Genomic DNA, 130,772 nt, shown 5'->3' with positions numbered 1-130,772 from the left:
GTATAGAGTGGGGAGCCAGTCATGGCTTCCACAGGGAATTACCCTGGCTCCATAAGTGGATCAGTGGGGCAGAGAGGAACTCCTCTTTGGAAAGGAGGTGCCCTTGGTGCTGTGCAGGTGGCAGGGAGAATGGGTAATCAGTGCTCAAGCATTGAATGGGGTCGGTCACCTCCCTGGCACCTTGGGGGCATAACAGAAGGGGGCAAGGCTGCCAGTCACAATAGGGTGGGCATCTGTCCAAAAAGAAGGCTGCAGCTGGCAATGGGGCACAACTGTCAGATTTTGGGCTTAGTGGTGATGAGGGGCAGGAAGGGTGGAACCCTGAGCAGCAGGAGGGCAAATGAGAGGACACGATGGCCATACTCTCAACCAGGATCTGCTGCTGAATACAGAACTACCTGGAGATGACTGAGATTCTCTAGGCCGATGGTCACAAAGATATGTGCCCTCATCACAGAAGACCTTGTATCTCACAGCGCTGGTTGCCATACCCTTTCAGTAGCCATCAAAGTCACTGTGACCTTGAACTTCGCTTCTGGCTCCTTCCAAGGATCAGCTGCGGACCTTAGTGGTATCTTGCAAACGGCAGCACTTATCTCGCTGGTCACTGATGCCCTCATTGCCAGAGCTGGACAGCACATTCATTTCACGACAGATGAGGCCTTGGAGGGACAGAAAACATTGGGTTTTGCTGACATCACTGGATTCCGCCAGGTGCAGGGCATCATCGATTGCTCCCTTGTGGCCATCAAGCCATCCTGCAACCGTCCAATAGATTCATCAAGAGGCTTTCAATCCTTCAACGTCCAACTGGTCTGTGACCATAACAAGAGCGTCTTCAATTTGTGTGCTTTCTTTCCTGGCAGCTGCCATGACTCCATCATCCTCCGTCAGTTAACGCTGCATCAGATCTTCACTCCAACCCCCAAAGTACGTGATGGATCCAAGGTGAAGAGGGATATCCCTTGAAGACATGGCTACATGGCTACTCGCCCCTCAAGGGGATCCCCAGACAGAGTCACAGAGTTGATACAACCAATGCCACCAGGTCAATAAGACAGCCATTGAGCAGGCCATTGGGCTTCTCAAAATACACTTTGGGTGCCTGGACCAGTCAGGTGGTGCCCTCCAATACTCTGCTGCAAGGGTCTCGGTCATTGTGATGGTCTACTCTACTGCGTTCTCCATAACATGGCCCTCTGCAGTGGTGTGGACCTTGAGGACAGTGAGTCCCTGGAAGGAGGCAGTTCATCAGGGGAAAAGCAGGAGTGGGAGTGAGAGAGGAGGAAGTGGAAGTGGAAGTGGAAGGAGATGACACTGAACAGAGAGGTGCCCCAGCTGCGCAACATTGTGGCCTCCTCCTGCCACCCTCTGGGAAGATGATCTCCCTCCTCTCCCTCATGGCCTCCAGCATTAGATCCAGGTCAGCATTGATGAAGCGAGAGGGATCCCTGCCCTGGGTGCCAGGCCTCTGGCTCCCATATGACATCTTGCTTCTCTCTGGTGCTGTGGAAAGCTTTGGCACAGTCAGCAGCTTTCTCCCTCAGGACAACCAGGAGACTCAATGATGGCTAAATAAGTCCCGCACTTTAATGACCCACCTCCGTTCACAGCCCCGCTGGCACTAAGTGGGCAAGGAATCTGCCTGCATTAAATTAAGGGCCTAGACCGGAGCAGTGGTTGTTGGCAGCAGACCTGGGAGGAGGCGGATCCAGAGCGGGACCTGTGAAATAAAGAGCGGGACTTGAGGCCCTTACCTACCTTAGATCGGAGCAGCAGCAGTCGGTAGGCTCTGTTTGTGTTGGCGTGCGCTGGGTTTCAAAAGAGGAAAAAAAAGGCTACCAGTGACATTACGGGAAATCTGTAAGCTGATTGGTTTGGTAAGTAACAGCTGTTATTGCCTGTAAATAGCTTAAAAAATTAGAGAGAAAAAAAGTTCTTTTTTTAAAAAAACCCTCAAATAGCTATCTTGTATGTGAGAAGGTTAGTACTACTAAGGTTTTTTAATTAGTGTAATTTATTAATAATTACTAATTAGAATAGTGTTGTTTGGACAGTGTGAGGCTGTGAGTTGTGTATGAGGGATTTTATTGACCAGGGGAAAGAAGTGCTCTTTGCAGTCTTTCTTTTCTTTTCTGCCTTTTCAGCCTCCATGGTACAGGGGAAGAAGCTGATTGGCAAATAACTAGTAAGTTATTCCACTTATCATATTAGTGATAATTAGTTTGTAAAGCTAAGTAATGGCACGGCAGTTTGGCCAAGTGCCTCCTGTGGTATGTGGGAAGTCGTGGATGCACCATGTGTCCTTGACAAACACATCTGCAGGAAGTGTCACCGGCTGCAGAAGCTTGAGCTCCGGGTTTCGGAACTCGAGCAGCGGCTGGAGTCACTGTGGTGCATCCACGAGGCAGAGAACTACGTGGATAGCACGTTTCAGGAGGTAGTCACCCCGCAGCTTAAGAGAGCACAGGCAGAAAGGGACTGGGTGGCTGCCTGACAGACAAGAAAGACAAGGCAGGTAGTACAGGAATCCCTGGAGGGCATCCCACTTTCTATCCGGTATTCAGTTCTGAGTACCGATGGGAGAAAGGGTTTCTCTGGAGAGTGCAGCAAGAATCATGACCAAAGTACCAGCTGTGCAGGGAGGGAGGAGAAAAGACAAAAGAGCAATAGTGATGTGGGATTCTATAGATAGGCGTTTCTGTGGTCGCAGCCACACTACTAGGAGTGTACTATAGACCCCCAAATAGTGAGAGGGAAATAGAAGAACAAATATGTAGGCAAATTTCTGAGTGCAAAAACTATAGGGCAATAATAGTTGGTGATTTCAACTACCCCAATATCAACTGGGATACAAACAGTGTGAAGGGAACAGAGGGGACAACATTTTTGAACTGCGTTCAGGAGAATTTTTTTAGCCAGCACATAACAAGCCCAACGAGAGGGCGCAATTCTAGATTTAGTCTTCAGTAATGAAGCTGGAAAGTGGATGAAGGAACAATGGGTGACCATTTTGGAGATAGTGACGATAATACAGTTAGTTTAGCATAATCATGGAAAAGGACAAAGATAAAGCAGGAGTAAAGGTTCGAAATTGGGGGAAGGCAAATTTTACAAAACTGAGAGGTGACCTGGTGAAAGTGGACTGGATACAGCTACTTGAAGGAAAATTAATGGCAAACCAGTGGGAGGCATTCAGAAGCAAGATACTACAGGCACATTGTAGGCATGTCCCCACAAAGATAAAGAGTAGTACTGCCAAATCTAGAGCCCCCTGGTTATCTAGAAGCTTACAGAGTAAGTTAAAACAGAAAAAGAACGCTTATGACGATCACAAAAATCTTAATACTTTAGAAAGCCGAGAGGAGTATAGAAAGTGCAGGGGTGAAGTAAAAAAGGAAATTAGAAAAGCAAAGAGAGGATATGAAAAATAATTGGCAGGTAAAATCAAGGAAAACCTGAAGATGTTTTATCAGTACATTAAGAGCAAGAGGATAACTAAGGAAAAGTAGGGCCTATCAGAGATGTACAGGGGAACTTATGCGTGGATGCAAAAGATGTGGGCAGGGTTCTTAATGAGTTTTTTGTCTCTGTCTTCACAAAGGAGAGGGTTGATGCAGACATTGTAGTTAAGGAGGAGGAGTGTGAAATATTAGATACGATAAGCATAATGAGAGAAGAAGTACTAGAAGGTCTGGTATCCTTGAAAGTGGATAAATCACCAGGGCTGGATGGATTGCATCTCAGGATATTAAAGGAAGCCAGGGAGGAAATAGCGGATGCACTGAGGATCATCTTCAAATCCTCACTAGATACAGGTGAAGGTACCAGACAATTGGAGGTCTGCGAACGTTGTACCCTTGTTTAAAAAGTGTGTGAGGGATAGGCCAAATAATTATAGGCCAGTCAGTCTGACCTCGGTGGTGGGAAAATTATTAGAATCAATTGTGAGGGCACGATAAACTGCCACTTAGAAAGGCACGGATTAATCAGGGATAGTCAGCATGGATTTGTTAGGGGAAGGTCATGTCTTACTAATTTAGTTGAGTTTTTTGAGGAAGTAACAAGGAGGATTGATGAGGGTAATGCAGTGGATGTGGTTTACATGGATTTTAGTAAGGCAGTTGACAAGGTCCCGCATGACAGACTGGTCAGTAAAATGAAAGCCCATGGGTTAGGGGGAATATGACAGGTTGGATCCAAAATTGACTTAGGGACAGGAAGCAAAGGGAAACAAGTCGACGGATGTTTTTGCGAAGGGAAAGCTGCTCTAGTGGCGTTCCACAGGGCTCAGTGTTGGATCCCTTGCCATTTATGGTATATATTAATGATTTGGACTTAATTGTGGGTGGCAGGATTGGGAAATTTGCAGATGACACAAAAATTGGCCGTGTAGTAGACAGTGAGGAGGAAAGCTGTAGACTCCAGAATGATATCAATGGTTTGGTTGAGTGGGCGGAAAAATGACAGATGGAGTTCAATCTGGAGAAGTGTGAAGTAATGCATTTGGGGAGGGCAAATAAAGCAAGGGAATACACAATAAACAGGAGGATATTGAGAAGGGTAGAAGAAGTGAGAGACCTTGGAGTGCATGTCCACAGGACCCTGAAAGTGGCAGTACAGGTAGATAGAGTGGTGAAGAAGGCTTATGGAATGCTTTCTTTTTTGGCTGAAGTATAGAATACAAAAGCAGGGATGTAATGCTGGAACTGTATAAAACTCTGGATAGGCCATAGCTGGAGTATTGCGTACAGTTCTGGTCACCACATTACAGAAAGAACATAATTGCTTTGGAGAGAGTACAGAAGAGATTTACAAGAATGTTGCCAGGGCTTGAAAGTTGCAGCTATGATAAAAGATTGGATAAGCTAGGGTTGTTTTCCTTGGAACAGAGGAGACTGAGGGGTGACTTATTTGAGGTGTACAAAATTATGAGGGGCCTAGATAGACTAGGCAGGAAAGACCTGTTTCCCCTAGCGGAGAGGTCAATTACGACGGGGCACAGATTTTAGGTGATTGGTAGAAGGATTAGAGGTGACATGAGAAAAATCTTTTTCACCCTGAGGGTGGTGGGTGTCTGGAATTCACTGCTAGGAATGGTGGTGGAGGCAGAACCCCTCAATTCTTTTAAAAGGTACCTGGATATGCACCTAAGGTGCTGTAACCTGCAAGGCTATGGTCCATGTGCTGGAAGGTGGGATTAGATTGGGCAGCTAGGTTTTTTTCCAGCTGGCACCAACACAACGGGCTGAATGGCCTCCTTCTGCGCCGCAATTTTTCTATTGTTCTATGGTTCTTCCCCATGCGAAAACCTGAACTTTAATCAGTTTCCCCAGAGACGGGTTTCTGACCCAAAAACAGACCCGACTCTTGTTTCCAATCTCCATGGCAGAAATTCAGCCCACGGAGTACATCTCCTTTCACCTGACCCAACAACATGTCACAATTCTAACCTTCTGATCAGCCAGAGTGATTTTTGCATTTTCTGTACCACGCCTTTTGAAGTAATATTTCCAATTTATTTTTAGTTTTGATGGCCTTTCTTTTACTACAAGGCTTAACAATTTTTCAACAAAGACTTGTCCGATAGATTAGCAACTTGAAAGAGTTTTGTTCCACTTTTTGAGATAGGATACTTAGATAGAATCAGTGGTGACATTAAATATTCTAGGATTCATATGATGATGAGGACTCACTGAATAACTGAAATTATAATATAGGAGGCCATGTGAAAGTTTTATGTCCATTTACTGTTGTAGTATGTTTTTAAGGGGATATGTCCATAATCAGTATATATTATCAGACAGGATATGATGTAATATGATACATGACACAGTAGTTGGAATGTGTTTGTTGACCAAGCAAGATGTTCTAGTAAGAGCTCTCCAGCAATTTGTATATATAACTGTAATATTTGAATGAAGAACTCACAGTATAGTTTATCAGTCCTACTTGAATGATTGGTGAGTTTGTGCTTGAAGTATACACAATATTGTGTCAGCTAATGGAATTTCAAAAATTTTGAACATTTAAGGCAGATCAGGAAAGCATTGGATTCAACTTGGGACTACACCAGCATTCTGCTAGAAAGCAGAAGCTGCCAACAGAGCTCTGAGAGGTGAAGCGCTATACAGTTACAGTGAGTAACTGTACTAAGGGGCCATTGACTGGCTCAGTAGCAAAGGGGTACGATCAGTCAATTTGGGTCGGGCCAGTGCAGGTTGATTCAATGGCAGACTTAAAAAAAACTGAAAAAAACCATCGCACCCATTACAGCTTTTTGGGGCATTGAGGTGCCATTTGTGCCAAAACACCGCTTCCTGAGTAGGAACTGAAAAAGCAGGTGAAGGGGAGCAACAGCACCACAGACCAGAAGTGCCATAGAGTTCAGAAACAGGGTGTGGTAAGTTAAGGTATGGCAGGCAGCCAGATCTGCAACACATTGAAACCTTTCTGTGGAGCAAAGCAGGAAAGCTTCTTCCTACTTAGCAAATCAAGGAAAATCCTGGGGAATGTCAGCAAGATGTTAGTAAAATTCCCGTCTATGAATTGGAAAGCAGCAGATATTCTTTCCGAATTCATACTTTTCAAACAAAGAATAGAGCTGTGTTTCCTTGATTTGGCTGTATCAGAACCAGATAAACAAGCAGTCAAAATTAAGATATCCATAAGAAATGAATGGCTCACAGGCTGAATAGCTCAGACTTATCAGAAGATGATCAGAAAGACCCTAAGAAAATATGGTCCCCCCCTAGAAGACATGTGAAAGTCAATTTCAGGATACATCAGATGGAATTTATGAGATATAGGCAGCAAGCAAAAGAATCAATAGACCAATTTGTTGGTCACTGCAAGGACAAAGGCAGGGACTGCAAAGCTGAGTTATCTGAAAGAATTGCAGAGCTGTTAATAGCATTGACACCCGTTGAAGATTTTCAAAAGGACCTCCTAGAAAAGTTAAAAGGTCTTGACGTTAAAGCTTTATTAAAAGATAGGCGTAAATACGAAGCTATCCTCGCAGGCCGACAGAGTTTGCAAGTACTAGGTGTGGCTTCAATTATTGGCAGAGCAGCCAAACTGGCGAAGCTGAACAAGCCATGTGAAAGATGTGGACTTCTTCATTCACCAAGAAGCTGTCCAGCAGGCCAGGATCACTGTAAGGCATGTGGTATTAAAGGGCATTGGGTACACCAATGTAAGAAACCCAGTTCAAAAGCAGTGGCAAGAAGTTATCACAAGCCACAATAAAATAGAAAACATATACAGTACACTGGCAGCAACACAGAACGTGCCAGGCATAGAAGCGAGTGCATACACTAACTCCACCAACATACAAGGCAGTACAGAAAACGATGATGGCCAAGTTCTTACAAAGGAGAGCGAGCAAGCGTTCCACATTATAAACATTACCGGGTCCATAGATGGAATCCCACCACTGGAAGCATTTTGATATCGTGTGTCCTAGAAGATCGGAAAGCACACAGAGAGCAAAAATTGACACTTGGACGAGCACCCAGATCCTTCCCCTAAGGATACTGAAGGATATGTACCTCCAACCAACTACAGCTAAGTTAACTGCATATAATGTATCGGCGATACATTGCATTGGTAGGATAACACTGAAGTGCAGCTACAATCAATCAGCACGGTTGTCACAGGTCTTTTATCTTGTTGGTACACAAGGTCCAGCTATTGCAGGCCTACCAGCATGTAGAGACCTTAAGCTCATTACTATTCATGGGATCAACAAGGTACCAGTGGGGTTACCATATATCAAGAACACCCCCATTGAATCAGTCCTCAACTTAAAATCTAAATACACAGACCGGTTCGATACAATCAGCAGTTTTGAAGGCCGTCTTACACATGTGAGAGGATACAATTCCGTCAATAGACCATCCTAGAAAATGCAGCATTCATATCTGAGGCAAATTGAAAGTTGAACTGAACAAAATGGAGCAAGACAGTATTATCTGTAAAGGACAACAGCACACGGACTGGTGCAGTTTGATTACATACATAGGGCTGCATTTTACCTTAGGCGGACGGGAATTCCCCACCAACGTAAAAGTCAGTGGTGAACCTGCTTCCGCCTAGCCCGGGGATCCATCCTGTATTTTACGCGTCCCCGGGCTTTAATTGTCCCGAGGCGGGCTTCCACCCGCTTAAGGAAGTCCCACCTCATTGAGCTTCTGGCCAATCAGCCGGCCGGCAGCTCTTAGTCCCAGCAATGCCACAGGGAGCGGTGGCCACTGCTGGGACTGCAGCCCAGCTGACCAGATGGAGCCAGGAGACGAGGTCAGTTGAGCATGCCTCACCAGGCAGATTGGTCCTTCACTGGTGAGGCTGGAGTGGTCGTTTGGGGGAACAGGTGTGTGTCTTGGGTCCCGGGGGTGGGTTGGGAGGTGGGGGAGCCTTCAATCGGGCACCCTGTGCCTGACTGCCATTGCAGTGCGGCCTTTCACGTCCTCAGCACACCCGCTTGCCAGGGTAAAATACCCATGGAGGGCAAGGGCCCTTAAGTGGCCATTAAGAAGCCCATAGTGTCAGGAAAGCCCTTCCACCTGCCAAGAATGAGGAAAATTAATTTTGCTACATGAACATTGATTTTAAACTGTTGTTGGTGAAGAAAGAACTTGATTTAAAAAACAATTGGAGACTTTGGCTGGAGAGAGACAACATATCAAGAGACAATACTTCAAAGGACAAATGGGGCTATTCCCTGCTCCAATTTAATCCACAATGGACTTTTGATTACCAGACATTGAAGCATTCCAGGTTAACTACCAAGATGGCCAAATACACAAACAGACATGGTCAGACCAGTTTAGTCACATGACTGGCTGACTGTTGGAGTTTTTTGAATTTGAACTGGCCATAGGACTAAAACTGTTAAAGCTGTTAGCTCCTGGACTGAGAACACCTCTCTCCTGTCTGCTTTCATCTCACTCTCACCAGCTTCAGAATCTATTGAAGACACATGAACCCCAAGAGAGAAAAGTCTCCTACAGTGAACAAGGCTTAAAAAGAATATTGGGCCCCAACGAAAAGCAAGACTACTTACAAAAGGACTACAGTGAGCTTGAAGCACAGCAAACAAGAAACACTTCTGATATTGCCTTAAACTTCTCCATTTTATTTTTCTTCTGCTATTTGCTGTCCCTATTTGCATGTGTATATTGCATATGCATGCTAGTGTGGGGCGTGGCGTGTATCCGTAGACGTTAAGCGAATTAGTGTTTAAGTTTTAATAAATTTCACTTTTCTTCTATAACCTAAGAAAGCCTGTTTGTGCTCATTTCTTTGCCTTATAATTGGAAAGTGGTGAACAAGGATTCACCAAGGGGGAGCTCAAAACACAGTGTGTTTAAAATTAAACCCTGTTACAATAAACACAGTGTGTTTAAAATTAAACCCTGTTACAATAAGACCAGGTGAAGACAGTAATGGACCCCTGGACACCTTTCTCACCTGGTCGTAACAATAGTAAAGAAGGATGGAACAATTAGGGTATGTCTAGAGCCAAGACATCTCAACTGAGCATTGAAAAGATGCCCACACAAGATTCCAATGTTGGAGGAGTTGAATCCAAAGTTTGCCAGAATGAAATTCTTCTCCAAGTTGGATGCTGAAAATGGTTACTGGTCTGCCCATTTGGCGGAAGGCTCACAGGAGTTGACAATATTTCAAACACCATTCAGCAGGTACTGTTTTCAAAGATTGCCTTTTGGTTTATCAATCAACCAGGATTTGTTCCAACAGTTCATGGAACAAATCACTGCAGCGGGGCCAGGACACATTTGCATCACTGGTGATATTGCCGTGGTTATCAAGACAAAGGAAGAACACAATCTTAGTTTACACCTTTTAATGAAGGCAGCACGTTCTGAAGGCCTTGTCTTCATTAGTCGTAAATGCGAGGTGAATGTGTGTCACACTGCCTTTACTGGTTCTATAGTTTCGAGTGACAGTATTCGTCCAGATCCAAGCAAATCAGAGGACATACACTCCATGCCTACTCCACAGGACATGGAAGATCTGCAGCATTGTCTGGGATTGTTTAACTTCCTCGCATCATACATTCCCAACTTTGCTCAGAAGGCATCATCGCTCAGACAGCTATTGAAGAAAATACCATTCGTATGGCAAAAGGACAATCAGAACATGTTTAAAGCATTAAAAAAGTCACTGTCAGAGGAAACGTCCTCACTCCAGTTTTATGACCCAAAGAAAGAAACTACCTTCGAGGCAGACACATCACAGAAGGGGTTCGGAGCTTGCATTCTGCAGGATGGAAAACTTATTGCGTTTGGATCAAAGAGCTTATCTCCAGCACAAACAAACTATTTAAATATACAGTGGGAGATGCTAGATGTAGTATTTGGGATAACACAATTTCATACATGTCTGTTTGGAAAGAGATTAATTGAGGAAACTGACCACAGAACCCTTGAAATGTTATGGCAAAAGCCATTGGCAAGTGCACTGCCTAGGTTGCAACAATTATTGATCAAAGTTCAAGGATATGATTGCGATATACATTAAAAATCAGGCAATTTGATGGTTACTCAGACACCTTGAGCCAAATCCACTGAAGAATGCAGATATTTCATTGGATCTGCAAGCTGATCCACTAAATATAGAAGTTGAAGATGTGATACAAGTTGATTTGATGAATTTTGGGCAACACAAATGTCAACAATTGCAAGAAGAGACATCCAAATACCCAGTATTCCAGGCACTATGGAAAACCATAATCAAAAATTGGCCTGATGCATTACAAGAAGTCCAGGAAACCTTAAGACCATTTTGGACCTTCCAAGATGAATTAGTAATATCCAGAGGTATTATATTCAAGAATAGGCAGATTCTAATACCTGAGTCACTCCGACCATACATTCTAATGCAATTACACCAGGCTCACATGGATATTGGGCGCACTAGACTTCTGGTGAGAGAAACCATTTACTGGCCAGGAATCAGCAGTGATATAGAGAAAACTGTGAGAATATGCGAGGCATGTCAGGCGCACCAGCCAAGCCAGCACAAGGAGCCATTGATACCTCACAAGATTCCATCACCCCCATGGACCATAATTACTACAGAACTGCTTAGTGTTCATAGTGACGGACTATTTTCCCAAGTTTCCGATAATTCGACAACTACACAATACGTCGAGTGCAGCTGTTGCCAGTACAGTGAGTGCCACTTTCAGTTTGGAACAGCGCAATAAATTATCTGAAACAACAGTCCTCAGTATACAGGCAAGCCATTTCAGGACATGTGCGCGAAGTGAAGCATTGATCATATTACATCATCACCACAATATCCTCGATCAACTGGCCTAGCAGAGTGAATGGTTGGTACTTTTAAGTCCTTGATTATTAAATGCCAGGAACCAAAGCAGGATCTCCAGGTTGCAATGCTACATCTAAGGACAACACCATTGAGGGCAAGTTTACCATCACCATCTGGGCTCATGTTTGGGAGCCAAGTCCGAATGACTCTTCCAAGCCGCCACCTATCCAAGTTTACGAGACAAGTTACTGGAAAAACAGGGGAGGATGAAGGATATGTATGACCAGCATGCAGGTAAAGAATTATCAAGTTTGACCATAGGACAAAAAGTTCAGATTCTATATTCGACAGAGGGAACCTGGTTTCCAGCTGAAAAAGCTAAGGTTTGTTGAGAGCCGAGATTGTATGAAGTGGTGACACCAAATGGAGTGACATTACACAGAAATAGATGTCAACTCAGGGAGATATCCAATTATGCAACACCCAGCAGTCCTATTGCAAAGAGAGCACATTCAAAGGTGAGACCTGAACATAGCACTGTGGAAGATCATGGTGAAGACAACCAAAGCGATGTTGTTGTGCAAGGAAGTGAAACACCTACTAATCGAGACCATTGTGATAACAATCAGGAATCTCAAAGAAGTTTCAAAGTGACCAGATTGGCTCATATTAGCAAACCACCTTTACGCTTCAGAGACTCATAAACTCGTAAAGTCGTGAACTTGCGATGCACGAAAGTTATACTGTAATGTATATAGTGTAATGACATTACACCATGACACTATTACACTATGATGTAATGACATCCCTATTATTATCTGTTTATTTATCAATATCCTGGAGGTTACCGTTGACCAGAAACTGAACTGGACCAGCCACCAGCTACAAGAGCAGGTCAAAAGCTAAGATTTCTGCGGCGAGTAACTCACCTCCTGACACCCCCAAGCCTGCCCACTATCTACAAGGCCCAAGTCAGGAGTGTGATGGAATACTCTCCACTTGCCTGAATGAGTGCTGTTCCAACAACATTCAGGAAGCTCGACACCATCCAGGACAAAGTAGCCTGCTTGATCAGCACCCCATCCACCACCTTAAACATTCACTCCCTCAACCACTGATGCACAGTGGCAGCAGTGTGTACCATCTAGAAGATGCACTGGAGCAATTTACCACACCTCCTTCGACAGCACCTCCCAAAGCCGCAAACTCTTCCACCTAGAAGGACAAGGTCAGCAGACACATGGGAACACCACCACCTGCAAGGTCCCCTCCTAGTAACACACCATCCTGATTTGGAAATATATTGCCGTTCCTTCACTGTCACTGGATCAAAATCCTGGAACACCCTCTTGAACAGCACTGTGGGCGTTCCTACACCAGATGGACTGAAGCGGTTCACCATCACTTTCTCAAAGATAATTAAGGATGGGCAACAAATGCTGGCCTTGCCAGTGACACCCACATCCCATGAAAGAATAAAATAAATTATTATAAGTGTGTAATCTCAAATTTAGAGAAAAGGGGGATGTTGTAGTATGTCTTTAAGGGGATATATCCATAATCTGTATACATTGTCAAGAAAACACGCCGTACCAAATGAGGATTTTTAATTCATCAGTTGGAAAACTACATTAAACTTTTAAAAAAGAGCTAGGATCCTACAGTTAACTTTTAAAAAATGCTGGCAGCCAAGATGGCCACCACAATTTGCATTGAAATACCTCACATTCCAGGACATCAAATCAGATATGCATTCTAATGAGGTTAACTCCAGGACAATGCCTCATGAATTTGGAAACAGCTAACAGCTTCACTTCCAATGGCAAAACATTCAAAGCCATCTTGGAACATTACCAGTGGAGTCATTACCTCTAAGGAATGAACATTGAAACAATGAGACTCAAGAGAGATTGAAAAATACCTAGATTTGAATCTAATTAAACTGCAAATGAGGACACTGGACCACCTCCCCATCTGTGGAAAACTAGCAGTCTTTTGCAAAAGGACAAGCTCCTGAGACATTGAAATAGACCTGCTTTGAGTCCTAACCAGACAAGACCCCAGTGGGGCTGTGTGTGTGTGTCTATCCCTCTCTCCCTTTCCAGATAACATGGCATGTTTGAAACCTGTCTGTAACTGTGGACCACCCAAGTCTACCATTGCTACAGACAGAGATTCCGGCGAGGAAAGCCACCTACAACTCTGTCTCCAAGAAAAACCCTGAACCAGAAGGGCCAGCCACAAAGTGCACCCTACCAGCCAAAGACTTCAAGATCACAACTTCAGCCAGAAGACAACGGAATTACGCAATCCCACAGACTATTTTTTACTTGTCCTGGGCTCTAATCCAAACCAGACTATTTCTTGTCACTCTGTACGCTATTTGTGTCTGTGATTCTCGTGTGCTTGTGAGTGAAAGTGTAGCGTTGTTTTGTTATTTTATTTAGATCAGGTTTAGTTTTTTTAAGTACAATAAACTCACATCTTTCTTGTTTAAACTCAAGAAAACCTGTCTGATTGGTTCTTTTACAATCACAACAAAGGTAAAAGATAAAACACTCACTGAAGTGGTAAGCACATCCACTGTTTTTAAAAGGAATAAATCCAGTTGCGGTCAAACAAGGAGAAGGACAAAAGGGGAGCCTTGTGACCCCTCTTCACCTGATTGTAACAACATCATCAGACAGGATATGGTGCCGTCTGTCTCATGACACAGTAGTTGGAATGTGTTAGTTGACCAAGCAAGACCTACTAATATGAGTTGTCCAGCAATGTGTGTATATTACTGTAATCTTTGAATAAAGAACTCACAGTATAGTTTACCAGTCTTATTTGAGTGATTGGTGAGTTTGTGTTTGAAGGATAGAAAGAAACACTTTTACTTTCTTATTTCTTGATCTCACCATATTCTCTGACATTCACCTGACTAAGTATTCATTAGTATGGTCTGATAAACATATTTTTGTCCCTGGTGCTAGAAACCTGCAATCCAGAATGCTAGTATAAATAATAGCTACAGGTTAGATTTGCTAGTGACTGATACAGAGCATAATTTTAAGAAAATGTGTCACATTCTCAAAATTTCAAAGCTTTCTATCACACTCATGATCAGTATCTGGGTGAAAGAATTTTATAATTAGCTGTCAAGCTGTAGAAACTCAACCTCCATGTCTCCTATGGGACTCCTGCAAGTTAATGATCAAAAGTGCAGTTCAATAGTTGAAGTAGTCAAATAAAAAACGTGAAATATCTTTGCAGCCCAATCCTTCCAACCTGACACAAGTTTAGATTTGAATAATACATAAAGTAACTAATGCCAGTATTAATTCTGATTTGTTTTATTGCTGGATGATCATTTTCTCCAATATTTGGCTGTTGGCCCTAAAATTAATTTCAGCTTGAAAATACAAGAGCAAACTAACTATTCTGATTGCACTCCAGTGCTTATGTTACCTCTTTCTGTTCTTAGGGGAGGCTATTCCTAAATAGCACAATAAGCATTTAAGTAAGCTACAAGCCTACAGCTCCGATAGCATGAGTGGTAATAGTGCAGACGAGCTGTCCGGTGATGTAATGCCAGGTAGTTAATCTGATTGTAAATAATGTTCTTAAAATCTTCACGGAGCTTGCTGTACCTTACATACTTACTGGTTGCCTCATTACTGCACAAGATACAAAGCAAGCCTACTTCGCTTTTCTGTGTCAGTTTTCATTTCAGATGACTGCAATTGAACAAGCAGTTTATCACCTACTTCGAGTCTTCTATAAGTATTCTGTCAGATAGGTAGACTCACACTGAACCCTAATTAAAACAGGCTGCCTTCTTCGGTTCAAATATGCAACGGCAAACTTTCCAAAGGCTTCTAGCAGTTCCCCATATTTATCAAGAAAAAACAAATAACACAAATACACTTTGCTAAAAGGTTATTCAGTTTCTTGATGATTAATGACACTAGGTACACAGTGGCTTTCAATGTTATTCTTTATTTTTGTTCTTTACTTTTGCCTTATGATGTAATTAAAATTATCAAAAACGCACAACTGAAAAACTGCTAATCAAGATTGGCACTAATGCTTGCTGGTTGCTAAGAAGCTTGCATAAACAAAGTAACACCACTATCAACAACTTACAGTTTATATGTCCTTATGTAAAAGAATGGTTCAGAGTGACTTAGGGTGGAGAAGTGAACACTGATCAGGAAGGAAAGGAAATTAGGGGGTTGCAGGTTGCAATTCGGGCTTCTCCCAACATATATGTCTCATTTTCCAGTTTTCAAAAGCAGGTTGAGTCTGCCAGGATCTAAAATCTGCATTGTTGTGGGCTGCATTTTAAAAGACTGCCGCCGAAATAGACAGTGGGTGGAAAAATTTGTGGCCTGCCCGCACAGGGATCACGTCGCAGAGCTGCACCGCCACCCCGATGACACGAACGAGGCGGACGAGCCATCCCCGGCAACGGCGTCAATGCGCAGGCGCTGGCGCCATTTTTAAAGGGCTTGCTGCCCTCAATGAGCATTTAAATTTTAAAGGTATAGAGACTTTTAAGTTTTTTAAAATGAATAAAATAAGCTTTTCATGCCCTCTCCCACCCCCCAATGGCATTTATACATCATTGCTACCCTTTTCCCCCCCCCCGGAATACCTACAGTGGAAAAATTGACCATCCCCCCCACAAAGTTCAGAACCTTTGTCCTTTACCCCTTCCCATTGTGGGAAACGTAGCCCACTTAATAATAATTTACACCAAGTCAAACTCTGAAGAAGTAAGTTTATTTAACGTTCTTGCAAGATCGGGTGTCCTACAAGCAGGCACACCGATCAACATATTCAGTTCATGTTTATACAATACAAATCCATTTGTCCATGCCTTTATTTTACATTATTGGTTATAACGTATTATGACACTAACCTATCCTATGGTTGCTACAGTCTCCTCCTCTGTTTACTTCTCCCCCTACTCTAACTTTCTAGCCCCTGACTCTTGTTTTTGTTTTACCTTATTTGGCTCTCCATTGTGTGTTTTAACTTGCAGCTGTCAGCCTTTATCTTAGTGGGGCAGTTTCTTATTCACTACATCCTTTGTTCTAACTCTTGCTGTTTTTCTTTTCTCTGCCTAAGCACAAATTTTAACTGCCGTACTGTCTCAAGGTCTTTACTCACATCCCCTTATCAGTTCCCTTGTTCAGTGATTTCATTATGTTGTGTAGAAATGACTTCTTGGTAATTTTCCACAAGCTGTAGAAACAACATTTCAGTATTTTTTATTCTCACACCATCACTCCATCCGCCTCCCCCCGACCAATCCGAAGCATTTTAACCCTGCTCCCCACCTCCTGCACCGAGTAAATCATCTCTTCCCCCCCTCCCCAGAGGTGTCGCACCTCATTTCCCTGAATGGGGATTCAAAGGGGCGGCATTGCCAGCCACCCGAATGAAGATTGGTGCGGTGAATAAGGAGGCGGCGGAACCTTCATTAATTCAGGTAGGTAAATTAATTTAAATATGGAAATCGTGGTCCCATCGCTGAGCGGCGGGGCGGCCGCCATGTGGGCCTTGCCACCGCTGCCGAGATCGGTACGGGGCATGCCGGCGTCAGGGTCGGTGGCGAGCCTCCTCTGTTGTTATCTTCATTCCCCCCACCACCACCATTCCCAGCATGAGAGAGCCTTTAAAATCCAGTCCACTGTGTCTGAGATAGCAACTACAGGATTATAAAATTGCCATTTTATTATACATTTGGCCATTGGATGCCAACCATATCAAAAAGTGAAAATACTATGCAGAAAACAACTATGCAGAATGTCATGAAGAGCCCCCACCTGCCAAGAATGAGGCATATTAATTTCATCATATAAACATTAATTTTAAACTGTAGCTGGAGTGAAGAAATCACTTGTGTAAAGAGAACACCAGAGATTTGACTGGAGGACATTTGCATACTAAGAGCCAGTGCTTGGAGAGACAAAAGAGCTGCTCACTGATTCAATTAACAGAGATTGGTCTGGGCAATGGTGATCCACATCTTGTTGGTGTAAGAGACAGCACTACACCTCCCCTTCTGCCACCCCCAAAATGAGAACTTTGAAATCTACAAACCGTAGGAGTGGTTGTTCTTAAATAAGGAGTTAGTCACATGACTAACCTGCTGGCCAACTTGGAGCTTTGCATTTTGCTCACAGGACAGTTTGATCAGACAACACATTGTAACTGACCCTGGAATAAGACAGCCTCTCTCCTGGTTGGCTCTCTCTCGCTTTCTTACAAACCTCCAGACCCACTGAAGTCGCTTACACCTCAAGAAAGAAAAGACTGCTGCATTGAAACAAGTTGAAGCGTGTACTGGGCCCCAGTGAACAGCAAGACTTACCGGCAACCAAAGACTCCACATTGAGCTCAAAGGACTGTAATTACAACCCAGCTATTGTCTCAAACTTTTCCCTTTTATTCTTTCTATTTTTCTGTCTCTATCTGCATGCTAGCATGGTCACGTCACATATTCGTAGTCGTTAACCGGATTGGAGTTTAAGATTAATAAACTTGCACCTTTCTTGTTTAAATCTAAGAAAATCTGTCTGATTTGATTTCTTTGCCTTGCAATTGGATTGCAGTGAACAAGGATTCACCGAGAGGGAGCTAAAAACACAGTGTTTTTAAAAATTAAACCTTTTTACGGTTAAACCAAGCAAAGGCTGAGAGGGAACCCTAGGCTCCTGTCTCACCTGGTCATAACAAGAAGCATAAGTTAATAATCAAATTCATTTAAATGTAGACTATTACATAGTAGTAGTATTAAAAGTGAGTTACAGCGGCCGGTGTTCTCTGTAATACACTCATTAATTTGCCACTTTTCTAACCATAAAAATGAACAGGGTATAAAAGCACAAGCTGGCAAAGCCACAAATGGAAAACCTTGGCTGCCAGCAAGTTACTGAAAAGACAATGGGCTGAATTTTACCTGCCTCACAATGCCGGGGGTTGCGGCGCGGGGGCCGGTAAAATTCTGCAGGGAGAGGCCCGCCTCGCCCCCGACGTTGGGAAGGGCCAGTCACATATTATCGGCAGCAGGGGGACCTCAGTGCCGCCACCCACCCCTCCCCCCCACCCCCGCCGCTAGGCGGCGGCATCCCAATTACCATATTCAAAACAATACTTATCTCTGCGGATTATGTAGCCCGCCGCCTCTCGATGCAAATTTCCAGATTTTATGTTGAACGGGCGGCCTACACGTGCTGTCCTGTTCCCGAACAGAAAAGCTGGCGGGTCATCAGAGACAGAGGTTTTCGTTACTGAAGGTAAGTTCAGAGATTCAGGGGTCTCACTCTGCATTCTTAAACAGAGGAGGGAGGGGGTCTGGGAGTACCGGAGGGAAAAATCTGCAGGCATGAAGGGAGGTACTGTGTACCGTTCCTCCACAAACAGTGTACGCTCTGCATTATTTGTGTTTGTGAAGGAGCAATGGCACTCTAATCACTCTAATCTGTGTGTGGGGAGGGTGCCTGAAAGGGTAGAAGCATTAAGGTTATATGGATGGTGGGGGCAATAGATGCAGCTTGTAGGATCTTGATGTGGTCATGCTGTGCCACTCTGAGTGTTGGCCAAGATGGGCAATGCCATGGCACACCACAGAGTTGATCCATGAAAGCACCTGATATACACATCAACACCAATCCATGCCCTGTTAGGAACCTTCAAATACATGCAGAGTTCAACTTTATTTATCACATGCAAATAGGTATGCCTCATCCTACATTGTGTGATCCTCTGCTCCTGAGGATCCGTTTGCGCCAGAGGCAAAATCAACAGGCAGGTGCGATCCACGTAGAGGCCCCTGGTCGTGAGCAGCAGCCCCCAAGGGGAGCTCGCCATTATGGTCGCTGTGCATTTACAGGCCCCACATGACATACCATCGGATGTCAGAGCACCAGTGTCAGAGGCGATTACGCAGGTAGAGAGGTTGATGACACGTCGCTGTTCCCTGTTCAATGATGACCTACAGCCATGGGCTTCGGTGGACATCCTATGCCTGCAGTCCTCAGTCCTCATAGTAGCAGCGGTTCTCAGGCTTGATGCCGTGCAGCTTTTCAGGGGTCCACTGGAGACCTTTGTGGGATCACACCATCAGCAGTGGACCGCTACATCGGGGAGGTCACCGATGCCCTGCACCGGAGGGCCAGTGAGTATGTCCGCTTCAGGACGGATTCTCACAGCCAGGCCCAGAGGGCCATTGGTTTTGGTAACATTGATGGATAACCAAAGGTTTTAAGGTTCATGCACCCATGTGGCCATCAGGCCTCCCACCATGCTACCACCTGCAGATGTCACCATTAAAGGAATCCTCTCAATCTAGGTGAAGCTGGTATGTGATCACCGCAGATGTTTCTTGCAAATCTGTGACCACTTCTCAGGCAGCTGCCATGACAACTGGGTCTTGCGCCAGTCCCAGCTGCCACTGCTGTTCTCTGAACTGCCTCAGATGGAGGGGTGGCTTCTTGGAGACAGAAGCTATCCCTTGCAGACATGGCTCCTGACACCAGTGAGAGACCCCACGACTGCTGCAAAAACAGGAAGCAATGCCAGCCACTGAGCTACGAGCCATCATTGAGCAGTTGATTGGCATGCTGAAAGAGCAGTTCCAATTCCTGGATGGATAGGGTGATGTCCTGTACTATGGGCCAAAAAGGTCAGCTCCTTTCTTAGCTGATCGTTGTGCTGTGCACAACTGCGCACCTAATAGAGGCCAGGCCTGGCATGATGAGGAGAGATGCCAACAGGATTCCTCCTCGGACTTGGAGGACATTAAGGACCTACAACATGAAAAGGCGCATGGGAGGGCAGATGGCACCCAGGTTCTGCATGCAGGGCTAGCAGTCAGCTAGGGATGTACGGCAGTGGCTTATCAGACAAAGGCTGTCTGCTCCAGAGGAGCTCTGAAAGCCACACATCACCCTCGCTCACCTGCTGTGCACCAGTCCACATCTGCAGCATCCCTGTGTAAACCATTAGAGGCTGCAGCTGACTGAGCCAATGTCCATGTCACTGCATCCGTGGAGATGCTCATGAGTAATGGTGGCATGGCAATTATGTTATTGCATACATTGGTTCTCCGGAACGACCAACGGTGCAAAGGGATGTGACATTGGCGCTACATGCTGGCACACATCATTCACACAGGGAAAAGGATGCACATGTTGGTGAGGGACATTTAGTGAAAGACGTATTTACATTGCTGTGACACCAGTGCATTTCCATTTGTGTCAGTGTGTTCTCTGTAAACGGAGAGGTTGCCTGTTCTCAGTGTAACCTCTGCACTATCAGCCTGACTGGAGGAAAGCTGCTGATCTGATTGCCCTTTGGCTGTGGATGACTTTGGCGCTCGTACCCTGTGTGCATGAGGCCTAGTGGGCCCAGGCTGGCTGGAGGAGCGTTCGTTCATCCTCTTCCGGCATTGGACCCTTTGACACCGGATGGCCCCACGACTATTCACCTCCTCTACCATCTCCAGCCAGACTGCCTTGTTCAGGCAGGAGGGCCTCTTCTTACCATCACTGGTGAAAAGGACCTCCTGCCTTGTCCACAGAGCCTGGAGAAGAGTGAGCAGGGAGGCTTCACTGCACTGTGGGGCCACCCTAGAGCACCCCTCTGCCATCCTCGGCTTTTGGTGTGGTCCTTTAAATGCAAAGGTGACTCCACCGTGTAAGTGCTCTACCTTCCAGCTGCAAGGTTTTTCTTGCACATGTTTGAAAACCAATGCAGGCCCTGAAAATTAACTCTGCTTCTCTCTCCACAGATGCTGCCTGACCTGCTCAGTTTCTCCAACACTTTCTGCTTTGCTGCCAGATTGACAGCAGCCCCATTCTTCAACAGTGAGGTAAGTATTTCTTTGGCAGCTGTCAGGAAGCAGGTGCTGGGGTGTTTAAAATAGGGTCCCAGCACTTGCTGCACAGCTGGCAAATGGTCCCTCACTGAGCCGGATGTCCCGCCTCTCCCCACATAATATGGGGTGGGGGGGGTGGAGGGAGAGGGTGGTTGCACTGATGCTAATGAGCCCCCGCGCATAATATTGCGGGTGCTCGGCGGTGGCTGCTGAATGCAGCACGCTGCCGAGTTCAATGGGCACCGCCACGGAGCGCGGCGACCAAATAAAATTCAGCCCAATATTAAACCAATCAAGATAGAATCAGTCCGTCCAAGGTAAAATATAGTTTGAGAGTATATTTCTTACAAAGCTTGATACATGATTTTTGGATGGAAGTGCCTTTTGTCTATCTTCACAATGCATGTTTGATATAATTTCTAATTTACATAAGTCACATCGCCAAACAGAATTAAAGCTGAATAAACAGTGACAGTCACACAGAACATCATTAGTGACTTTAACCATAACAGTCTTAATGCTATGAGCCTGTTGGATTGGAGGGACTCAAAGAGAGCATGGAGAGGGCTAGTTGGAGTAGCAGTGTTTATGAGAAAACAGTGCTGGACGTGAGTTTTTTTAAGGAGCAAGTGTGATAACAATGATTTTAAAAGGGATGGGAACATAACCTTGAACAAAGTGCCAGTAAGCGTGTGGCTCAGAAAGGAAGACGGGTGGATTGGATGGGTCATCTATTTCACAATTCACCCGATTATCCTTTGAGTTGAAATCAATAGAGAGGAAAATTGGGTGAGACAACCCATCTCTCACCCAGCAGCAACAGTTAAAATTAACCTCCATAGTTTTTTTTTACTTTGACAGCTGCAGTTTTTACCATAGTCATGTAGAAAAGCCAAATTCCAGGTTGGTATGTCACAGAAGGTTATGTCAGCCAACAGTCTTTGCTGAGGTGAAAACAATGCACTGCTGCACTGTCAATGTCAAATAGTCATTTCTTTGGCTGTAAATTCTCTGCAATGGGCAACTTTACATTTCCTTCTCCTTCCTATGCTCCAGTAAAACTGTCACTGTTATAAAACAAATATCTCAATCATCTGAAATATTGCAACTACTCTACAACAAAGCCAAATAAGTTATTGTGTGTTAGCACTATTCACACCTACTTCAATTGCAACTTACAATACTGAATACAATAAGTCAATCAGAAAATGGTTGCTTGCTGTAGTTTGTCCAGATCTATCCCTAATAACTGCTTCCATTGATATTTTAATCATTCTGTGCTAATGTGGTGTATCTATTTAATTCATTAGGGAAATAGTAATTATAGCCAAATTAAGATTACCACCAAAATAATGGAGTTGATTATAATTGTTTCCACCTGGCAGGAAATGGGTGGCAGAAGTCAATGGAAAAGAAAATTGTTTCATGCCTGGAGGGAACAGTTGAAATTGACCATATTGTCAGAGGTAGGGCAATATTGTCAAGTCATTTTCTAATTCTTTAATAAGGTATTTATTTAAATGATTCAAATTCACATAATGCAAAAAATAATTTAAACATATGTTAAGGTCAGGGATGACTAAAGGCCGTTCAACCCTCCAGAAATTTTAACTTATGGCTTCTAACAGTATATTGTCTAACCCAAAAGCAAAATACTATGAATTTTGGAAATCTGAAATAAAAACAGAAAATGCTGGAAATAGTCAACAGGTCAAGCAGCATCTGTAAAGAGAGAACAGAGTTAACATTGAGCTTCATTGTAGGAGGCTGAGGACAGAGAGGTCACAGTGGGAGGAGGCAGAGAATTAAAATGACAGGCTCGAGGAATAACACCTCATCTTTCAATTGGACACTTTACAGCATTCTGGGCTTAACGTTGAGTTCAGCAATTTCAAATCATAACCTCTGCCCCCATTTTTTTTTACAGTAACACTTGGTGATTTTTATAACTCAGATAGCAAGGCAGTGGAGGATAGAACTGGAGCCTGGTCTTTATACACTCATAAACTTTTACTTACAGAAACACACATTCATATTGTGCACCTCCAGTTTCTGCCTACTCCTATATGCATGAGCACAGGTGAATGCCCAGTTAATGTCCACAACCTGAATACAATTAAACACATAATTAATATACAATTAACAGTGATGACTCTACTATTCCCATTTACACCTCCTCTCAATCCAGCTTTTGTTTCTTTACATGCCCTCTTACCATCTCCTTTTGCCTTGAACCATCAGCCCTTTTGTCATTTAATCTCTCCTGCCTTCCATCCTATCACAGACCTTCCCTTTTGTTCTTCCCGCTCCCCCCTTTCCCTGCCTCTGTATTTGCATAAAACCTGTTACATCTATACCGTTTTTCAGTTGTGATGAAAGGTCATTGATCTGAAGGATCAACTCTTTTTTTCTCCACAGATGCGGCCTGAACTGTTGAGTATTTCCAGCATTTTCTGTTTTTTATTGTTGAATAACCCAATTGTTTTGCCTTTATTACATTGTTTGCCAGATTATTTCAAACATTTAGCACTCTGAGTACAGAAGATTTTTCTGATATCTTTTCTAAATTTACCTTCCACTATGCCCTTTCAACAATGGGTGTCATTTTCTAAATTCATACTACCGGTATGAAGCCTTTCCCACAGATTGCAAAATCTCAGGCACTCCAACACAATCTTCTATGGACAATAAACCAGGGTGGTGTGTCCACTGGTTCCTAGTTTGCAGCCAGTGGGCAAGGCTCCCTATAAGTCACACAAACTAGGGAAATTGATTCTAATGTGTTTAAAGTACTTGAATTTCTTAATATATCATAACGACAACAGTTTGGATTTATAACGCATCTTTAATGTAATAGAACGCTTACAACACTTCACAGGAGCATCATAAAACAAAGTTTGACACCAGGACACATCAGGAGATTTTAGGGCACATGACAAACTTGGTCAAAGTGGTAAGTTTTAAGTAGTGTCTTAAAGGATGAAAGAGAAGTAGAAAGGTGGAGAGGTTTAGGGAGGGAATTCCAACGATTAGGGCCTTGGTGGCTAAAGGCAATGGCCAGAAAATATACTAAATCAACGTTTTGGGGTAGATTTTGATTCCATTCAACAGCATAAAACAGGTGAGTCGTCAACCCACAAATAAAATTGGGAGCGATATGGGCCGGAATTTTACAGTGGATGTAAATGTTGGTGCCAAACCCGCTTCCGCCCAGCCAGGGCATCCGTCCCATATTTTATGGGTCCCCGGGCTTAAATTGGCCCGAGGCGGGACTTCCACCCACTTGAGGGAGGAGGTCCCGCCTCAGTTAGCTGCCGGCCAATCAGCGGGCCGGCAGCTCTTAGTCTCAGCAGCACCAACGGGAGTGGTGGCCACTGCTGGGACTGCAGCCCAGCCGACCGAGGAGGATACCAAGGAACCGGTACTGAAAGTAAGTTTGGGTTGCCTCACCAGGGGAATCAGTTGTGCCCTGGTGAGGCTAGGATGGTCATTTGGGGGGAGGGGGGGCGTCTTGGATCCCGGGGTTGGGTTGGGAGGTTGGAGCGGCACTCAATCGGGCACCCTGTGCCCGATTACCAGGCTCCCCCCCCCACCCCCCCCCAGGGTGTGGAAAGGCTGGCACCTATAGCTGGGCAGCCTTTCACGACCCTGGCACACCTGCTTGCCACGGGTAAAATACCCGTGAAGGCGGGCGAGGGCCCATAAGTGGCCGTAAAGTGGACACTTAAGGGTCTTGATTGACCATGGGCGGGCAGGCGGCTTCTCTCCCCGCGCCCACCGCTGGATCTCCGTAAACTTGGTCGGAGGCAGAATCGGGGGTGGTGGGGGGGGGGGGTTAGGTCTCCCGGAGCCTGCCGCTCAATTTTACGCCGCCCCCACGCCACCATCCGACCCGCTGGGGTGGTGTAAAATTCAGGCCATAAAGTGCGCTGCTGTAAGACATAACTTTCTACCCTTGACAGGTTACTCTATGGTTTGGATACAAGAATTATGAGAAATAATGAGAAAACACTCAAATGCCCAAGTTAAACACTAATGTTTTTAATAGGTTTGGTAGGAATACCAGTTAGCAATACAATATGCCCATTAGTCACAAATACATTACAAGAAGTTATACATACGATCACCCAGTGACCAGTCACCTCTCGTTGATCGTACTCTTCGGCAACTGGCCAAATTGTCCAACTGCAGCATCAAATCATAATTTACAATGGTCTTTATATTCTTCTTTCCAATGTGGGCAGGATGTTCTGGATCCTACTGTCCAATCAAAATCCACCTTAACCTACAATTGTCCAATGTGGTGTCTAATTCTTTGTTCAAACCATAGCCTTGATGTTGTTTGTACACCTTTCTTAAACTGTTTTTCCTGGTCACACATTCCAGGACTACCAAGATAGTTGAACAATCAGAGTCCCTCAAATTACTGATTCCTGGCAAGTTGTTGCTCCATGAAATAAAAACGGTGTCAATTTGATTTAAAAAATTTAAATAGCTTCTTGTGGAGTTAGTTTCTCTGCATTTCAAAAGAAGACAAACTTTGGCATTATCAATCAATGTTAGCTTGTGTCAGTTTCTCGCAACTTTCAAATTAACTACATACCACTTAATTCAGCTGAATCTCTGTGGATGGGTTTTATAACCCTTTGAAACTGACATTTTGTATCTATCCAGTTTCATTTCTTATCAGACTTATTGAAATATAAAGTTTCATTAAGGTTCTAACTTTGCAACAAAGCAAAACATAGCTTTGGGGTATGATTGTTTGTTGGTTTCAGCCCTATTTTATGACCCTTAGACCTTTGGCTAAACTTCCCATGGCTTTGAAAGTGTGATCTTCTTCATAGACCAGTGGCTTTTATTTATTTGTGGAAAAGAATTCTGCAGCTTTTGGTAGGTTTTATTTTACAAAAGTCTCTTTTGACCTTACAAAGCATGCTGATATGATTACTGTACAACTGGCTAAAGCAAAAAGCACTTCGCCTTTTATCTGAAACGTTAATGTCCCCCCGATTGAATAGCTTTCACAAATTTCAATTACAAATTTCACTTAAAATACCATGAAGTTAGTCATGAATATTACAGTTTCTTACACTGCTGACTGGCTTTCACTGGTTTTATACTATAGCACAAAGTCAAGATCTACCCTTTATTTGCTCATACTCCTAAAACAAATAGCTCTTCATTTCAGAAATGCTAAGCTTGAAGTAAAAACCACGACAGATTGTGTCTGTACTGAAGAATTTACTGTGAAGGAAGAATAAGCTTCTATCCCTCAACAAGAAGACATTAGAACAACTGTTACAGATTGAAATGATGTGAATCTGTGCCTACATCAATTGTCTCTATTTCTAGCAACTAAAACTGAACCACAGGAGACTTCCAACTTCAATCAATAAAGGATGAGATCTTATTTAAAGGTCAAGGATTTTATATGTACATTTTTGGCATTTAACAAGTGTTAAAAAATAACTTTGCAATTAAATTTAGCTACCAGCATGTTTTTTGTTTGGAAAAACTGAAACGCTATTAATATTCGGCTGCATGTGTACTGTTAAATTTGAAAGTTGAATATCTGTTATACATGAGATAGTTTCTGTGGTACATATAATATTTTCTCAAATATCCCTATCTCAAATATAAGACAACATGGTCTAGAAATTCATTGGTGCCATGCCCATTTTACAGGCGTCGGGGCCCAATTTGATGGGAACACGTGTGCGTCCATCCTGCACCGGAAGAACACTGACTCCTATCGGGAATGAGGCACAGCTGCAGTGCTAGCCTACAATGAGAGTCAGAAATGTCTGAGCAGACATGCTCAAGAGTCTCAAAAACAAGCTAAGAACAGATTTCTTGAAGGTACAGCAGACTGATGGAAACAGAGACGTTGACTTCAAGGAATTTATGAAATGTGTGGCAAAATTAACACATGATGTTGATTCTGCTATTGTAAATGCTGTTCCTCAACATTACAACTAAAAGCAGTTGTTGTTCAAAGTGATCTTAAATAGCATTCAAAACAATTGTCGTAAAAAGATGTTAACGTACTGTTCAATATTGTTGTAGTATCTACTTTATATTTTTAAGAAAGTTATATTTCAATATAGTTTAAGATATCTGAGCTATTTCAATTGTTGCTAAGAAATTAGCATACTTAACATAGAAATAACTGATGAAAGGTCACTGACCGGAAATGTTAACTCTGCTTCTCTCTCCACAGGTGCTGCCAGACCTGCTGAGTATTTCCAGCACTTTCTGTTTTTATTATAGAAATAGCTGTGAAGCTTTCTGAAGCACAGGGTTGAAAAACACAATAATATTTTGGTATAGTTAAATGAAACACCTCCATTATAAGAAAATACACTACCCTATAAAACCTGCTAGCTTACGCCTCAGGGTTTATATCATGCCATTTTTTGGTAGATATTTACACATTTTATCTAGAATTGTTTTTATTATATCTGCACCTTAATCTTCTTGATTTGTTGAGGTTTATGATAAATCTGGATGGCCCTATTTCCCTGCTATCTTTCTGTGGTGCCAAAAGTGATGACTTCCTGAAAAATGTATTCCCATACTGTATATTTCAGAGACACGCCAGGGCTGTAAATCTTCTGGTGGTCTCATATTATCAGAAACAAGTGGAGATTGGTTGGGCAGATTGGCAGTATGTGCATCTGTAGATTTCTGCAAAAGTGGTTCCCAGCTTCAGTAATCACTATTGAAACTGCAGACTCTTCAGACTCACAAACTCCTTACTTCCACCCATCTCACCTAACGATTCTCAGCCTAACTTACAATGGGTGCTTTGCGAGTGTAAAAGCAGGAGTCTCAAAGTTACAGTACCACTGATCCTCATTATAACTTATGCAAATGAGGTCACCTAAGACATGGCGAGTGGATCACAGGAAGTGCCATAAAGCACAAAGGAATGGAGGGGGTGGGGGGGGGGGGGGGGGGCGGGTTGATTTGGGTGAAAAACCAGCAGGAACAGCTTCTGCCCCATTTTGCTGACAAAAAAGGCACTTACTCCGTTTCTGCTGGAATTGTACTGAAACACTGGCCGGAATTTTATGCCACCCCAACAAGCTGGATAGTGGCGAGGGGTGGCATAAAATGGAGCAGGAGGCTCCAGGAGGCCTTCCCGACCTGCTCCCACCTCTGCCTGCCCCACTTTACATATGGCGGGGGGAGGGGGTGAGAAACTGGCCGACCGCTCCAGGCCAATCAAGGCCCTTAAGTTGCCACTTAACGGCCACTTAAGGGCCCTCGCCCGCCTCCATGCGAATTTTACATGGGGCAAGCGGGCGACCTGGAGCCGGGAAAGGCTGCCAGGTAAAAGCTGATGGCCTCTCAGTGCCCCGGGGGTGGGCCCTGAAAATCGGGCATAGGGTGCCCGATTGAGGGCTGCCCCCACTTCCCCAACTGCCCCTAGGTCCCAACACGCCCCCCCCCCCCCTTCCCCCCAAACGACCACCCTTGCCTCGCCGGGGCCCGACCGATTACCCCTGGTGAGGCAACCAAAACTTACCTGAAATCCCGGCTCCATGTCTTCATCTGCTGTCGGCTGGGCTGCAGTCCCAGCAGTGCCACCGGGAGCGGTGGCCACTGCTGGGACAAAGGTCTGCCGGCCCGATGATTGGCCGGTAGCTCAATGTGGCGGGACTTCCTCCCTCAAGCGGGTGGAAGTCCCACCTCAGAACAATTAAAGCCTAGGGACCCATAAAATGTGGGACGGATCCCCAGGCTAGGTGGAAGCGGGTTTGCCACCAACTTTTACATCGGTGGCCAGCTCCCATCCGCCCAACGTAAAATCCAGCCCAATATGTAGATTCTCCCATGTTATTTACAGATCTATATCATATTTAATACCAGTCTCACAATGGTGGCTGAAGTATGGGTTCCAGTTAAATAGTACCTTGCCTATGTTGTAAAATAAAAAGAAAAAAATGCAAATACTGGAAATCTGAAAAAAAACAGAAAATGCTGGATATACACAGGTCTGTCAAAAAGGCCCTGTTTCAGGACCATGTTTATAATGTTTTAAATCATGCCTCCATATTTTTCAGCTTTTGGACCAGTATGCTGCCACACACACACTAGTGCTTTTTACAGCACGTAATGTTGTACTTCTGAATTCAACTCCGGGGCTCCCAATTCAGACCCTGAAAACATGTGAGACACTTTGCAGTCTCTACCCTGTGACCTTTATATGATCCCTCTGATTGTCGCTCCCCACTGAGAGAGCTAGGTTGCAGAATTAGCCCTATGTAATGTTTTAATTTTTTTCCTTCCTCCCAGAATTCTCCAGAACAGAACATCACCTGGGAGTAAAGCATTCTAATAGAATTGATTTTGGGAGATTTGAAATAATTAACTCCAAAAGCACCAATATAAGCAACACATTGAAACCAAATCTCTACCATGATCATTTGCAAAATAGAAAACTCCTCCGGTTAATATTTAATCTAATAAAAGCACAGGCTTTAATAACGGGTTAAAAATTTAGTTAAATCAAGGTAATGACAAGGAAATTTTTAAAAATTATTTATTCATTAAACTTTAATTATTTTCATTGCTACATAAAAACATTTTAAATATTAAGTTTGTGATTAATTGAAAAGAGGTCTTTTACATTCCTGCAAAATTCTAATGTACTCAGAGTATTATAACAAAATATTTTTGTGGGCAGAAGATCAGAGTTTTCAGCATTCTATGTATTCATTGCTCGTAAATTGCAGATAAATTAGTGATGTTAATCACATTTTAAAATCCATTTCTGTTTTTAATTAAAAATATATCACAGAACAAAATGCTATATATATTTAATTCCATCAACAGAATTGTGTAGATTTTACAAGTGAGCAAATATTGATTAACTGGGAGGCTACGCTTCTATTTAAAATCTTCCTTACTTATTCCTTGAAATAATTCCTCTTTATTTTGGTGCCTGGAGCTTCTCAGGCTCTGTTTTTTCTGACACAGTGTTCTTGTCTATCTCATTTGACTCATTTGCTTCCTTCCACTTCCTTGCTCCTGTTGCACTGTTGTATTTGTACCACCTCCCTGTAACTAAATTAAACACATTTATTATTTTCATTGGGGACATCATTACTCAGATATTAAAGCAGGTATAGAAAAAAATCTTTCTTTATACTCAGTAGTTGTGTGAACTGTGCATTCGGAATGAACAAAAATCTAAATTCGAGCCCGTTGAAGAGACATGAGGGCCAATTCAGAAATCCCAGCAGAAATGGAACCAGGATTGCTGCACTCTTATAATTGGTATCTCTGGGTTCCATGGCATCAGATTATAACAGTAATTTAAATCTGATTCTGACATTTTTCACATACGTGCAATGAATGTAAGGGGGCAGATATCCTGAGAGTGGCTGTTCTTCAAGGGTTGCTGCATTTTAACATAGCTGCTTTCTTTAGCAACATTGGGGAGCAGCTGCAAAAGGATGGCAAGAGAACATTAGAAATACTGCCCCATTTCTGGTGATAGTTTGAATATTTTGCTGGAAGAGGTGCAATAGAGAGAGGATGGTAATCATTTTTGAAGCTGAACGTGCAGGCAGCAGGCAGGAAGTGATTGATCGAGTAAAATATCATAAATGATGGGAAGCAGATGTGTATGAAATCGTCACATCTTATGAAGATTACCAAGGTGAAGCTCCCTAAATTTGACACCCCATATTAAGCCGATGTCCATAGTGTGTATGCCACAGCACCTTGCCCCGAACAAGATCCAGCATCAGCCATGGAACATGGGAAGAAATGACACAACCTCGAGCATCTTTCCTACATGCACCTCCAGGCTCATAATACTTCCAGTTGAAATTTGGGGCTGGCATTGAAAAATGCTTCTGATGTCAGACATAGCTGTTGCATGTTGTGGTACCAAGTTAAAAAAAAGAAAATTTGCATTTAGATAGCAGCTTTTACATCCTTAGGACATCACAACTGAGGAATTACTTTTAAAGTGTAGGCCCCAATTCTGCTTTTTTTAAATTTATTCATTCATGGGATGTTATTTTGAAAAGGCAGCATTTATTGCCCATCCCTAATTGCCCTTGAGAAGCTGGTGGTGAGTCTCCTTGAATACAGCTTGGCCATTTCAGAGGGCAGTTCAAAGTCAATCACATTGCCATGGGTCTGGAGTCACATAAAGGCCAGATCAGGTAAGGACGGCAGATTTCCTTCTCTAAAGGACATTAATGGACCAGGTGTTTTGTTTTACAAAAATCCAGTAGTTTCATTGTCACCATTATTGATATTAGCTTTTATTTTTCCAGACTTTTTTTATTTAATTAAATTTTTAAATTCTCTAACTGCCATGGTGGGTTTGAACTTTTGCCTCTGGATCGTTAATCTGGATCACTTCTCCAATAACATAGCCCTATGCTACATACCGCATATGTTAAGTGGGCAGTGGATGCAGTAATCACAGTACTCACCCAATAGCATTTGAAGGCTTGGCCTGTGTAGATGGTCAGGCCTCATTTACAGTTGCAAGCCAGCATAGGTCTGGCTGCTCATAGGCAGTGTGCAATTTGGGAGGGCGGGAAGTTCAATTGCTCTGACACGTCCTAAAGCCAATCTCAGCTCTTAAAGAGGCAGTCTGATAGAAAATAGGTGTAGTGGTTAAGATCTAAAATGTGTATTCTGGTTAGATCTTAATAATATATTAGGCTGTTATTTCAGCTGCTGTATGTTAATGAAACATATTTTTTGCAAATATGGCACCATTCGTTTTGAATAGCTGACAAATGTTTTCTAGAAGTTGAAATAGGAGTCCTGGGGAGTATGTCAACATTTGCAGGCATATTTGAGAATTTGAGAATGTATCAATATTCCCTAGAGGTCCCCTATACAGAACAGATGAGGAATCATGTTCATAGGATGCCACTTTAGGGGACCTGTTACTGTTACTTATCCTCACTGTAAAAAGTCAATTATTGTCCTTCTCTGCCCCATATCTATTCACTCCTCATCAACGCAGAGCGAAAGACAATCCGCAGATATATCCATGAACACTGTTACTGCCACTGCTTCTCTGACCAGCCACAAAGCACACTTGAGTAACATGGATAGGGACCATATCCCAAAGCGGTTTGCCTGTCTTTCCCCAGATGTTCCAACATAGAAATTACTCTAGGAGATGCTGGAAAGTTAAAATTTGAGAGTTGTGAATTTAACTGTGAGGCTGCAGCTACCAGACCACTGCTTTGCAGAGCTTTTAACCTAAGATTATCTGTGTGAATCAAGAAAAAGACTTGTCTCTCTCCATTGGAAAAAAGTATCATCATACATTACCTGGATCAACTGCTTGCCCATCGAAAACAGTATCATACTTAGTTACCTCCTGTGGGGAAAGGACAATTATATGTAATTCAAATTGATTGCATTTAGTCAGATTAAAATGTTGGTAACATTTACTTGTTTCTATAAGCTTTTATTATGCAGTCCCTTTCAATCATTGCAATAATAAAATAAATCAAGAGTTTCACATATGCTGCTTAAATATATGCAGAGTTGTGATCATCAGCTTCCAGCTGCTGGAGAAATTTCTAATGTTAGAACAGAGTTGACAAGATAACGATCTCTTTTCTACATTAAGAACATAAAGGCAGTAGTTTAAAAAGTCGTTTCCGCATTTTAGCGCTATGAGGCCAACTCTGCCAGGTAGTCTTCCTGTCAACACCCATTGTTAATTGCTGAGAAATTATTTGGTATTTGTGCTGCATCAGTGACATGCATGAAGTCTAACTGGAATAAACTCCACTTCAACTCCACCATGATGGCTGCTGGGAACGTTTTGATCGCTAGAAAAGATCACCCTTCACCAAACATTAAACCTGCTGCAGCACAAATTTATGAACTGAAAACTTTGCATTATTGCTTTTAACACTAATGGCAGATGTTATCAATTATATTATATTGGGAAATTACCCATTTCAAGCGAGGATTTTTGTCATTTTATTTTGATTCTAGACTTGCAGGGCTATGGAGATCAAGCTGGGGTGTGGGACTGACTGCATAGCTCCATGGAGAACCGGCATGGACTCGATGGGCCTATTGGCCTCCTTCTGTGCTGTAAATGACTCAGTGATTCTATGGGCACGATTTTATAAGCTCGCTGCCCATTAGCTCCAAAAATGGCGGCTTGCCCATGCGGGCAGTACACCAAAGAGCTGCTGCAATCTCAAGCCAGAGCGGGCTGCACCCCCAGGCACGTGGAGGGGGTGGGTTGTCCATCCCCGGCAATGGCGTCAGCTGCCTGTGCGCAGGCGATGACGCCATTTTTTAAGAGCTGTCAGCCCTACCAGCTTATTTAAATATTTAAAAGACAGATTGAATAAAATTATATAAATACATTTCTTTTGCCCCTCTCCTACCTCCTAACAACAATCAAACTAACTATTTACCTTTTCTCCCCCCAAAACACTTACCTGTAACATCTGACCTTTTCCCCTCAAACTGCATAAAGTTTAACCCATCCCACCATCCCCTACACCCATTCCCCACCACCCACGCACCCACCCCCCCCCCCCCCCCCGCACTGATAAACCTACCTCCTCCCCCTTCCCCACCAGTCTGGCGCCTCGTTTCCCCGGACGGGGATCCAAAAGCACGGGGATTCTGGAAGCCACGCTGGAGATTGCAGCGGGCCATCAAGATTAAGGGTAAGTACATGCAAATCTATTCATTTTATTCATTTGCATATGATGATTGTGGTCCCGTTGCTGAGCAGCGGGGGGCTGCCACAGCCCCGCTGCCGCCGAGAGGATCAGGCTCTGCCAGCGTCGAGGTCCGTGGCAGGTGTCATCCGGGGCCATCTTCAAGCCCCCCTCACGCCACGGATCCCAACGTCGAGGGGTCCTTAAAATCCAGCCCTATGACTCTAATCAAGTTGAGAGAGGTTTGTGTTTGTAAGTTAAACACTTTGGGCACCCAGTGTCAGTTTCAAGACCTCCCAGGTCAACATTGCTAGATGCAAAATTCCCTCTGTCACATTTCAGGCTGAAGAATCACACTTGAACTCACAGATTTATCTTTAACAAAGATTTAACAAGCTTTATTAAACACTTCTGTTCACCACAGCAGCAAATGCTTATCTGACCTTACAACAACCCCCAGGTCGAGTTTTCTCCCCCAAACATTGAGTTACTTTCAGTTTCACTTCCAAGTACCATATAGTCTCTAATACTCAAGCCCACACATACAATCATGACACCCCATAATCTGGCCTCATAATATGCCTTAATACTAACCTCAGTATGTCATCTACTGCACTACTCTAACATTTTTATAACTCCTCCCTCCCTCCTCATCCTACCCCTGCAACCTTTCTGAGTGAGATTGCTGATTGAGTGCTGATTACTAGTTTTGAGGAGACATTTCACAAGTAGAGGAGATTTGCTGGACTCAAATCCAGTTTCATGAGATGAAAGGACATAGAAGGAATAATTCTCTCTGCCCCCATTTCCGGCTTTGAATTGCATAATCTCCTTTATGTGAACTGGATCTGGTATCTTGCAGGATATTTCACTGCAATAGTTACTACCCATTAGGACCAAGTTTATGAAATGACACTCCCAGCGGGGACCCTTGCCTGCCTTGAACACATATCAGGCATCAATTTGTTTAATAGAGGGAAAATTGTGAGAAGCATTGCCTGCCATTACTGAATATGGATTCCTCACAGACCAGACATCCTGCCAGTTGCACGATTTTGTAAAATCAAACCTTTTATAAAAAATGGACAAAATTTTGCTCAGCTGGAAGATTTAGCACTTACCGTTACAACTTCTATTTTTTCTTTCTTAGGTTCTGTTTTTAAAAAAAAAATACGTTTATCAAAAAAATTGCATTATAAATAGATTTGTTTGTATTGTGACTTTGAGGTTTTATTTTAATTAAACAAAAAAACCTACCTGGTAGGTAAATCTTCACTCTACAAAAGTAGCAAGACAAAAAAAAGTTAATTGAAAGGGAAATATCACAAAACATTGAAGTTCTTTTCTCTAGTTTTATAGATTTCCAGCATTAACTATAGAAAATTTAAGTCAAAAATTGATCACTGATGGAGGCAAAAAACAGAGTGGGTGAGAAATTGAACTCATTAGCACCTGTGTTTTGGGTGATACGAGTTCCCTTAGAGTTTCAAAATAGCGCCTGTGGCACGTCCACACACTAGTGGGTCAAATTGCATGGGACGTCATATTGGTGAAGTTATTGGTGCACCTGGAATGAATGTCCACTGGAGGTATGTAGAGCAGGCAGATTGTGACATCAACCAGTGTGCAACACGAATGCCAGCAGTGCCATTTTGGAGCTCAACACTCCAGCCAATATCCTCTTGTAACCTTCACAGTAAACATAAGTACAGCAGCAGGGAGGAGCCTGCTATTAAAGGGATTATCAACTACTTACAGGTTAGTTGCAGATTAGTTTCTTCTGGCTGTTGCTAAGATTCTACATGTGTTTGGAGCTTTCTATAGTTGTTTCAAATTGCAAAGTTTACAGGGAATGGTGTGGCAGGTGCTGAAGGACTTTTTGCTGACTTCAAGACTTTAGCACAAACCAGTTGCTTCCAGACATGGGGGTATTAGTGGCCATTCCCCTTGAATACAGCTTGACTTGGAGAATGAACAGAGGGCTTGCAGAGCAGGACAAGCAGGAAGAGGGAGAAGGAGGAGGAGGGGGAGAGGGACTCTCAGCAGGAGGTCATATCTGACCAGAGTGCTCAGAGAGCAATTCTCCTACCTGAACCTCAGTGAGGAACAATGTACAAGACTTCTGTGCTTCACCAAGGACGTCTTCACTGATATCTGCCACCTGCTGGGTAGTGTTTGCTTGATCTGGGTTTGATTGTATTAGTCTGTCCATCGATCTGTATTCACTGTGTTTGATTGTTTAAGCCTAATTGAAACCTAGAGTGTGTTCTGAGAAAGCATTATACTGAAATCGTGTAAGTGCTGAGACATTTTAAAGCACTGTAAATAAACCAGTTGGTGATTTAATACAAATGGGACATCTGCATTGCTCTGGCATATCCAGCAACCCAGCGGAAGCATAACATGCTGTAGCTGCAACTACAACCTCAGAGCAGTGCAAGGATTGCATTACCAGTGGCTGTGAAGGTGACAGTGGCGATAAACTTTTATGCATCTGGCTCTTCCAGGATAGGGTTGGAGATTGGAGGCCTACTTCTGCTCCTAATTCATATGTTCGTATGTCTTTGCAACATCTCACAGTTTGCCGTCTACTGTTGAATAAGGAAGGTCACTGAGGCTCTCTATTCAAAGAGAGATAACTTAATTTATTCTCTCTTGCCAGAGACAAGCAGCCAGAGCGAGCACGTGGCTTCGCTAGGATTGCAGGCTTCCCATAGAATCATAGGATTGAATCTTCGTGCCCACCGTCGATGTCGGCGGTGGGTGAAGAAAATGGTGGCCCACCCATGTGGGCTGCATGTCGCTGAGCCGCCGCAATCTTCTGTGAGGTGGCTCATTTAAATAGCCGGTGCGGGCCACCCCCGCCCACCCCAATCACAGCAATTGAGTCAGCTGCCTGTGCGCAGGTGCTGGCACCATTTTTAAAGAGCTTTGAGCCCTACCGGGAAATTTAAATATTTAAAGCACAAGTAAATAAAAATAAATAAAGACATTTCTTCTGCCCCTCTCCCACCCCACCCAATAGCAATTTAATTACTTGCCCTCTCCCCCCACAAAACACTTACCATGTCCACCTGACCTTCCCCCACCCCCCCCAAGTGCATAAACTTTAACCTCAAACCCTTCCCACCATCCCCTACACCAATGATATTACTTTGACCCCATTTCCCCTCCTCCCACACTGAGAAACTTACCTCCTCCCGCCTCCCCACCAGCATGGCATCTTGTTTCCCCGGACGGGGATCCGAAGGCATGGGAGTGTCGGCCAGCGGGCCGAAGGTTGGGAACTCAGGCGGCGACATAAGTATCATTAATGCATTCATTTTCATTTATTTAAATATGCAAATGGGGGTCCCGTCACCGAGTGGCGGAGGGGGTCACCACAAGGCCTCACCGCCGCTGGTACTATCGGGCTGGGCCCTCCCTGCGCGGGGTGCGTGGTGGCCCTCTCCTGGAGGCATCGTCAGGCTCCCACGCCACAGACCCCAATGCCTAGGGGAGAACTAAATCCAGCCCATAGAATGGTTGCAGCACAGAAGAAGGCAATTCTGCAAGAGCAATTCAATTAGTCCCACTTCCCCACCCCTTCCCCATAGCCCTGCAATTTTTTTCTCTGCAGGTGCTTATCCAATTCCCCTTCGAAAGCCACAATTGTATTTTTTTTAATTCATTTCATGGGTTGTGGCCATCACTGCCTCAGCCAGCATTTATTGCCCATTCCTAATTGCCCTTGAGAAGGTGGTGGTGAGCTGCCTTCTTGAACAGCTGCAGTCCATGTGGTGCAAGTACACCCACAGTGCTTTTAGGAAGGGAATTCCAGGATTTTGATCAGCGACAGTGAAGGAACGGTGATATAATTCCAAGTTAGGATGGTGTGTGGCTTGAAGGGGAACTTGCAGGTGGTGGTCGTTTCCATACATCTGCTAGCCTTGTCCTTCTAGGTGGAAGAGGTTGTGGGTTTGGAAGATGCTGTTAAAGGAGGCTAGGTGAGTTGCTGCAGTGCATTTTGTAGATGGTACACACTGCTACCACTATGTGTCGGTGGTGGAGGGAGTGAATGTTGAATGTGATGAATGGGGTGCCAATCAAGTAGGCTGCTTTATCCTGGATGGTGTTGAGCTTTCTGAGGGTTGTTGGAGTGCACCCATCCAGGCAAGTGGAAAGTATTCCATCGCACTCCTGACTTGTGCCTTGTAGATGTTGGACAGGCTTTGGGGAGTCAGGAGATGAGTTACTCGCCACAAAATTCCCAGCCTATGTATGACCTGTTCTTGTAGCCACAGTATTTATGTGGCTGGTCTAGTTCAGTCTCTGTCAATGGTAAGCCCCAGGCAAGCTCCACTACACTCTCAGGCAGTGCATGCCAGATCCTAACCATCCGCTGCGTAAAACCATTTTTCCTGATGTTGCAGTTGGTTCTTTAGCCAATCACCTTAAATCGGTATCCTCTGGTTCTCAACCCTTCCGCCAACGGGAACAGTTTCTCTCTGTCTACTCTCCACATGACTCTGAACACCTCCATCAAATCTCCTTTCAACCTTCGCTGTTTTAAGAAGAACAGCCCCAACTTCTCCAATCTATCCATGTATGTGAAGTCCCTCATCCCTGCAACTATTCTTGTAAATCTTTTCTGCACTCTCTCTAAAGCCTTCACATCCTTCTTAAAGTGCAGTACCCAAAATTGGACACAATACTCCAGTTGAGGCCGAACAAGAGTTTTATAAGAGGTCATCATAATTTCCTTGTTTTTGTACTCTATGCCTCTATTTCTAAAGCCCAGGATCCTGTATGCCTTTTGAAACACTTTCTCAACCTGCCCTACCATCTTCAACAATTTGTGCACATATACCCCAGGTCTCTCTGTTCCTGCACCCTTTTTGCAATTGTACCCTTTATTTTATATTGCCTCGCCTCATTCTTCCTACCAAAATGTATCACTTCACACTTCTCTGCGTCAATTTTCATCTGCCACTTGTCCACCCTTCCACCGGCCTGTATGCGTCCTCTTCACTATTCTCCTCACAGTTCACAATACTTCCAGGTTTTGGTACAGGGTGTCATTGATTGCATACACATCGCTTTGCATGTACTGCACGTCAACTCTGCTATGTATCAGAACTGCAAAGGATTCCACTCCTTTAACGACCAGCTGGTGTGTGACCATAGGCGACGACTCATGCAAGTCAATGCCCAGTATTTGGACAGCAGTCCTGATGCCTTCATTCTGTGGCAGTCCACTGTGCCAGCTGCATTTGAGCCACCAGGGCAACAGTTCTAATGGCAGGTCATCAACTGGAAATATTAGGCTGGATCTTAAGAGCTCGCTGCCAATCTCCTGCGCGGTGACTCATTTAAATGGCTGGGACAGCCCGCTCCCCCCACCTCTCCAAATCAGGTGGAGGGGGCGGGTTGTCCGTCCCCGGCAATAGCATCAGCTGTTTGTGCGCAGGCATTGACGCCATTTTTAAAAGACAGCCAGCCCTGCTGGCACATATAAATTTTTAAAGAAGTAACCCCACCCAAAACTAAATAAATAAATGTATCACACCCCTTTCCGATCCCCCCCCAATAATAATTACAGTAACTATTTGCCCTTTCCCCCACTAAACACTTACCTTTTACACCTGACCTTCCCCCCACCAAATTGCACAAAGTTTAAAGGTCAACCCTTCCCACCATCCCCTGCACCCATTACGTTTATTTGACCCCGTTCCCCCACTACCCGCTCCTCCCCACCCCCACACCGCACTGAAAATCTCACCTCCATCCCCCTCTCCACCAGTGTGGCGCCACGTTTCCCTGGACGGGGATTTGAAGGTCCAGGTGTGCCATCTGCCGTGAGCCCTCAAGATCAGAGGTAAGTCTATTTAAACGTATTCATTCTATTGATTTTAATATTTTAAATGAGGTCCCGTCGCCCAGCGGCAGGGGGCCGTCACCAAGCCTCGTCGCTGCCAGGAGGATCGGGCCAGGCCCTCACGGCATCAAGGTCTGTGGCGGGCCTCATCTGGAGCCATCTTCAGGCACCCCCCAAAAAACGCCTGGGGGGGGGAACAAAATCCAGCCCATTAACTCTGTTTCTCTCTCCACAAGTGCTGCCAGGCCTGCTGAGTATTTCCAGCATTTTCTGTTTTTATTTCTGATTTCCAGCATCCAAAGTATTTTCCTTCTGCTGCTCGGAGTGCTCTGCAGGAGCCCTGCAGTACTCAGCAGAGTACATGTCAAGATTTGTGGTGGTCTGCTGCAGGCTGCATAACCTCAGCATCACTGGCATCATGGCCTTTGTCACCAGCTATTCAGCAAGTAGCTAAAGAGCAGGATCATGAGGAGAAGGAGAAGGGGGAGGATGCAAACTCGAGAGCTCCTTTCCATCCAGGTTGTCCGTGAAGACCTTATCCAAGTGTGATTCCGCAGTCACCAACAGCCCCACACCTTACCTTTCCTCTGTTATTGACCATCACAGTGTCCACTTGGCTACAATGCAAAAATAAAAGCCACCACAAAATAAACATTCCAAACCAAATTTATAAATCAAATCATGCAATATTGCATATGAAGCTCAACTAATAACCCCTGTGTAATCCCTTAATGCCTCTCTTGCATGTACCTTTACCTGTCCTAGTGCTCCTGCACAGTGTTACCTTTATGGCTGCTGCATGGCTGATGTCGGTTGTAGATTTTCAGTGGGGGAGACTGCAGATGGCCTGCAGGTCACTCTGTAACAGTTCTGGGTCTAGAAGGCCTGGCAGTGGACTGCACCACATTGGCATGGGCGTCAGCAGTCCAGGTTGACTGGCTGACAGGCAACAATAAATGCACTGGCATAGTGTCAGGGGTGAGAGGACAAATGCTGGCTTTTTGAGAGACAACAGCAGGTTAGTGCTCCATGGAGCCACTACCACTCCCTGGAATGTGCCTCAGCAATCCTAGTAGTCTGTTGGAAGACAAATTGTTGGACTGCTCTGAAAGCCTGTATATCACTATGAACACTGAGATCCGCAGCCATAATGGCAGCTGTCTGAGCTTGCATGGCAGCTAAGATTCCACTGCAACACCCAGATGTTGGGTGGCTGCTGTTTATGCTGCAATAGAACCTGCAACAGCAGCTATCAGACGCTGCACCAAGGTTGGGTCCACAAGTATGCAAATGGAGCTGACCACCAATTAAACACTGGAAAGGATGGGCTCTAAGTTCTGTGCAAAACCCTTTGCTAAGTTGAACTGGACTTCTCCATGCTTCTTGACGTTGATCATAGGCTTTCTGGTAGGCTTCCTAATGGACCAATCATTTTGCTGTCCGTAGCTATCAGCGTCCTTCTGTATGCCGTCCCATCAAAGCCCTCACCTGAGTCCTCTGCAGCAGAAACCAGGTGCAACCCCACCCTCCGGTGAGTTGGCATCTGCGTTATCCTTGACCCTGCCCTGGCTGCAGCCCACTTGTGCCCAGTGTCTCACCACATGCAGATTCCACCTCTGTGCTATCCTCTAAGATACATCTAGTGCTAGTATCTGAGCTGGTGGCTGTGAGTGTGAAATCATGTGACAGTACTGTGTCTTCATCATCACTCTCTTTCTGATGTTCCTCTACTGCCTGGCCATGTTGTTCCTTTTGGGTATCTGAAAGGTAGAAGACACAGGGGTAATGTTGTGGTGCAGAGGGGGGGAAAGACGCATGTTTACACCATCTGCAGCTTGTAAATCAGAAGAGAGTGTGGGATGAGGGGGAACTAGCATGTGAAAAGCAGGATTAGGTATGAGAATATCCACATCTTCAATGGTTGCAGCCCCACCATCAGCAACGGGCATCCCAGAAATGACCAGCACCATCTCCTAGATGGGGATCAGGGTATATAGACGCACCTATCCCTCTGGTTAGCTCCTGCTGCCTCCAGTCGTGCACCAACTTGTGTTACAAGAAAGAAAGAAATGTGCAGTGAGCGTCATGCATAATAAAAGCAAAATACTGCAGATGCTGGAAATCTGAAATAAAAACAAGAAATGCTGGAAATACTCAGCAGGTCTGGCAGCATCTGTGGAGAGAGAAGCAGAGTTAACGTTTCAGGTCAGTGGCCCTTCTTCAGAACTAGCACATATTAGAAATGTGAAAGGATTTAAGCAAGTAAAGCGGGGGTGGGGCAAGAGATAACAAAGGAGACGGTGTACATAGGACAAGGTCACAGAGAATAACCGACCAGAAGGTCATGGAGCAAAGGCAAACAATACGTTAATGGTGTGTTGAAAGTCAAAGCATTAATATAGATAGGGTGTTAATGGACTGAAAACTGAACAGCCACAAGCACAAACATAAAAAAGTGCGTAGGCAAACTGAACAAACTAAGACAAAATAAACACACAAAAAAAATTTTAAAAAGAAAAAAGAAAAAAATAACTAAAAATAAAAGTAAAATGGGGGGCCCGTCATGCTCTGAAATGATTGAACTCAGTGTTCAGTCCGACAGGCTGTAGTGTGCCTAATCAGTAAATGAGATGCTGTCCCTCGAGCTTGCATTGATGTTTTCAGTCCGGCAGGTCATGCAATTTGCTTGGCTGTTGTGGCATTCATGGCTGAATAGCTGGCAGTGTGTGCGGGTGAGGTGAAATATATGAATGTTAGGTCTGCGTCTGGATAGATAGAAATTGTTGGTAGGTAAGTGATGGGGGTGTGGTGATTTGAGCCATTGCCGAGTCTAGTGGCACAGCTGGTACGATATGGCATTAGAAGCTACATTCACTGAGCTTGACAACTTATGTGAGGTCATTGAACTTCTTGTGGTATTCCATCCAGGTCCTTGAGGCTTGATTCCTTGCACTGACCGCCACGACTATCTGCTTCCACTGCCGTTTGCTAGTATGTCTGAAGAGCCTCCTGGCCCCCTGCGGATACAGGACATCTCTTCTCCTTTCCACCTCTTCTAACAAAATCAGTGCAGCATCCGAAAATCTTGGTGTCCTCTCTCTCTCCCCTCTTGTGCTATTCCTCACTCTTTCCCAGATCAGATTCTCTTCAACCACAAGTCCCAGCACTTGCTCCAATCACACCCTTTAGGTGGCGCAAGCTAGCTTTAAGCAGTGCAGGCTCGCTTTAAGTGGTTCTAGCCACACATGGCCCCCCTGCTGATACGTCCAGCCAACAAACAGCATGGTTAGTGTTGGCTAGACACAGAGATCATTCAAATGAGCAGGCAGTATGAAATTGGCAATCATGGGCATGGATTAATCACGCTTCACGATCCTGGCACCCATTTATGGGGGCTATCGAATTTAGTCCCTGATAGCTTTAATATTTGTACAAAGCTAACTCCAAATGAAACAAATTTCTAAAATTAGTATGAATACAAATCTCCCAATTTACAATATCTTAAACCTAAAACAGCTTCATCATATTTAATTATAAAGGACTTACTTTTTTGGTGGTTGTGGTTTCGGCTTTCTAGTACATGCCTTCTGGCAGCTTTCTACACATTTAGTGTATTTCAAGATTATGTACAGACCCAGGGCAAAGATAAAAGCCAATAGGATTGCCAGCAGTGTAACGATAAAGGGGACATACCAGTCAGCACGGTTGTAAGTATTCACAGCAGTGTTAATAATGGCCAGTCCTTTTCTCTTCTGTACAAACAAGACAGGAAATTCATTACCTTGAGATTGTTATGAGAAAAGGCGAATTCATGAATGTGCAATCTAATTGCAAGGTTCTGCCTTTTTATTACAACAGTGACTACACTTCAAAAAAAAAGTACTTCATTGGCTGTGACATCCAGTGGTTGTGAAAAGCACTATACAAATGCCAGTTTTTCTTTTTTTTTCTTTTTAGGTGAAGAACCAAAGCAGTAATGTAGGCCACTACTTAGGTTAACTTGGGTGGGGAGAAATTCCTTTCTGCATATAGAATTGGCACAGAGTTGGTGCAGTGACTGCTCCATGCCATCCTGAGGCTCGAGCCAAATGGGCAACCTACTGCAGTTCCCTGGTCAGGGAGGCTGGAAAATCGCCTGGCTCCCATGTGTAGCCAGCTGGCAGGTCTGGTCTGGGCTGGGTGGAAGCCGGTGGGGGGATGTGCAATTGCATTGGTACCTTTTTAAAGAAAATATTGAAAACCTTTTTTAAACTGGCAGCACAAGGGACTCTGCCCATTCTATGTTGTAGGTGAGCTCTGAGGCTTCCAAGCTCCACCCAATCTGGCTCCTGCCTCCACAATGGACAGCCCACTAAAATTGGTCAAATAACCTGGATCCCAGAAACTCTTTCAGGGTTAAGGGGACATCCTTGCAGCAGACAGGGCTTCCGTAACAGAACTTTACCAATATCACTAGAAAATGGAGGATTGAGGCACGAGAGTGGGATCTCTATCCGATCTTTCCCCTTCCTTGATGAGAGGTGAGGTCAGTAGTAGTCGTACCCCAACTGCTGCTCTCAGCTAGCGAACTCAACACAAAGCCCGACATTTGAACCTGGGATATTCCTCCTCTCTATGACTCCATAGTACAGCGAGCAGTACACTTTGCTGTTGAGGAGATTATACACACAATATTTTAACTCACATCTGAATGAGCATTTCCCAAGTGCAGCAAAAGTTCGATAAAAGTCTGACTGTTCCCTAATTAATAGCTTTCTGCCTTGTATTAAATGTCTGCTATTGCTGGAATAGTTTGTAATACTAATTTGAAGATTAACTAATAATATGCTGTATCATTAAATGAAGCACTCACATAAAAGGATGTTGTCGTTGGAGCAGTTGTTCTTGTCTGAACCACAGTAATGTCAATCACTACAGTTCCTGTCCTTGGCTTAACCTTCTTAATATTGTCATCAATGATGTTGACAATGAGATGATACTGCTGCTGAACATCTGCTTTTCTCTCAAAGTCAAATGGAGCATTGATTATCAGCTTAGGAGCATGAGATCCACGGATGGGGTCAAAACCAAAATGATTGTTCACATTTCCTGTAAATAAAATGAATTGAAATAAGGTAACATGGTGCAAAGTCAATTCACAGATAAATATAATTTTCATCATAATGGAAATTTGTAATTATAATGATAGTAAAAGAAACAAAGGGCAGGATTTTTCAACAGGCTTCAGGACCCCATCGTCAGGTTCAAATGGGGATCAGGAGCCTGCATTGTGTGGGACACAGTTACTCATCTGTGCTTTTCCCTGAATTGGCCAACTAATAACCAGAAGCTGGGTTCACTGTCCAATTAAGGACAGTGGGCTCACTCTTGAAGCTGGAGGGCCAATAGGAGGCTCTCCAACTTGAAAGCACCAGCAGAATGCCATTCACGTGAGGGATAGGGCACCTCTACTCCTCTCTCCACCTTTTTCAAATTTAGAGTAACAAAGGCCTTTCCAGCTGGACACCACTGTAATTGGGGGAGCCCCTCCACACGCAGCCTGCGGCTGCTGCTGAACCCAGGCGGACAGAGGGGGCCTCTAATTCTGTCTGGAACACTGGTCTGCTGCCAAGTGGTATCCTCCAGGCAGCTTCACTGTCTCCTGCCACCTGTGAGGACCTGGAGGTTGTCTGGAAAATCGCAGTCAACCACAGCAAGCAGGTTTTAATAGGCCCTTAAGCAGCTCAGTTGATTACCCATCACTTTTGGTCGCCCCCACCCCCCACCACCCACCCTCCCTCCCCGCCGCCCCCCAACTCACCTCAGGGAAAATGGCCGGGGGGTGGCTTGGAGCTGGGGAACCAGCAAACAGGCCTGTGGTGAAAAATTCCACACCCACCTGCCTCTGTTTCCAGCCCCAGTGAGGACTAAAAATATAGTCCAAAGTTACAAACAAGATATAGATGTGGGGGATTCATTTCAAGAAAGGAGAGCTCATTGCAATAAACTAACTGGAAACTGTTAGCTTGATAAAATTACATAATTTTGACATGATATGACTTTTCCATTTAAAATTGACTGCTAATCTGTTGTATAGAAGAAAATCAATGGAAAACAATGGTCGCATTTGTAATAATTTAGTTTTCTGACACTCATCTTAAAAGCCCTCAAAGTTACTGTGATCTAAGTTCATACAAAGTAATTTGCAAAGTTGCTATAAAATTTGTCACATTACATTTAGAAATTAATTAGTTAAATGTTATGGTAATTGATAACGATGTAACGAGTGGTGTGCCACAGGGATCTGTGCTAGGGCCTCAACTTTTTACAATTTATATAAATGACTTAGATGAAAGGACCGAAGGTATGGTTGCCAAATTTGCTGACGACACTAAGATAGGTAGGAAAGTAACTTGTGAAGAGGACATAAGGAGGCTACAAAGGGATCTAGATAGGTTAAGTGAGTGGGCAAAGACCTGGAAAATGGAGTATAATGTGGGAAAGTGTGAACTTGTCCACTTTGGCAGGAAGAATAAAAAAGAAGCATATTATCTAAATGGTGAGAGATTGCAGAGCTCTGAGATGCAGAGGGATCTGGGTGTCCTAGTGCATGAATTGCTAAAGGTTAGTATGCAGGTACAGAACATAATTAGGAAAGCTAATAGAATGTTATCGTTTATTGCAAGGGGAATTGAATACAAAAGTAGGGAGGTTATGCTTCAGCTATACAGGGCATTGGTGAGACCACATCTGGAATACTGTGTACAGTACTGGTCTCCTTATTTAAGGAAGGATGTAAATGCATTGGAGGCAGTACAGAGAAGGTTTACTAGGCTAATACCTGGAATGGGTGGGCTGTCTTACAAGGAGAGATTGGACAGGCTAGGCTTGTATCCACTGGAACTTAGAAGAGTAAGAGGCGACTTGATTGAAACATATAAAATCCTGAGGGGTCTTGACAGGGTGGATGTGGTAAGGATGTTTCCCCTTGTGGGAGAATCTCGAACTAGGGGTCACTGTTTAAAAATAAGGGGTTGCCCATTTAAGAAAAAGTTGAGGAGAAATTTTTTCTCTCAGAGGGTCGTGAGTCTTTGGAATTCTCTTCCTTAAAAGGCAGTGGAAGCAGAGTCTTTGAATATTTTTAAGGCAGAGGCAGATAGATTCTTGATAAACAAGGGGTGGATGGTTATCGGGGGTAGGTGGAAATGTGGAGTAATCAGTTCAGCCATGAACTTATTGAATGGTGGAGCAGGCTCGAGGGGTCGAGTGGCCTACTCCTGTTCCTAATTCGTATGTTCGTATGATAAACTGCACATATTACAACCACATATTGCTTGGTCAGGTTAGGAGCATTTGGCAATGATCCTTGGGATTTGGCCAGGTCAAGAGTCGTCAAGGTCTTTCAGATAGTGAAAGGGGTGAGTCTTATAAGTTTGGGCATTGCACTTAGCAGAGCACTAGGACTAAGTTGTTAGTTTGCATTGGTGGAGAGGTGATGTAGTGGTAATGTCACTGGATTATTAATGTAGAGCGCTAGGCTAATGCTGGTGGTGGAATTTAAAAATTCAATTAATTAATAAGTTCAGTTAATAAAGTATCTGAAATTGAAAGCTCATCTCAGTCATGGTGCCATGAAACTATCATTGATTGTTGTGAAAACCCATCTGGTTCACTAATGCCCTTTAGGAAAGGAAATCTGCTGGTCTGGTCTACATGTGACTTCTGATCCACAGTGGTTGACCCTTAACTACCCTCTGAAATGGCCTAGCATGCCACTCAGTTGTCAAGGCAATTAGGGATGGACAAAAAATGCTGGCCTTGCTAGCAATGCCCACATCCCATGAAAAAAGAAAAAGAAAACTCTGAGCTTTCTTCTGGGCAGGAGGGCAATGACAGTTGCACTGGCCTATATATTGCTGGGCAGATTAATTCCCTGGTGGATAAGCTTATCAGGCACCAGCTTGGATCTGCAGAGACTGTGAGGCCTAGCAAACTCTCTGTGGCCTTTCAGACTGTTACCCAGATTGGCTCAATAAGGGGAGAGGCAAACCCCTCCAGCCTCTGCCACCTCACAAGGGCTGACTTGGGAATTCCCTGTTGCTATATTCAGACAAATCAAGGTTTATTTTAACTTTTTATGTATTTGTTTGTGGGATGTGTGTGCCACTGGCTAGGCCAGCATTTATTGCCCATTTCTAATTGCCCTTGAACTGAGTGGCTTACTCGGCCATTTAAGAGACAACCACATTGTTTTGAGCCTGGAGTCATATGTAGGCCAGACCAGGTAAGGGCAGCAGATCTCCTTCTCTAAAGGACATTAGTGAGCCAGATGGGTTTTTACAACAATTGACAATGGTTTCATGGTCACCATTAGACTAATTTCAGATTTATTAATTGAATTCAAATTTCACCATCTACCTTGGTGGGATTCAAACCTGTGTCCCCAGAGCATTGACCTGGGCTCTGGATTACTAGTCCAGTGGCATTACCACTATGCCACTGCCTCCCCTAACTACAAGAGATGTAGCTGTCCAGTGTCATCTGTCTGGGGCCTGCACCATTTTCATGGTTGGGCCTCATTTAAATTTCATTTGGGAGGCTTCCCACATCTTTTCAGTAATGATGGCCAACCCACTCATTCGGAGGGCGGGATTTCTGTTAAGCTTGTTACCCATTAAAAGAGTAATTGTATCTGTTAAAGCAAGATGTCATTCTACTCAGTTTAATTCACTGCTGCCTCCGGGAGGATTCATCGACATGTCTTATGCAAGAGTATCTCACTTCTCTAAAACAGCGGTGGAGGTGTTAAGGGAGCAGAAGAGCATGCAGGCAGGTCCTATTTCTCCCAGATGGCAGGAAAATGCCCATAAAAGCATTGCAGTAGGCTTAGAGGGAGGTGGAAGACAATGTCAACTCCCACACTACCACCTGCAGGATGTGAGTTCAGTGATGGAAGCACTTCAGTGACCTTGCCCAGATGGCAAGGGTGAGCTTCTGGTCTTCCTATCTCGATTGCTCTGCATTAAACTGGCCACTGGACATTTACCCCTCCAGCACCACACCCCTATTGCCCTTCACACCACATGTTTCACAAGGGGACATTGCACCAACTCTCCTTATCATTCCAGTCATCTACTCATCTATTGTCATTGTTCTTATAATAGGCACAAACTGCATTCTGGTAGCAACTGTGAAGTACTTCACTCTGTTGAAGCACCAACATTCACTCCATCCCTTCCAAACTTTCCTATTTCACAGTGGAGCCATTTTCTTACATGTGAACACTTCCCCATCCTGCTTGCAACATGCTATTTCTCCCTCTCAGCATGTGCATGGTACATAGCTGACCCATACATCTGCACAACACTTTTCAACAGCAACTCAATAACTTTTTCCCTCTCTTTCTGGCTCACAATGACAGAGAGGACCATAATGAGTGAAGGGCCAACCTCCATCTAGGCCTGCTGTTGCTGCTGTTCCTGTTGCTTCCATTGTTTGTCTTCCTCCAACCACACTAGAGTACCCAGCAATAATTCTTATCTTGATCTCTGTGCTTCTTCATAGTGAAGAAGAATAATAGTGAAATACATCAAATTCCAATGCAAAGAATCCTGAAGAAATCCAGCTAGGTCAACTGCACACAGATATCAATGAACTAAGTGCTTCTAATGTAGGGTCCAATTGCCATTTCATGCCCATACCATTAAGTAGTGTTGGGCAGGTCCGATGCTGTATGCTACTATCACTTTGATGAATTAAATGGCATTAGGCCCTGCTTCAGATGGGTGCTTGGGCTGCTCTTGTGAAGGCCTCAATGAAAATGGTGGCAAATGGGATCAGAGGAAAAATGAGGAACTAAGTGCAGCACTCTGATTTTAGGGTCACTACCTCCTCGTTCCTGCCAGCGCAGTGAACTAAAATCATCCCTCATGGTCTTTGGTGTGTTTTGCTTTTGTTGAAACGGAGCTAGGTATAGCTGCAGCATAACCTCCTCCTCCTAATATTCAAGCCTTCTGGTTATAAAGGCGAATGGATTTTTGATTATTTTTTGTAGCTGAATGCTACATTTTAGTAATCTTCATATGTAAGATGTTTACAAAATTCTCACAAGTATTTGTATTTGGCAAGAACTGGGCAATTACTCCAATTCTGTGAAGCATTCATCTATCTTTTTTTGAAAGATTTGCAAAGAAATCCAATCAAAAGAACTCAAACGAAGAGTTTACACAGCAGGTGGATCAATATCTGTAAAGGTAAAAGACAGTTTTACAGGTATAGCTATCATCAGAACTTCTGATAAAGGGTTATACACCTGAAAGTTTAAGTTAGCTTTCTCTCCACAGGTGTTGACTGACCTACTGTGTATTTCCAGCATTCTCTGTTTTTATTTCGGATTCTGTGTTCACCGATACTGAGCAGGCCAATCCTGGAATATTGGGCTGGTTTAACCCTAAAATCCTTGGCTGAGTGTAGAAAGTTGGACTTCTTAAACCTACGATATATAGGTCCCCAGTAAAGATCAGAGCAGGCCCAGAAACATCCAATAGTAAGGACAAAATGATTTGGCTAGAACTATGCTCTCAACTGTTATGAATCAGGCTTTTACTCAAGTCCAATGCAAAATGTATCCAATGTACAGAAAGTAACTGGGGTACAGAGCCCCAGGTGAACAAGAGACTCATTTATTTTCTCTGGATTACATAACACTTTTGTAAGCCACCAAACAGCTACTAATTCACAGATGCAAGCAGTAATGGTGAGTTTTCACAGTCAGACAAAATAGCATGGACAAACTCAGCAGTTGAAATAAAAGAGAAAAATCTGCCAATATTGGACATCCAAAATAAAAACAGAGAATGCTGGAAATACACAGTAGGTCAGTCAACACCTGTGGAGAGAAAGCTAACTTAAACTTTCAGGTGTATAACCCTTTATCAGAAGTTCTGATGATAGCTATACCTGTAATACTGTCTTTTACCTTTACAGATATTGATCCACCTGCTGTGTAAACTCTTCGTTTGAGTTCTTTTGATTGGATTTCTTTGCAAATCTTTCAAAAAAAGATAGATGAATGCTTCACAGAATTGGAGTAATTGCCCAGTTCTTGCCAAATACAAATACTTGTGAGAATTTTGTAAACATCTTACATATGAAGATCACTAAAATGTAGCATTCAGCTACAAAAAATAATCAAAAATCCATTCGCCTTTATAACCAGAAGGCTTGAATATTAGGAGGAGGAGGTTATGCTGCAGCTATACCTAGCTCTGTTTTGACAGAAACAAAATACTGCAGATGTTGAAAATCTGAAATAAAAACAGAAAATGCTGGAAATGCTCAGCAGGTCAGGCAGCATTTGTGGAGAGAAACACAGAGTTAACGTTGCAGCTCTGCGACTTTTTATCAGAGTTGTCAAAAGTTCGAAATATAATAGGTTTTGAGCAATGAAAGGGGGAGGGGGTAGGAGAACAAAAGGAAAGGGTGGACAGCAGGAGAGATTAAATGTGAAAACGAGTTTTGACAGTTACCTGATCAAATACAAGAAGGGAAATCAAAAGCAATGAAGGTGAACAAGGCAAATGGAAATCCCATTAGAAAGAAGAGCAGAACATCTTCAAGGTGGGCATTCATAGAATAGAAGTGGCAGTGAATCAAACAGTAATACACTGTCATTACTTTGTATCTCCTTTCTTATATTTGATCAGGTAACAGCCAAAATTCAATTTCACATTTAATCTCTCCTGCCCTCCACCCCAACACAGTCCTTCCCTTTTGTTTTTCTTCCTCCACCCCTTTCACTTGCTCAAAACCTATTACATTTCTAACTTTTGCCAGTTCTGATGAAAGGTCATCAACCTGAAACATTAACTCTGTTGTTCTCTCCATAGATACTGCCGTCCATGTCTCCGCTTTAAAGACATCTGCAAACATGACATGAAGTCCTGTGATGTTGATTGCAAGTCGTGGGAGTCAGTTGCCAGTGATCGCCAAAACTGACAGATAGCCATAAAGGTGGGTCTAAAGAGTGGCGAGTCGAAGAGAAGAGACTTAGCTGTTGGCAGGAAAAAAGACAGAAGCACAAGGAGAGAGCCAACTGTGTAACAGCCCCAACAACCAATTTTATCTGCAGCGCCTGTGGAAGAGTCTGTCACTCTAGAATTGGCTTTTCTAGCCACTCCAGGCGCTGCTTCACAAACCACTGAACACCTCTAGGCGCTTACCCATTGTCTCTCAAGACAAGGAGGACAAAGAAGAAGAAGAAGATACTGCCTGACCTGCTGAGTATTTCCAGCATTTTCTGTGTAAATTCCGTTTAGACCACATCTGGAGTAGTGTGCACAGTTCTGAACACTGCACCTTAGAAAGGATATACTGGTCTTGGAAGTAGTGTAGCATAGATTCACCAGAATGCTATCAGGGCCCCAAGGGTTAGATTATGAGGAGGGATGACAGAAAGACTAGGCTTGTATTCCCTGGAATTTAGATGTTTAAGGGGTGATATGATTGAGGTTTTTAGGATCTTGAAAGGAGTTGATAAGGTAGATAGAGAGAAATGTTTTCTGCTGGTGAGAGAGTCTAGGGATGAGGAGACATAACCTTAAAATCAGAGCCAGGCCATTCAGGGAAGAAGTTAGGAAACGTGCAAAAGGTGGTAGAAGTGTGGAACTCTCTCCTACAAAAATCAGGAGATACTGGTTAAATTTATAATTTTAAATCTCAGATCAATAATTTTTGCTAGACAAGGGTCTGAAAGAATATGGAACCAAAGCGGGTGGATGGAGTTAAGTCACAGATCAGTCATGATCTCTTTGAATGAGGGAACAGCCTCAAGGAGCTGAATGGCTCATTCATGTTCCTATGAAGCTGCAGCTTTCCTCTGCATCTGTCACACTTAGGCTAAAATAGCAACTAACAGGTACATCAAAAGTGTTGTATTCTAACATGGGTGAATCTCTTTAAAATACAGTCTTGCATCTGAGAATTCAGTCTGCAAAACCAAGGCACTTTATTTGAACAATGGATGGCAAACTCCACAACACGCATATGAAAGTATGCCATGCAATTGGCCATCTTTTGTGCTTGACAACTGCTATTTATGTTAGATTTAGATTTATGATTTAGATATACAGCACTGAAACAGGCCCTTCGGCCCACCGAGTCTGTGCCGACCATCAACCACCCATTTATACTAATCCTACACTAATCCCATATTCCTACCACATCCCCACCTGTCCCTATATTTCCCTACCACCTACCTATACTAGTGGTAATTTATAATGGCCAATTCACCTATCAACCTGCAAGTCTTTTGGCTGTGGGAGGAAACCGGAGCACCTGGAGGAAACCCACGCAGACACAGGGAGAACTTGCAAACTCCACACAGGCAGGACCCAGAATTGAACCCAGGTCGCTGGAGCTATGAGGCTGCGGTGCTAACCACTGCGCCACTGTGCCGCCCTAGGGTTATCCTGATTTGATTGTGTCATAGCTCATTACCCAAGTGATAAACATTAATTGTTTCTAGCACTTGTATATGCCAAGTTTTTGTTTATGCAAAAACATGCATCAGTGGAAATCAGTTTTATTGTCTTGACTGGCTTTTCTTAGAACAGAAAAAAAAGCCATTATTCAAGCCCTTTTGGTAGATCAAAAACAAATCTGCAATTTTTTTTATTGTATTGTTCCTGCTATTTTATGCATTGTTCTACAGATTTGCATAGCAGTTTCTGAAAAAGTAAGGTTTAACTGTTATACGGAATAAGTATTTATCTTACAAAATCGAAACTACAAATGGTGACAAGGAAAAGCTCAAAAGGCTTCCACTGACAAAATTATAATGCTACCATTTTTGTCACACCTTGATAAGCATGACATTTTTATTTTATTTAGAGATACAGCACTGAAACAGGCCCTTCAGCCCACTGAGTCTGTGCCGACCAACAACCACCCATTTATACTAACCCCACAGTAATCCCATATTCCTAGGGGCAATTTACAATGGCCAATTTACCTATCAACCTGCAAGTCTTTGGCTGTGGGAGGAAACCAGAGCACCCGGCGAAAACCCACACGGTCACAGGGAGAACTTGCAAACTCCACACAGGCAGTACCCAGAATCGAACCCGGGTCCCTGGAGCTGTGAGGCTGCAGTGCTAACCACTGCGCCACTGTGCGTTGCTTCATCTTGCTGTTCCATGTATCTTAGCGCCAAGTGCAACAGTTCCATCAATGCAAGACATCTTTTCTTCTCTTGTCCCTGCCTATTCTACTCATTTATGGCTTAGACCCTAAGCTCTGGAATTTCCTCCCTAAACCTCTCCACCTTGCAACCTCACTCTCCTCATTTAACAAACTCCTTAAAACCTACCTTTTCAACCAAGCTTTTTGGTCCCCTGTCTTAAAATCTCGTTATGTGGCTCAGTGTCAGATTTGGTTTGATAACATTATTCTGAAGCACCTTAAGGCATTTTACTAGGTTAAATTATAAATGCAAGTTGTTGTTGTAGTGAACGCCAGTTTCAGAATGACAAAACATAAGTCCATCGAAACCTTCATTTCTATAAAATGCAATACAGCTGACAAAAAAGGCAAAAGGAATACTGTAAAATTTTCTCCAAAACTATCAACAAGAAAAATGCTAGTTTCAGCCCTATTTAGATGTGAAACTAGATACACAACAACAAGCGTTGTTGTAAATTTCCTTTCTCATGTTTAGAGTCAGAGTCATTTACAGTACAGAATGAGGCCATTCAGCCCATTTTCTATGAATATTTGATATGAAAAATTCTGCATGTCACCCTGCTATGAATATTTATGTTTTATAGTATATGAGATTTAATAAACATACCTGATACAATCTCAAACCGCATCTCATTGTTCAGGGAATCTCTGTCTTGGCAACTCAATCTGAAACTATTAATATTAGTTCCAACAGCAATATTATCAAGAATAGTTGCTTTGTATGTAAGTGGAACACAAACAGGTTTTTCATCATTTTCCTCTATTATATTGATGATGACCTAACAGAGGATATATTTTAAATGGAAAAGAAATACAACGATTAATAAACAATTAGAATGAAGCAGATCAATAATATTTGCATCAGTTTTAGTGAATATGTACATAAATCCTTCTCCAGGAAATGGTTTAAAACAAGTATGTACAAAGATTATAAAACACTTTATCATATTCATCCCCAGCCCAAGGGTAAATATTTTAATGCTGTATTTGGAAACCTGCAGTTAATCCACCTTCAGGTATGTTTCAGGATAACAGGAAAACAATCCAGTATTAATCCTACAGACTGCAAAACATCAACTGGATATCAGAAGCCACTGTTTTTGTTTGATTGGGAGATTGTTACAATGTCTGTTGCTTTTACTTTGTAATGTCAACTACTAAAGGCTATCCAGTAAGTCCAGAGATCAGAGTGAAATCTGTTTTATGTCACATGATGCATTTTAGCCAACATTTGAGACTCGCTCCAAGGGGTACAGTAAAGCTTTATAGTGTACAAGATAATGAGTTTTAGTGTAAAAAAAAACTGGTAATACTGCAAGTTTAATGTCACAAATTTAGAACTCCTATGGGCCTTAAATCATAAAATCAATAACCTTTTTAGTCCTCTGTTACATGGTAGTATTCTCATCTTAAAATGACAACACAAATATATGGTAAAAGCAATCTTGAAAGAAAATTCATGATCTTTATAGACAATAAATAGCAATTATCAATGAATTTAAAATTGCAGTTCAATCTTGTGCTACAGATGAGAGTTTTACTCTCACCAAATATTTATGAACTCTCAAGCGACATTGTAGCAACAACTACAATAGCACTGTTTTACTTTATTTTAATATGCTGCGGGATAGCTGTTATCCCGGTTAGGCCACGTGTAGAGTAGGTAACCAGCCCAATATGGCTTTGGACATTTTTCAAACGCTGTTCTGATGTGGGAAGTCACCCCCGCACATTGAGCCTCCCCGTCCCTGTTTTCCTCCTGGAAAACAGACACAACCAAGTCCAATTTCACCTCCAAAGTCTGTGAGATTTTTGTATTTTCTCTTTCTTTTTCTGCAACTCAAAAATCAGGTTTGGCATGAAAATACCAAAGAGCTACCCTCTCTGGGCAGTCTTCTCTAGTGCTGCACATTTTCTTCGGACTTTGGGTACTGTTGGTTCCTCATTGCACCGTTGGAGATCAGTCATTTAATGGCTCCACTGCCCCTCTGCACATTTCTTTCAAAACCTTTGAACTCATGTCCACCCAGTCAAAGACCCCCTCAAGGATTGAAAAATTGTATAGAGTAAAAATATCCCGCTGCTTGAGACAGGATGCTGGAGTGTCAGAGTATTCTAGAGTTTCTCAAGAACTAAAAAAACCCTGACTTCAGTATTTTTTTATATTTTTAGACTTCTAAGCACGTTGATTAAATCTGGGACCTATATAGCTCAGTTATTTAGTAAATAATCTCAGTGAGCCATTGCAATTTGTTACATATATCTCTATTAACAACAACCTGTTCTATAACAAAGTCATAACACACCATGCATAATTTTCTGATTTGTACTCCCAGTAGGATTTCTCACCCCCCGGGAATACAAGTCAAAAGGTCAGGCACAATTTTCCACCAGCAAGCATGCAGAGGCAGGCAATTGTGTTTGCTTTCCTGCTCTTGTTTAAACTGTTCATTATAAAATTTACAGTGGACTCCATGGAGTTGTGTTTGGTTTATTCCTCCAATTTAGAGAGGTGTTAATGCGACTTATTACTCTATCTGCACTGAGCAGAGTTTTTTTTTAATATAGCTATCACAAATTTCAGTCCACAATATCATATTCAATTATGCAAATAACAGGTCTTCTTTTTTTTTCTGGTGCACTTTCACAGCAAGATCACCATTTGCAGCTTCAGGATAGAGAGCCAAGAATATTCAAAGTGCCCAAAGGAAGGACAACATTCAAGAGAAACAAATGTTATTTGTTTATGGAATGTTGCACTTTTGAGTTGAGAGATAAATTTATCACATATAAAAATAAATAAATCAATAAATAAATATTAATAACATAGTTGAGTAGCTATAAAATATAAAATTATCTGTGCAATGTTCTCTTCCTACCAATTTTGGCTGATTCCTTTTCCAAACATTAGACAAATTCAACAATGAAATCTAGATCATAATTTTGAAGCTGTTCGAAAACATTATTATTCTGAAATCACAACAGAGTCTATAAGGACTGACAACTGATATATCCTTGAAATAGCCTGGTGAAGTTTCTGCCTTGTAAGATTATGTTATAAGCAATTCTTAACATCATGTGATCAATGGTCAGAAATTTGTCCTTGCATTGCATTTATCCCATAGGCAAAGTCAGAGTCACTGTGATATTTTACATGGAATAAATGTAACGTGTAAGGAATTTTGAGACACAAATGTAGCAAATAATTTTGGTGCATTCCCCATGGCAATACCTCAACCAATCAGAATGGACTTGCCAACCAATCAGCACCCTTTTCTCATGCAGTATAAATTATTGCTCCCTTTGAAATTGGGCATTCTTGCATCTGTCCTGATGAGTGAAAGACGAAAAGCCTTGACAGCATGTCTCCTTTTTCAGCAATATTCAAGTTTTGTACTACCAAGTGACTATTTAGATCATCTTTATTCATTCTTGGGACGTGTGCATTGCTGGAACGGTCAGCATTTATTGCCCTCCCTAATTGCCCTTGAGAAGGTGATGGTCAGCCATCTTCTTGAACCGCTGCAGTCCATGTGGTGTAGGTACACCCATAGTGCTATTAGGGAGCGATTTCCAGGATCTTGACCCAGTGACAGTAAAAGAATGGGGATATGGTTAGAAGTCAGGATGGTGAGTGACTTGGAGGGGAACTTGTAGATAGTGGTGTTCCCATGCACCTGCTGCCATTGTCCTTCTAGGTGGTAGAGGTCACGGATTTGTAAGGTGCTGACAAAGGAGCCTTGGCGGGTTGCTGTGGTGCATCTTGTAGATGGTACACACTGCTGACATTGTAGGGTGGTGGTGGAGGGAATGAATGTTTAAGGTGGTGGATGCGGTGCCAATCAAGCAGGGTACTTTGTCCTGGATGGTGCCAAGCTTCTGGAGTGTTATTGGAGCTGCTCTCATCCAGCCAAGTGGAGAGTATTCCATCACACTCCTCACTTGTGCCTTGTAGATGTAGACAGGCTTTGGGGAGTCAGGAGGTGAGTTACTCACTGAAGAATTCCCAGCCTCTGACTTGCTCTTGCAGCCAATGTATTTATTTAGCTGGTCCAGTTAAGTTTCTGGTCAATGGTGACCCCCAGGACGTTGATGGTGGGGGATTCAGCAATGGTAATGCTGTTGAATGTCAAGGGGAGATGGTTATATTCTTTCTTGTTGGAGATGGTCATTGCCTGGCACTTGTGTGGCATGAATGTCACTTGCCACTTATTACCCCAAGCCTGAATATTGTCCAGGTCTTGCTACATATGGACACGGACTATTTCAGTATCTGAGGAGTCGTGAATGGTGCTGAACATTGTGCAATCATCAGCGAACATTCCCACTTCTGACCTTATGATTGAGGGAAGGTCATTGATGAAGCAGCTGAAGATGGTTGGGCCTAGGACACTACCCTGAGGAACTCCTGCAGTGATGTCCTGGGACTGAGATGATTGACCTCCAACAACCATCTTCCTTAGTGCTAGGGGGTATCCGGTGCCTAGGTCAATGTCAGGTGGACCGTCCAGTTTTCTTCTTCTTTGACTTTTCTGTAGTGGCTTGATACAACTGAGTGGCTTGCTAAGCCATTTCAGAGACCAGTTAAGGGTCAACCACATTGCTGTGGTTCTGGAATCACGTCAAGGCCAGACCGGGTAAGGATAGCAGATTTCCTCCACCGAAGAGCATCAGCGAACAGTAATTAAATACTGTTTCTAATTTTTAGCCAACATGTCTTTTCAACTTTTCTATTCGTTGTATATCATAAATATATATTCTCACCTTGGTCACTGCAGTTTTAGGCTGATTAGGATCGCTGTCAATGGCTTCCACGCTGAGGTTATACTGTTGGACTGATTCATAGTCTAGCTGCGTTATGAGCTCTAGGGTTCCTTCTTTTGGATCAATCCAGAACCGTTTTATAACTTGTGCGTCTCCAGAAATTATTCTGTAAGTCACCGCATTCAGTGGAAAATCATCATCTGTTGCAATAACTCTCCCAATCTTGTGTTTTGCTGTTTAGACAAGGCAATTAAAAAAAAATCTAATTGTTGAGAGATACATTGGAATATATAATGTGCAACAAATTAGAAGAACTGTAAATAATGGAATCACTTCACAAATACATACTCCCGGCATGAAGCTGCAGAGGATGAAGGTATGGTAGACATATTTGCCTGGACTTAGCAGTTGTTTTAACAGCAAAACTGTCAGCCTTCACTGCCATTACAATTGTGAAACTGACAGCAACTTCTGGCACCCACACAGCTGCAGTTAAACATGGAAATCCAGAAGTTGCATCAATGATGAAAGGTCACAGACCTGAAATGTGAACTCTATTTCTCTCTCCACAGATGCTGCCAGACCTACTGAGTATTTCCAGCATTTCTGTTTTTATTTCAGCGTCTGCAGTATTAGTTGTCCTACCAGTGCAAACAGTTTCTCGTCATTTACTCTATCAAAACTCCTCATAATTTTGAGCACCTCTATAAAATTTCCTCTTAACCATTGCTGATCTAAGGGGGAACAATCCTTGCTTCTCCAGTTACTCCATTTAAATTACGTCTGTCGGGCTGGGCACAGGCACCTGCAATGCCACATCAGTGGCACGGCCCCTGATCTGACCTTGTAAGGTGGAGCCTCCACAGTCATTCTGTCATTCGAGGCCAATTATACAGAAGCTGCTGCTGACTGTCTGTGCAGGAATTGGCTACAAGGAGACACACAGCAAATGGAGAAAGAGACAAGAAAGATGGCTTCCAGATTTTCTGGTGGGGCACTGGAGGCATTAGTACAGGAGATGGAAAGGAGGAGGGAAGCAATGTTTCTGCAGGGGGCCAAGAGGCCCTTGAGGCACAACCCTGAGAAGGTAATGGGAGCAGGTGGCTAATTCCTGGAGTCTGGCCCCAAGGATGTGGCAGCAGTGCCAGAAAAAGTTCAATTACCTGATGTGTGTGCTGGTTCCACATACTTCCAGCTGTGCAACCATGGCAGGCACATTATCCAAACACAATCACTGACATTCGTCCTCCTCTCTTGCAGGGCAGAGGGAAGCAGAGCAGAACTGGCAGTGGGGGGAGGTTGGAGAGGGGAACAGTGGGTGTCTGCATTATCTAGGCTCTCTGGAGGAGATGGTGTTCCACGTTATGGGGATGGTTGTGCCAAAGCCCATTGTATTCAGCATCACTGAGAACATTCAGGATGACAATATGTTCCTACCTTATGGCCCTTCTCAAATCCACATCACCCTCATCCTCCTAGCTGCTATGAAGCACAAGCTGCAGATGGTATGACAGACTCATGAGGAACAGCGAGAGCTACACCAGACCTCTGATGAAGAAGCACCGTCACTTGATCTGGCACACATAGCCACTGTCTCAGATACTGGCACTGTGCTTACCTTAGAGAATAGTATAGAGTTGGGATCTGCATAAAGCGAGTCATGGGGGCTGCAGCCAAGCCAGAGTGAAAGGAAGACGAGTTCTGCTGCAGGGGACACAGATGAGAACTTCGAAGAGGAGGCTTACAGAAAGCTGATGTGCATGCCCACAAAACTGTTTCCTGTACTGGCAGGCCTGCCAAACAGCCTGTTGTCAAGAAGTATGGAGAAGTCCAGCTCCACCTTGGCACAGGGCTTTGTGCAGAGCTTGGAGCTCATCCTTTCCAGCATGGATGTGGTGACAAGCACCATGACAACACTTGCGGGTACACCCGTAATGCAACATCTGGTGCCCAATATCTCAGTTTCCATTGCAACACAGGCGGAAGCCACCCAACATCTCAGTGCTGGAGTGGATGATCAGACTGAGATCATGAGATCCATGCTAGTTATCATGCAGGCTCTGGATCTCAGTGCTCAAAGGGTCTTGCTGGGTCTCACAGCAGTCCAGCAATCTGTGCCCCAACAGATTACTAGGATTAGTGAGGTGCTGCCCTGTGGCAGAATTAATGGCTCTGTGGTGCACGAGCCTGCTGTCTTCTCTCAGGATCGCAGTATTTGTGCTGCCACCACTGGCACTCTACATGTGCCCCCGCCATTGCTTTTCAGCCAGCGAGCCCAGATTGCTGCCACCCACACCGAGGTGGTGCTGTCTGAGGCTGGGCCCTTGTGGCCCAGAGCTGCTCAAGGTTATCCTGCAAGGCCATCTTCAGTCTCCCCAGTGATGGTCAGCAGCCGTCCACCAGCCATGTAGCAGCACCTGGGGTAACCATTGCCTAGGAGCACTGGGACAAGCAAAGTCACCTGTAACTGAGGCACTAAGGAGATGCACAAGGGTGAATTAGTTTTGTAAGTATTATTGAATGTGTTGTTAGATAAAGTTATTATTGAATAATTTTTTGTTGGTGGCTTTTATTTCAGGATTTTGGCCAAGAGGACACTGTGATGGTCCGCAGCAGATGGATTGAAAGATGGGGAATTGTGGAGCAATAGTGATGATGGGATGACGCCAGGAACCCAGACTATCAGCGGCCATTTATGGACAGCCTGTTGAGAGTGAAGGGGCCCTGAATGCCTCTTCCTTACTTCTTCTTCCTCCTCCTTTTCCTCCCCTTTCTGCTCCTCAGACGTAGCCTCCGAATGCCTGGTGGCAAGGGTTGCACCCTCAGAATAGCAAGGTTATTGAGGACGCAGCAGATCACCACACACTTGGACATTTGCTCTGGTGAGTACTGAATGGCTCCTGCCAAGCAAATCAGGCAGCAGATCCATTGCTTCAGGATGGCAATGGTTTGCTCCACAATATCCCTGTGGCTGCATGACTCTCGTGATTGGTGCAGTGTCCTCACATGTTTGGGTGATGGAGTGGAGTCAGGAGCCAGGTATACAGTGGCTATCCTTTGTCACCAAGCAGCCACCCTCTAGTTTGTTGTGATGATTCAAAGATGGCAGGTACAGAATACTGCCTCAGGATGAAGACATCATGGTAGCTGCCAGGTTTGCAGGCATTCACCAACATGATCTTACACCAACTGTACATTGATAAAGTGGTAGCACTTGTGTTTCCAGTACATCTCCCCGTTTACATGTTTGGCCCACAGAGCCATGTGTGTATAGTCAATGGATCCCTGCACCCTTGGGAATCCCACTACCCTGGCAAAGCCATGTGCCCACTCATCCTGCTTCTCTCTGGTAATAGAAAAGACAATAAGTTTCCCTCTCCTGGGGTACAAGGCCTCCGTCACCTCCGTGATGCAACAGTGTTAGCGAACTGTGAAATGCTGGCTATGTCGCTTAGTCCCGCCTGGAAGGATCCCCTGGCATGGAAATTGAGAGCCATGGTGATCTTGATGGCCACTGACAGCAACTTCCTCCCCCTGCTGTGTGGCTGTAGGTCCTATTGAAGGGGATGAAACAGATCAATGAACACCTCCTTGCTGAATCGTAGGCACCTCAGACATTGCTCCTGGCTCAGGTGCAGGTAGGAGAAGTGCTTCCTGAAAACCCATGGTACGTAGGGCCTTCTGTTGAGAGCCCTCCTCTTTCTCCTTCTGCCACAGCTGACCCTCTCCACTGCCTGTGCTCCAAGAGGGACAGCAACTATAGCCCCCATAACTCTAGCAAGCTTTCTGTTGACAAAATATAGCAACACTCCCTTCAAGATCCAACAAACTACTGTTACGCCGCTCAGGACAAAGCCCCAAACAAAATATATGATTCTGATCACAGTGGGAGCAACACATTGTCAATTCAGTCCTGTCGCTCCACAGGTCACATTATATATCTTTAAGCTTTCCAAATCGAAGAAAGCAGCAGCCGAATTGAAACAATCTAGTAACCCCACCCCCACTCCACCCCGCATGAGGCAAAATAAAACCAGGTATCTTTAGATATCAACAGATTAACTATTTACTAAAAAAGATTAAATATTAAACACTAAGATAAACCAATATCTAAAGACCTTATAACTTCTTATTTAGAAAAACTAACTCCTGCATTTTCATACATATACTCAAACTAACAGTAGTTTGATTTTTAATTAGCTTCCCGAGAAAAAGAAAAAAAACAATAAAGTCTTTGAAGATTACGCTTCCGTGTCTTCTGATACATCACAGTCAAAGTTCACTTGCAGTCTTCCAAGGTCTGATGAATCTGAAGATCCTTCCAGAGATAGGAATTCAGCAGTTCAGTTCAGCAGTTCTGGTATTAAACTCTTCTTTTCAGTGATGAACACAGTAGATCAATAATTTGTTATCTCTTTAAGAAATTAATCTGTCTTGAAGCTTTTTAGAATTTTAACAGAAAAACTACCCAGGATTTAAATTGACTTGGAGAGAGAGCTCCTATTTCCTTCACTTGCTGGATCCATCTGTCAATTGTGTGTCTCTGCTCGCCAGTTTCAAAGTCAAAATGGATACATTGAAGTTCTGTTCTCCCTCTCTGTATGGTTGTTGCCGGGCAACCAGAATGCACTTTGGCTTACAGTCTCTGGAGCTTGCTGCTTTAAAGAAGTACTGATCTTTTACAGCCTTAAAGGCGCACCACAATATTTCCCAAGGTGAAAAAAAGAACACAGGATCGTGACACCACCAAAACTTCTCCAAGAGTACAACACAGTACTTCCACAAACTTTGCAACAGTAAAAGTAAGCAAAAGTACCTCAGTTGCAAATGATTAGCAGTCCCTTTAAATAGCACTAGTGGGGGAGTCCATCATGCATTTGAAAGCATGTTCAGCTGGGAGTGATCATGAGAGGGCAATAATGTGGCCTATGTGATCCAAATTGGCAGAACCTGTGTCAAATCAGCTGTTCGAGGCTGTTTGACATCACAATCTGCCCACTCTGCATGCTTACGGCACACACGCGGCATGCCTGCACGAGCACCATTTTCAGCTGTTCCAGCTTCCATCAGAGCCAATATCTCTAAATTATGGAGATTGCAATTTCAAATATTTAAATTCTATTGACTATGTTCAGACCCAATGAATGCCCTTAGGCATATAAACACAAAGGTCAATTAAAAATACCGCTGAAACAGACCATTTTCATGGAAATATTCTTGCTTTCATTATATTGAAAATAATAGCCTGAAACTGATTGTTGGCAATGTTATTGCATAGACATTTACATCAAATTCTTCTCTCTGTTATTTTGTTTGGCGCTAGAGCATAAAAATGATCTTCAGTTATTGTGCATGAAAATATATGCAGATTTTACAATAGAATAGACATGCTTGTGAAATTATTGAATGTTTTACAATGCCATCATTAACCCTTCATGCAATTTCACTACATTGTTATAAATACATTCATTGCATAGACTGACGTTGTATATTGCCGCTTGTGGTGGCAATTCAGGAACAATACAGTTACGGGAAAGAACAACTTTAGCATCAGCACACTTTAAAATGCACGCCATCAATGCTTAGTTCGGAAATTCACTGCTTAATGCGGACTGAGGTGTTCAGAGAAGAAAGCTCGGAGGTTTGTTCCTCCACCATGCTGAAATCTTAGTCAGAGCAGCAGCGGGACACTGGGTTAGGAAGATCACAATCCAGTGATTCCCACTGGCAAGTGTGCATTCGTAGCCAACTCAAGCAGAAGAAAATTCTTAGATTTGCCATGTGATGGGAAATGAAAAGGATATGAAATTACAGACTACTGTGAACATTTACTTTATGGCTTAGAGACTTCACTCGGGTGTAATGTCAGTTGGAAGTGTGGCAGGGCAGGAATTTCAGCACTTGTGAGAATAATCCTTGACCGCAGGCAATTATGCAGCTTCAGAATCATTTAAATAATTTAGGCCAGCTCCACAATCCCCGCTGTGTTGTCTGGAGTGGAGGAGGGCAGCATATTGGCTGTGGTAGACCACCAAGGCCTGATGCAGCATAGAAAGGCCAGTGGCCTCTGTGTTACCTTGGACAGTGTAAATACCAACTTTAAAACAGTACCTAAGCCATCAATCATTCTGTGGTTGATTGCATATCATTTAAATATTTAATGGACCATCGCCACCCATAACTACATGCACCTTCTGAAGTTAATAGAACACAAAAGCAACAATAAGTTTTTAAGCAAAACATTATTTTTTTTCCCTCATTTTCTCTTGCACTTAATATATAGGGCAGGATTTTGACCTTTGGGTCAGGACCTCGACATGAAGGTCAAATGGAGGTCATACCCCCACACTGTGTGGGAAATAATCATCTGGCAGTGATTTTCGCCAAATTGGTCAATTAGTGGCCAGAGGGTGGGCTCGCCATTGAATTAAGGACAGCAGGTGGGCTTTTGAAGTTGGAAGGCCAATAGGAGGCCCTGTAGCTGGGAAGGTGAAGCCTACAGTTCAGGTAAGAGAGGGAGAGTGTGCCTCCATTTTGAGGCACCCTTTCTCCAACTTTTTAACTTTTAAATTTAAAGATGGTCACAGGAGCTGGGACCCCATTGTTGAGGCGGGGGGGGGGGGTGGGGAAACGGCCTCAGAGTTTGCCTGGAGCACTGGCTCCCCCAGATGGCCACTGGCAGGCTGCCTCCAGGAAGCTGGACTAGTCCCCATTGCCTTGGAGGGCCTGCAGGCCTACTGGACAACAGCCCTCAATAGGCCTTTAACTAGCTCAATTGGCTATCTGCTGCTTTTGGGTGGGCAGCCCTCCCAACCCCATCCCGCCTCTGGGAAAATGGCCCAGGGCAGGATGGTGCTAGCAAACTGGCACGCCAGCCAGTGGTGTGAATTTTCATACCCGCCCGTGCTCGTCCCCATATGGGGCTAAGAATCCTGCCCATAGTTCACGGTATTAAAGCTTTTGACATTTCTCTTTTTGGTGTTCAAAATTACTTGAAGAAAAGCCACTGAATAGAAAGTGCTAAAAAAAATATCTATCAATATAGGCGACTATGAGTATTGACGCATTTTGAGAAATTAGACATTTTGCATGAGCTTAAACTGAGGCATTGAGGTCTTTAAGAAGAAGCTTTAATGAAGGCCTTAGAAGACGGAAAAGATAGTTCAGTGGTTAAACTTAATCATGTTATTGTGAAATACAGACATAATCTTCAAGGGGAAAAATTGCAGGGAAATGAGGAAAGAGAAGGGGAATGGGACTAATTGAATACCTCTTTCAAAGAGCCAGCACAGGCACAATTGGCCGAATGGCCTCCTTCTGTGCTGCATAATTCTATGATTCTGTGTAATTTATTGTGTTGCAATATTGCTGAAACCTTATTTTACACATCAGAAATTTTACTTGCTGAGAAAAAAATGGGAGATAAAATGTTAGGAGAGTATTTTGAGAGATTTGTTGGAACTGGTGGCCTGATTGTACACTCACAGTATGATGTACATTCAATCTAAAAAAACAGTTAATGAGTGTGGCACATTTAACATTAAAAAGGCTGAGCACAGTGTCACCTACAGGAGTAACAGATACTGCTGTTACTTACAATGCCTTATTTTTCCGGCACATCTCACGACCTACACCATTAGTGATACATTTTCTGGTATCTTTCAGCATGTAATTTTTTTCCACGATAACGTATTGGAAATGTGAGCTGATAATGGTGTGGCAAAGGTCACAATGCATCTGGGACTTCAGTTAATGGCGGGATCAACCTTAAACAATGCAATTTAAGTATTGATAAATAAATAAAAGAATGACGGAGAAGGAGTGTAAATTAGAGAGGATTAATTAGAGTCAAATCAGGTACAGAGAAATAAAGAGAGGGAAAGAATGGATTAAGAGAGAGAAAAAAGAGACAAAAGAAAAAATAAGAAAAATGTAAAAATTAAAACCATAGAATCATAAAATGATACTGCACAGAAGGATGCCATTCAGAACATCATGCCTGTGTCGGCGCTTGGAAAAAGCTATACAATTAGTCCCAGTCCCCTGCTTTTTCCCCATAGTCACGTAAATTTTTCCTTTTCAAGTATTTATCCAATTTCCTTTTGAAAGTGATTATTGAATCTGCTTGTACCCTTTCAGGCAGTATATTCAAGACCATAAGATTTTTTTCCCCATGTCAGCTCTGGTTGTTTTGCCAATTACCTTAAATCTGTGTATATTTTATTTGTTCAAGGAATGTGGGCATCGCTGGCAAGGCCAGCATTTATTGCCCATCCCAAATTACCCCTGAGAAGGTGGGAATGAGCCACCTTCTTGAACCACTGCAGTTCCTGTGGTGTAAGTACATCCTAGGGATAGAGTGGGGGAATGGGACTGACTAGATTGCTCTACAGACAGTCGGCATGGACTTGATGGGCTGAATGGCCTCCTCATGTCATAATGACTCTGTGACTCTTTGGATCTATGACCCACAGTGCTGTTCAGGAGGAAGTTCATGGATTTTGACCCAGCAACAGTGAAGCAACAGCAATATATTTCCATGTCAGGATAGTGTCTGACTTGGAGGGAAACTTGCAGGTGGTGGTGTTCCCATGTGTCTGCTGCCTTTGTTCTTCTGGGTGGTAAAGGTCATGGGTTTGGAAGGTGCTGTCAAAGAGCCTTGGCGAGTTGTTGCAGTGCATCTTGTAAATGGTACACACTGTTGCCACTGTGCATCGGTGTTGGAGGGAATGAATGTTGAAGGTGGTGGATGGGTTGCCAGTCAAGCAGGCTGCTTTACCCTGGATGGTGTTGAGCTTCTTGAGTGTTGTCAGAGTTTCACTCATCCAGGCAAGTGGAAAGTATTCCATCACACTCCTGATTTATGCCTTGTAGTTAGTAGACAGGCTTTGAGAAGTCAAGAGGTGAGTTTCTCACCACAGTCTTCCCAGCCTCTGACCTGCTCTTATAGACTTTATGTGGCTGGTCCAGTTCATTTTCTGGTCAATGGTAACCCCATGGATGCTGATGGCAATTTTCTGTCTAAGCTGCACAGCCGCGTGGCCACATAGCAACCCGACTTTCATGCGCAAGTCTTTCATCCCTGCTACCATTCGAGTAAATCACCTCTGCACCCTTTCTAAGGCCTTGACATTCTTCCTAAAGTGTGAAGTCTAGAATTGGGCACACAAGAGTTCATCTGAGTTTAGCAAACTTCTTGCTCCTGTACTCTATACCTTTATTTGTAAAACTAAGGATTCCATATGCCTTTTACATGTCTTCTCAACTTGACCTGCCACCTTCAATGACTTCTGAATGTACATACCCCCATCTCTGTGTTACTTCACTCACTTTAAAATTGTACCATTTAGTTTATATTGTCTCCTTTTATGCTTCCTATGAATCAACTTACACTTCACTATGATAAATTTCATCTGCCTTGTGTCTATCCATTTCACGAGTCTGTCTATGTCCTTCTGAAGTCTGTTACTATCCTCCTCACTGTTAACTGCATTTCCGAGGTCCTGTCACTTACAAACTTTGCAAGGAAGTGATACAACATCATGTGATTCAGTTCTCTTGCTCAGTTAGCATGTATAACATGCTGAAGTAACAGCAAGTCTCCATTAAAACTCTGTGTTTAACCTCTATGCCTGCACATCAGTTTCATTTGTATTAATATAGAAAGCGATAATACAAGATGGTGGCAGCAATAGTGAGTTGACAGTATTGATCAGCAGCTGAAAATGACAATTCAAGTCAGAAGCCCTACCTGAAGCAGTGCAACTAGATCACACCTCTCACATCAGGAGAGCAACGGTGTGAGTAGTGATTGAAGGCAATTGGAGCACACTCCCGGTTTTGCCCTGAGCTAGCAAGACAAAAATCAACGGTAGTTTCAGCCACAGATTTCAGTGTAGTGTCACGTTTTGGTACAGATTTCTTCTCGATGTCGCCGCACTCGTGTGCCATGAGCTGACCCCGACATCAGGGCCCCTCCTGCCTGCAAGCTCACAAGCCTGTGCTGCAGCAACACAGCTCAGGGAGTGGCTCCTGCTCAACTGTGCAGAGATCGAAGCTTGCTGCAACCTTTCAAGCAAGATTTGCTCCTTCGGGGAGAAAATTTTAGAAGGCTTAGGAAATGGCAGCCAGATTTCCAGAGATAGACTGGAAAGCATCTGATGTCCCAGGCGAGTTCAAGCTGTTTAAGCAGAGAACTGTGCTTCCCAGACCATGAGGTTCTGGATGCAGAGAAGCAGGCAATAAAAATTAGGATCACCATAGGAAACGAAGGTGTGCGCAGAATCAATACCTCTGATTTACCTTGTGCTGACCAGAAGGATCCATCAAAGCTGACAACATTAGGGTAACATTAGAAAATCAGTTTAGGATTAAAGTTAATTTCAGAGTACACCGCCTGGAACTCATGCGGTGTAGACAGAAAGCTGATGAGAGACAGGACAACTTTGATAACCGATAGAGAGAAAGCAAAAGAATGTAAATTCTCTGATGTTGAACTTTCGGAATGAATTGTGAAGTTGGTGATCGCCTCCACTCCTATTGAGGCGTTCAAGAAAGACCTCCTGGAAAAGCCAAAGGGACATGGCGTGGATAGCATACTACAGGACGGATGCAGATTCAAGGCAATTATCACAGGAAGGCAGTGTTTGCAAGCCTTAGGGTCTGAAATGCCTGTCAGTATGTTATCCAAGGCACCTAGGCAGAACAAGGTCCGCAGTAACTGCAAGCTCACCCACTAACCGCTTAGATGCCTGGCATATGCAGAAATGTGCTAGGCATGTGAGCTTAGAGGGCACTGGCCAAACTTTGCAGAAGGTCCAGCACAGGAATGCGGGGAGAAGCCAGAGCAGGCAGCACTCAAACTGCAGATGTACACCACCCAGAGGCGAAGGAAGGCGAGATATTTCCAAATGAATAGACCCATCCATGAAATGGGGGAACAGTTGGCCAAAATGGATGAGGTGGGTCGAGGTGAAGGCACTAAAGCAGAACAGGTCCATTTGTTAACAAAACAGAAGTTTTTGCAACACTCCAAATCGTCTGCCCCAATAAGTCTAGATGGCATCGACTGAGTTTTTTTTTATTCGTTCATGGGAAGTGGGCATCACTGGCTCAGCCAGCATTTATTGCCCATCCCTAATTGCCCTTGTGAAAGTGGTGGTGAGCTGCCTTCTTGAACCGCTGCAGTCCATGTAAGGTAGGTACACCCATAGTGCTGTTAGGAAGGGAGTTCCATGATTTTGACCCAGCAATATTAAAGGAACAGTGATATAGTTCCACGTCAGGAAGATGTGTGGCTTGAAGGGGAACTTGCAGACAGTGGTGTTCCCACATATCTACTGCCCTTGTCCTTCTAGATGGTGGAGGTCACAGGTTTGGAAGGTGCTGTCGAAGGAGCCGTGGTGAGTTGCTGCAGTGCATCTTGTAGATGGTACATACTGCTGCCACTGTGCGTCAGTGGTGAAGGGAGTGACTGTTTAAGATGGTGGGCGGGGTGCCAATCAAGCAGGCTGCTTTGTCCTGGATGGTGTCGAGCTTCTTGAGTGTTGGAGCTGCACTCATCCAAGCAAGTGGAGAGTATTCCATCATACTCCTAACTTGTGCCTTGTAGATGGTGGACAGGCACTGGAGAGTCAGGAGGTGAGTCACTTGCTGCAGAATTCCCAGCCTCTAACTGCTCTTGTAGCTACAGCATTTATGTGACTGGTCCAGTTCAGTTTCTGGTCAATGGTAATCCCCAAGATGTTGATAGTGGGAGATTCCGCAATGGTAATGCCATTGAACATCAGTGGAGATGGTTAAATTCTCTCTTGTTGGAGATGGGCATTGTCTGGCACTTGTGTGACACAAATGTTACTTGCCACTTATCAGCCCAGGCCTGGATGTTGTCCAGGTCTTACTGCGTATAAACACAGACTGCTTCAGTATCTGAGGATTTGCAAATGGTGCTGAACATTGTGCGATATCGGCAAACATCTCTACTTATGACCTTATGATGGAGGGAAGGTCATTGATGAACCAGCTGAAGATAGTTGGGCCTAGGAGACCACCCTGAGGATCTCCTGCATGATGTCGTGGAGCTGAGATGATTGACCTCCAACAACCACAACCATCTTCCTTTGCACTCAGTATGACTCTAACCAGTGGGATTTTTCCCCCGATTCGCATTGACTCCAGTTTTGCTAGGGCTCTTTGATGTCATACTCGATCAAATGCTGCCTTGATGTCAAGGGCAGTCACTCTCACATCACCTCTGGAGTTCAACTCTTTTGTCCATGTTTGGACAAAGGCTGTAATGAGATCATGAGTGAAGATTCACACAGTTGCAAGTGTCAACACTCTACCTTTCCGCATTCTCAAGGACATGTACCATGAGACATGGAAGTCTGTGGTCCAACCCACAAGAGTGAAGCTTACGGCACACAATGGCTCGACAAGTACCTAGGTTCCTGGAATGCAGGTACAAAAAGTGAACGGGGTCTCCTAAGATATTCTACATAGTGGTCATGTCAGGACCACCAATAGCAGGGTTGCTGGCATGCAACGACCTTAACATGGTCACCATCCATGAGCTGACCCAGTCAGAAAACCACAGCTGTCAAAACAGGTGCACATGCATTGGATCGGTACAAGACTGCCAGAGGTTGTACCCAGGCTGGTTACCTGGATCGGTTTGACACAGTTGGGAATTTCCATGCGGATGCAGTCCTACACCTTAAAGAAAGTGTAAGACTGTCAATCGGGGGTCGGCAACGTGTCCATGGTAAACAATTTTGGGGTCCGGGACTGGTAATTTCACGGATGAGAAATTTCCCATCGGCTTCTTCAGACTGCCTTTTAAAAAAATCACAAGTGTCAGTTTCATGATTGACAGGCACTGAAGCAGAACAGGGCTTTTGAACTTCAGACAGCATCGTGGTTTTCCGGCGGGTTCCAATTTTTTTAAAAGTCCACCAGAAAACCACGAAGCTGTCCGAAGTTCAAAAGTGCTGTTTCTGCTCTCAGCAATACTCAGAGAGAAAGTGAGAAGGGAAGGGAAGTAGAAAGGTGGGTTACAGATAGAGAGAGAGAGTGGGAGAGAAAGAAATTGGGGAGATGGCACACAGAGAGAGAGAGAGAGAGAGAGGAGAGAGAGAGTGGGGGATGGTACAGAGAGAGAGTGAGTGAGAGAGAGTGGGAGAGTGGTACAGAGTGAGAGAGTGGGGTTGGTACAGAGAGAAAGTGAGTGAGACAGAGAGTGGGAGGGTGGTACAGAGAGACAGTGGGGGAAGAGAGAGAGAGAGGGGGGTGGTACAGAGAAAGAGAGTGGGGGTGGTTCAGAAAGAGAGAGTGGGGAGAGAGAGCACAGGGACAACACAGAGAGGGGGCACGACATGGGGGGGATGACATGGGGGGACAACATGGGGGGGAATGACATGGGGAAGAAACACAGAGGGGACGACAACATTGGGGGAAAGCAACACAGAGATGGGAGGGAACAACGCAGAGGGAGGGGAGCACAGAGAGGGGGGAGTCAGCGAGGGAGGAAGAGAGACTGACTGACAGAGACAGACAGACAAAGAGCGAGGAGAACAAGAGAGCAATCAAGATCACTCTTGACAGATGGACATTTATCCGGAATACTACACATCACTACACAAGTGTGTGGGCAGACATTGGCTACTTGTGCAAGCAAAATATGCCTGTTATCTCACTAAATCAGTGTCCAACATAGTTATGAGAAAGTAAGTCAATGAATTATTCTTCTCATTTAAAGCTTCTTCACAAAAATGCACATTTGTTGTTGTTGTAAGATACATTTTTAATGCTTTTATCTTTCCAAAATTGTCTCTCTGGCCCCCTATGTAAGACAAAAATTGTAATGTGTTCCCCATGCAAAAAGCTTGGACACCCCTGCTTCAAGCCTTAAACCTTAAACTTAGCAGCTAGGTTATTTTAAAACACAAGTTTAAAGGCTTGTGTTATGTAAACTCACTTTAAAATGGCAAAAGTCACTTAGGAAAGGTCTCAATTTTTACACTCTGGCACACATTACTTTCACTTGGGACACAGGCTCATTGACATGTTGAAAGTTACTGGACCTTTATTTCTATATAAAAATCACAATTCCACCGCTATCCAGTTGGAATCACATTGTTCCAGAACTTGTATTAAGGGGAAAATGGGCAAGAAAATCCAAGAAACCTCCAGAGGTCAGCACTGTATGTTCCTCATGAATACAAGAGTACATTGTATTGGGACTGAGTGTATTTGCAAAAACAGGATGCTGCTGACCCATATACAATAGTTAATAAATACAATGTAATGGATAGCTTTAATAAACCTTAATCTATGATGAACTGTCTATGATTCCTTAAGAAAGCCATGCTGCATTGGCAGTTTTAAAGACTGTCAGGGAATACATAGTAAAAATGTATTATGTTTCAATGACCATGTCATTAAATGATTTTTTTGCCGTGAATTGGATTAAAGGACAAGTTTTACAAGTATGTCAAAGATCAGGAACTGCAATGTGCATCATTTACAATCTATTTTGAGGGCAGATAACCTAAGTGGTCAATGTCATTTGAAAGTTGTCTGTATCATATAAATATATTACGTTAAAAGTGCACCTTTGCTAATAGGTAAGAGATTTGGCTTGGACATAAATTGGTTAGTCTGGAGTACAATCTTACAGATAGTGACTAAACATTTTGTAATTGAATAATACATGCAGTAAAAACCACTCAACTTTTGCAGAAAAGCTTTTTGTTAATAATTATCTTGTCAGAGTTGAACCTGAATCAACAGTGAGATATAGAAATAGTGAATTTAAGAGAATCACTTTATTGGAGGAACTGAAGGGCGCTCTTTATTTGTAATTGTCTTTATCTAATTTTGTCAACAGCTTTGGTGAACAAATGACATTTTGTCCATGAGAGATTCTGTTGTTTCTGTATTTTAGAATCCAGGACCTAGTTTAGCACCCTGTCAAGGTGAATAAACTAGTCTTGGCTACCTACCATTAATCTCTCTGTCCTTTCCTGTCCCACTCTGCTTTTCTGTTTTACATGACTCTTCTGACGTCCTATCCGCTTCATCCTATAAAATTCTCCTGATATAGAGATCATTGCCTTTTTGTTGGCTGCCCTGTCTTCAGACACATATTACAAGCAGGTGGTGAAGTTGCACAAACATTGACCATCACGGGTTAAATTGTCTTGTGACAACAGCAGTAAGAAATGGTCCATCTTCCTATTGCTGATTTTTCTACTACCTCACCTCAATAACCACAATAGCAATCCACTCCTTGAATTTCATGGTTTATTAGGTAAATTTGCACTCCTGACACAGTATGAATCCACAGAGGTCATACGATAAGGTCCATCTACCACCCCGTGACATGGTGACATGCTCTATTCCATCAACAAAAGTAATTTGCATTGGCATTGCATTCTATTTTGCATGCTAGCTAGCGAATACAGTTGTTTATATCCTTAGCTACTTTGTTTATAGGGAGAGATGTGTTTTAAATAGGACTGTGTTTGATGGCATTAATTGCCCCCATGTCCGTGGCTGCATCAATAATTTTGTCAAATGTCCTTGGTGCGACATGTCGGTGTCTATCCCGGCCATCAATCGACCCGCCTTGAAAATGCAGCATGCACGTTCGAGAAAAGCTGAAGATGGAACTGGATGGAATGGAAAAACAAGGCATCATTCGACGAGTGCAACATCACATGGACTGGTGCAGTTCCATCACTACAGCAATCATAAGGATGGTTCAATTCGACTATGTTTAGACCCGATGAGGCTAAACAAAGCCTTAAAGAGATGTCACCATAAAATACTAATGCCAGAAGAGTTAAACCCAACGTTTGCTGAAGTGAAACACTTTTCCAAAGTAGCCACAAAAAAACGGACATTGGTCCATACACTGGTCAAGAGAGTTGCAAGATCTAACAACATTCAGAACTCCTTTTAGCAGGTACTGTTTCTTCCGTTTACCATTTGGGCTGTCAGTCAGCCAGGACATATTTCAACAGCATATGGATAACAGAATGAGTCCCAGGCTGTATGTATTGCAGACGACATCGTCATAATAGGAGAATAAGAGCATGACAGAAACTTAAACTTATTAATGGAGACCACCAGATGCAAAGGTTTGGTTTTCAACAGCAAAAAGTGCTACATTAATGAAGATCAGATGAATTTTTTCAGTGCCATTTACTCAAGCTCAGGTAACCGCCTGGATCCTGGGAAGATCGAAGACATGCCAACACCACAGGATAAGGACGACCTCTAAAGGTGTCTAGGTCTATTCAACTTTCTTGCTGCATACATACTGAGCTTCATGGAAAAGGCATCGCCACAAAGAGAATTGCTGAAGAAAGACATGCCATTCCTATAGCAGGACCATCATCAGCATACATTCAATGCATTGAACAAGCACTGTCAGCCAAATCATGTCTTCAATACGATGACCCCCAGAAGGCAACAACATTGGAAAAAAGATTTCGGTGCATGTCTTCAAGATGGCAAGCCTGCCGCATTTGGTTCAAAAAGTCTGTTGCCAGCACAAGCAAATTATTCCATATCAAATGAGAAACTCTCGCTCTGGTCTTTGGGATCACCAGGTTCCACATATACTTAGTCAGGAAAAAGTTCATGGTTGAGACAGATCATAAGCTGCTGAAGATGTTCTGGAGAAAACCACTAACGAATGCGCCACCTCAACTCCAGAGGTTACTCATTAAGATTAAGGGCTACAACTGTGATGTCAGATACAAACCCGGTAGTCTGATGGTCCTATCAGATACCCTAAGTAGACTGCCTACCCTGGGAAGGCGTGACACCTACCATTCAACGTACAGGTGGATGAAGTCTGTGTAAGTTTGCAGGATGTGTACAATGTAGATCTCATGTCCTTTGGTCAAAACAAGACAGAGGAACTCCAGAGGGAGACCTCTCAAAACCCCATACATGAGCTCTCTGGCAGATCATTGTAGAGGGTTCAGGAGAGCATTCAGGAGATCCCTACGGATCTGAGAATGTATTGGCCATGTTGAGATGAAATCAGTATATCCAACGGAGTACTATTTAAAGGACACCAAGTACTCATTCCGGCAAGACTTCAGTCTGACATACTTGGACAGCTCCACCAAGGATATATGGGAATAGAGAGGATGAAATGACTTGCCCGTGAGTCAGTATTCTGGCCTGGCATCAGCAAGGACATTGACCAAATGATGAGATCTTGTGACTCGTGTCATGAACACCAGGCTAGCCAACAGAAAGAGCATCTCCAACAGCATGACATACAATCATCATCATGGACCAAGATAGCAACAGATTTGGGCAGAGAAGACTATCTGCTAGTGACTGACTATCAGTCCAAATTTCCTATTGTGTAGAAGCCTCAAGAAACATTGAGTGCAGCAGTGGCCAACACTGTTAGTGCCATCTTTAGTCTTTTTGGTGCCTCATTCAAAGTGGTATCTGACAATGGTCCACAATACACGGAAAAACTGTTCCAGGATATGTGTCAACGATGGTCCACCAACCATGTCACATCGTCACCCCAATATCCTCGTTCAAATGGGATGGCTGAACGTATGGTCAGGACAGTCAAATCGCTGATCAAAAAGTGTTCAGAAACCGGGCAAGAGATCCAAGTTGCATTATTGCATCTTCATGTAACTCCATTAGATGCTGGTTTGCCATCACCTACTGAGACACTGTTTGGTCGACCAGTGAGAGCCACACTAATAAGCTATCATCTCACCAAGTCATCCTTGATCACAGACCAATTACGTCAGATACAAGATAAGGTGAAAGATGCACATGGCATGCATACGGGTGCAGAATTATTGCCACTATACATTGGCCCACAATACAGACATGGATCCCAGCAGAGGTGACCAAGGTGTGCAAAGAACCACGTTCATATGAGGTGACGACACCAAATGGTGCAGTACTGTTAAGGAATCGATCTCACCCCAGGGGACTCTGTGCTAGCCATGCACAAGGTGACCAACCAGCATTACCTACACCTACCCGCATACGTTTTGCAGACGAACAAACAACAAGCAACACACCGACAACTGAGGACAATGCTCCCAAACATGATCTTTAGGAGGATAAGCCAGACAGTTTGAGAACACACCCACACGTTGGGCTGGATTTTACCAACCTCCCCCCACGACAGGTCTCGTGACGGGGTGAGGGGGGGCCGGAAAATGCCTCCGGGAGATAGTCGCCATGCACCCCGATGCTGGGAGGGCCCAGCCTGATATTACCGGCGGTAGCAAGACCTCGTGGCGGCCCCACACCTGCCGCTCAGCGACGGGACCCCAATTTGAATATTTAAATAAATTAAAATGATTGATTTAATTAAGCTCACATCACCCCCTGATGTCCGGCTGCGATCTTTGGCCCGGCGGCCAGCACTCCCACGCCTTCAGATCCCTGTCCAGGGAACAGGATCAAATTAACATCATGGGGATAGGGGATGGTGGCACAAGTTGTAGTTGTAGTTGAAGTTTGTGCAGTTTGGGAGGGGAAGGTCAGATGGTTTTGGGGGGGAAAGGGCAAATAATTAATGTAATTGTTATTGGGGCATGGGAGACGGGCAAAAGAGATGCACTTATTTATTTCAATTCAATTTATTTACCCTTAAATATTTAAATTAGCCAGTAGGGCTGACAGCTCTTTAAAAATGGCGTCAGCACCTGTGTGCAGGCAGCTGACGCCATTACTGACGACGGACAGCCCGCTCTCTCCACATGACTGGGGAGGGGCGGGGGGGTAGGGGCAGACCGCCCTGGGGATGCAAATGAGCTGCCTCACAGAAGATTGCGGCGGCTCTACGGTGTGTGGCCCGCACAGGCGGGCTGCCGTTTTGTCCATCTCACCTCCAATCTCGGTGGCGAGATTATAAAGTCTAGCCCATTGTTGTCACAAGGTCTAGTCGAGTCAGCCGACGACCAGTTCGGTTACAAATGTAGACAACACCTTGAAGAGGAGTGTTCCAAATGTTCTTGTTACAGATGAATGTTTTATGTAAATAGTGTGATAATTGAGGAGGCAGTGGCATAGTGGTAATGTCACTGGACTAGTATTATAGAGCCCAGGCAAATGCTCTGGGGACATGGGTTCAAATCCCACCACAGCAGATGTTGAAAGTTGAATTCAATTAAATTAATACATCTGGAATTAAAATCTAGTCTACTGGTGACCATGAAACCATTGTCAATTGTTGTAAAATACTACCTGGTTCACTTAGGTCCTTTAGGGTCTTGGTCTGGCCTACATGTGATTCCAGACCCACAGCAATGTGGTTGACTCTTAAAAATGCCCTCTGAAATGGCTGAGCAAGCCACTCAGTTCATAGGCAATTAGGGATGGGCAATAAATGCTGACCTAGCCAGCAATGCCCGCATCCCAAAAACAAATTTTAAAAAGTCACGTTCTTACATCTCATAAAGGTTGCTTATTTATATACATATTAATTATTTACGATATGGTGTCATCATTTAAGGGAAGGGAGATGTTGTGATAGTGTATTTGTTAGTATGTTAAATGTAATGTTTTAAATATATGTTTATGCCATCATATGTATGTCATCACAGGAAGTGACGTAACATCACGTGATTCAGTTCTCTTGCACAACGAACATGTATAAGCTGGAAGAACGACAAGTCTCCATTAAAGCTCTGTGTTTAACCTCTATGCCTGCCCTTCAGCTTCATTTATATTAAGCTAGAAAGATATAATACAACAATCTCTACTAACAATTGACTCCCAGCAAGATTGAAACTAGACATTTTAAATTGTACCCTTTCTGATATTGATTAGCATTCTATTTTATAACATTGATAAAATGGCACTTACGCTTTTAATTACAAAACTTAACTTTCTATGGTGAGTTTAACGGGCAGCTAATCTTGCATGTTCTTAAAAATAATGGGAGACTAATGACAAGATGCTGTTAGTATGTAGCAAATGGTGGAACAGTGTAAATCAACCAACATGTTCTAGAGATTCACAACTCATGGCTTTTCTTTTCATCCCCTGAATTTACACATTATCAACAGCGTGCGTCATTAATGTACCATCATTTTTCCAGCAAGATCCAGCATTATATGTGTTTTTTTGTGTGTGTGCTATATATTATCTTTATTTTATAGCAATATATAGATACATATGTACACATTGTATAATAATCATTAAAATTACTCAGACATCTTCCATGACAGAAAAATATAATGACTCACCTGTTTCTGTTTCAAGGACATCAAAGATATAGGGATCCTTCTCAAATTTGGGACTAAAGTCATTTACAGGTGTAATTTCTACAATCACTGTGGCAGTTGCTGTAGAAAACAATTAAAGATTATTCATTTACAAGTGTCATTTTCTGATCTCACCTGTAATATGCAGAAACACACAACTATGAACATCATTCCTTCTTTATGTATTTAGCACTGTATACAAGCTGAAAAATAGTTACTGCTTGAGGTGATAGATGGCTGGCATTTTGAATCAGTGAATGGTAATGATTCTACTGCCAGCTTTAAATAGTTACCACAACAGCCACTTTCAAGCCCCAGTGATAAGCTCATTATCTGAACATGACATTTTAGTCAGTCATATACTCATGAAACTGTAAATATTGATTATGCAAAAGAGATGAAAGAACGTCCAGCCCAAATACTGAATTGGAGAAATTCAGGATATTTTTAACAGCTTTACCCCTTTGTGAAGTGGTTCACACTGTAAAGAATTTCAGGGAGAACAATTGAGAATCTGAATCATTTATTTCCACAATAAGATGCACATTTCCCTCTTAACACATAATTACTTATCTCCGACAGTCAACATCTTCCAGGCTGAGTTTTTAGTCAAACAAGTGAAGGCTGCTGAACAACAACCAAAGTATTTCCTCATAATTCACATAATTAAACTGATATGGTCTGCTTTTTCATTTTTATTTGTCAAACTTTAAGCATGGTGTTAAATAAGAACTGCAACATTTAGCAGTAAAGATCCTATTGAGTGTGCTATTAGCAAGAGACATAATTGTAAGGTGTAAGGAAGTGCTTGAAACTGCTGACTGTGATGGCTTTGTAGGAGGTTTGGCAAACAGCAGTAAAAAATCTTCAGGAGGCCAGCAACATGTTAATGGAATGGACAGACTGGTTGCAGCTGCAATGTAATGTGAAGAAGTGTGGGAGGAAAAACAAGGAATGGTAGTTTATAATTAATGGAAAGAGGCTGAAGGGTGTGTATAAACACAGGGTTCAAAGACATAATTCTCTGACAGTGGGAGTGCAGGTAGTTAAAGCCATAAAAAGGTCAATAGCATTTTGGTTTTTATAAATAGGGGAATAGAGTAAAAGAGCAATGAGGTAATAATGAATTTATAGCATAGGTTAGGCCAGTGATTCTCAAACTTTTTGGTTAAAGGACCCCTTTTCAAATGGATTAGTAATCATGAGTAAATAACAATACTATATAATATTCATAAATAGAAAGTGTTCCATGTAAAGAGTGTTTTAATGATGCTTTTAAGAAATCAAGTGTTTGCTTACAGATATCAGTGAGAGGGGTGTGCCTACTTTTCACTGCAGAGTCTGTCTATCCATGGTGTGATGTTTAACAATCACATTCATAATTTATTTTCCACATTCAGGTAGGACTTGTACTTTGTCTCCCTGACCTTAAGTAAAATAGCACCCTGGGCTAAATTGTGCTTTAGTGCTCTTTCTTTGAGGTTAAATATGTAGTACTTAAATATTTTTTTAAAACTTCCCTCATTTGAGCAAGGCTGAACTTCTTCTTCATGCCGAGGTGGAACATGGAATGGTTTACAACAGGAAGGGATTAAGGAAGAGTCCATAGACGTTTTCAGTTTTTTTTATGGGAAAGTAGGATGAAATTTTGAAACAGAAAGTGATACAAGGGCTCATGGAGAACATGGGCTAGAGAGATTAGTTTTAGATCGCTCTAGCTAAGAGCCAGTATAGGCATTATGGACCAAGTGGCCTCCTTCTGTGCTGTAAACATTTATGTTTCTATGGATTTACACCAACAGAACATTGTGACTCCCAACTGGAAGCCCAGTGTAGATTGGAAGAAGTTTAAACAAATGTGAGCAGACATGTGAACTAGCTCTAAGCATTTCGGAGTTAAGGAGGTGACTTAAGATTGGTACAGTCCTTGCCTTGATCGGTGATGGAACAGTTACTGTAGAACATGTTTATAAAAGATTCAGTGGTTGATGTTTGCCTTTGTATCTTTATACTCTGCCCTTGGAGAATTGCATGAAGTAGTTGAATTACTCGCAGGTCGATGACAGTCTGATAAGCTGTGACAGTAATCCTCCTTCTATGACCATAACACCTTCATGATGGCTGATGAGTAGGCGGGTTACAGGGGTTCCCAAAACCCACCAGACACAATATCCCACTGGATGTCAATGCAGACTGAAAGCTGGAGCTCCAGTTGCCATTCGTTGGAACTGTCTGAAGCAGGAAAAGGGCCAAACACCAGAGTGGGCACTGCCCACTGACTTTTAGCCTTCACCAATATGGTGGGCAGAGCTCCTCTGGCTCATAATAAGTATGCACTTCATCCCCTCCATATTGGAGGCTTTGAAGGCCATTTAGCACCAAGAAAACAGGCTCAAGTGGCAGAATTTCTAGGCCGAAATATTGCATCTGCATCTAAACTACATTATAGTAGAATTCTCAAACTGTACAAAATATCATAGAATCATAGAATAGTTATAGCACAGAAGGAGGCCATTTGGCTACATGCCAATGCCAGCTCTCTACAAGATCAACTCACCCAGTTCAACTCCATTGCCCTTTCCCCATAGGCCTGCAAATTTTTTCTCTTCAGACAGTTATTCAATTCCCTTCTGAAAGCCACCAACTGAATCTGCCTCCACCACACTCTCAGGCAGTGCATTCCAGATCCTAACCACTCGCGGTGTAAAAATGTATTTCCTCATGTCACCCCTGGTTCTGCTGCCAATCACCTTAAATTGGTATCCTCTTGACCCTTCAGCAAATGGGAACAGTTTCTCCCTATGTACTCTGTCTAGACCCCTCAGTGTTTTGAACACCTCTATCAAATCCCCGCTCAACCTTCTTTTCTCTAAAAGGAAAAACCCCAACTTTGCCAATCTATTCACGTAACTGAAGTCTCTCATCCCCAAAAGCAATCTCATAATTTTTTTTCTGCACTGTCTCCAATGCCTTCATATCCTTCCTAAAGTGTGGTGCCTAGAATTGAACACATTCTCCAGTTCAGGCAGAACCAGTATTTTATAAAGGTTCACCATAACTTCCTGGCTTTTGTACTGTATATGCCTCTATTTTTAAAATCCAGGCTCCCTTATGCCTTATTAACCACTTTCTCAACCTGCGCTGTCACCTTCAACAATTTGTGCACATATACCCCCAGGTCCCTCTTCTCCTGCACCCCCTTTAGAACTGTATCTTTTATTTTATATTGTCTCTTCTCGTTCTTCCTATCAAACACATTTCTCTGCATTAAATTTCATCTGCCACTTGTCCGTCCATTCCACCAGCCTGTTTATGTCTCAAGGTTTTCAGGTGTGTTATTTCAGGAACTGTGGTCTTATAGTAACAAATTTGGTTTAATAAATAGCAACCAGTTATTGATTCACAAAGTCAACAGTATAAAAAAATGCTTCACTCACCAGTGTGTGTAGAAATGGTTGAATCAGACACTGCTATTGTCATTGTGTATGTATAACCCACGGCAGCAACAGCTACATCTTCATAATCGAGGTCTTTAGTTCCCACCTAAGATCCAAAGATAACATCTAAAGATGGCAATAATTCATGTGTAAGTGTGACAAGCAATAAAACTATGCATTTGTAGCTTGGCATTTCTTACTTATTTTGTTGTATGTTCTGAGTGTGTGCGTGCACGTGTGCATGTGTGTGTGACAGTAACAAGAAAAACAAGAACTGCAGAAAAAAATGTTGAAAGGTGGAAAATCCTGGAAAGGCTACCATCATTTGAAGTAGGGGGGTTCTTCATTTAAAAAGCCCTGAAATGAAACATGAACCTAAAATTTCGATGGACCCCAGAGAGAGGGACCTCTGCATGACTCCATCCCAAACCCTGAGGATGCAGTTATTTAAAGATTCAGGCTGGTTGCGGAGGCACTCGCCTCACTTTGCTACTGGAGACTCAGAGCAATACCCTGCCAAGAGGGTGAGCCTAAAGCCCTTATCAAGCCAAGATTAAATCAATTAACAAACCATCATTCCCTGCAGGGAATGGAGGGATGGACTATGAAAACAAGTCAGTTTTTTAATACAGATTTGGGGTCTTCAGGCAGTACAAAATGAAATCCTTGTCTACTCTCAGCATGCAGAGGAAATACTGAGCCTTCTGCTTTAAAACTGGGTGGAAATCCCAGTGTTGTCCCTGAATGGTCCCAGATACCCTCCCACCCCAACCCAAAGTGCTGCCTGGATAAGGGGGAGGTGGGGTGAGTGAGCAGAAGAAGTGCCTCTCCCCACTGAAATTTCCACCTTAACTTAAATCAGATTCTGGACCCAAATTGTGAATCTCTCGTTTGGCACAACTACACATGTATTCTGCCTTCCCTTACTTCCAGATGCAGGTTTCCTGCCCTATGGTATATAAGTAGGAGCTCTTTGATAACAATAAGCACTAATGCAGAGATGTTTGATGAACAATAAAAGATGCAAGTTTCTTTAGTACTTTCTTTTTGAGCCTTTGGCCCTCACTATATAAATCCATTACGTAACCTGATGGAAAAATCTGCCAGAATAATATTTGTAGACTGTGATGGCATAATTTAAACCACTTCTGAGACGTATAAGTGTTTTTTTTAAGCCATACTGCGATGACTCCTGAGAGAGCAAAAAAAAGATGTGCAGTGTGCTAAAAGGAATGACAATAAAACTGCAGAAACGCAATGCAGTGAATCCATTAGAATCTAGAATCAATCAGATTCTAATGGACACTTGGGATATGGATGAATGTGGCACCACTTAATCTGGGTCTCTTGACCATAATATGAAATGCATATTAAAGAGCCTTTTTTCACATTTCTCCGGGACTCCTAACATTTCCAATCTAATTTTCCACATGACCATCACCATTGATTTGGTGTCTTCTTGATTAATACACTTTTCAGATTATTACATGCTAAACTTAAAAACTTGATCTACATCGTTAATAAGCTATAATAAACTGCAGCTACTGTATACTATATAAATTACTCCTACCTGTATAACGTTATCTGCTCCAGTTTTTTGCTCAAATAGCTTTCCAGGCCCAAGGGGCCCACTTTCGGGAACATATGTTAATGTGTCACCTGGGACATCAGAGTCGGTACAGATTAAAGTAGCAACTATTGTATCATGAAGGAGTAGTTCAGGATGTGTAGCTCTAAAAGAAAATTATTTAAAAAGCAGTCAATTAGGTAAATTTTGAGTCATAGTTCAGCCCAAGCAACACAATAGCCGAAAAACATTTAGAGTTGAACTCAACTTATATTTTATATCATATATAGTGGTTACATGTTGAATTGTGCAATACACCACTATTCACAACTGTTCACTAGGATTGTATTCTGTTTCAGAATATTGTGAAAAACATTTGGATAAGACAAGAGGATCCCAATGTGTGATTAACCTGTGCCTGTTTTATCCGATGCAAACTTCGTGCTACCTGATTGCAGCTTGCAGCCAGTGCTAAGCGTGCTGTTGAGTGGCTGCAGGTCTGAACATAGAACATAGAACATAGAACAGTACAGCACAGTACAGGCCCTTCGGCCCACGATGTTGTGCCGAACCATTAACCTACTCTAAGATCAAACTAACTACCTACCCTTCATTCTACTATCATCCATGTACCGATCCAAGAGACGCTTAAATGTCCCTAATGTATCTGCTTCTACTACCACCGCTGGCAGCGCATTCCACGCACCCACCACTCTCTGTGTAAAGAACCTGCCTCTGACATCTCCCCGAAACCTTCCTCCAATCACCTTAAAATTATGCCCCCTGGTGGTAGCCCTTTCCACCCTGGGAAAAAGTCTCTGGCTATCCACTCTATCTATGCCTCTCATCATCTTGTACCCCTCTATCAAGTCACCTCTCATCCTTCTTCGCTCCAATGAGAAAAGCCCTAGCTCCCTCAATCTTTCTTCGTAAGACATGCCCTCCAGTCCAGGCAGCATCCTGGTAAATCTCCTCTGCACCCTCTCTAAAGCTTCCACATCCTGCCTATAATGAGGCGACCAGAACTGAACACAATATTCCAAGTCTGAGCAGGAGGCGCAAAATTTTGAGAGTTTAAGCTAGCCTGTGCTACTTAAAGTAAGTCTGCACCTCTTAAAGGGAAAATGCATTTTGGCTGGAGCATATGCTGAAATTCAATCCACAAGTGACTTGAAGCTGGGAAAGACAGAGGAATGGCACAACATGGCAGACAGCAGGCTCCAAGGTTCTCTGACACAATATTGGAGGCCTTGGTGCAGGAGGTGGACAGGAAGAGAGAGGTCCACTAAACAAAGTGAGAGGGTAGGGCAGGAGGCCCTCAAGACAAACTCTCAGAAGGCAATGGGAACAGGTAGCTGTGCAGATCAATACTAGCATGTGCAGCCCCCCACCCCCACCCCCACATCCCCATTGAGGACCTGGATGCAGTGCCAAAAGGTCAAGGTCAGTGAATGCATCTTCGAATGCCATATCCTACCAACTGCACCACTAGCCTCAGACACTACTCAACACATCATACTCCCATTACCCATCAGTCAACAATCCCCAGGAATCACAACACATACCTAAGACCTAAAGCTTCACCTCACTTTACACACTTAGCACTGCTGCAAGCCACACACCCATATCTCACGCCTTATATACACTGCCAGCTATTCAATATGACAGCTGCATCACCCAAATACATTGCACTATGCTCAATGACACACTTCCCTCTCTCTTGCAGGACAAGGTGTATATAACCAAAGGCAGCAGCATCTAACTGGCATGAGACAGGTATGACAGCATGTCCTCACCCTCATGGAGGAGATGATGCTTACCATCACTGATGTGGCAATGACTGAGGCCATGGCCAGTGGCGGGGCTGAAACTATCGAAGATGATGGTATGCTCATACCTAATTCTCCTCCTCACATTCCACTTCCCCGTCATCCCACAATCTCTTCTGATTACCAAGCTGCAGATGATGTAAGCATGCACCTCTTGCTTTACCTTACTATTCTCATCTCAACTCTACCCTTGTGCCTTTTTCCTTTCAGATAGCCGAGAACTGTCACCCAGCCAGGCAGTGGTTTAGGAGCATGAAGTGGAAGAGAAAGAAGAGACAGATGATGAAACACCCTGAGAGAATGATCGATGATCTCACACTTGCATTCACCAGCTCAGATACTGATACTGCATGAGAGAAGCTTAGAGGCAGGATCTGCACATGGTGGGCTGAACTTAATGCCAACAGTGGTGGCCTGGTCGGTGGGCTGGAAAGGTGGAGGCAACCCCGTTGTCCCTTTAAGGGTGCAGAACCCACCTCCAAGAGCTGCCGGCCAATCAGAGAGCCAGCAGCTCTTCAGTCCCAGCAGCGCCACTAGAAGTAGTGGCCACTGCTGGGACTGCGCCCAGCCTGGTCCAGCAAGCTGGAGCAGGCCTTGGAACCCAGCTAAGTGAGGTCGAGCTCACCAGGGCCAATTAGGCAGGCCCCGGTGAGGGGTTGGGGGCTGTTGGTGAGGGCGGGGGTGGGGGGGGTTAGGATGTTTCACCGGGTGAGGCCCTTGCCACCAGGGGTGCACTCCATGGCCACACTCCATGGCCACAATCAGAAGGGTCCCCCCACCAAGCCCGCAGGGAGGCCTCCAGCTTTTATTGGGTGGTCTCCCCATATGGCAGAGGGAACCCCGCCACTGGTAAAATATCAGTGGAGGCGGGAGGATGCCATATTGGCCATTTAAGGGCCTCATTGGACTCTGGATAGGAAGGCCATCCACAACCTTCCCCACCACTGATAAAATTGCACGGCATCGGGAAGGCAACGGCACTCCATCCTCCACCTTCGTTCTCGATTCTATGGTCCCCATGCCCTGTCTCCTCACCTGCTCCCATCGTCCAGATTAAATTCTGTTCAGTGGAGTCACCGGGCATGAATGGTCTGCAGCTAGGCCAGGGAGAAAGTGCCAGCAAAGGTAAGGCCACACACGTGTTCTGCTGCAGAGAACTCAGGTGAGGACATTGATAGGGTGGTGTACAGAAAAGGCCGAGGGCATGCACGATAAAATGCTTGATGCATTGGCAGGGCTGCCAGAAAGCCTGCTGTCATTATCAAGGAACATAATAAGTCCAGCACCAACTTTGCAGAGCTTCATGCAGAGCTGGAGACCATTCTTTCCAGTGTGGAATCCATGAGAACTTTGGTAATCCATGAGAACATTTGTAGGCCCAACACATAGGAAGCATCAAGTGACTGATGCCTCAGCTTCCATTGCAGCACAAACAGAAGCCACCCAACGTCTGAGTGCTGCAGTGGAAGCTCAGACTGAGGTCATGCAATTTCAGCTTGACCATATGCAAGTGCAGCTTGCAACCATGCAGATGATCTGACCACAGACAGCCAGGCCGGAAAGGGAATGAGTTGGTTGACTCCACCCTTCCTCCTGCTCCTCCTCTTCCTCCTCCTCCTCAGCTGCTCGCCATATACCTGTGGCAGAGGATGTGCCCTCCTGATGGCGAAGTTAAGCAGGATACAATGGACCACGACACATCATGACACACACTCTGGCAAGTACTGCAGGGCTCCTCCACAGCGGCCCAGGAAGCGGAAGCATCGCTTAAACACACCAGTGGACTGCTTGATGATATTTTGTGTGACAACATGACTCTCATTATATGCATGCTGGCCACATGTGCTTGGGTTGCACACTGGAGTCATGAGCCAGGTGATCAGCAGATAGCTCTTGTCACCTAGTAGACAGCCTCTGGTTTCATGTGGTGGCTCAAATACTGATGGTACAGCAGACGGGCGCAGAATAAAGGCATCATGACTGCTGCCAGGAATTCACCAGCATGATGTGCTGAGCATGGTCGCACACCAATGGTACATTCAAGGGGTGGGTCCCTTTGTTGTTGCGGTACATCTCTGCATTTAAATGCGGCTCTCGCAAAGCCACATGTGTGCAGTCAACGGCACCCTGCATCATTGGGAAGCCCGCTACCTGGCAATGCCACGTGCACACTCTGCCTGCTTCTCTCTAGTCAGAGAGACACAATGTACTCACCATGTCCTGGCATAAAGAGCATCAGTACAGCAGTGGACCGCGAACTGGGAGATGTTAGAGATGTCACCTGCTCCAGCCTGGAAGGATCCTGACATGAAAAAGTTCATGGCCACAGCTGCGGGCCTGTCTGCAAGGGATGGCAGATTTCAGTGAACATCTCCTTCATAAAGTGGAGCATCGCGCACGCTGTTCCTTACTAAGGTTGAGGTAAGAGAATTGCTCCCTGAAGCGCCTGGGTGGCTAGGCCCCTTACTGACATCCCTTCTCCCCCTCTTCCTCCTCCATCTGTGAGCAGCCTATTCTCCTCTGTGTTGTCTCTGCTTAATCTCCCTGTCATGCTGCGGGCCAAGGAGAACAGATGGAGAGATCAGAACTATTGAGGTCAGAACCAAGTTGCTCTCCACGTGCAGCACCACTCCCTGTTGACTTCACCAACTTTAAATAGCAGTAGGAAACACACAGCACTTCTACAAACTCAGCCAGAGCCAGTAGAAATCAATCAGCGTCTAACCTGAAAGTAGATGATAATTCCTTTAAATAGATGTGGCGGGGGACCCTTCTTGCTGCTGAACACATGTTCAGCTGTGTGAGGCTAAGAAAGGGCATGAGTGTTGAGGTCAAAAATGGCACCGCTGTTGTCAAATCAGTATTACACACTGACCCAATCTGCCTACTCTGCATACTTACAGTGCATGCTCCGAACACTCTCACCAAAATGGTATCCGGTGCAGGCTGCATTGGATGTGTGCACAGCAGTGCAAATGTCATACTGTGGCCAAAGTGGCACCTGTAGAGCTGGATCTTGGGAGCCAAAGTTAACCACGGCAAGAGTGAGGCCATGTTCTTTGGGAACTGGGCCAGCCAATCTTTTGTCCCCTTCACCGTCAGGTCAGACTACCTGAAGGTGCTGGGGATATGCTTCGAAAGGGCTGGGGCGTGCACCAAAACCTGGAAGGAGCGAGTAGCCAGGGTACACCATAAACTGAGCATGTGAGAGCAGCGATCTCTCTCCATTGTGGGTAAGAACGGTCATCAGGTTCGAGGCGCTCACGTTGTTGCTGTACGTGGCGCAGGTCTGGCTCATTCCCCACTCCTGCGCTGTGGCGGTCACCCGAGCCATTTTCCGATTTATCTGGAGATCCAAAATGGACCAGGTCTGGAGGGACACTGTTCAAACCTCTGGATAAGGGCGGGAAAAATGTACCCAGCGCGTCCTCATCCTGATGACCATCTTTGTGTGCGGCTGCATCAAACTGCGTAGAGCCCCAGTACACAAACGCCAAGTGTCACGATGGGCTGAGGTTCTATCTGTTCCCGGTGTTATGAAGGATGGGTCTGGTCACATTGCCGCGGAACGCTCCATCCAGTTGGACGATGCCATACCACCTATCCTTCGAGAGAAAGTTTCTGCGGAAAAACATTTTTGACCACCAATCCGTTAGGCAGTGGTCTGCACGGAATGTCCTCAAGGCCCTACGGGAAAAGGAGATGGTGGAACCTGTCGGATGGTTCCCCGAGCAGACTGCCAAAGTCATTTGGCAGAATGCCATCATCACCAGAACTTTCAAACAAGAACCAAGACGTAGCTTGGCTGGTGGTGAGAAAGGGCATCCCCGTTAGATCCTTCCTGCACGCCCGGAGTCTCACCACCTCCACACGCTGCCCTTGAGGTGGATGTGGTGGGGAAGAGTCTACTGCCTACCTCCTTCTGGAATGTGTCTTTGCAAAGCAGGTGTGGAAAGAGATGCAGTGGTTTTTGTCGAGGTTCATCCCAAGCAGCTCCATAACACAGGAGTCTGTGCTCTACGGGCTGTTCCCAGGGACGCACACCGAGATAAACATCAACTGCTACTGGAGGACCATCAATTCGGTAAAAGACGCTCTTTGGTCTGCCCGAAACTTTCTGGCCTTCCAGCATAGAGTTGCCCACGACCAAGTGTTGCAGACTGGCACATCCCAAGGTCCAGGACTATGTGCTGAGGGACGCAATAAAGCTCGGGGCAGCCGCTGCAAAGGCTCAATGGAGAAAGACAACTGTGTAAGGTCCTCCCGCCATAGTGAACCGAGGGGCTGGACCCATGGGAAACCCCTCGGTCTGAATACACCAAATATGGGTTTGCTGTAAAATGTACATGGCATGTAAAGTGGAATGGAACGGTTGTGAGGCAACTCACTCCTGTATTGGAGAAAACTGATTTCCTTTGCACTTCTTGGAATGTCAACTTGGTGCTGTTTTGAACTGTTTTGCAATGTATTTTTTACAGATTTTTATAAATGAAGTATATTTTCGGGAAAAAAAAGTCTTCTTGCTAGCAGCGGTGTCGGGTCCAGAAAATGGCGGCTGCCCCACACGGAAGTCATGCTGGCGCATCACCATGATTACGTAGCAGGCAGTCAGCAGGGCTGGATTTTGTTCTCGTCCCAATGTTGGGTTCCTTGGTGGGGGGACCGGAGAATTGGAGCCGCAGCAGCTGCCACGGAGCCCGACGCCAGGATTACCGGTTCCGATCTTCCCGGCAGCAGCGAGGCTCCGTGGTAGCACCTCCACAGCCCTGCGACAGGACCCTATTTTACATATTTAAAAGACCTCTCTGCATAAATTTCAATTTAATTCCCCGCGACCTTACCTTCAGTTCCCAATTTTGAGCTCGCCTTGCGGCACTCGCGACTTCACTTTACCGTCCAGGAGAAACTGGCGCCACCGAGATGGGAAAGGGGTCAATGCTTCAGGATTTAGTGTATGGGGGGAAGGGGTCAACTCTGCATGATTTAGTGTATGGGGGGAAGGGGACAACTCTGCATGATTTAGTGTATGGGGGGAAGGGGACAACACAGCATGATTTAGTGTATGGGGGAAGGGGACAACTCTGCATGATTTGTATGGGGAAGGGGTCAACTCTGCATGATTTAGTGTATAACTAAACTCTGTATTCTGTTATACTATTTGCAGGGCTGGCAGCCTTTAAAAACTGGCACCAGCAACTGCTCCTGCATCAGGTGATGCCATGAATGGCATCACCAATTCTGCCCCCGCCATGTGAATGGGGGGCAGGCCGCTGTCAATTTGTTAAGTGGCTGCCCGCCATGTAATCGCGGGGGTGCGGGTCCCGTGGGGGACATCTGCCATGTTCTGCACCGCCGCAACTCCCAGTGGCGGGGCTACAAAATCCAGCCTGCCATATTGACAGTGGCCAACCCCCACACCCCCCCCCCCCATCACGTGGCAGGGACGGCACTGGCGACACTGTTCATGGCATCACCTAATGCAGGAGCAGGTGCTGGTGTCATTTTTAAAGGCTGCCAGCCCTGCAAGCACTTCAAAATAATACAGAGTTGGCCCCTTCCCCCCCATATACACTAAATCATGCAGCATTGACCCCTTCCCACCTCAGTGGCGCCAGCTTCTCCTGGATGGGAAAGTGAAGGTGCGAGTGCCGCAAGACATACTCAAGATTGGGGACTGTAGGTAAGATCGCGGGGAATTAAATTGAAATTTATGCAGAGAGATATTTTAAATGTGTAAAGTAAGGTCCCGTCACAGAACGATGGAGGTGCCGCCATGGAGCCTCACTGCCGCTGGGAAGATCAGGCCCTGCAATCCCCGCGTGAAGCTCCGTGGTGGGCTGCTGTCGCTGTGATTCTCTGGCTCCCCCACCTCCCCGCACCACCCCCCAGCCACAAAACCCAACATCAGGCTGGGAACAAAATCCAGCCGGTAGTTCCGAAAATACAGGCACGATGGAGCCATATTTTGCAACCTGTATCTGGTCAATATCTACAGAACGTTGCTCTGATTCATCGGTTGTGGTGCTGATGTGGCTCTGATTGCAGCCTGCTGCTTTTTGTGTTTAAATGTAGGTAGCCCTGTGATAGTTCCTCATTATAAGATATGCCCAACACCGCTCCCCATACAGCCTACTACACTCCCAGCTTGATAATGATGGAAGAGTGAAAAGTTTCATGAGGTTACAGATTGCAGTGTTATATAATTTTCCTGCTACTAATGGCCCAAAGCACCGCATGACTGATTAGTTTTGGGTTGTTAGCTCTGTCCTTACTCTGTTTAATGGAAGGTAGTGTTATTGTGAAGATGAAACTTTGCCTTCATAAGGATTGTATGGTGTTAGCTCCTACCAATGCTATCATTGCAAGATGTATTTATGGCAGGTAGGTTGGTGAGGATTAGGTCAAAAAGGTTACTCTCATATGTTGGTTGCCTCACCATCTGATACAGGACCAGTCCAGTAGCTATATCCTTCAGGGTTAGGCCAGCTCAGTGCAGAGGCACTGCAAAATCACTCTTGATGCTAGCCATTTAAGTCCCCCCCACAACAGTACATTCTGTACCCTTGGTTCTCCCAGTGCTTCCTCCAAATGATGTTCGCCATTGAGGAGTATTGATTCATCAGTTGATAGGCGGCAGTAAGTGGCATCAGCAGCAGGTCTCTTGGCATTGTTTAACCTGAAGACACAAAGCTTCAGCATCAATGCTGGGAACTCCCAGGATCTGACCAGATTAGGGTAGTAGGTTCCCTTCTCTGAAGGATAGTAGTGTTTTACAATAATCTGGCAACTGATGATCATTTTTCCTGGTGCTAGCCAAAGATTATCAGATTTATTGAGTTCATTTTACAACTTGCAATGATGGGTTTTGAACCCATAAACTTGAGAGTGCTAGTCCAGTGCTATAACCAGTGCACTACCACCTTTCCTCCTTCTTCAAATAAAAGGTGAATCTGTGCAATTATTGTAGCTAGGTTAGGGGGAAAAAATAGCAAAGCAGTTATTTTAAATCAACCGTGTTTAGTCATCCATAAAAGTTCACTCTGACTCTGTCAATTGCTTTGCACCAGTACCTTCGGTAAAGCTGTTCCTAACACTTTCTTTTTTTTTCTTTTGGGCCTCCTTATCTCGAGAGACAATGGATACGCGCCTGGAGGTGGTCAGTGGTTTGTGAAGCAGTGCCTGGAGTGGCTATAAAGGCCAATTCTGGAGTGACAGTCAAATAAAAGGTGAATCTGTGCAATTATTGTAGCTAGGTTAGGGGGAAAAAATAGCAAAGCAGTTATTTTAAATCAACCGTGTTTAGTCATCCATAAAAGTTCACTCTGACTCTGTCAATTGCTTTGCACCAGTACCTTCGGTAAAGCTGTTCCTAACACTATCTCAGGTAAATAGAGCTCCTCCTTTTACACCAGCATGCTGCAATGCCATCTTACAGGGAGAATGCTCTGGAGTGGAAAGTGAGCCTTCTCACTGCCAACTCATTCAGCACTACTTCCAGTTCACCAGCAATCAAACAGAAGGTTGAGTTTTGTGTCAGTCCATCACTTGCACAGTTTTGATTTCTGCTTCCACATTTATTTTGACAGACATTCTTGTTACCCACTCTTTACAAATACATACATATACATGAAATAAGTTAGCAACCTTTATAATTACTTACTACCAACAATTTTTACCTCCATAAATGTGACCATTTACCCATCAGCCCTCACCCACACTAACTCCATAAAATCAGTGGGATCAGCACACTAAGGGCAAGATGAGTGCTAATAGTGCACCATCTAACTAACAGCTGGTGAGAGGCCCAGTCCATCACGTCGCATCATCAGATGAACATAAGAATATAACATATAAAATAAGAGGAGTAGGCCATACTGCCAGTTGGGCCTGCTCCACCATGCAATAAGATTATGGCTGATCTTCTTCCTTAACTCCACTTTCCTGCCCAATTCCTATATCCCTCGATTATCCTTAATATCCAAAAATGTATCGACCTACCGATGGAAACGTGCAATGGTAGCTATGAGAAAATGATCTTAAGCCACTTTACATCACATGAAAGCTCGTGAGAGAGAAAAGTATTTTATTGTGTCATTTAAAAACAGTCACGACAAGCACCCTTATTCAAGAAAGGATGTGAGGACAGTCCTAGCCACTACAGGCCAGTTAGTTTAACATCAGTGTTGAGTAAGGTTTTAGAAACAATAATCAGGGAAAATAATCAATGGATGCTTAAAGAGGTTTGAGTTAATTAAGGATAGCCAGCTTGGATTTGTAAAAGGCAGAACATGCTTGACTGATTGAATTTTTTGATGAAGTATCAGAGAAGGGATGATGAAGGGAATGTGGTGGAATTTGTTTATATGGATTTTAAGAAAGCATTTGATAAGGCTGGTTATAAGGCTGGTTAACAAAATTGAGGCTGATGGAATAGGAGGGTCAGTGGCCCATTGGATAAGACATTGGCTTAAGAACAGAAAACAGTGAGTCATAGTAAATGGTTGCTTTTCAGACTGGAGTATGGTAAACGCTGTTGTTCCCCAACGGTCATTGCTGGAATCACTGTTTTTTTTGCTATGTATAAATGACTTGGATCTTGTAATACAGAGTAGAATCTCAAAATTTGCTGATGGCACTGAACTTGGAGGTGCGGTAAACAGTGAGGATGATATGAACCACCTGCAACAGGACATAGATAGGCTAACAGAATGGGAAGACAAGTGGCAGATGGAATTTAATACTGACAAGTGTGAGGTGATGCACTTTGGCAGAAGGAATAGGGAGAGGCAATATATACTAAAGAGTGTGCACAAGCAGAGGGACCTGGGGTTCATTTGCATAGATCTTTGAAGGTGTCAGGACAAATTGAGATAGTGGTTGGTAAAGCATGTGGGATCTTGGACCTCATAAATAGAGGCATTGAGTACAAAAGCAGAGAAGTTATGCTGAAACATTATAAAGCTCTGGTTAGGCCACAACTGGAGTATTGCGTTCAGTTCTGGTCACCACACTTCAGAAAGGATGTGAGAGTCTTTGAGAGGGTGCAGAGGAGATTTACCAGAACGGTTCCAGGGATGGAGGAGTTTAGTTACAAGGTTAAGTTGGAAAGGCTAGGTTTGTTCTCATTTGAACAAAGGAGATAGAGGGGAGATTTAATAGAAGTATACAAGATTTTGACAGACTTAGATGAGTTAGACAAACGTTAGTTCCCATTAACAAATAGTACAAGGACTAGGGGACACAGATTGAAAGCTTTGGGCAAAGGATACAGGAGGAATATGAGGAAGCACTTTTTTTATGCACCAGGTGGTAATGACCTGAAACTCACTGCCCACAGGGTGGTGGAAGCGGAGACGATCAATAACTTCAAGAGGAAGTTGGATGACCACCTGAGAGACTTGCAGGGCTATGGGGATCGAGCCGGGGCGTGGGACTGACTGCATGGTTCCATGGAGAGCCAACATGGACTCGATGGGCTGAATGGCCTCCTTCTGTGCCATTTTGAATCTATTTTGAGATCCCTGAATCTTAGTAGGGTATTCATTTGGAAAAAGTTATTTCAAAACCAGTAAAAAGGGAAATTCAGTGCATCAAAAAGATAAAGAGCTAGATGGGCCATTCCCTTTCAGCAAAAACTTATGTATCACTTTTAGAGTGTTTGCAACAAGATTACAAAAAAAGGAGTATCGTAAGCAGCCTGGTGAGACTAAAGCAAACTTTGTAGTGCAAAGGAGGGGGAAAATGCAGCTCTGGTGCCATTAAAGAAAATAACAAGCCCTCCATATTAGGAAGTTTTAATACTGCACAGAGCAATGTGGATGTGAAATCTTATAAAGTTTATTTAATCAGAATAGAAATTACAAATTTTATTGCTAGGCTATAATAGAATATTAAAGACTCATAATCTACTCACCTGTAAACAGATGGATTGCAAAATGGTGCATTGTCATTAACTGGAATAATGTTTGTTCTGACAGGAATATCTGCACACTTCAAGTTTTCGTCACATGCTTCAACAGAGAAGGCTTGAACTGGTTGAAATCCAATTAGGTCCCTATCCATTTGGGAGAAAACCACCACTCTTCCAGTATCTGAAAGATGAACATAGTTGAATCTACAGTTCCTTTTGACACGTATGACAAATGTGATCAATAAGGCAGTTATGCCACATGGATTATCACCAGCCAAGAAAAAGACAACATGTAGACTAGTTTCCTGTCAAATCAAAAACACAACTAGTTAAAGGGGCTTTATTTACATTCCAGAACCTGTGACTTGCTGAATAGAATGGGCACTCTCCAAGATGCTAGTGTCCACCATGTCTGCTGTAATCTTTTATTAGCTATCTCTAGTCCTTCAAAGCCAGTTTCTATATGAAAGTCACACTAAGTAAACAGCTCCCCGGAGCATTATTAATTTGTCATACTAGACATTATAATTAGTAATGGAAAGAAAAATGCAGCAATTTAATGGATCAGTGTTACTTTGGGGTCTATTTTCCTGTTTGTAACACCCAGTACTCTCTGCTTCACAGGGTACTACTGAAAGAAAAAAGGACAAAGATCACATTAACCTGACATTAGTTCATGGTGGGCTGAGAGGAGTGTAGAAGAAGCTTCTACAAACAAAAGCTTCCTTATCAAATGCTAATGGGACAGGAGAACTCTTATGCCTCCCTTGAATTTTTATGGCTACATGCCAAATCTACTCTACATTGATAAGATGTCCATACAAATGATTATCCAGGTTGCTAGTTAGAACAGTACATCAAAGCAAATATAAAGTACCAGGAAGAAGAGTAGTTCAGCAGTTTTGGGATGATTTCTGAACTATTTTTCTTCATTCGAATTTTTGTCACCTTTTTTTCTCCCTGGGCAGTCATGAGCCTTTGTGCTAGCTTTATTGGCAACAGAACTCCCCACACCCCATTTACAATGCTTGAGTAGGGAAATGGGTTACCGAAGGAATGCCAAGCTAGTCAAAATGCAACAGATGTGTTCTATGATTTTTTTTTAAAAGGTCAATTGAAAATCGCAAAACTGGGATTGATAGCTTTTTGTGTGGAAAGGATATTAAGGGTTACAGAACCAAGGCAGGTAGATGGAGTTAAGATATGAATCAGCCATGATCTAATTGAATGGTGAAATAGGCTCAAGAAGCTGTTGTTATGTTCACCTGTCAATGTCTATACACCCAAATTATTTGTGAACAGAGGTGGCAAGCCCATGCTTTGCAGACATTTAGAGCTCCACTTTGCTCTATTTTTGAAGGTTAGTTGTGGCAGCAGTCTTGATGGCACAAATAAATATGAAACTCTAAACAACTGTTATACCAGATGATTTTTCAGCAGTTTCCTTATCACGTGATACTGTCTGATTGGCCACGTGCACCAAAATACCACATACACAAAGATGGAACCAAGAATGCTTGCTGGCATTGTTCCCATGGGGAAGTGTCTTTATAGGGTTTAGGTCACCAGAGCACCAGATGCAAAATTCTTCTGTGAAGACACCTGCTGCTAACATTCACCATAAGGCTGGCACAGCCACTAATAGCACTGATCAGCTGTGGCCTTAAGCCTGCACATGGGATTGCTCCTCTTTTATTTTTACACCTCTGTCACATTCATCCAAAGAGCATAATGAAAAATACAATTATACTTGGATTCAAAAAGTTAGAAATTTAGTAGAAAATAATATTTTAAATCAAATATTTCTGCTGTCAGGCCAAGAAGAAATGTTTTATAACCGGTCTATGCACAAATTTGTGCTCCTTAGCTCATCATCCAGCACCTTGATGACCAGAAAATTCGTTATATGCGTAAAGGTAAATATAAGGTTGCAATAATTTTGCTAGTGGTCAGTCTAATCTGGCTAAGGCTGTGAACACACTAACTTGTAATAAATGTTCTATAATTGTGATTTATAAGGTACAGTAAGTATCAGTGTAAGTTTAATAACATATTTAAACCACACTTTTTTTTCTCTGTTGTGGTCTAATTAAGTAATGGTTGAGTGTCAGTTTTTATTGATTTCCAATGTGGAGAAGTGCTTTGAGTCAGGCAGAGAAAGTAGGAGCATTATTTTAAAATGAAGTTAATTCATTATTAATCTATAAAGCTACTGTTTTCAAAGGTTTCTCAAAAGTCAAATCACATCTCAAGTGTAGCTTTCCTCTGTGCTTGCTGACCTACATTGGCTCTCAGTCTGACAACACCTCCATTAAAAAATTCTCAGCCTTGCCCATTCCAGTCTCTGAAACCTATTCTAACCCTATGATCCTCTGAGATCTCTGCACTCCTCCAATTCTGGTCTCTTGCACAGCCTTGATTCCCTTCACTCCACCATTGGTGGCCATGACTTGAGCTGCCTAGGCCCTAAGCTTTGAATTCCCTCCTTAAACATATCAGCCTGTCTACTTTCCTCTTCTCCTTTAAGTTGCACCTTAAGATCTGTCTCTTTGACTAAACTTTTGATCACCTGTCTTAATATCTCTTTATATCCCTCAGTGTCAATTTTTGTCTGTTAATGCTCATGTGAAATGCCTTGGGGTCTTTTACTATGTTTGAGGTGCTGTGTAAATGCTTGTTGTTGTTGTTTATTCAAGTGATCTTTTTTCAACCTTAAATGTTGCTGGTTTGCTATTTTTAAAATATTGTTTTCAGTCACACACTTGTAAATGTAACCATTCAACTCATGTAAATGTAAGCATTCGAATTTTTGAAATGCATCACTCAAATCATGTGATAATACAAAATTTTCACAGCATTCTCACTGTCTTCAATAATTGTTGGGGAAGGGAAGCAAACATCAGATGAAGACCAGATAAGGCTAGACTGTGATGCATTATAATTCGAGCAGATGACTGGCAGAACCCCTCAGAAAACAGGGGAGGTTGATAATATCTGTGACCATCTTCATAATTACTGTTGGTCCACATTCAAAAAGAGGAGCAAGAAGAAAGGGGAGTAAGTCAAAGAGGCAACATAATATACAAGCATCATAAATGTACAAGATATGTACAAAATGAAGTTTTTGTTTACAAATACATTTGTTTTAATTTACATCACACAGATTTTACATGTAATGCTCAACTGACTTCCTAAGAATTATGAACAGTATTTTTAGGCCATAAACCCAAAATCATCACAAATATATAATTAATGATAAGTTTACCTTTATCAATGGCAAAATAATTATTTACAGGATCAAGCTGGTAAGTGATATCACCCAGATCATCAGCATCGGTAGCTTCGCAAATCGCAATGACTGTTCCAACTGTAAGCTCTTCATCTAAGCTTGTAATCGCAGTCTTCCCCGAGTCAGATTTTTCTCCCACATCAGTTTCTTTGCCATTAGTTATATTTTTGAAACTACATAAAATAAACTTAGTTAGACTGCAACAGAGGAAAACACTGTCCACTTTTTAAACTGTTGTTAAAATTATATATTTAAATCCTTAAACACTAACTAAACAAACTTTGGGCTGGATTTCATCTGGTCATTGGAGATGGGCCTGGAGGTGGGAGGACAGACAAAATAGTGTGGGATGGCGTCAGGCAGCGTGCCCCCATGCCATTTTGTCCATGGTGGGCATTCTGGCGGATGGGAAGTCTCCTCAGAGGCCAATTAAGCCACTTATGTGGCCCAGCCACTTAAAGGCCATCTCCTGCCTTCACTGGTGGGGCCTGGCGCCATGTGGAGACACTGCCAGGTGAGACTTGGCAGCCTCTTCGTGAGCTTTGGGGTGGTCCCTCCTCTGGTAGTAATCCATGGCCATGGAGGGACCCCCAATGGTGATGCCTACCCCCCAGCAAGAACCCCCACCCCACCCACACCCTCACTAACCATCCCTCACACACTCAACGGGACTTGCCTGGCTGGCCCCAGCAACCCCAACCCCACTTACCTGCATCGCAGGGCCTCCTCCATTTTCACTGCTCTAGGCCTCCTGCAGTACCAGCAGTGGTCACTGCTCCTGGTGGCACTGGAGCAGTATAGAAAGTGTAGGGGGGGTACTTAAAAAACTAATTAGGAGAGTGAAGAGGGGACATGAAAAAACACTGGCAGGCAAGATAAAGGAAAATCCTAAGGCGTTTTATAAGTATATTAAGGGCAACAGGATAAGCAGGGAAAGAGTAGGGCCCATTAGGGACCAAAGTGGCAATCTGTGTGTGGAGCCAGAGGACATAGGTGAGGTTTTAAATGATTACTTTTCATCTGTGTTCACTATGGAGAAGGATGATATAGGTGTAGAGATCAGGGAGGGGATTGTAATATACTTGAACATATTAGCATTGAAATGGAGGAAGTATTAGCTGCTTTAGCGGGCTTCAAAGTGGATAAATCCCCAGGCCCAGATGAGATGTATCTCAGGCTGTTATGTGAGGCAAGGGAGGAGATTGCAGGGGCTCTGACACAAATTTTCAAATCCTCTCTGGCCACAGGAGAGGTACCAGAGGATTGGAGGACAGCGAGTGTGGTAGCATTATTCAAGAGGGTAGAAGGGATAAACCAGGTAATTACAGGCCGGTGAGTCTAACATCAGTGGTTGGGAAACAATTGGAAAAAATTCTGAGGAACAGGATTAATCTCCACTTGGAGAGGCAGGGATAGTCAGCATGGCTTTGTCAGGGGGAGATCGTGTCTAACTAACTTGATTGAATTTTTCGAAGCGGTGACTAGATATGTAGATAAGGGTAAAGGAGTTTATGTAGTCTACATGGACTTCAGCAAGGCTTTTGATAAGGTCCCAAGTGGGAGATTGGTTAAGAAGGTAAGAGCCCATGGGATCCAGGGCAATTTGGTAAATTGGATCCAAAATTTGCTTAGTGGCAGGAGGCAGAGGGTGATGGTCGAGGGTTGTTTTTGCAAGTGGAAGCCTGTGACCAGTGGTGTACCACAGGGATCGGTGCTGGGACCCTTGCTGTTTGTTGTGTACATTAATGATTTAGATGTGAATATAGGAGGTATGATCAGTAAGTTCGCAGATGACACGAAAATTGGTGGTGTCATAAATAGTGCGGAGGAAAGCCTTAGATTACAGGACGATATAGATGGGCTGGTAAAATGGGTGGAGCTGTGGTAAATGGAATTTAATCCTGAGAAGTGTGAGGTGATGTATTTTGGGAGGACTAACAAGGCAAGAGAATATACAATGGATGGTAGGACCCTGGGAAGTACAGAGGGTCAGAGGGATCTTGGTGTACTTGTCCATAGATCACTGCAGGCAGCAGCACATGTAGATAAAGTGGTTAGGAAGGCATATGGGATATGTGCCTTTATTAGCTGAGGCATAGAATATAAGAGCAGGGAGGTTATGATGGAGCTGTATAAAATGCTAGTTAGCCCACAGCTGGAGTACTGTGTACAGTTCTGGGCACCACACTATAGGAAGGATGTGATTGCACTGGAGAGGGTGCAGAGGAGATTCACCAGGCTGAAGCTTGATCTGAAGCATTTCAGCTATGAAGAGAGACTGAAAAGGCTAGGGTTGTTTTCCCTAGAGCAGAGAAGGCTGAGGGGAGACATGATTGAGGTATACAAAATTATGAGGGGCATTGATAGGTTAGATAGGAAGAAACATTTTCCCTTAGCTGAAGCATAAATTTAAGGAAAGGGGCAGGAGGTTTAGAGGGGATTTGAGGTAAAAATGTTTTCACCCAGAGGGTGGTTGGAATCTGGAATGCACTGCCTGAAGAGGTGGTAGAGGCAGGAACCCTCACAACATTTAAGAAGTATTTAGTTGAGCACTTGAAACGCCATAGCATACAAGGCTACGGGCCAAGTGCTGGAAAATGGGATTCGAATAGTCAACTGCTTGATGGCTGGCACAGACACAATGGGCCGAAGGGCCTGTTTCTGTGCTGTATAACTCTATGACTCTCTGACACTGCTGACACTGCTGACGCTGCTGGCCCTCTGCTTGACTGGCAACTCTTGGGTGGGATTTTGTCCCAGGAAAGGGAATGGTATCCCTGACAGCGAGGAGTTAATTACTTGCCCATCGTTAAATTCCAATGGAGATCCGATAGAGAGCTGAGGTGGAGTTGCCCCCCACCTTCTGGCCCATTGCTGGGACCCCTGTCAATCCTTTACACCATATACTCACTTTACTGTTGTAAGATATAATGTGCATGAAAGTTGCATTGTACTATCTGCACACAATAATTTTTCAAAACTAAATTATATATGGGCCAGTTGTGCAACAGTTCTTTGCACTTATTAATATTGATGTTTTGTATGATTATTAGCAATTAAGCATACTGCTTCTAAGTATCCATATTTTCAGAAATGTAAGCTAAGATGAACTGTAAGCCTTTTAAATGCTATTAACCATTATCAGTGGGATTCTGCAGAGAGTTTTGGATACAATCTGCAAAATTTTTGATAGTGTAAAAATATGCTGTACATTATCAATAATAAAAATCAAAGTGTTATTAAATGAAAGACTATATTCCTTTGTTAAATAAGGAACATATTCATTAGCCATTAAATTTCATTTGCAGATTCCATGCAATAATTATCTTGTAACATGTCAGCATTATTAATAATTTGACATATAAATTTCTTCAACAAAGCATCTGCCTAAGTGGTGTTACATGAGGGAGCAGGAAACCACGTTAGTAAGTTAATTTCTAATTTTAAACATCAGGCCTCATCAACATTCTGCCTGCCAGCTTCCCTCCTATTCCAAGCAGAAAGTAGGCAGACAGCAAGTGCTAGCCTCTGGAAAAAAGGCAGCCAAGAGCCACTCACTAGCACTCCAGTTTGTGTGGGGATAGGGATTACACAGGTGTCCTGCAATAGAGAAGGGGGATTGATTTCAGGTCGGGGGAGGCCTATACTTTCCTTCTGAGACCTGCTCCTCATGCAACCCCGCACCCCCATCACCCCACACCCCCCACCCTGCAAAAAGGACAGGAAAAAACTTTCCTTCGATGGCCTCTTTTGTTTCCAATCCTATTCTGAAAGACTTCACCTGGAAAGAAAGTTGGCGGCACAGTGGCGCAGTGGTTAGCACCGCAGCCTCACAGCTCCAGGGACCCGGGTTCGATTCCGGGTACTGCCTGTGTGGAGTTTGCAAGTTCTCCCTGTGTCTGCGTGGGTTTTCTCCGGGTGCTCCGGTTTCCTCCCACAAGCCAAAAGACTTGCAGGTTGGTAGGTAAATTGGCCATTATAAATTGTCACTAGTATAGGTAGGTGGTAGGGAAATATAGGGACAGGTGGGGATGTTTGGTAGGAATATGGGATTAGTGTAGGATTAGTATAAATGGGTGGTTGATGTTCGGCACAGACTCGGTGGGCTGAAGGGCCTGTTTCAGTGCTGTATCTCTAATCTAATCTAATCTAGGATCCCAATCTGCATATTTAATGATGGACCCTGCTGCATTTGGATTGGTGGCTTAGATGCTTGTCCAGAAATGCCGGTAAGAATCAGAAATGGCAGGATTCGGATGGGACATTGGCAGGTAAGTCAATATAATTACAAAATCATGTAAGTGGATTTTAACTGCTTACCCACCCGGTTTCTGCTGAGTGGGTAGAGTTAAAATGCACTCTGAGGTGGTTCTGCAGAACAGAAGAAAAATCACAGCAAGAGTTAAGCCAGGTAGTTTTTATGTAGGAAACGATGGCCGGAATTTTACGCTGGGTGGATGGGAGCCGGACTCCGACATAAAAGTCGGTGCCGATCCCCCTCCCGCCCAACCTGGGGATCCGTCCCGTATTTTCCGGATCCCCAGGCTTTAATTGGCCCGAGGCTGGACTTCCACCCACTTGAGGAAGGAGGTCCTGCCTCAGTGAGCTGCCGGCCAATCAGCAGGCCGGCAGCTCTTAGTCTCAGCAGTGCCACCGGGAGCGGTGGCCACTGCTGAGACTGCTGCCCAGCCGACCGAGGAGGACGCAATGGAACCGGGACAGAAGGTACGTTCGGGCAGCCTCACCAGGGGAATCGGTCTTGCCCTGGTGAGGCTAGGGTGGTCGTTTGGGGGGAGTGGGGCGTCCTGGTTCCCGGGATTGGGGTGGGAGGTGGGGGCGGCCCTCAATCGGGCAGTGCCGGATTGCCAGCCTCCCCCCCCCCCGGGGTGCGGAAAGGCCAGCAGCTGAAGCTGGGCAGCCTTTCATGTCCCCAGCTCACCCACTTGCCACGGGTAAAATACCCGTGGAGGCGGGCGAGGGTCCTTAAGTGGCCGTTAAGTGGCCACTTAAGGGTCTTGATTGGCATCGGGTGGGCGGGCCGTTGGTCGGAGGCAGAATCGGGACGGTGAGGCCTCCCGAAGCCTGCCGCTCAATTTTACGCCCACCCCCACGCACCATTCGACCCGCTGGGGCGGCGTAAAATTCCGGCTGATATGTCAAAACTGAAGAAATATGAATGAAGCCAATTTAGGTTAATTCATATATAATTGAATTTTCCCAATTCAGTAACCCTGCTCGCATATGCACGGACATGCCATTTTGCCTATGTCCATTCCATTATTAGATTCTTCTTAAGAAAATAATTGATCATTGTTCGATTTGTGGCTGAAATTACAATACTAAAGATGTTCTTTTTTTCTTTTTTTGTTACTTGTCTGCAATTCTAGTGACGATGAACAAAACTGTTAAAAAGACAAAGCAGCACCCAATTGGTCAGTACTGTAATCTCCTCCAGCCCCACCACCCTCCAAGATATCTGTGCTCATCTAATTCTGGCCTCTTGAGCATCCCCAATTTTAATTGCTGCACCATTGGTGGCTGTGCTTAAGCTGTGGAATTCCCTTCTTAAACCTCTCCAGCTCTCTACCTCTTTCCTCCTTTAAGACACTCTTTAAAATTTACCTGTTTGACCAAGCTTTTAGCCATCTGCCCTAATAACGCCTTACGTGACTTGGTGTCAAATCTTGCTTTCTAATACTCCTGTGAAGTGCCTTGCAGCATTTTATTCCATTAAAGGTGCTATATAAATATAAGTTGTGTTGAGATTTCCTCTGTTTGCTATTTGTATTGAAAACAAAAACAACATGCTTATGATTCCTTGATAAAAAGAGCAAAAACAATAGGGCAGTAATGGTAGGGGATTTTAACTACCCCAATATTAACTGGGCTAGTTTTAGAGTGAAAGGAATTGAGGGAGCAGAATTCTTGAGGTGCATTCAGGAGAACTTTTTTGGCCAGTACATAAGCAAGTCCAATATGAGAACAGTTCTGGACTTAGGTTTAGGAAATGAAGCTGGCAGGTGGTGGGAGTGGCAGTGGTAGAGCATGTTGCTGGTAGTGATCATAATCCAGTCAGTTTTAACATAATTATGGAAAAGAACAAGGCTAGAACAGGAGTTAAATTTCTCAGTTGATGCAAGACCAATTTTACTGAGCTGGTAAGTGATTTAGCGAAAGTGGACTGGAAACACCTACTTGAAGGTAAATCAGTGTCAGAGCAGTGGGTGGCATTCAAAGGGGGCATTCAAGGGGTTCAGAATAAATATGTTTCCACAAAGAAAAAGGGTGAGACAGCCAAATCTAGAGTCCAATGGATGCCAAGGAGCTTACAGGGTAAGATAAGGCAGAAAAGGAAAGCTTATGTCCGACACCGAGAACTCAATACTACAGAAAGCCGAGAAGAGTATAGAAAGTGGAGGAGTGAAATCCAAAAGGAAATTAGGAAAGCAAAGGGAGGGTATGAAAGAATATTGGCAAGCAAAATCAAGGTGAACCCAAAGATGTTTTATCAATACATCAAAAGTAAAAGGATAACTAAGGAAAGAGTAGGGCCCATAAAAAAAAAGGTAACCTACATGTCGGAGCAGAAGATGTTGGTATGGTTCTTAACGAATACTTTGCCTCTGTCTTCACAAGAGAGGGGGACGATGCAGATATTGTAGTTGAGGAAGAGAGGTGTGAAGTATTGGATGTGATAAACATCAGCAGAGAGGAAGTATTAATGGGATTAGCATCCTTGAAAGTGGATAAGTCATCAGGGCCAGATGAAATGTACCGCAGGCTGTTAAAAGAAGCCAGGAAGGAAATAACGGAGGATCTATCCATCATTTTCCAGTCTTCACTGGATACAGGTGTGGTGCCAAAGGATTGGAGGATTTCTAACGTTGTACCTTTGTTTAAAAAGGGAGCAAAGGATAGAACGAATAATTACAGGCCAGTCAGTCTAACTTCAGTCGTGGGGAAATTATTGGAATCAATTTTGAGAGACAGGATAAACTGTCACTTAGAAGGGCATGGATTAATCAAGGATAGTCAGCATGGACTTGTTAAGAGAAGATATGAATATAAGAACATACATATGAATTAGGAGCAGGAGGAGGCCACTCAGCCCCTCGAGCCTGTTCTGCCATTCAATAAGATCATGGATATTCTGATTGTAACCTCAACTCCACATTCCCGTCTACCCTCAATAACCTTTCATCCCCTTGCTTATGAAGAATCTATCTACCTCTGCCTTAAAAATATTCAAAGACTAAGCTTTCCTTTTCTGCCTTATCTTACCCTGTAAGCTCCTTGGCATCCATTGGGCTCTAGATTTGGCTGTCTCACCCTTTTTCTTTATGGAAACATATTTACTCTGAACCCCTTGAATGCCCCCTTTGAATGCCACCCACTGCTCTGACAATAATTTACCTTCAAGTAGGTGTTTCCAGTCCATTTCCAGAGGAAGAGGGTTCCAAAGACGACCCTCTGAGAGAAAAAAAAATTCTCCTCATCTCTGTCTTAAATGGGTGACCTCTTATTTTAAACATTGACCCCTAGTTCTAGATTCTCCCACAGATCTTGTCTGTCTAATCTGATCGAAATTTTTGAAGAAGTAACAAGGAGGATTGATGAGGGTAGTGCAGTTGATGTGGTCTACACAGACTTTATTAAGGCCTTTGACAAGGTCCCACATGGCAGACTGGTTAAAAAAGAAAAGCCCTTGGGATCCAGGGAAATGTAGCAAGCTGAATACAAAATTGGCTCAGTGGCAGGAAACAAAGGGTAATTGTTGACGGGTATGTTTGCGACTGGAGGGCTGTTTCTATTGGCGTTCCACATGGATTTGTACTTGGTCCCCTGCTTTTTGTGGTATATATTAATGATTTGGACGTAAATGTAAGAGGCATGATTAAGAAGTTTGCAGGCAACACAAAAATTGGCCATGTGATTGATAATGAGGAGGATAGCTGTAGACTGCAGGAAGATTTCGATGGACTGGTCAGGTGGGCAGAAAAGTGGTAAATTAAGTTGAACCTGGAGACGTGTGAGGTGATGCATACTGAGAGAATACTGAGAGGTGTAGAGGAAGTGAGGGACCTTGGAGTGAATGTCCGCAAATCTCTGAAGGTAGCAGTACAGGTCGATAAGGTGGTTAAGAAGGCAAATGGAATCTTTTCATTTATTAGCCAAGGTATAGAATATAACAGCGGGGAGGTTATGCTGGAACTGTATAACTCATTGGTTAAGCCACAACTTGAGTACTGTGTGCAGTTCTGATCACCTCATTACAGAAATTATGTAATTACACTGGAGAGGGTACAGAGGAGATTTACAAGGATATTGCCAGAACTGGAAAAATGCAGTTGTTCTCCTTGGAACAGAGAAGGCTGAGGGGAGATTTGATTGAAATGTACATAATTGTGAGGGGCCTGGATAGAGTGGAGGTGAAGGGCCTATTTACCTTAACAGAGAGGTCAGTGACTAGAGGGCATAGATTTAAAGTGGTTGGTAGAAAGATTAGAGGGGAGATGAGGAAAAACTTTTTCACCCAGAGGGTGGTAAGGGTCTGGAACTCATTGTCTGAAAGGCAGAAACCCTCAACTCATTTAAAAGGTATCTGGATATGCACCTCAAGTGCCATAACCTGCAGGGCTACGGACCAAATGCTGGAAGGTGGGATTAGGCTGTGTGGCTCATCTTTTGGCCAGCACAGACACAATGAGCCAAGTGGCCTCTTTCTGTGCTATAAACTTTCTATGATTCTATGATTTAAATCTAATTATGTAGCAATTCAAAGGGTGGCAATACAATATGAAAATGTTTGCAGATCTCTCAGAAATAAGAATTCCACTGAATCTGTAATAAAGGAACTTTCCAGGGATTGGAGATGATCCATATTTCTGGGACCTCTACAATGCATCAGCTGCATATCATACCCAAGCGCTTAAAAACATTTAGTGCAAAAGAGAACTTGACACATTATTCCATGACTATTAGAAGCATACCACCATCAAAAATCAAACGTACAAAAAAAATTCTGTGATTTTGGCTAGAAAAATATTTTTCACACAGCCTGGCTGGCAGGGTGGACTAGAACACAGTCCTCTCACCCAGAAAAGAATAATGATTCAAAGCCTACGTGCAATGAGTTTAGTTTGTCTTAACCTAATTCCTAGTGGGAATAGGTCTGCAACACAAAACCACCTAAAATTCAATGTTAATTATTATTGAAATGTTGTACAAAGAATTCATAAAGATGCCCGATGTGAAAAATGGGATTTGTTATGGTGATATATTATGGATATTCTTCTGAGGTTATGTGTTATGTGTATTTTTAGCTGGTGTAAGTGAACCTTTACCTTGCTTCCAACCTGTGCAGTAATGCATTTGGGAAATCTGAGTGCAAAAAAGTTGGAAAATGTTTCAATGCTCAGTACAGGCACCCTTCTCTTAGCCAGCACAAAAGAAAACTATCATTCAATTTAAAATGTAGCAGAACAGGCAATTTTCTAATTTGGAACTTTATGTCAGAATATTTACCAGCTGAGATTTCAACATCAAAATACATACACTCTTGGAAATTCCTACATTATTCAAACTCAGTAATTCTTGACGAAATACACTCATGATTTCAACTGAGGAGATAACAGGGCCAATTTTGCCTTGCAGTCCTGTCATCAGCAAGCCTCGCCAGCTCAACCCAAAAATTTAGGTGCAAATTGCCCAATGTTTTCCAACTTTTAATTTCAATGGTCAAAAAGCTGTAGGCAGTATGTACTTGAACTTCTGAAACATGCAATCAGTCAACAAAGCTACCTGCCAGCAGCACAGACAAGTAAAATTAGTCCCAATATACACTACAGTTCATAAAATAATTACAGACACTTACGTGCAAGATAATACTGGACTATTGTCATTGACGTTGGTGATGAACACTTTCACAACTCCAGTAATGAACAGACCGTTTGTATCCTTCACCTTCACTGACAACAAATAGCTTCAAATGGTACAGATTTGTATTAATTAAAAAGAAATGCTGTTAATAATCTATATATAATAATTGGCATTACAGAATACTACTCAAATACATATTAATGTGCATTTCCACTAATGTTCTCCATGGATCTGTTCCGGGACCTCAACTTTTCACCTTGCATCTCAAAGACTTGGATGAAGGAATAGAAAGTTGTATATCCAAGTTTACAGGGAGGCTTAATAAGTTGTGTCGCTGGAAGAAAGAAATTACAAAGAGACATAGATAGATTAATTGGGCTTAACTTTATTCGGGCACAGCGCTCCGCAGCAGCACCCTTTAAACACAGCGTCGTGCCCGCATTCAACAGCAGCTGCTGAGCCCCTGCGATATTATGTGCGGGGGCTCATTTAAATAGAGGAGGCGGAGCAGCCATCCCCGATGACATATAGGGGGCAGCCGCCATGTCCTCAGCAACGGCAGATGCCGGCGCCATTTTTAAAGGGCTTTAAGCCCTTACAATTATTTTTAATTTTTAAACGGAAAACATTACTGATTTTTATTAAATATAAAATTACATGATGAAGGCCCTTTCTCAACTGCCCCCCCCCCCCACTCATCGCCCGAAATGACCATCAATTGATATTTCAAATGCCTGAACATCACCCCCCCCAACCTTCAGTCTTTTGCCCTTCAACACCTTCCCACCATTCCCACATGCAATAAAAATTGATTTCCCCACTCCTCCACCCCTCCCGGCCTAAAATTTTTATTACTTCCCCTTCCCCACCAGGTTCTCACCTCGGAACTCCATGCATAGTTCCAAAGGCGCCGAAAGCCAAACAGAGACTGTAAAATCGGCATGGGATGGCAGGTAGGTCAATTTGAATATATTTAATGGCAATTTACATATGGAGATGAAGGGCCCACTGCCAGGCGGCAGGGGAGCCGCACTGAGGTCCCCTGCCGCCAGTAATATGCGGCGGGCCCTTCTCAATGTCAGGGGTCAAGGAGGGGTCTCCCCGTAGAATTATACTAGCCCCCGCGTCACGACCCGTGGCATCAAGGGGCCGGTAAAATTCAGCCCATTGAGTGGGAAAACCTATAGCAGTCGGAGTTAATGTAGAGATCCAAGAATTACAGGAGTAGTTTCTTACTGCTGAGAGACTAGGAGCTGTGGAGGAGTAAAGAGGTTTGGGTATCCAGATAGACAAATCATTAAAAGATAATTCACAAATACCAAAAGTAATCCCCAAAAAAATGGAATGTTGGTCTTTATCTTTCAGCATGAAGAGGCAGACCCTATTTTATCAGTCCTGTGGCATTCCCTGAGTATAAAGTGCTATTTACAGTAAGCAGGTCTGCCATTTTGTAGCCTGTTGTAAAAATTCAAAAATATTCCCTCATTACCTTGCTTCACTTCCAGTAAAGTACTATCTAAAGAGAAGCTAACCATACTTTTGTGTGAAACTATTCAGGTAAACATGGCCAACACTTACTTGAATAGGTTTTCCTACCAAAGTAGGATAACTGGCACTCATATCCATTCATACAACATAAACTAACTGGCTATCATACCCACACATGGCTGCAGCTGAAATGATCTTCATTGTTTATTTTGGCACTTCTGTTCAAGTAATACATCTTTTTCTTCACATCCCTCCAAGCGCAGCAGGTTGCAGACACTGCGTTGACCTCCTGTGTAATTTTTCCCCCACAACTACTCAATATAGTAATGGGTTATTCTCTATCCCATAAAGGGCATTTGTCTGTTTTCTCACACCAAACATAGGGGGAGAAACTGAATTGGCATTGGTCCATTATTCCGGCATAAAATCAGTTAAGAGTTCCAAATTTTGTACTTTGTGATCTACTGGACCAAACTACTCCAGATGCTCTTTTTCAGGTGTAATCCTTCATCAAAGTTCAAGTCTGATGAAGAATTACACTTGTAAATTGAACACGTCGGGCAGAATTTCGGGTTTTGGGTCGGAACCTGACATCAGGGTCAAATGTGGCTCCCAACACCACACTGTGTGGAAAGCAGTGATTTTCCCTTAATTAGCTAATTAGTGGCCAGAGGGCAGACTCACCATCCAATGAAGGATGATGGGTGAGCTCGCGAAAGCTGGAAACCCAATAGGAGAGAAAATGGCCCAGGGTAAAATGCTGTGGGCAATCCGGCACGTCGGCCGGTGGAGCAAATTTTCTCACCCGCCCACCTTGGTACTCACCACCATATGGGGGTGAAAATTCTGCTCATTGTTTTTCTACATAGGAACTGATGGACCTGGTGAATGTTTTCTGCATTTCCTGTTTTTTGTTTCAGATTTACAACATTTGCAATATTTTTGTTTTTTTTAGGAAAAAAGAAATTCCCATTTAACTATAACGTATTATACATTAAGTTGGAATAAAAACAGAAAGTGCTGGAAATACTCAGCAGGTCTGGCATCATCGGTGGAGAGAAAAGCAGAGTTAACATTTCAGGTCTGCGACCTTTCATCAGAACGGATACATTAATTATACATTAAGTTGGGTAGGATGGAACTTCAGAAATTTGTCCTTTTTAATCTACTTTATTAAAATGGAGCTTTTGCTTTTTTTCTCTTTGTTCAACCTTGGAGCAACAAACATATAAAAATTGGTTCAAATTGTTGAGTCTGTTCATATTAAATTGAAGTAAACACCAAAACACAGATCAGAAACAGGGGTATCATTGACCTAAAGTCAAATACAGAACAGGTGAAAATCTGACTCAGTTTCACTTGGATGAATATCAATTCTTAAATAAATGGAGAAATTTATACAAAAATGGAGAAATCAGAATAGAAACTACTCTAGCCTATGCACTAAGGGTGTTGGCGTGACTCTTTGTGTTTAGCATTGACTCACCCATTCCTCCTATTTTCTCTGGTATCTCTGAGATTTCAGCATGTAATATCCCATGAAACCAAATAAAGTAAAAAGGTTTAAATAGATAATTATTGATGGCTCACCATCATACTGCTGGCTGGGGACCTCAATTGACAGCAGCAGTGCAGATAATGAGTTCTCAGTTTAGCTCTGTTGGTAATTCTATCATCTTTTGAGACAGAAGATTGTGAATTCAATACCTACTCTATGGACTTCAGCACATAATCTGGACTTGTACTTCAGTGTAGCATTGGGAAAGTGCTGTGTTATCAGAGGTCCCAGCTTCTGGATACAACATTAAATTAAGACCCCATCAATCTGTTCAGGTGGCTGTGTGATTGTATCCTAATATTTGGAAACCAAGTAGAGAATTCTTCTTTATCCTTGACTGATATTTCTCTTTCAGCCAAAACCAAATTAAATGCTTATATATCTCACTTAATGTTTATGAGGCCTTGCTGTGTTAAAATTGGCTGGTATATTTTTCTAATAACAATGACTGCATTTCAGAAATAAATAATTGGCTTTGAAGCACTTTGGGATGTCCTGAAGAGGATATGATAAGATGTTTATGAATACAAATCTCTTCTTTTCTCTCTTTAGAAAAACAAATCAAAGTAAATCATACTCAGTTTACCTCTTTGTTGCATTTTCATAATCAAGTGTCTTTGCTACAGATATTGAACCAGTGGCATCTATCTGAAACTCTGTGGTGCCTGATAGTGAGTACTGTTGAAAAAATACCAGTTAGCATTTCTGAAAGAAAGAAAGTTTGAAATACATGCAGTAAATTTCTTAAATAAAAATAAATTAGAATGAATTTAATGTTTCTAACACATGACGTATTTTTAAAGCTTGTCTAGGTCTTCATTACCATTTCATTTTTATGGAGGCTTCCTTGTGATACACAAGACTCTGAAGGTTAATTACTAAAATGCTCAAGTGCACATGTGCTCAATCTGTGGGATGAAATTCAGTAATTTTATCAAAAAAGTCGGCATGCATACAAAATAGGATATTTCATAGAATATTCTGACTTTAACTAAAACTATCAACAAGAGGAATTGTCTCTCTTATTTCTCTGCAAATGAAACAATTAGCAGCCATTATTTCTCAGTGGCATAAATTAAGCTTGACGACACATTTATTCATGAACAAAAGCTATTTTGAATATGAGATTGTGTAGTACATGCTCTTTATTTGCATTATAACTTATATAAGGACAATATGTATACACTATTCACAGGCCGTAGTGTCTCTCTGAACATTTAGCTCTGAACAAGTCCAGTTTGTTTAGAATCTTCCAGTCTGTTTGAAACATCCCAGTATTATTGATGGAAATTTGTCATTTTAATCGCCAATGTTTTATTTTCCTCAATATCAATTTTCTGTTACCAATAGAAGCATAAGCTCAGTCATATGGGAGCAGTGTTTTCCTTTGCAAATTAAACGCACTATCAAGATAACGAACACATTAGCACACTTCTTACTGCATCTCTTCCACACAGTTGGCACACACTACCAACTAGAGGGTACTGAGGGACGGGGGAGAAGAGGGAGGAAAGAGGGAGAGGAGGGGATGATAAATTTATATTTAGAATTCAAAATAATTAACACTAGATTTAAAGAGCAGTCATCTGCAACATTCCTCTTTATTAAGAAAAAGTCAGAGTATACAGAAGAACAAAAAACAATTGCACATTGTTCAGTATATTAAACAGAATTCAGAAGGACACACATTCCATTGAGAACTTTATGTAATTTACACAGAACTGGAAGGAAAAGTGAGAGGTGAGAAAATAAGGGAGAGATGTGGAAGGGGTGGGGAGAGGAATGAAGGAATTGGAGGAGATTGGGAGGAAAGGGGACAGAGGCAGATGAGAGGTTGGGAAGAAGAGAGGAGAGGGACAACAGGAGAGGGAAGAAGCTGAGAGGAGACAGTGAAAGGGGAGGTGCAGAGAGGAAAATGAGGAGAGGAAGAGAGGAGACAGGAAATGGGAAAGTGGGAGATTGTTTTGGAGGGGGCTCAGTGCAATTTTCAGTGAAGGGGAGTTTTGCTTAGCATGGGGTGGGGGTTCTATTTTTGTCTCAGTAGTGTTATGAATGAGTTGGGAGGAGTGCACTGTCTTTTCTAGTTCCACTTCTCCACAGGTCACAACATATATTTAAATGTTTATCCAGTTACCGATTTTCTTTGTTTCTTTTGGGCCTCCTTATCTCGAGAGACAATGGATACGCGCCTGGAGGTGGTCAGTGGTTTGTGAAGCAGCGCCTGGAGTGGCTATAAAGGCCAATTCTGGAGTGACAGGCTCTTCCACAGGTGCTGCAGAGAAATTTGTTTGTTGGGGCTGTTGCACAGTTGGCTCTCCCCTTGCGCCTCTGTCTTTTTTCCTGCCAACTACTAAGTCTCTTCGACTCGCCACAATTTAGCCCTGTCTTTATGGCTGCCCGCCAGCTCTGGCGAATGCTGGCAACTGACTCCCACGACTTGTGATCAATGTCACACGATTTCATGTCGCGTTTGCAGACGTCTTTATAACGGAGACATGGACGGCCGGTGGGTCTGATACCAGTGGCGAGCTCGCTGTACAATGTGTCTTTGGGGATCCTGCCATCTTCCATGCGGCTCACATGGCCAAGCCATCTCAAGCGCCGCTGACTCAGTAGTGTGTATAAGCTGGGGATGTTGGCCGCTTCAAGGACTTCTGTGTTGGAGATATAGTCCTGCCACCTGATGCCAAGTATTCTCCGAAGGCAGCGAAGATGGAATGAATTGAGACGTCGCTCTTGGCTGGCATACGTTGTCCAGGCCTCGCTGCCGTAGAGCAAGGTACTGAGGACACAGGCCTGATACACTCGGACTTTTGTGTTCCGTGTCAGTGCGCCATTTTCCCACACTCTCTTGGCCAGTCTGAACATAGCAGTGGAAGCCTTACCCATGCGCTTGTTGATTTCTGCATCTAGAGACAGGTTACTGGTGATAGTTGAGCCTAGGTAGGTGAACTCTTGAACCACTTCCAGAGCGTGGTCGCCAATATTGATGGATGGAGCATTTCTGACATCCTGCCCCATGATGTTCGTTTTCTTGAGGCTGATGGTTAGGCCAAATTCATTGCAGGCAGACGCAAACCTGTCGATGAGACTCTGCAGGCATTCTTCAGTGTGAGATGTTAAAGCAGCATCGTCAGCAAAGAGGAGTTCTCTGATGAGGACTTTCTGTACTTTGGACTTCGCTCTTAGATGGGCAAGGTTGAACAACCTGCCCCCTGATCTTGTGTGGAGGAAAATTCCTTCTTCAGAGGATTTGAACGCATGTGAAAGCAGCAGGGAGAAGAAAATCCCAAAAAGTGTGGGTGCGAGAACACAGCCCTGTTTCACACCACTCAGGATAGGAAAGGGCTCTGATGAGGAGCCACCATGTTGAATTGTGCCTTTCATATTGTCATGGAATGAGGTGATGATACTTAGTAGCTTTGGTGGACATCCGATCTTTTCTAGTAGTCTGAAGAGACCACGTCTGCTGACGAGGTCAAAGGCTTTGGTGAGATCAATGAAAGCAATGTAGAGGGGCATCTGTTGTTCACGGCATTTCTCCTGTATCTGACGAAGGGAGAACAGCATGTCAATAGTCGATCTCTCTGCACGAAAGCCACACTGTGCCTCAGGGTAGACGCGCTCGGCCAGCTTCTGGAGCCTGTTCAGAGCGACTCGAGCAAAGACTTTCCCCACTATGCTGAGCAGGGAGATTCCACGGTAGTTGTTGCAGTCACCGCGGTCACCTTTGTTTTTTATAGTTACCGATACAGTCAATCATATATTCTACTCTTTATCTCAATGGTTTCTTTAATAAACAACAAAATTATCAGTTTATTATCAAACAAGACTTATCCAGTAATGAAGCAAAGCATTAACACACAGATTGAAATATGAAAGTTCCCTTTTAAAATCCCCCCCCCCCCACACACACACACACACACTCACACACACACTGGAAAAATACAGAAATTCTCTCTGCAGAGGTCTGTTACAAAAAAAATGACAAAAAAGAATACTTTGGACAAATACTTGCTAATTCTTGAAGAAAAAAGAGAAGACATAGAAGGAAGCCATTTATCCCTTTTTGTCTGGCATCTGGGCACATGGAGACGGGTCACCGGGATCCCCTCTAAAGCAATTCTTTTCAGGCGGCATTGAGAATTAATCTGGCAGGTTTTTCCAACTTCTCAGGAGTGATGCAGCACCAGGGATTTTAGCTCACCCACACTGGATCTTTGCAGGGTTTCTTCAAAGAGGTAGAGAAAGAGGTGAGCTGGGTAATTTATTTTTCATTGGCCGGAAAATCACCGACTGTCTTCAAAAAAGTTCACATCCCAACTGAACTGAAAACAATATCTTCCCCAAATAGAAAGTCAACCTCCTGAACTCCATAAACCTTGACATATGGCTTCTCTGGAAACATCTTCCACAGGTCACCAAGGTTTCTGTTGTTTATTGAGCTTAAAGCACATGATTTCCAGGTTATTTTCAAACAACAGCTTATTGTCCTTTCAGTGAACTGTCAACAACAAAACAAATTCCAGCATTTATGAAATCTTCAGCCTTCCAATAAGTCCATCTCCACAATTTAAATAAGTCCTCAAAAAAATGCTTAACAGAAAATATTGAAGCATCTTCATAGCAGTAGGATAGATTGTCAATGTTAGTCTTGTTCTTAAATAGAGGGAAATAATTGGTTTTAGCTGGGAAGTATGTATGCTGTTCTTTCTGCATGGAAGGGAGGTGCCTTTGTACTTCAGAGGGGGTTGAGGTTGATTTAAGCTTTAGCTAGGGAGAAAAATGGTGGGGAGCAATGTAAAGATTTTTTACTTCAGCAGGAGAGCAGCATCTGATTTCAGTTCCGCATCCAGTTTTCATTTTCTGATCTTTCTCTTGCTTTCATGACTTCAGTTGCTTTTTCCCAATATTTGTTAAACTATTCTCACTTCTGGACCTTCAATGATCTTTCTGCTGCTGGAACTTACACCTTAGCTGTCAGGTGCTGAGATTTGATTTTCTTCCTTATGGAGTTTGCTGAAGATTATCTTTTCATTCCTGACAATCATTATTTTCCCCAAACCTTTACTTGCATGCTCTGTTTTTATTCATGCACTTTACAGGGATGTATTTCTATGGCGGGCAGCCATTAAGGCGGGGCTAAAGTGTGGCGAGTTGAAGAGACTTAGCAGTTGGCAGGAAAAAAGACAGACGCGCAAGGAGAGAGCCAACTGTGTAACAGCCCTGACAACCAATTTTTTCTGCAGCGCCTGTGGAAGAGTCTGTCACTCTAGAATTGGCCTTTATAGCTACTCCAGGCGCTGCTTCACGAACCACTGACCACCTCCAGGCGCTTACCCACTGTCTCTCGAGACAAGGAGGCCAAAGAAGAAGAAGAGAAGATTTCTATGCTCATGTTCAGCCATGGCTGCAGCTGCCAACCAGTGCTTTTTATCTTGTGTGATGCCTTTGTTCCCAATTTGCATTCCAGGGCTCTATATATTACTTTTTTTGTCTAAGTTCTTTATGCTTCTTAAATCAGTCATAATTTTTTTTCCTGCTGCAAGAATCCAAAGGCAAGTTGGTATTTATTTGTATAGGCAGCACTGTCAAGTAACTCTTGGTAACATAGCATTATGCTACAGCACCATCTACAGATGCAGTAGCTTCAGAACCTTGAGACCAATTGCCATTCTAACAGATAATAGACAAGTGATTAAATACAGGAAAACATGCTTAAAATCGATTACAATTAGGTCAAAATATAAAAAATGACTCACATAAACATCTCGATCTAACATAAGATGACATGCTCAACATTTCTTTGCAAAATATCTTGATATCAGAGTTCTGCCATGATTGGATATTTTATTTGCTAGTGTTATAATAGTTTGCAGTATTATCTAAATTATAGCTTTTTTAAAAACAAATTATATTGTTTCCATATTCATGTTACTTGTTAAAGCTGCCCAATTTTAAAAGTATAAAGGATTAAGCTATGATACAAACAGACAAAAGCCACCTGGAGCAAATCATTCTCCTGTGTGGATGTATATGGCTCCACTTGATACAAGCTATGATATAAACTTCTTTTGTTCCTAATCAAGGAGGAGGGGAATCCTTGTTTATATGAAGGAATTGTTTACTGCAGTGGATTAGCCCACCAGCCTGGTCAGCTGGCCAGAAATTCTTCTCTTTCTGTTAGATGTGAAGGTCCCACATGAAATAGGTTTGGACAGTTTCAGTCCATTTCCTAGCAGACATGGGTTCACAGTGCAAAACTATTCCCAATGTGGCAATAATTTAGCAGCCTCACTCAGACAAACCACAAGAATAGCTGAGATGGTAGGTGAAAAGGTTACATTGGTGTAATAGGAGGTTCTCTTCTGAGTTAAGGCACAGTGACAGGCGGAGTAGGGGATCTGTGAATGTTTCATGCTGACACTTCCTTAACTTGGGAAACTGTTCCCTTCCTCAGTGCTAGCAACCATCACCTTGATAAGCAAAAAAATTTTATTTGAATGAATGATATGCTGACTTACCTCTAACACATCATTTTTGTCTGGATCCTTTGCTGCAACTTTATATATTACCATGTTGACAGCAGTATTTTCTGCAATATAAACTTCAGCATCTGCAAAATCAGATAAGTTTCAAAGCTCAGAAACACACAGGCCTATCGATTTAGTAATTGTAAATCGGTTCTTTACAAAATATGTTTATAATTTTCTTAAATTTAGTGCCTGGAAGCAATCCTTAACTGTCAGTGATGGCTTTCTGGTTTGTAAAAGTACTTGGAAATTACCCGTGAGATATTAACAGGAAAATGCTTAAAATGTTTGTATCAGATTCTTTTGTCTGCTATTCCATAGAGGTGTTAACTCATTTACGTTAACTGAGTTAATGCTTCCATTAAAATAGTGGGCAAAGGAATTTGACATAAATATGTGAAGCATTGACTCGGGTGAGATGATCAATATCCAGTTTGTCCAGGGACTGTTTTGTTTCCTGCACTGATAACTGCTTAATGTAGAGTTATTTTATCACTTTGGCCTCAAAACATATTTCTGATTTCAAATAAACTGTGTTATGTAGATTTAAGTAATTGACCAAGATAACATTTATATATAAATTATATTTTTCCCCATTCCTTATTTCCACTATCTTCCTGTTCTACATTATTCTCCGGCATGTGAACTGCTCGCATCCACTGTCAATACTACTTTGTAAATTGTTGCTAAGAGACCGACAAAAGCCACCTGGAGCAAATCATTCTCCTGTGTGGATGTATGTGGCTCCACTTGATAATTTGCCTGATAGCCTGACTAAGCCACTTTTATCTATCTTTATGCTTTTCTGATTACTTATTTATAGGGTTAATTTTAGCAAATTTTTGATCATAATGTAAAACTGTAATAAGTGAAAGCATGGTTTACAGGATCAAATACTGTTATAGCCCAGTCTCTGGCCTGCACTTCCATTTAGCGAGGGCCCCATTCAAAGACCAAAGTCCTACAATGTTGTCCCTTACATGTACAATCAGGGATTTTCATAATAGTGTGTCAGTAGTCGGTGAAATCTTATATACAATTCACTTAATTTTTTGTTTTCTTCAGATAGTGTAAATGAAGATTGCTGCAAATCGCTGCATATAAATTCATCTTGGCGACATGAGGCTTCTTAAGCCAGTTTCATTGGCTGCATGTGTTTTCTAGCATAACAATAAATAGCTAATTTAACTGCTGTTACCTTTTCATCTAAGTTCATGTACTTTTGTTAGCTAAGAGATCTGGAGAAAAGACATGATGTAATGAAATGTAGGAGAAGGCTTGAGGGGACAAATGGCCTACTCCGGCTCCTATCTTCCTATACTTACATTATATAAAAAATTTGAGAGCTCAGTCAGATGTGAGACTGTTATGAAGATCTGACCGAAGATTATTTTTAAACTGTTCCTATTTTGAATTGCCTCGGCTTTTCCTTTAAACAACTTGTACATATATTGTGCAAATATTAGTGTAAGCATGAGTTCTGCTCTCACAGAAAAATATTAAATCCTGCTCTGAGCACAACTTCAACATTCATCTTTCATTTCTTCATCAAAGTAAACTATTCTGTAAGATAATTTCTTGCACTCACTATTTGTAGCCAAATCAAAAATGGAAGTATGAAGAATGAATTTATGATTTCACTGCAATTAGCAAATAAAAGAAATATAGAAAGTCTCAGATAGTCCTGCACGATCAATTTTATGCAAATTAACCTGGATAAAGCAGTGGGGACAATTGAGTTCTCTTGGCAGAACTTAGGAGTGGAAAATTTGAAATGGTTAGCGAATTAAACAGAGCTGGAATGAAAATATTGGTTCTTGCACTCAAATTAGGAAAAGTACAGTAATATTAGGCTTTTAAATAGCATGGACTCTAAGGATTAATACATCTATAGCACATAGGACATGTATTGTTACAAAATATCATTTTGAGTTGATATATAAATTAAGTTCCTTCAACAAAATGTCTGGCCTGAATTTGTGGCATAGTAACCTTGCATCTGCAGTGCTCATCGTTAATATGGTAAAGAAATTCCAGAAATTGTGGTGTGAGTGATTTATGCCGTTACTAACACCATGCCATTAATTCCTGGGACTTGTGTATTGCTTCACAGAGCCCTTAGCAAAAATGTTGAACAACTAATTATCACTATTCCATCCTATTAAAATCAATGGCAAGTTTACTGAAATAACATCACCGTGATTGCCACAACCATTTACGGCGCAGTGGTTAGCACCGCAGCCTCACAGCTCCAGCGACCCGGGTTCAATTCTGGGCACTGCCTGTGTGGAGTTTGCAAGTTCTCCCTGTGTCTGTGTGGGTTTCCCCCAGGTGCTCCGGTTTCCTCCCACATGCCAAAAGACTTGCAGGTTGATAGGTTAATTGGCCATTATAAATTGCCCCTAGTATAGGTAGGTGGTAGGGAAATATAGGGACAGGTGTGGTGGGAATATGGAATTAGTGTAGGATTAGTATAAATGGGTGGTTGATGGTCGGCACAGACTCGGTGGGCCGAAGGGCCTGTTTCAGTGCTGTATCTCTAAAATCTAAACTAAACTAAAGGTGCTGGAGAGCTCCAAATCAGTTTTCAATTGCCCAGCAGGTTGCCTGAGGGTTGAACTTGTTCTAGGAACTTAAATGGAATCTTAAACCTCAATTAAGTAATAAGATAAGCATTTTGACAGCCAGTCATGATCTGGTTATTTCTCAATTAAGATCATTTTTATATTAATATTTATTGAACTCATGTGCTAAGCATGGATTCCAACTGGTAAAGAAATATGGCTAAGGATTGCATACAGCTCAGGGGACAACCATGTGCATATGAGTTCCTTCTTAATGTGATTTATATATTTCTACTGTTTCAGTGCAAACTCAGCAATCAAATTAAATCTGGCCTGGATGTTCTGTCCATACAGACTGCGACCCATCCCCATGTTATCAAATCAGAGCCATTGCACCTAAACACATCCCTGTTAAATAACTTGTTGTTTCATTCTATGTCGGGCCATGATACCTTTGGCCATGTATCAGATGTTAGCCACTCCCGATCTGCCTCTATGCTTGCTGCACTGTATTTTAACTATTTGTGGCGTAAATTAGCCATTGGAGGATTGGGGAGCACAACTGTTTAACTTATGAAGCTCATGACCAACACCACCATTGCAGCAAATTCCAAGCTATTGTAACATATACCTTCTTAAACTGGCTGCCTTTGTTGTTTGGATAGATTTGCCAGATGCACTTAGAAATAAATATATACCTTGTTGAACCAAAGTTCCCAGAAAGACGGGCGGCTCATTTACATCAAGAATCTTTATTATGATGGTCTGAGAAGCAGAGCTACCTTTCTCATCTTTTACAAGCAGTTGAAGTGTGTAGCGTGGAGTGCTTTCAAAATCCAGCTTTGGACTGTTTGTTGTTACTAGCTATTATAAAAGCAAAAACATAGTAATACAAATAAATCAAATAGAAATCTATAGATTTAAACAACAAGCCATTTTGTAAGTAAATGTCATAGAGAGTCACTTCATCTTAATGGTCAACTGGTCTAAGTCTCAGTTCTCTGAACCTCAGTATCAGTTTGTCTACTACCTGACCCTCAATCCAAATTCCTTCAAGCTCTGACCCTCATTCCCAGTTTGGTCATTCTCTGACCATCAGTCTCCTTTTGTCTACTCTCTGACCCACACTGTCAGTTTGGTCATTCTCTGACCATCAGCTTCAATTTGGTCATTCTCTGACCCTCACTCTCCTTTTATCTACTCTCTGACCTTCAATCCCAATTCTTCCATTCTATGGCCCTCGGGTGGGGGGATTTTAACTCTTCGAATCGCTGGAAGTTGGGGTGGCCCGATAGTGCACAGGAAACCCAGATGTCGAGATTTCCTCGCACAATGTGCATTTTAATTTCACAACGTGCGTCTGATGTCAATGGCAGGTTCCCCACCCAGAAAACAGTCTGATTAATATGTTTGGCTGGGAATAGCTGGTAGAAGGTTCCATCCTGGGAGGTACAGGGTCCACTTCCTGACCACGGGGGGAAGGTCTGATTCTTGATCCTGGGGGTGTCCAATTCCAGGGTGGATGGGGGATGCCTGTGTTGTGTGCTGCTTATAATGTATTTCATTACAAGATTCAGGCAACTTTGCTGCAGCTCCACGAGGACTGAGCCTCATCTCCCTGAAGCTGGGTTTCAGGGGTTAGGTATGGAAGTCAGCGAATTTAATTAGTTTTGGTTTTATTTATTATTTTTATATCTTGCTGTGTATTGTATAAAGTCATAAAATTATATAAAAACTTTAGTTAGAAGTTATTTCTATCAGTGATGTTTTTCTTGAATCAGGGGTACTAGCTTGGGGCTGAAATTTACAGCCCGCCCGACGTCAGGGGTCCTGGCGATGTGGGGGGTGCGGGGGAGATGGAAAATGCCTCCAGCAGCGAAAGACCACGGGCCTCGATGCTGGGAAGGCCTGGTTCGATATTGCCGGCGGTGGGGAGGCCTCGTGGCAGCCCCCCGTCGCTCAGCGACAGGAGCCCCATTTCAATATTTTAATTTACTTAAATAAAGGAATTGATTACTTACCCACTCCTACCGTCCGTCCCGGAGGGATATTGGTGCCGGTGGCCAGCACTCCCGTGCCTGTGGATCCCCGTCTGGGGATCTGAGGCGGAAAACTGGTAGAGAGGGGGTAGCAGGTATTTTTCTCAGTTTGGGAAGGGAGGAGTGGCGTCACAGTAATTTCATTGGTCTAGGAGATGGTGGGAAGGGGTAAAGTTTAAGGTTGATGAACTTTGTGGTGGGGGGGAAGGTTGGGAGCACAAGGTACGTGTTTTGGGGGGGGCAGAGGGCAGGTAATGACTTTCATGCTTACTGGGGGGGTTGGGAGAGGGTCAAGATCACTTTATTTAATTGGTTACAATCAGTATCCCTTTAAATTTTTAAATTGCAATGTAGGGCTCGAAGCCCTTTAAAAATGGCATCAGCGCCTGTGCAAAGGAGGCTGACGCCATTGCTGGGGAGGGATTGCCCACCCCTCCATGTCATTGAGGGGGAAGGCAGTCTGACCCGGCCATTTAAATGAGCCGCCACATTTAATATTGCGGCGGCTCAGCGGAGCACTGCCTGAGCGGGTGGACCGCCATTGTTTATATCCGCTACCGATTTCGGCGGCAGTAATGTAAAATCCCACCCTTGGTGTTTCTCATTGTGGTCGATATTACAGAAACATCACAGAACTAGCTTTTTTTGAACATTCCTTATCCTTAAATCTTTTGAATCTTTTGTTTTCTTTCTTTGATTTATAAATTCTGTTTGCATTTCACTCTAAGACAAAAAGTCAAATATCTTATTCAGATCTTGGTGATACTGAGACACTCAACTAAGGTAAATGCTATAACATTTGTGCACAGTGGACAAAAGTCACATGATCGTATCTCCAGGAATACATCGAACTAGAGTTTGCAATCCTAAACAATCTGAGTATCAGACTGAGACTGAACAACCTGGGAATCAGACTTGGACTCAACAACCTGGGAACCAGACTGAGACTCAACAACCTGGGAACCAGACTTGGACTCAACAACCTGGGAACCAGACTGAGACTCAACAACCTGGGAACCAGACTGAGACTCAACAACCTGGGAACCAGACTGAGACTCAACAACCTGGGAACCAGACTAGGACTCAACAACCTGGAACCAGACTGAGACTCAACAACCTGGGAACCAGACTTGGACTCAACAACCTGGGAACCAGACTGGTACTGAACAACCTGGGAACCAGACTGAGACTCAACAACCTGGGAACCAGACTGGTACTGAACAACCTGGGAACCAGACTGAGACTCAACAACCTGGGAACCAGACTAGGACTCAACAACCTGGGAACCAGACTTGGACTCAACAACCTGGGAACCAGACTGGGACTCAACAACCTGGGAACCAGACTTGGACTCAACAACCTGGGAAACAGAATGAGACTCAACAACCTGGGAACCAGACTGGGACTCAACAACCTGGGAAACAGAATGAGACTCAACAACCTGGGAACCAGACTGAGACTCAACAACCTGGAACCAGACTGAGACTCAACAACCTGGGAACCAGACTAGGACTCAACAACCTGGAACCAGACTGAGACTCAACAACCTGGGAACCAGACTTGGACTCAACAACCTGGGAACCAGACTGGTACTGAACAACCTGGGAACCAGACTGAGACTCAACAACCTGGGAACCAGACTGGTACTGAACAACCTGGGAACCAGACTGAGACTCAACAACCTGGGAACCAGACTAGGACTCAACAACCTGGGAACCAGACTTGGACTCAACAACCTGGGAACCAGACTGGGACTCAACAACCTGGGAACCAGACTTGGACTCAACAACCTGGGAAACAGAATGAGACTCAACAACCTGGGAACCAGACTGGGACTCAACAACCTGGGAAACAGAATGAGACTCAACAACCTGGGAAACAGAATGAGACTCAACAACCTGGGAACCAGACTGGGACTCAACAATCTGGGAAACATAATGAGACTCAACAAACTGTGGAAATCACAAACTTCATCAACCCAGTGGCATTTATTTATGGTATCTCTATGGAAGTTAAGAACATTCAAAACTGAGTTAAGTTTCTTCAGGTAATGTTTTGAAATGCAGATTTGTAAGTATTTATATTTTGGAAAAATTACTGAAAAGGTACATAAACAGATTTTATTACTTACGATTTCATTTGTTAGGAGGCTACACAGTTCTGGAACAGATTCTGAGTTCTTATAAAATAAACTACACACAAACAGTTTCCAAATACTGTGTTCTAAAACTTACATCCCATTTATTTGTTGCATTTGGAATTATTTCAAATGGATATTTAGCAGGATCAGCATTAATGATTACTGGACCACCAACTAACTTATCGCCTGCAGGCACATCAACTGTGATTGTCGTGACTGGATGATGAACTACAGCATCTTCCTGAAGATCAAGGCTCAATGGGTTCACACCAGAGATAATTGGTGCACTAAGAATACCTAGATGAAGGAAACAGGCGTACAAATCAAGTTTCAAAGTAGATACAGTATTTTTCAGGGTAAGCAGCTTAATTTAAGAAGTATATATTTTTCTCCTTTTTGCTGATTTAATGAACATGGGATTAGGATTATTGCTCATGCAGAGAATAAAAACCAAGATGGACTGAATGGGATGAACGATCTACTTCCATGTTGTTTCTCCACCCGACCCCCTGAAGGTAAATTCTAATCACATGGTCCTACCAAAGCTTTATATAGATTCACTATTAAATCCAACATTTATGTCCTCCCTCCATAAACTCAGAATTCTATTAGCTTTCTCTATTGCCTTATCTAGATGAGGCCCAGCAATTAATCCCTACGGTCACCGGTCCCGAAACTAGGTCGCACTACTAGTGCACCTGGTGTTAAGGTACAGGCATACACTGCCCTCCAATACCATTCCCCACCATTGTGGTGTTTACTGCACTCTGTGGGGTAAGGGTCGGGCCTTTTCCCAGTAAAAGGGATCTAATTGCCCCTGTATCCCTGAGATTTACTATGGGCTTGCTTGCCCCACTCGAGGGGTATGGGGTTACTCTCCCTTCAGACACAAAACCCTGATAACCTTCAGGAATCCTATTAATTTTTCCTGCACTTGCTGTGGTAGGCTTCTTTCTGCAGTTAAAACCACAGCTTGTTCTGCTGTGCTTTCCATCAGGGTCTCTTCTCCTTCACTGAGCGGGTGTGCCCTGATTAACCCTACAGATTTTCCCTTTAGTTTCCAGCAGTCAGCTCTTAGATGCCATGCTTTATTACAATGGAAGCACACAGGTCTCCGGGCCTCACTCCTCCCTACAGCACCTTCGTTTTTGGCTGGAGGAGGGCCCCGTGTCTCTTGCATTTCTTTCCCTCCCAGGACTGCTTGGGCTTCTGTCACCTTCCCACCGTTTGTCCTTTTCGGATTTGTGGGGGTGACTAGGAAAGGTTTTCCCCTGGGAAACCGAGTTATAGATTAAAGCAAACTCATCAGCCAGAAAGGCAGCCTGCCAAGCTCTATGAACCTTCTGCTCCTCTACATGTGTCTTTATGGAGATTGGGAGAGAGTTTTTAAATTCCTCTAGCAAAATTACCTCTCTGAGATTTTCACAGCTGAGCTGCACTTTAAGAGCCCTCAGCCACTGGTCAAAAGCCAGCTGCTTATTTCTCTCAAACTCCAGGTAAGTTTGCTTCTTGAGGGTTTGAAACTTTTGGCACTAAGCTTCCGGTACTAACTCATATGCCCCAAGGATGGCATTTTTTGTCAGTTCATAATTGGATGAACTCTCATCTGGCAACACAGAATAAACCTCATGGGCTTTTCCAGTTAGCTTGCTTTGTAGCAGGAGAGTCCAAGCCTCAGCTGGCCACTTTAACTGCCTTGCAAGTTTTTCAAAAGACACAAAAAATGCTTCCACATCTCCTTCATTGAATTTTGGAATCAATTGGGAAAGTTTTAACAATTCTGTACCCAGCCCTGAATTATGCTCCTCCATTTGGCCATGCTTTCACTGGGGTTACTCTGTCACCCCCTAGTTAACTCAAGCCGTCTCAGCTCTGCCTATCGTCGCATTCCTTCTGGAAGACTCTTTCTCCTTTTTCTCTCCTGTCTCTCTCTTTCTTTCTCCTGTCTTTCTCTTTCCTTCTCCTGTCTTTCCTTATCTCTCTCCTTCCTCTCTTTTTCTTCACGTTCCTTCTGGAAGGCTCTTTCTTTCTCTCTCTCTTTCTTTTCTCAAATTCAAGTTTCCTCTGTTCCAATTGTATCTTTGCTAGCAAAACCCTGTCAGAGTCTATTTCTAACCCTGTTTATGCTTCTTCAGATTCAAGGGAAAAATGGTTGGCCACTAGTCTTAGGAATTCAGACTTTCTAGCCTTGGCATAGACAGTGATCCCACACTGCTCAGCAAATTTTCTCAACTCATCCATAGACAGTGCTTTTAACTTATCCACAGTGACTTCACCCTGGCTTGGGGAACTATTGGCTTCAGTTGCAGAAATGTTAGTATTCTAGCACACACAACCACAAGAAAACCTGTATTGAAATCTTTTCTCTTTTTGATTAGGATCAATTTGGCTTCCCACTTCCAATTTCTCATTTGTCTGTGGGTCAAATCCCGGATGAGCCCCCAAGTTTATGTTACGACCAGGTGAGAAAGGGGTCTCGGGGTTCCCTCTCAGCCTTTGCCTGGTTTAACCATAACAGGGTTTCATTTTTAAAATCACTGTGTTTTTAGCTCCCCCTCAGTGAATCCTTGTTCACTGCTTTCCAGTTGTAAGTAAAAGAAATCAATCAGACAGATTTTCTTAGAATTAAACAAGAAAGATGGAAGTTTATTAATCTTAAACTCTAATTCAGTTAATGATTACAAATATGCGGCATGACCATGCATATGCGATAAACACACACACAGACAGAAAAAGTAGAAAGAATAAAGGGGAAAAGTTTGAGGCAATAGCTGGGTTTCTATTTACAGTCCTTTGAGTTCGATGTAGAGTCTTTGGTTGCCGGTAAGTCTTGCCATTTCGTCGGGGCCCAGTGCACGCTTTAAAACTTGTTTCGATGTAGGAGTCTTTTCTCTCTTGAGCTTTAAGTGACTTCAGTGGATCCGGAGATTAGTGAGAGGGAGAGAGAGAGCCAGACAGGAGAGAGGCTCTTGTTCCAAGTTCAGTTGCAATCTGCAGTCTGACCCAAGCTGTCCTGTGAGCAGTTCAAAACCAGATCTGGGACAGCAGGTCAGTCATGTGACTTGTTTTTCTAACAAACTCCTGCATTTGTGGATTCCAAAGATTTCGATGGTGGGGGGAGGGGAGGCATGGTGTAGTGCTGTCTCATACACCAACAAGATGTGGATCACCATTGCCCAGACCAATCTCTTGTTAATTGAATCAGTGAGCAGTTCCCATTGTCTTTTGCTAGGCGACTGTCTCTTAGAATGCAATTTTTTTGCCAGCTACTGCTGATCTCTTTAAACAAGTCATCTCTCCACTCCAGCAACAGTTTAAAATTAATGTTCATGTGATGAAATTAATATGCCTCATTCTTGGCAGGTGGGGGTATTCATGACACTAGTCATTTAGGAGGCACAGCCTTGGTTGCTGCAGAGAGAAAACAGCTAGAACAGCTCGGCCTCATTTTAGTTGCACTGAAATAATATGACATTTTTACAATAACAAATGATTACATTTTTGACAAAAAAAAAGGCTTGGTCAAACACTTTTTCATAAAGATAGGTTCCCCTTTTAAAAAAAGGCCTAATAGTATCTTTTGAAGTATTTGGCTTTCACCAGGAGAACAATTGAAATGGATTGCTAAAATTCTTGCATACAGCATCTAGAGTAAAACACGGACAATCAAGTTATTAAAAAAACATTCATAAATTGTAGGATATGACTTTTTCCTGTTTGAAATATTATCAGCAAAGACACTTTAAAACCTGTATAAGACTTAGCTATTTTAAAATGAGTATTGGTAGTATAAATATGATGATACACATATAATATTAAATTTGTTAATTTAAAAAAGGTTGAAATATTTAACCTTAATTAATTATAAATGCTAACCTGATAATGATTTGAATAAAAAGAAGACAGACAAAGTTTTCCACATTTTCTTCAAAGTACGATCTACGGGGTAGAGCAGTGTGTGACTTTTGATCATGAAGTGTTTAGTTTCTTGCCTGAGAGGAAGCAAGGCTATACTTTTGTTTGGAATTCAAAGGTTGAGTCGTCTCCAGGTATCCAACACAAACATTGGCCGGTTACACCCTTCAAATTGTAGAAATGTTATTTGCACAAAGCAGGGATTCAACCTTCAACTTATTATAGCTGCCTTGTTTGAGCTTAGCCTAAACAGAATTCATTCAGTCTGTTAAGAAATATGATATTCCAAGCAGCAGCATTTTCTGGGGCTGAATTTTACGCCGCCCCAGTGGGTCGGATGGTGGCGTGGGGGCGGATGGGGGCAGCGTAAAATTGAGCAGGAGGCTCCAGGAGGCCTTCCCGCCCCACTTCCGCCTTTGGCCAACTTAACGGTCACTTAAGGGCCCTCACCCGCCTCCATGGGTATTTTACCCATGGCAAGCGGGCATGCTGGGGATGTGAAAAGTTACCCAACGATAGCTGCTGGCCTTTCCGTGCGCCGGGGGGGGGGGGGGGGACCATGGCAGTCGGGCACAGGGTGTCCAATTAAGGGCTGCTCCTGCATTCCAACCCACCCCGGGACCCAAGACGCCACCCCCCCCCCACCCCCACAAACAACCACTCTAGCCTCACCAGTGCACGACTGATCACCCTGTCACGGCATGCCCAACGTACCTTCACTCCTGGCTCCATGTCGTTAGCTAGGCTGTAGTCCCAGCATTGGCCACCGCTCCCACCTCGGGACAATTACAGCCGGGCACCTGTAAAATACAGGACGGATCCCTGGGCTAGGCAGAAGCGGGTTCGCTTTTTGAAATGGCCTAGCAAGCCACTTAGTTATATAGGGATGGGCAGTAAATGCATCCTGTGACTGCATTAAAAAAAAATTCCTACCAACTGCACCAATAGCCTCAGCCACTGTTCAAATCACCACATGCCAATCACTCACCTACCAAAAATTTCTATCAATCAGGCTTCATACCTAATATTCAAATGCTTCACCTTACTCTTATATGCTTAACACTGCTGCGCAAGCCTCATATCCATCTCTCAGGTTGCACACACTGCCTGCTATTCAACTATGACATCTACATTAACCAGACAGATTGCACCACACTAACATCCATCCCTCTCTCATGCAGGACAAGGTAACACACAACTGGAGGCAGCAGGAGCTAACCAGAGGGGACAGGTACATCTGCATACTGTGACTCCCATGTAGGAGGTGGTTCTGATCATTTTTGGGATGCCCATTGCTGAGGCAGTGACCTGTGGTAGGGCTGCTACCATCAAAGATGATATTCTCATACTTAATACTCCTTTTCACATCCCAGTTCCCCCTCATCCCACACTGTCTTCTGACTACCATCTGCAGATGGTGTAAGCATGTGTCTTTCTCCTCGTCCCTATATCACAACCTTACCCTTGTGCATTTTCCTTTCAGATACCTAAAATGAGCAACATGGCCAGGCAGTGAAGGAACATCAGCAAGAGAGTGATGATGAAGATGCAGCACCGTCACTTGATTTCACACTCTCAGCCATCAGCTCAGATACTGACATTGGACATATATTAGATAGATTAGAAGCAGGACCTGCATATGCTAAGACACT

General features: G+C 43.4%; 1 protein-coding gene across 1 annotated transcript; it reads right to left on the bottom strand.

The window, feature by feature from the left end:
- Nucleotides 1–29,754: 29,754 nt before the first annotated feature.
- Nucleotides 29,755–129,207, bottom strand: LOC137380384 (cadherin-related family member 3-like). The gene is made up of 19 exons (XM_068052313.1): nt 129,082–129,207; nt 125,300–125,502; nt 121,725–121,890; nt 118,454–118,545; nt 112,516–112,607; nt 108,879–108,986; nt 98,981–99,177; nt 95,719–95,896; nt 83,980–84,142; nt 82,410–82,515; nt 78,955–79,053; nt 58,700–58,932; nt 54,543–54,714; nt 44,568–44,803; nt 43,262–43,467; nt 35,116–35,135; nt 34,980–35,011; nt 32,495–32,543; nt 29,755–30,247 (listed from the first exon to the last, which is right to left on the bottom strand). Exons 1-19 carry the CDS (start codon nt 129,176–129,178, stop codon nt 30,114–30,116), a joined length of 2,583 nt encoding a protein of 860 aa, XP_067908414.1. The 5' UTR covers nt 129,179–129,207; the 3' UTR covers nt 29,755–30,113.
- Between the last annotated feature and the right edge of the window lie 1,565 nt (nt 129,208–130,772).

Source organism: Heterodontus francisci, chromosome 19 (genome assembly GCF_036365525.1).
Source record: "Heterodontus francisci isolate sHetFra1 chromosome 19, sHetFra1.hap1, whole genome shotgun sequence".
NCBI lineage: Eukaryota > Metazoa > Chordata > Chondrichthyes > Heterodontiformes > Heterodontidae > Heterodontus > Heterodontus francisci.
Note: the sequence above shows the minus strand (reverse complement) of the source record. Positions and strands in the feature narration are given on the sequence as shown.

Excerpts from the sequence above, each read along its gene's own strand:
- LOC137380384 (XM_068052313.1), bottom strand. The coding sequence starts at position 129,178 with ATGATCAAAAGTCACACACTGCTCTACCCCGTAGATCGTACTTTGAAG. Across the intron at positions 121,891-125,299 it reads ATGCAACAAATAAATGGGAT|CTAGTAACAACAAACAGTCC; the intron begins GTAAGTTTTAGA and ends CTTTTATAATAG. Across the intron at positions 35,012-35,115 it reads AGTGAAGATTTACCTACCAG|AACCTAAGAAAGAAAAAATA; the intron begins GTAGGTTTTTTT and ends TTTTAAAAACAG.